Source organism: Mustelus asterias, chromosome 28 (assembly GCF_964213995.1).
Source record: "Mustelus asterias chromosome 28, sMusAst1.hap1.1, whole genome shotgun sequence".
Taxonomy (NCBI): domain Eukaryota; kingdom Metazoa; phylum Chordata; class Chondrichthyes; order Carcharhiniformes; family Triakidae; genus Mustelus; species Mustelus asterias.
In genome coordinates this window covers 20,638,478-20,782,656 of record NC_135828.1, presented here as the reverse complement: position 1 = coordinate 20,782,656, position 144,179 = coordinate 20,638,478, and the positions used below count along the sequence as shown (strand labels likewise).

Genomic DNA, 144,179 nt, shown 5'->3' with positions numbered 1-144,179 from the left:
TGACAACAGCTCAGTATCAGGTATCAGGCATGTAGAATCCTGTAGTTACAATCTATAGCTGAGTCAGCAAGAGCTGACATGATGCCACCATATTATCTGAGGTGTGTGGATGACGGATAGTAATTAGAGGAGAAAGTAGTGGGAGAGACATTCTGATTAGTGGTTGTGACCAATTCACAAGGGTTTATATGCCTTCACGTGGAGTGAAAAGCACAATAAGTGGAAGATAATGTGTGTGATTGGTAAAGGAAGAAAGAGGTTGTCTATCTGGTAAAGTGTGTAATAATGCGTGTGTTTGCTAAAAACAGCCTTCCCAGCAATATTCACAAGCCGTTGCTGTGGAAATGTTATGATCAGATCACTGGAAAGTGGTACATGGTTTATTTGGAGGGAAATTCGGCCTTCTCCCTCTTGTCCAATCTCCTTGAACTATTTCAAACCTGTGCCCCAGGTTGACATCCTGTGGGATTAGACAAGAGGCTGCGAGGGGGCAGGCTCCGGCATCCAGAGCAGTAATAAATTACCCATTAACATGTCAGCAAGTCCCCGTGAGCATTCGCCGAGGCACACGGGCTGCCACAACCCTGAGCAGGCTCGAAAATAAACATTCCCCCCCACCCTACGGTGGCACAGTGGTTAGCACTGCTGCCTCACAGCACCAGGGATGCAGGTTCAATTCCAGCCTTGGGTCACTGTCTGCGTGGAGTTTGCACATTCTCCCCAGGTTTCTGTGGGTTTCCTTCGGGTCCTCCGGTTTCCTCCCACAGCCCGAAAGGCGTGTTGGTTAGGTGCATTGGCCATGCTAAATTCTCCCTCAGTGTACCCGAACAGGCGCCAGAGTGTGGCGGACTAGGGGATTTTCACAGTAACTTCATTGTAAGCCTACTTGTGACACTAATAAATAAACTTCAACTTAAACTACACTGTCGTGGAGATGGGTGGAATTTAAGAAAGACCTAGGGTTTAATGTATCTGTGCGTTTACGGGGGGAGTGAATATTCTGCATCGGGGAAAAAGACCAAGTCAGAAAAATGCTGCTGTTTATAAGCTCCAGACAGCAAAAGTGTTGTTGTTAGCTGGCTCTGTTTAGCTGGGGCTCAAGAGAAGTCCAAGGAACTGTTTGATAGCACTGTGCAGTTAGAGATCAGGAAAAGTCCTAGCTGGCTGAGAAGATAGCAGAAGGTGACTGGCTCCATGCTGGAAAAAGTTAGGGATCAGAAGCCCCAGGAACCATTTATGGCTTGTCGCTGGGGAGATTGAAACTTGGCAAAATCAAGGAGCAGTGCCAGCCCAGGGAAACTAGCCAGCTACCAAAGAGCTGAAATTGTGCCTGTAAGTAAAGGCTAGAGTACAGACTCCGAGATCCAGGGGGGACAGAATCTTGGGAGATGACACCAAAACCCTGGGAGGTGTGCAGTTGTTGAGGCAGTCCAAGATGGAACGTCTTTGAGGGAATTCAAAGGCTTGAGTTTTGAAAGTAAAAAGTTTGGGATTCGTCATTAGGGAGATGGAGTTTCATAGAACAGAATCCTACAGTGCAGAAGGAGGCCATTTGGTCCATCGAGTCTGCACTGACCACAATCCCACCCAGGCCCTATTTCTGTAATCCCACATATTTGCCCTGCTAATCCCCTGACACAAAGGGGCAATTTAGCATGGCCAATCCACCTAACCTACACATCTTTAGACTGTGGGAGGAAACCGGAGCACCCGAAGGAAGCCCACGCAGACACGGGGAGAATGTGCAGACCGTTCCGTACAGACAGTGACCCGAGGCCAGAATTGAACCCGAGTCCCTGGTGCTGTGAGGCAGCAGTGCTAATCACTGTGCCACCGGTTTCAATGAGACAGGTTGACTCAAGTGTTTGCTGATGTCTGGGTGGGTGGCTGAGAAATCCATGGGTCAGCTCTGACGAAGGGTCATCTAGACTCAACGGTGGCTAAAGATTTTCAGCATTTACAGTTTTTGTTTCAGATTCCAGCATCTGCAGTATTTTGCTTCTATCCATGGTATTCGTTTTGGTCACATTTGTTATTTATTGTACAGTGTGATGTGTTCATCCACATTTTGCCTGTTAATTCATATGTACCTCAAATTAACCCTGAATTTTAAGAGTAAAAGACAGATATTGTAAATTGTCACTTAGGGAAAAGTGATCATATAATTCATCCAATAGGTTCATTGACTGTCCATAGAATCCCTACAGTGCAGAAGGAGGCCATTCGGCCCATCAAGTCTGCACCGACCACAATCCCACCCAGGCCCTATCCCCATAACCTCACGTATTTACCCAATCTAGTCCCCTTTGACACTAAGGGACAATTTAGTATGGCCAATCCATCTATCCCGCACATCTTTGGACTGTGGTTTTAAGTTTATTTATTAGTGTCACACGTAGGCTTACATTAACACTGCAATGACATTACTTTGAAGATCCCCTAGCCACCACACTCCGGCGCCTGTTCGGGTACACTGAAGGGGAATTTAGCACGGCCAATGCACCTAACCAACACGCTTTTCGGACTGTGGGAGGAAACCGGAGCACCCGGAGGAAACCCACGCAGACACAGGGAGAATGTACAAACTCCACACAGACAGTGACCCAAGTTGGGAATCGAACCCATGTCCCTAGCACTGTGAGGCAGCAGTGCTAACCACTGTGCCACCACACCACCCATATTTCATTGGGGGGGGTGGGTGGGACCAGAATGTTTCTTAGTCTGCTGGGGGTTGGCTACTGTCTGGAGGCATCAGCTGACCAGGATGAAGTTGGATGAAGGTTCCTCTACGTATTTTGTCTGCTGGGGACTAGAGAATTTCCATCCGGTGTATAAGTGAGTGAGGTGGAGTCGGGGCTTGGGCAGGTTATCAGAGGGCTGTGGATAGGCTGAGTTACAACCTTGGCTTTTCAGACTGGCCTTCTTGAAGAAACACCTTGATTTTTGCCAAGGGATCCAAATACTTATTTTCTTGAACTGCAATTTTAAACATTCTGACATTACAGCAGGAAAGCACGTATAAATCATCTAAGTGTGGCTGTTTATGACAGCCTATGATCTGTCTAATGAAAAGGGTCAAAAATAACTCTTCATGCAACTGTTATTCACCATTACTTTAAAGAAACTGTGGTAACGTTTACACCTCTGTTAACTGCAATAGAACTTTCTCACATTATACCGCCTTGCAATAGCCAGTTTGACCAGTGCTTTCCATATTATATAGGGTTCAGATACCTATACATTGGCAACTTATATAAATGAGTCAGCGCTGAACATTGACAGAGGGTGTAACCACACAAAAATCATGATGCAGGAAATAGCATGCCAATTAGACCTTTGTAACGTTACAAAAGACCATTAGACACAAAGTGAACTGGGAAAAAAACATCAAGTAGAACATTTCAGAGAGTGAGGGGCGGATGGGAGTTGGAGAAAGAAAACTTTGGGATGTTGTTTAGGACGTTGTGTCACGTGGCCTGGTAGTGCTCACCTCCCTGTCTTCATGTGTGACCCTAGGTCATGGCGACCCCCGGAGTTTTTCACCGCTGTCCTCTCCTGGCCCAGGATGTTCCCCAGGGACTAGTCCGTCCTTGTCCACCACCTGTGCGCACACTTAAAGTGAAGCAATTGGATATTGATGAAAAGCAAGGGGCCTGGCCAAATCTATAGAGAGGGAGAGAGAGAGACAGATAGATAGACAGATGGATAGACAGATAGACAGATAAACAGACAGATAGACAGACAGATAGATAGATAGAGAGACAGATAGATAGATAGACAGACAGATAGATAGACAGGTAGATAGACAGGTAGATAGACAGATAGACAGGTAGATGGACAGATAGATAGACAGAGAGACAGATAGATAGACGATAAATAGACAGATGCAGATAGATAGACAGATTGATAGATAGATAGATAGACAGATAGATAGATAGACAGATAGGTAGACAGACAGACAGATAGATAGACAGATAGACAGGTAGACAGATAGATGGATAGAGAGACAGATAGATAGACAGATAAACAGGTAGATAGACAGATAAACAGGTAGATAGACAGATAGATAGACAGACAGATAGACAGGTAGATAGACAGATAGATAGACAGAGAGAGACAGATAGACAGATAAATAGACAGATGCAGATAGATACAGATAGATAGATAGACAGATTGATAGATGGATAGACAGATAGATAAATAGACAGATACAGATAGATAGGCAGATAGACACAGATAGACAGGTAGATAGATAGACAGATAGATAGATAGACAGACAGACAGTCATAGATAGACAGATAGGTAGATAGACAGATACACAGACAGATAGACAGACAAATAGATAGACAGTTAGATAGATAGACAGATAGAGAGACAGATAGACACAGATAGATTGACAGATAGATGGACAGATAGATAGATGGACAGACAGATAGATAGAGAGACAGATCGATAGACAGACAAACAGACAGGTAGATAGACAGATAGACAGATAAATAGACAGATACAGATAGACAGACAGACACAGACAGATAGATAGACAGACAGGTAGACAGACAAATAGATAGATAGACAGACAGATAGACAGATACAGATAGACAGATAGATAGACAGATTGATAGATAGATAGACAGATAGATGGACAGACAGATAGACAGACAGATAGAGAGACAGATAGATAGACAAACAGACAGATAGACAGGTAGATAGACAGATAGACACAGATAGACAGATAGATAGACAGATAGACAGACAGGTAGACAGACAGGTAGACAGACAGGTAGACAGACAGATAGATAGATAGACAGACAGACAAATAGACAGACAGGTAGATAGGTAGATAGACAGATAGATGGACAGATAGACAGACAGGTAGACAGACAGATAGACAGACAGACAGATAGACAGACAGGTAGATAGATAGATAGACAGATAGATAGACAGACAGACAGACAAATAGATAGATAGGTAGATAGATAGACAGACAGATAGATAGACAGACAGACAGACAGAAAGAATGAATCTCTACAGTGCAGGAGGAGGCCGTTTGACCCATCGAGTCTGCATCAGTTGTCAGAAGGAGAAACATATCCAGGCCCTATCCCTGTAACCCTGCACATTTACCATGCGTAATTCACCTAACCTGCACATCTTTGGACTGTGGGAGGAAACCAGATCACCCGGGGGAAACCCATGCAGATACAGGGAGAAAGTGCAAACTCCGCACAGTCACCCAAGGCTGAAATCGAACTGGGTCCCTGGTGCAGTGAGGCAGCAAGGCGGCACAGTGGTTAGCACTACTGCCTCACAGCGCCAGGGACCCGGGTTCTATTCTGGCTTTGGCTGACTGTCTGTGTGGAGTTTGCACATTCTCCCCGTGTCTGCGTGGGTTTCCTCCGGATGCTCTGGTTTCATCCCACAGTCCAAAGATGTGCAGGTTAGGTGGATTGGCCGTGCTAAATTGACCCTTAGTGTCAGGGGGATTAGCAGGGTAAATATGTGGTGTTACCGGGTAGGGGCTGGGCGTGACTGTTGTCAGTGCAGGCATGATGGGCTAAATGGCCTCCTTCTGCACTGTAGGGATTTTATGATTCTTTAACTACTGTGCTGCCCACGAGAATAAACAGTTTCAGTCACAGTCGCTGTGAGCAGGGCGATTGAAGCTGTTCCCTCGAATGATCAGACAATTGTACTTAGCCTGACTTAATTCTGGCAGCGATCTGCTGGGATTTCCTTTGTCGCTCAACATTAGTTTGCATAGTGCACATTCCCATCGCAGTTAACAGGGAAGATATCATTCCACCAAAATCCCTACACTTCCGGATTCCTACGGATGGTGTCTTCATATACACGGAGCATTACTTTTCAGTGTTTTTAAAACCATTCTTAACATGCTGCTTAAATCTGCATTTTATAACAAGTAATTAATATGGCAACAGTATGATCCATGCGGAAAACTACTCTTTATAAATAACAAAGGGAGGCTGCATTGTTTTGGGTTTTATTTCTAAACAAGGCTCACTGATGTTGCAAATTGATGGGTCGCGTGTGTCATAATTAGATGGTTCGGCAAATAGAACGACGTCTAGACAGAATTGGGTCCAAATGTTCCTCTGTGGCTCACATCAAGACACCAGCCTCTTTAAAGTGTTCACATTGACACCGGGTTGGGGGAGTTGCCCTCAATTAAAAGTTACAAAATGAAAAAGTTTCGATTCACTGCGATTTCGACTCAGCGTACAAGTTTGCAATTAAAACAAAATAGTTTCTGCCCTGCCCCAGTAAGGAAATCTATTGAATAACATTTTTAACAGGATGAAATCGCTATGCTGTGGTACAAGGGGAAGAAATCCTGGTTGAGTCAGCATTAGAAACAAAATCTTCAGCCTTTCAAGTGTGTTTCCCTCTTCCATTAGCTCCTGGGCTGCACCGTGGCACAGTGGTTAGTGCTGCTGCCTCACAGTGCCAGGGAGGACCCAGGTTCGATTCTGGCCTCGGGTTACTATCTGGACGGAGTCTGCGCGTTCTCCCCGTGTCTGCGTGGGTTTCCTCCCACAGTCCAAAGATGTGCAGGTTAGGTGGATTGGCCATGCTAAATTGACCCTAGTGTCAGGGGGATTAGCAGGGTTATAAATGTGTGGGGTTACGGGGATAGGGCCTGGGTGGGATTGTGGTCAGTACACATTCGATGGGCGAAATGGCCTCCTTCTGTACTGTAGAGATTCTAAGTCTGATTTGTATCTTAGCTCCCACTTACCTGGTTTGATTTTGCAAATAACAGCTTAACAAAACAACAAATATCTATCAAACTCAGTTTGGAAATTTTCAACTGACCTCAACAGATTCTTGAGGGGGAAAGTTCAGGAACTTTCAGTTTCAAGTTTAGAAGGATGAGCGGGGGGAGGGGGGGGGAGTCTCTCTGAATGTTGAAAGGCCTGGATAGAGTGGACGTGGGGAAGATGTTTCCATTAGTCAAGAGAGCCTAGGATCTGAGGGCACAGCTTCAGAATAAAGGGACAACCCTTTAGAACCAAGATAAGGAGGAATTTCTTCAGCCAAAGGGTAATGAAATCATTGTCACAGAAGGCAGTGGAGGCCAGGTCATTGAGTGTCTTTAAGACAGAGACAGATAGGTTCTTAATTGAATCATAGAATTCCTACAGTGCAAAAGGAGGCCATTTGGCCCATTGAGTCTGCACTGACCACAATCCTGCCCAGGTCCTATTCCCGTAACCTCTCATATTTACCCTGCTGATCCCCCTGGACACTAGGGTCAATTTAGCATGGCCAATCAACCTAACCCACACATCTTTGGACTGTGGGAGGAAACCAGTCACCCAGAGGAAACCCATGCAGACACAGGGAGAACGTGTAAACTCCACACAGACAGTGACCCAAGGCCACAGTTGAACCCGGGGCCCTGGCGCTGCGAGGCAGCAGTGCTGACCACTGTGCCATTGGTAAGGGGATCAAAGGTTATGGGTAAAAGGTGGGAGAATGGGGTTGAGAAACTTATCAGCCATGATTGAATGGCGGAGCAGACTCAATGGGCCAAATGGCCTAATTCTGCTCCTGTAGCTTATGGCCTAACGTCTGAAGAAGTTTATCTTGACATAGCTCTTTGAACCCCTATACTTAAGGGGTAACACCACAGTCTATGGAACTCTAATAATTCTTGTTCACCAGTTAAGGGAAAAACGACAACACATTTATTTACAGGTAAAGGCTATATAGAGGCTTACAACCTCATAGCTGCAGCCAGCTCCCGAGAAGGTTTTGGAACATAAACCCCGGCTGACCAGGGTGACCCCCCAACCTCCTCCCTGAGTGATTCCCTGGGTCATGTAACCCTTACTCTGCAGATTAGGGACAACGCCACAGCCACAACCTGTCTTGACCATTTAACCCTGTTCACCTCATTCAAGCAAATTTAACTCCGAGTTACCTGGGGAGGGTTAAGAGAAGTGCCGCGGGCAAAACACTGAGACTACCACGGAACTGATTCTGTAGGGTGGGCAGGTGACCTGGTCCCAGTGATCTGGTGCCCGGCTCCCCATCAAGAACATCATTTTTGTTTCCCCCTTTTGATTGACTGCTTCCTAAAACTCTGCAGGCAGAGTTTGACTTAAATATTTAAAACCAGTGTCTGCTGCTCTGATCTCAGTTTCCTACAGATCATCTAACCCCCCTCGCCCCTCCCCACCCCCACTTTCCAATATTTACACCAAAAAAGCCATGATATATAAATTCAGGATGTAGATTTATGAGTCTGTAGATTCCTTTCAGATTGGGTAATATTGGGTGCATCACAGTTACATCCTCTGTTGTACCTATTTAGCAATGTTAAGTTAAACTGACTGTTAAACCATTCAAAGCAATAAGTCGTGTTTGTGCGACTGAGTGCAGCCAACTTCTAAGTACATGGGTGGCTGACTAGCACAAAGACACTGAGGTGAAACTTCAATATTTCCTAAAGAGATATCATGATAAATCTAAAGAATTTTTACACCAGTAAAATTTTAGTTGAACAGTAGAGGCCAACATTGAAATAACTGCGGTATGGGTCAGTATTTTGACTTTAAAAAAATGGCTGGTCTGTGTTGAGTTCATACTGCTTTATTGGTTTGCAAATACTTTTCCCATGAATACAGCAGTGAAAAAAAAAAATTGGCAGGGTTCAGACGGGAAGAAAACAAGTGCCCGACTCTCAAACATGACTACACCACAGACGAGGCGGGACACAGACCATGCTGTGTTGCCTCATAGCTCCAAGTCTGCAATCCTGTGTCGCCAATAGTTGCATTAAAGTCTCTTGAATGGTCTGATCAGTAAAGTATGAACCATTCAAGACGCTGCCCCAAATGGCTCAGTGTGTAAATGTGTCCCTCGGTGTGGTATTTAATTATTCAGCCCAACTTCAATCCTCAAAGTTGAGCTTCAGGGTCCACGGTGGGTGGGGCAGCACGGCGGCACAGTGGGTTAGCACTGCTGCCTCTCATCGCCAGGGACCCAGGTTCGATTCCTGGCTTGGGTCTCTGTCTGTGCGGAGTTTGCACATTCTTCCCGTGTCTGCGTGGGTTTTCTCCGGGTGCTCCAGTTTCGTCCCACAGTCCAAAGACATGCTGGTTAGGTGGATTGGCCATGCTAAATTGGGGGACTAGCTAGGGTAAATACATGAGGTTACGGGAATAGGGCCTGGGTGGGATTGTGGTCGGTGCAGACCCAATGGGCCGAATGGCCTCCTTCTGCACCGTAGGATTCTATGATCTATGTCCCGCCTTGACCTCTACTTCTACCCTCACTCTGCCTCCCTCTCCCAAGGCCCCTGAAATCCTTTGGTAGCCTTCAGATTTGACTTATCTGATGTTGTCCATGTTCTGTAAATTTTTTCAAACTGGTCTTCTCACCCATCACTCTCCATTGGCCTACGTTGGTTCAATCTCACCATTGTGATGGCCTAGTGGTATAATCGCCACACCATTAACCCAGAAACTCAGCTAATGTTCTGGGGACCTGGGTTCGAATCCCGCCACGGCAGATGGAGGAATTTGAATTCAATAAAAAATATCCGGAATGAAGAATCTACTGATGACCCATGAAACCATTGTCGATTGTCGGAAAAACCCATCTGGTGCACTAATGTCCTTTAGGGAAGGAAATCTGCTGTCCTTACCTAGTCTGGCCTACATGTGACTCCAGAGCCACAGCAATGTGGTTGACTCTCAACTGCCCTCCAAGGGCAACTAGGGATAGGCAATAAATGCTGGCCAGTTAGTGACACCGATGTCCCACAAATGAATTTTAAAAATCAATGCAACTGCATTGCTCTTGTCTTAAAATCCTCCCAAATCTTCACACCTCTCTGCCCCCGTTGTCTCCTCCAGACTGACTTCCACCCCTGTTCCTTTTAATCCTCTGGTGACCTTTCTGGTTACTGTCCCTTGCTTTTTGTCCCACCATTAGATGCAATGCCCTTTGCTATCTTGTCCCTTCTCTCTGCAGTGCACTCCCAGAAATTCTTCACCTCTCTATTTCTCTGTCTATCTTTAAAAGCTTTTCAATGTTGCTTTTTACAGATAAACCGGCAGCTATCACTCCTGCCAAGGTTTGACATCCATTCTTAACTTCTTCTTTATTTCTTCTCCTGCCATCCCACTCCCACCCCATCTCCTTCTTCCCTCTTGTCCTGAGTTATGTTCTGCATTAAAAGTGTTATGTAAATGATTGTCGCTATTAGCTGCTACAAGCTAGGTTAGCTGCAGGGGAGGTACAATTGGATTCAATGTGTCTGGCTTACGGAGAGGAAAATAATAGCAGGGCTCCTGTGTCTGAACGCTATCCAATAACCCATGTTGGACAGTGTGTGTGAAGACAGAGGCAGGTTTGGTAGTGCTATGTTTTATGCCAGCACATCTGATGGACATGTGGCCAGAGAACTCTGGATCGTAATTCTCCATGCTGATACCATATTTAAGAAAGCCAACAAATTCCTTTACTTCCTCAGGAGGTGAAGGAAATTCAGCATGTCCGCTATGACTCTTAGAATCATAGAGTCCCAACAGTGCAGGAGGAGGCCATTTGGCCCATCGAGTCTGCACGGACAACAATCCCACCCAGTCCCTATCTCCTTAATCCCATGTGTTTACCCTAGCTAGTCCCCCTGACACTAAGGGTCAATTTAGCAAGGCCAATCCACCTAACCCGCACATCTTTGGAGTGTGGGAGGAAACCGGAGCACCCGGAGGAAACCCACGCAGACAGTGACCCCAGCCAGGAATTGAACTCGGGTCCCTGGTGGTGTGAGGTAGCAGTGTTAACCACTGTGCCATCGTGCCACCCAATTCTCTCACCAATTTTTACAGATGGACCATAGAAAGCATTCTTTCGGGTTGTATCACAGCTCCTGCTCTGACCAAGACCTCAAGAAATTACAAATTTATGTTAAAAGCTCATTTATTAGCGTCACAAGTAGGCTTACATTAACACTGCAATGAAGTTACTGTGAAAATCCCCTAGTCGCCACACTCCAGCGCCTGTTCGGGTACACTGAGGGAAAATTTAGCATGGCCAATGCACCCTAACCAGCACGTCTTTCACACTGTGGGACAAAGGATCGTGAACGTAGCCCAGTCCATCACGCAAACCAGCCTCCCATCCATCGACTCCGTCTACACTTCCCACTGCTTCGGAAAAGCAGCCAGCATAATCAAGGACCCCATGCACCCCGGACATTCTCTCTTCCACCTTCTTCCATTGGGAAAAAGATGCAAAAGTCTGAGAACATGTACCAACCAATTCAAGAGCAGATTCTTCCCTGCTGCCGTCAGACTTTTGAATGGACCTACCTACCTTATATTATGCACCCTAGCTATGACTGGAACACTACATTCTGCACCATTGCCTTTCCTTCTCCACCAAGTACTCTATGAACGGTAGGAGTTCAGAAGAATGAGGGGGGAGGGTTCCATAGAAATTCTAACAGGACTAGACAGGGTAGATGAAGGAAGGATGTTCCCGATGGTGGGGGAGTTCAGAACCAGAGGTCATAGAGTCTAAGGATACGAGTAAGCCATTTAGGACTGAGATAAGGAGAAATTTTTTGACCCAGGGAGTGGTGAACCTGTGGAATTCTCTACCAAAAATAGCAGTTGAGGACAAAACATTCTATGTTTTCAAGAAGGAGTTAGATGTAGCTCTTGGGGCTAAAGGAGTCAAAGGATATGGGGGAAAAGTGGGTATAAATTACTGGGTTGGATGATCGGCCATGTCCATAATGAATGGCGGGTCAAGACTCGAAGGGGCTGAATGGCCTACTCCTGCTCCTAGTTTCTATGTTTCTATCTCACTTTTGATGCTTCTGTTTATTATATTTTTTGAATCCCTGCATGTTCTCCTCCAAGTCACGCACCATCCTGACTTGGAATATATTGGCTGTTCTGTCGTTGACACTGGGTCAAAATCCTGGAGCTCCCTCCTTAACAGCACTGGGGTTACACCAACATGGACTGTGGTGTTTCAAGATGGCGGCTCACCTTCTCAAGGGCATTTAGGAATGGGCAATAAATGCTGGCAATATTCACGTTGCATTAACATATTTTTGAATAAGTTGAAATGTTGTCTTAAAGGAGAACCTCTCCTCACGGCCTTAAACATTCTCAAATATCGCTGATAGGAACATAGGAATTAGGAGCAGAAGTAGGCAAATTCAGCCCTTCGAGCCTGCTCCGCCATTCAATCAGAGCATGGCTGATCTCTCCCTGGTCTCAAATCCCTACTTGTTCCCCATATCCCTTTATCCTGTTTTTTTAAATTAGAAATATGGTAAACAAATCCAGTGACAAAGCATAATGGAAATTAATTGAAAGAGACAGACTTTCAAATAAGAAGGTCTTCATACTGCATGAAACATATGGATTCGTGCATCATTCTTATGCATGTGAATTAGTCCAGTTGTGAGTCCTTAGGGATTAGTGGTTACAACATGAAAAACTCATTACTTCACGGACATATAATTTGACATGCTAAAAATAAGACCTTGCGTGATATTTGGAGTTGGCATTCCTCACAAGATTCCAAAGCATGTTTGATCACAATTATTCATCATTCAGGATGAATTTACTTAAGTTGCACTGGCTGGATAAATAGAAGCTTTTGTCCCACTAGCAGTGAGGCTGGGAGTGGGCCCCCAGTAGGTGCTGTGTGGCTTTCTGAGGTTTTAATACAGCGCCTGTGCCACGTCCGTTCTCTTTGAACCAAACGCAGCTCCTTGAAGGAACAGTTTGCCAGAAGGTATTTGGAGTGACTGCATGCTCGGAGCTGGCCTGTCAAGGTCACAGACTAGGAAGTGTTCCCTCTTTAAGCTGTGGATTTGGGGAAAGTCTTGCTGCAGGAAGCAGTGTCGCCGGTGTTTATGTGACTCAATCGCTTTGTGCACCGGAAGTGATTCGTTGCTTGTGGTTTTTTTTCCTTGGAGGAACCTTTTGGAGACTCTGGCAGCCATTCACATCTGAACTAACTTCACAATTCTAGGTGTGACGTGTTAATGGCCAGAAGAAGATGCGGTGTCTGTTTGTGTACGCACGACCGGTGGCGGTTTGTCTCTCAAGGCAGCAGTCGAAATATAAATAGGATATAAATCTAACTGGTTTGCTTTTTTTTTTACCCGGTACAGAAAGGCTCCTCCAAGGCTAATTGGGTCTTCGTTTCCAATGTCTCTGACTCTGAGCTGATTCATCATGATGCTCATGATTTCACCCAGCCTATGCAAGCGTGCCTCAGCCGCTGCTGGCTGTCTTGATGCTGAGCCAAGTCCTTGTCATCACCGGGAGGAGTTGATTGATCTGAGTTAAAGTGATACCCTTAAACCCACAGGAAACCCATTAGCAAAAGACAGCAAAAAAACACAGGCTTTGGGACAAAACCTCGTGTGAAACTAAAGAACGGCCTTACTCAACATACAACTGATAGTCAACAAAATGACCACCCTGTTAATTATAGTAGTTACATGATAGGGTTTACTTTGGTTAGTAAGGTACCAACAATGCAGTTCGGGACCACACAAGTCATATGTAGCGGCACGGTGGCCCAGTGGTTAGCACTGATTCCTCACAGCGCCAGGGACCCGGGTTCAATTCCAGCCTTGGTGACACTGTGTGGAGTTTGCACATTCTCCCCGTGTCTACGTGGTGCTCCGGTTTTCTCCCACACTCCAAAGATGTTCAGGTTAGGTGGATTGGCCATGCTAAATTGCCCCTTAGTGTCCAAAGATGTGTAGGTTAGGTGGATTGGCCATGCTAAATTGCCCCTTAGTGTCCAAAGATGTGCAGGTTAGGTGGATTGACCATGCTAAATTGTCCCTTAGTGTACCAAAATGTGTAGCTTAGGTGGATTAGCCATGGTAAATTGCCCCTTAGTGTCCCAAAATGTGCAGGTTAGGTGGATTAGCCATGCTAAATTGTTCCAAAATGTATAGATTAGGGGAATTAGTGGGATAGATATGTAGAGTTACAGGGATAGGGCCTGGGTAAGATGTTCTGTCAGAGTCGGTGCAGACTCGATGGGCCAAATGGCCTCCTGCACTGTAGGGATTCTATGATTCTATGATATCATGCCCAAGTAATATTGTTAAATATACAGTAAGTATTTTACAGATGTAATTTTTAGTCAAATTCTGATGTTTTGCTTCTTCCACCTTTAGGTGCTATACCAAATCAGCCTTTCCTCATAGGTGAACCTTATCATGGAGCCATGGAATCCCCATAGTGCCGAAGGAGGCCATTCGGGCCATCGAGCCTGCATCACCAACACTTCCAGCCAGGCCCTATCCCCGTAACCCCATGTATTTGCCCTGTTAATCCCCCTGACACTAAGGGGCAATTTAGCAATGGCCAATCCACCTAACTAATCTACGCATCTTTGGACTGTGGGAGGAAACCCATGCAGACATGGTGGGGAGAATGCGCAAACTCCACACAGACAGAGTCACCTGAGGCTGGAATTGAACTCGGGTCCCTGGCGCTGTGAGGCAGCAATGCTAACCACTGAAACTGATTTTCCATTGCCGATTCATTCAGTCACGCGCGGTAACAAGCTCTGAGCCCGAACAGGACTAGAGGTGGTGAATCCCAGCTGAATTCTTCAGATTTCCCAGTCTGGTCATCCTGAGGGTATCTGTAACTTCTTTGTGACCTATCAGCACAGGTTCTGGAATGATGATGGGAGATTTATAGCAGGTGGTTGGGCAAGATATTTGAAGAATGTTTGCTCTGCGGTAAAAACTGTCTTCTTGTAGAACTCCTTATATAAGATAAAACACTAAGCTGCAATCATCAAATTGCGGCAATGTATCTTTAGCTAGATTTCTGGTTAGTTGGTTGAACCTTTCAAGTTGGATATTTTTTCCATGCAAGTATAAACGTAACACTTTCTGAAATATCGCTAAAAATAAATATTCAGCGTTAGTGAATCTACATTTTTCAGCAACAATAACCATCACGGACAGAGATCTACGACATGTCTCGACCAGACAGCAGGTGGATACTCTGTGCATAGGTCATGTTGTCTTTACCTCCTCAAGGGATAAACTGCTCAGCTTGACGTTGGCTGTCACTTCAAGCCTTGATTATGTTGTGGGACTTGCTCATGCTGAACCAAGGATAGCAATGAAACTCAAAGGAACTGAAAGGGAGAAAGGTCGCATCTTTTGATATTATTTGGGTGGCAACCTTCTGGAAATTGCCAAGTATTTCTAAAGCTGTTGTCGATGTGTCCTCGCTGCTGCAATCCAGGAAATGTGTCAGCCAATTCGTGCACAGCAAGCTCCCACAAACAGCAACGAGATAATAGAAACATAGAAAATAGAAGCAGGAGGAGGCCATTCGGCCCTTTGAGCCTGCTCCGTCATTCATCAAGATCACGGCTGATCATCCAACTCAATAAACCTGATCCAGCCTTCCCCCATATCCCTCACAGTTTGAGGATAAGGGGTATACCTTTGGGAAATGAGGTGAAGAGACATTTCTTCACCCAGAGGGTGGTGAATGTGTGGAATTCACTACCACAGGAAGTAGTTGAGGCCAAAGTGTCTGATTTCAAGAAGAAATTAGACACAGCTTTTGGAGCTAAAGGGACCAAGGGATATGGGGAGAAAGGGGGGAATCAGAATATTAAATTCAATGATCAGCCATGATCTAGATGAATGGCAGAGCAGGCTCGAAGGGCCGAATGGCCTCCTCCTGCTTCTAGTTTCTGTGTTCCCCTGTTTAATCGCTTTCTGTGGTAGTGAATTCCACACATTCACCACCCTCTGGGTGAAGAAATTTCTCCTCATCTCAGTTCTAAAAGGTTTACCCCTTATCCTCAAACTATGACCCCTAGTTCTGGACTCCCCCACCATTGGGAACATTCTTTCTGAATCTACCCTGTCTAACCCTGTTAGAATTTTATCTTTCTATGAGATCTTCTCTCTTCTAAACTCCAGTGAATATAATCCTAGCCGTTTTAGTCTCTCCTCATATGACGGCACGGTAGCACAGTGGTTAGCACTGCTGCTTCACAGCTCCAGGGTCCCGGGTTCGATTCCCGGCTCGGGTCACTGTCTGTGTGGAGTTTGCACATTCTCCTTGTGTCTGTGTGGGTTTCCTCCGGGTGCTCCGGTTTCCTCCCACAGTCCAAAAGATGTGCGGGTTAGGTTGATTGGCCAGGTTAAAAAAATTGCCCCTTAGAGTCCTGGGATGCGGAGGTTAGAGGGATTAGCAGGTAAAATATGTGGGGGTAGGGCCTGGGTGGGATTGTGGTCGGTGCAGACTCGATGGGCCGAATGGCCTCCTTCTGCACTGTAGGGTTTCTATGATTCTATGACAGGCCTGCCATCCCAGGAATCAGCCTGGTAAACCTTCGCTGCACTCCCTCTATAGCAAGGACATCCTTCCTCAGATAAGGACACCAAAACTGCACACGATACTCCAGGTGTGGCCTCACCAACGTCCTGTACAATTGCAGTAAAACATCCTTATCCCTATGCTCAAATCCTCTCGCTATGAAGGTCAACATATCATTTGTAATGGTTTCATAGAGTAGAAGTTTCATGGAATCCCTACAGTGCAGGAGGAGGCCATTCAGCCCATCGAGTCTGCACCGACAACAATCCCACCCAGGCCCTATCTCCAAAACCCCACGTATTTACCCTGCTAATCCCCCTGACACTAAGTGGCATTTTAGCATGGCCAATCAACTTAACCCGTACATCTTTGGACTGTGGGAGGAAACTGGAGCACCCGGAGGAAACCCACGCAGACACGAGGAGAACGTGCAGACTCTGTACAGACCGTGACCCAAGGTCAGAATTGAACCTAGATCCCTGGTGAGGCAGCAATGCTAACCACTGTGCCACCATGCTGCCCCATACAGATGGTATCTGGTGATATTGCTTAAGGGGCCGTTATGGATAGGAGAGAGACAGGCAAACTCCCTCTCATTACCTGTCTGTAAGAAGAAGGTGTTTGGAATTATTGTTAATGTATGCTGTGATGCGTTTTCCCAAACCCTCAATTTGTATGATCCAATTTACAAATAACCCGCAAAAAACCCATGGTAGGATTAACTCAGAAAGTTTGATTATTTCACATTCAAAACCTGGAGGAAGGAATGTTCACAACTTTCCACGTTGGACACACATACACACACACACATACACACACACACATATACACACACACACACATACACACACACACACATATACACACACACACACATACACACACACACATATACACACACACACACATACGCACACACACACACACACACATATACACACACACGCACACACACACACATACACACACACATATACACACACATATACACACACACACATATACATATACACACACACACACATATACACACACACACACAGACACACACACATATACACACACACACAGACACACACATATACACACACACACAGACACACACATATACACACACACACACACAGATACACACACACATATACACACACACAGACACACACACACACATATACACACACACACACACTGACACACACATACACACACAGACACACACACACACACACATATACACACAGACAAACACATATACACACACACATATACACACAGACACACACAGACACACACACACATATACACACACACACACATATACACACAGACACACACACACATATACACACAGACACACACACACACAGACACACGCACACACACATGTACACACACACAGCCACACACAAATATACACATACACAGACACATACACACAGACAAATATACACACATATAGACATGCACACACATACACACACAAACACACATACATACAGATGCACACACACACGTATATACACACACAGACACATACACACACACACATATAGACATGCACACATACACACATGCACACACACATATAGGTAGGCATACACACACACATGCACACACACATATGAACGCACACATACACAGACATGCACGCACATACATGCACACACACACACGGACATATATACACACAGACACACACACATGTACACACACACACACACCCTATAGACACACACACATACATATACACACACACACATACTCACACACAGTAAAGGGAGGGATGGATAATGGAGGTTTACAACTATGGATGGTAACATTACAAGAACTACAGAAATAAATATTAGTTCACATGATTTCAAGAGTAGTTTGAGGATGCGGGGTAAACCTTTTAGGACTGAGGTGAGGAGAAATTTCTTCACCCAGAGGGTGGTGAATGTGTGGAACTCACTCCCACAGAATGTAGTTGAGGCCAAAACATTGTTTGATTTCAAGAAGAAATTAGTACAAGTGTAAAGGAAATGTGTCAGCCAATTTGTGCACAGCAAGCTCCCACAAACAGCAATGAGATAATAGAGACATAGAAACTAGAAGCAGGAGTAGGCCATTCGGCCCTTCGAGCCTGCTCCACCACTCATTACGATCATGGCTGATCATCCAACTCAATAGTCCTGATCCATCCTTCCCCCCATATCCCTTGATTCCTTTAATCCCAAGAGCTATGTCTAAAGAGTCCAATCAGCAATTCTTTCATATCGGAGTCTGAGCTTAGCTGGTTCAAGACTAGAGTTGTAGAGTTTGCTTTCCACTTGATGCTGTTACCACAAGATGAAGCAGGTACACAGAGACTAGGCGAGGGTAGGCGATGGCACAGAGTTCTGCAGGTGATAGTAAGAAATCTTCCAGCAGAGTTAGGCTTTGAGGGGCAGGCTGTTGCTCTGCCTGGAAGTCGGCTCCTTGGTGGTCCACCAATTGGATGTTATATAGCAGACTATTTATGAGGCTAAAGATGCTATGTTAAGATTGCCCAGAAAGACCAGAGGCTTGAGTCCTGTGACATGTCACACTAATGGTTAATTGTAGCTTAACAATCAGTTTCTGTGCCTCTGGTCAAAATTCCATTATTCCTTCTCAGGAGAGAGACAGGTGATTATTAGTATATTTTCCAGTATAGTGAGTTTCAATTTCAGTCTTTTGTGATAGTTCAGGTTGGGGAGCCAGTTTGCCTGCATTTGCTCTGCTTGTGTTGATTGCAAGGGGCCTGTACAATGAGGTGTGAGATTCCACAAGCTGAGGGAGGGTTATTTTCTTCTTGTATTTCCTGATGGTAGCTCCCAAAACAAAATGCCAACCCTGTGGTCAGGTGACCTGTGGCAGCCATCCTTTTGGCTCCCATTAACCGCCCGTCCGACTATTCCATAAACCAAATATCCACCCATTAGGCAGGGCACTGTCTGTCGAAGGGCTTGGCCTCCCGAGGTTTGACTGCCCATATGGTCTCAGTACTGCCCCAAACCATGCCTGTGGCTCCTCCTCTAGTCTTTGTGCTCGCATCGCTGCCACCATGTTATGTTTCTGTGTCCGCTTTACACAAATGCATCAATCTCACACCAGGACTGGTAAACTGTACATTGGTTCGATTTATTTAATGAGATGTTGGCTCAGCAGACCGAGCTACTTTACCGATTCAGTGACTGCTATTCACTGAGTCAGCACAGCTACAACTGCCCGCCCCCCCCCCCCCCCCCCCCCCACCAGCTGCAGGATGCTGGTCACATACTGTTTTACATCCTGGGTACGTGCTCATTTCCCTTAAAGCGATATCACAACAACTAAATGGCAGCTTGCCAGGGTCATTCCATATTTAGGCCGGAATTCTCCGGCCGTTCATGCCCTTCCACCACTGCCAGCGAGGATGGAGAATTCGGCGCTCAGCCAAATCTCCGTGCACTGCAGCGGGACTGGAGAATCCCAGCTGCGGGGGAGGTAGGAGAATCCGACCTTCAGACTGCAATAGGCAACGTTGGCCGGGATTCTCCCGTCCCGCCTGACACTGGAATTCTAAAGGGCCGGGGGGAGGTTGGGGGAGTGGGGGGGGGGGGGGGGAGGGGGGGTGGTGGGAGAGGGTGGGGGAGAGTGGGCCGAGGTCCATTGAAGTCGGGCAGGAATCTATGGTTTTCAGGTGAGCGCGGCTGGAGAATCCCGCCCGTGGTCTTTTAGCACAGATGATAATAAATGGTTGACCTGTCACCCTGGGCTTGGAAATGAGCCAGTTTTGTTCTGTTGAAGCGCCATTAAAGGTGATCACGTTCACGGTGTCACCATTATCCACCATCCAATATCTCAACCCACCGAAACCGAAATAACCTCCACGTGTCCCTTCACCAAATCCAGTTTTAGTCACAATAGTTAGTAACACAGGCACTTCCAGAACAGAGTACACACCCTGAGTAACCTGGACGCTCCACATTATAGACCCCTGCAGGGCTCCCGGATTAGACAGCATTAACTGCCTCAATCAGGGAGCTCATATTCTAAGAGGCCCACCTCGTGGACCCCATTAAAACCATTACAGTAACAAAGATACCATTTCCACACAACTAATGGCTATCTATCGTTAGCAGGAAGTTCTATTTGGTGCTAGCTGCTGACAGCAAAGCGGGTTCCGAGCACCTCAGCCACTTGTCTTCCCGTGATAGTCAGAAAAAGAAACTCACGGGGAGGAAGCCCATCGCGATTACAAGAATTGACTTGTGATGAGCTCCGTCACTGATCACAACTAAGCATCTTGTAGTTACGCCCAACTGAGGGAGGCAAGAGTCAACCTCCCCAGCCTTTTTGAAACACGACAGCGTGGACCCGATGGGCCGAATGGCCTCCTTCTGCACTGTAGGGATTCCACGATTCTGTGATCCCTACATTCCTTCTACTGGCAAAGTGCCCGTCCCCACCCCCGCCCCGACTGAACTATCCTTAGCCTGGACGTCTTCGATCCAAGCAACAATGCCCATAGATTCCATCTGGAGATACTCAGAAAATGGATCATCACACGTGCTCCTTCCCCATGTAGGTGGCAACGAGAATGTCCACTTCATTGGAAAGCTTATTTTCACGCTGAATCGTAGGATGTTTCCGCTTCATGCAACAAAGCACCATCAGTATTTCATAATTTATATTCTGCTTTGGAAAATCAATTCATTTAATAGGAGTCTGGAGTTCCTCAGCTTTGACACATTGATGTGAACCTTCGGGTTATTTTGGTTCTATAAGCAAGCTTTACCAGGGGAGGAATCTTTCTTTAAACATAGTATCAATCCGGCAGCATTTCAGTCGCTATAGCGAAAGGGATAAGAGGTTTGGCAGTAACTCGTTAGCAAGTTCAAATGCAGCACGGTGGCACAGTGGTTAGCACTGCTGCCTCACAACGCCAGGGACCCAGGTTTGAATCCGGCCTCCGGTCACTGTCTGCGTGGAGTTTGTACATTCTCCCTGCGTTTGTGTGAGTTTCCTCCGGGTGCTCCGGTTTCCTCCCACAGTCCAGAGATGTGCAGATTAGGTGGAATGGCCATGCTAAATTGCCCTTTTGTCTCCAAAGATGTGAGGTTGGGTCGACTGGCCATGCTAGAATTGCCCCTTAGTGTCCCAAGATGTGTAAATTAAGGGGATTAGGGGGATAGATACGGGGATAGGGTCTGGGTAAGGTGCTCTGCTGGAGAGTGGGTGCAGGCTCGATGGGCCGAATGGCCCCCCTCTGATGATTATATAATATAAAGCTAGAATGGAATTTTTTTTTCATTTCTGTGCGATGGCCAAAGAAAATCATTTTGGCCGTCGATTTTATTGGAACTTCATTCCTCTGTTTTCAAACCTTTAATGCACGTCTTTGGCCATTTTTAATCATCTGCCCATTGCCCAATAGTAGCATGAAATACCCCAGGGGGCAAAGTGGCGTTGGTTGCTGCCAATTGTCTCAAATCTCTCTTGGGTACTTTACAGGCACTGGCAGTAACTTCAAAGGCCTGGCGAGTCGGTGAAACAAAGTGAAGTTCTGTTACGCAGGTGTGCTGGAGCTTTTGTTGGGTTCTCTCCGTCTGACTGAAATAGAAAAGGTCTCGAATAATCAACAATAGCGACTTCAAATAACACGTCACTGCCATCGGTAGAGTTCGATGCTGAACTTTAATGCCTACTCCATTTTAAAACCCCGAGCAATAGTTTGAAGTTTCTATTTAGGCATTAGTATACTGTGCAACCACCAACCCGCCCCCCCTCCACCCCGCCAACGCCCCCACACGCACACCCCCCAACCCTCACGTCAACCCCCCAGTAGCTCCAACACGACTAATGAGGCTAATTAGCTGAAAGGTATGGTGTAACCACATCAAAACATAATCCAGTGTTGAAACATCCGAGACACTAAACTAAAACAGCACCGTACTTTAACTTGCATTGGAGGACTCTTTGCAAAAAATGTTCATGGCACCTCGGTCGGAATTCTTCAGCCGTTCACACCGGCGGGATTCTCTGGTCCCGTCAGCAGCGCACCCCCCGCCCGCGGGTTTCCCGCCAGCGTGGGGTGACGTCAACGGGAATTCCCATCGACAGCGGCGGGACAGGAGAATCCCACCGCTAGCAAACTACGCTCCACCTCCCGCCGGCGGGAAACGCACGGCTGAGAGACTGGAGAATCCCGCTCAGTATCTGCAGATTGCACAGATACTGTATCAAACCTGCGGGAAGGGAACTGGCAAACAACCCTCAACCAACTAGGGAAGAAAAAACAGAATATCAAGTACAGGCCTAAAACAAAACGAAAGCATAGAGCAGCTTCACCCTCTAGATTCTGAACACTAATCCTTCAGTCACAGTGGATTTCCCCTCTCCCCCCCCGCTCTTTGTATGTGCAGAGGGCTGGAATATCACTATTTCCTGCACTGTCACCCCCATGTTTTACCATAAACTCTCTAGACTTGAACAGCTGGTCGGAGCTTGGCGGCAATGGAATCCATACGATTGTCTCAACCTTATGAAAACCAACCTTGAACTAACATGACAACTGACAACTTGAGCAAGCAATTAGGAGAATTTCAGGTTTCAGACAGGATTTGCTTTTCCAATTCCACCCGGTTGTACTTCTGCGATGAGTAGTCAATCAGTTACGTTATTTTAATTGCAGCGAAAGAGTCGACCCTCTCTTTTTTTTTAAATGTAAAGACGTGCAATTATTGTCACAGGCAATCCCAAGCGCCTTCTCACAACAAAGCGAAATGGCTAGCAGTCTCGGATGCCAAATGTAATATTTTTGTTTCTTATCTCCATAGCTGTGACTCATTTAAATGCCCTGAGTTAAATTCATGCTTTGTCCATTCTCCCTGTAGCGAGACTGTCCAAGGGATAATGGCTAAGTCAGTAACTGCGGAATGATCAGCGTTGCTTTAAGCGGTGAGACCTGCCTACCCAACTGAAAGTAATGTTGGAATATGGTGTAGAACCTGATTTAGTTACAGCGACTCATGTAGAAGCATAATATTTTATGTAGATAAAGCTGGATACATTAGTCTCACCGCCACTATGTTTTGATAACAAAATACACATGTTTACCCTTGGAAACATGTTTTTGTACAGTAGGTTTAAACAGCAAACACTCCCACTTTCAATAATACTTCCATTGTCACAGTCCCCCGCTTTCTTATAATAATTCTTTGTGTTTTTTTTTAAAATGAGAGAGTAAATTGCTTTGCTAATCTGTTTTATTTTGTGGGTTGTCACCCATTTCTAACACAGCTCATCCTTAATTCAGATAAAAGAAAATGTAACGCAAGGTTGGGAAAAGACTATTCAACACATTGAGGTTCACAGTGGTTAGCGCTGCTGCCCCACAGCACCAGGGACCCGGGTTCAATTCCGGCCTCGGGTGACTGTCTGTGTGGAGTTTCCACGTTCTCCCTGTGTCTGCGTGGGTTTCCTCCGGGTCCTCCGCTTTCCCCGCACAGTCCAAAGATGTGCAGGTTAGGTGGATTGGCCGTGATAAATTGCCTCTTAGTGTCAGGGAGACTAGCAGGGTAAATATGTGGGGTTATGGAGATAGCGTCTGGGTGGGATTGGGGGTGAGTGCAGACTCGATGGGCCAAATGGCCTCCTTGTGCACTGTAGGAATTCTATGATTCAAATCTAGCATTGTGTCATGCCCACAGAACAGAGGCAGCCTGTATCAAAAATTATTAATTGAGCTTAAAGCGCTTTGTGAGGATATGAAGTATATTACATAACAACAATTTCTCTGTCATTATTCTGAGCCTATCTAAAAAAAATGTTTCGTTGCAACAATTTTATGTCCGAATCTAATTTATGATGAATTCTTTTCTGATTTCACCTTAGCTATGCCATTGAATATTTCAATGAGATTTCACTCCCAATTCTTCTTGCTCTGCACATAGATTTAATCAGCCCTTTCTCACCGGCATGAACCTTCTGCTTCTCTCTCTACTCCCTGTGTTGCACTTATAAAGAAAGCCTTGAAATTATAAAGTGCCTTTCACAGCTTTTGGATGTCCCAAATTATTTCACAAGTTAGAGTGGCATGGCACGGTGGCACAGTGATGAGCACTGCTACCTCACAGCGCCAGGGACTTGGGTTTGATTCTGGCCTTGGGGTGACTGTGTGGAGTTAACTCATTCTCCCCGTGTCTTTGTGGGTTTCCTCCGGGTGCTCCGGTTTTCTCCCACACTCCAAAGGTGTGCAGGTTAGGTGGATTGTACGTGCTAAATTGCCCCTTAGTGTCCAAAGATGTGCAGATTAGATGGATTGGCCATGCTAAATTGCCCCTTAGTGTCCAAAGATGTGCAGGTTAGGTGGATTGGCCATATTAAATTGCCCCTTAGTGTCCAAAGATGTGCAGTTTAGGTGGATTGGCCATGCTAAATTGCCCCTTAGTGTCCAAAGATGTGTAGGTTAGGGGGATTGACAATGATAAATTGCCCTTCAGTGTCAGGGGGATTAGCAGGGTAAATACATGGGGTTACGGGGATAGGGCCTGGGGTGGGATTGTTGTCAGTGCAGGCTCAATGGGCTGAATAGCCTCCTTCTGCACTGTAGGGATTCCATGATTCTATTCAATGAGCATTGTGAGAAATAGATAGCAGTTGGTACTTATGTAAAAACAACTCAGTTTTAACTGCAGGTCGAATAAATTCTGCTTAATCTCTCGTGTGCTGAAGCAGCTGGTTTGAGAACATGCCCCCGCATGACAAATAATTGTCGATGAAATTCCGGTTCACTCTATAAAGAAAGGCTGTACCCAACCCTTGGAATCTCCAGCAAATTGTAGGATTTAGGTAGATACAACCAGATCAGACAGTTGTCCTCAGTAATGGGCAAAATTTATTTCTTTGTCAAAACATGGATAAAGATGCTTTGACTGCTCCTGTGGGGATATTTCCATTTCTGTACTCTCTTCCTGACGGATAAATGTAATTTAGTTCCAAGTCGGGTTTAGGATTTGTGAATAGAATTTGGAATGGGGGGTGAGAAATGGCAAAATTAAAAGAATTAAATAAAGAATCCTTCTGCTTTTGTAAATAAGGGTTGGTAACAGTATCTGGGAATATTGTGCAATGGAACTGATAAGTATCAAGGCATCAGGAATGTGCATTTAGAGTCGGCCATTTCTTTGGGACAAAGCCAAAAGATCCGTAAAGTGGATCCATAACGGCTCATGAAACCAAATCAAGGTACAATGTGCATCAGTCTGCCTTGAGGTTGCTTCTACAGCGTAATTAATTGATTGACAGGAATGATGCACAAATCCATAGAGAATGCCTTTCTCTCTCTCCTGACTCCCCGAATGTTTGGATAACCACACGTAGCAAAGAAAGGAAGTTCCTTACAATCCTCTTCAATAAAATTGGACTTAACAGAAAAATCCAGTTAATCCAATCACATCCAACTCCCTCCCCGATGGCATTAATCATTTTATCTGTGCAATCCTTATAGGGAGATCTCAAATTTTATTTAATGCAAGAACATTTAAGAACCAGGAGAAGGAGTAGGCCATTCGGCCCTCAAACCTGCTCTGCTATTCAATACGGTCATGGCTGATGTGATTCGGTTTCCTACCTGCCGCCCCCCACCCCCCCTCCCCCACCATAACCCTTGACTCTCCTATAGGTCAAAAAACTCAGCCTGGAATATATTCAATGACCCTCCACAGCTCTCCGGAGTAGAGAATTCCAAAGATTAACAGCAAAATTCTCCTCGTATTCCTCTTCAACTGTGACTTCCAGGTCTAGATATCCCCCTCGAGGGGAAACATCATCTTAGCATTTACCTTGTCAAATCACCCCCTCAGAATCTTGTCTGTTTCAATAAGGCTACCACTCATTCTTCTAAACTCCAATGGGTATAGTCCCTACCTGCTCAACCTTTCCCCATTAGGCAACCCCTTCATCCCAGGATTTCAGCCTTGTCAGACTGGCGGCAATACAAGTGCTTCACTTCTCAAGCCAGGAAGCCGAAACTGTAAGCAATATTCGAGGTGCGGTCTCACCAATGCACTGTACATTTGCAGGAAGACTTCCCTACTTTTATACTCCATCGCCCATTACAATAAAGGCCGACAGTGCATGGGTGGGATTGTTGTCGGTGCAGGCTCGATGGGCCGAATGGCCTTCTTCTGCATTGACGGGCGCGATTTTCTGGCCGCGCTCATCCCCAAGACCGGAAAATCCTGCCCAAGGTCCCCGGACCTTTGCATGGTCCTGTCCCACCCACTACGATTCCGTGACAGACAGGGATGAGAAAATTCTGCCCTATGATTCTATGATGATTTCATCCACGAGGATGTCCAGATCCCTCTGAACCGCAGCTTTCTGCAGTCTCTCCCCATTTGAATAATATTCTGCTTTTCCAGTGTTCCCGCCTGGGTAGAGGCCTGATATTTTCCCACATTATATTCAAGTCAGTGACTTGACCTCCCAATGTCTGCACTTCCTTCAGGTGCTGCACATCAGCCTACCCAGGACTCGAATATCTGCCTTAACTACTGAACTTGTAGTGTTATAGTGGTAAATAAACCAATTCTGACTTCCCTCAAGAAAAATCTGCAGAAGCAGATGCATAATATCATCCATTCACCTGGTACAGAGAAATCCTGAAACTATCTCAATATTTTTGCGGGTTTCTTGCACTTCCTTCAGTCCATTAAGAACATTACTGCTCTTGGAAGTGGCACAGTGGTTAGCACTGCTGCCTCACAGCGCCAGGGACCCGGGTTCAATTCCCGGCTTGGGTCACTGTCTGTGTGGAGTCTGCACGTTCTCCCCGTGTCTGCGTGGGTTTCCTCCGGGTGCTCCGGTTTCCTCCCCCAGTCTGAAAGATGTGCTGGTTAGGTGCATTGGCCGTGCTAAATGCTCCCTCAGTGTACCCGAACAGGCGCTGGAATTTGGCGACTCGGGAATTTTCACAGTAACTTCATTGCAGTGTTAATGTAAGCCTACTTGTGACTAATAAATAAACTTTAACTTTAACTTGTTAATTCAGCTGATACATTGGGTGGAATTCTTCCAAAGAATTTCTAATAATGGTGAGAATAATGGAGTGGTCCGCGGCGGTCTCTCCGGCGTGCTCCGCACCGCAATCACTCATTGTTTTGGAGGAGATGGGAGTTTCAGGCTGGTGCTAAACACCCTGGGTTCTGAGAGCTCGGGCGCTGTTTCGCAAGGGTGCCCCGATCTCAGAGTGCGCTGAAAGACACCCTCCATCCCCCCTGCAGACATTGGGCCCACCCCAACCCCCATCAGCAGCATGTACCCCTGAACCCTCCCCAACACGGCTAGGCAGCATTGGAGCTCTCCCAATGGGTTCCCCAACATATCTGCCTATCAACACCCCCAACATGCCCTCCCATTGAGACCACCTGCACAATCCACCCTGCACAATACCCCCCTATCAGAACCCCCCCTCCCTTGCACAGTGCCCCTGTCATGGCCCCCACTGCCCCGGTGCACAATTTGATTTGATTTTGATTTGATTTATTATTGCCACGTGTATTAACATACAGTGAAAAGTATTGTTTCTTGCGCGCTATACAGACAAAGCATACCGTACATAGAGAAGGAAAGGAGAGGGTGCAGAATGTAGTGTTACAGTCATAGCTAGGGTGTAGAGAAAGATCAACTTAGTGCAAGTTAGGTCCATTCAAAAGTCTGACAGCAGCAGGGAAGAAGCTGTTCTTGAGTCGGTTGGTACGTGACCTCAGACTTTTGTATCTTTTTCCCAACGGAAGAAGGTGGAAGAGAGAATGTCCGGGGTGCGTGGGGTCCTTGATTATGCTGGCTGCTTTTCCGAGGCAGCGGGAAGTGTAGACAGAGTCAATGGATGGGAGGATGGTTTGTGTGATGGATTGGGCTACATTCACGACATTTTGTAGTTTCTTGCGGTCTTGGGCAGAGCAGGAGCCATACCAAGCTGTGATACAACCAGAAAGAATGCTTTCTATGGTGCTTCTGTAAACGTTGGTGAGAGTTGTAGCTGACATGCCAAATTTCCTTAGTCTTCTGAGAACGTAGAGGCGTTGGTGGGCTTTCTTAACTATAGTGTCGGCATGGGGGGACCAGGACAGGTTGTTGATCATCTGGACACCCAAAAACTTGAAGCTCTCGACCCTTTCTACTTCGTCCCCGTTAATGTAGACAGGAACATGTTCTCCTTTAAGCTTCCTGAAGTTGATGACAATCTCCTTCGTTTTGTTGACACTGAGGGAGAGATTATTGTGGTCGTACCAGTTCACCAGATTCTCTATCTCATTCCTGTTCTCTGTCTCGTCATTGTCTGAGATCCGATCCAACTCGCCGGTGCTCACTGCCAGGCACTGCCAGCGTGACAGTTGGGTCCCGATGGGCACTGCCCGGCCAAGCCCGAGACGACTCGAGGGCTTCATTGGCCTCCAAACCTCCTGGCGTGACCATGGTGCCGAGTCTCCACTAGTGGACACCAGTAGTGATTCTTAACCTTATTGTGTCGCGCTTGAAGCCCGTAGAATTCCGTGCACTGGGATTGAACAGGCGAAGTATATTTAAATGCTACATTAAATATGCTAATCGGGCTTGCGTCCTTTCTGGGTGCGATCCGGCTCGCACCATTAGGAAGGGGCTGGGAAACTTGCAAGTTGTTTGCCGCCTATTTGTATTTTTAGGCTAGCACACCATTCTCCGGGACCGCACTGTCTGTGCCAGGCGCGGCAAGATCGGAGAATCACCCCCAACACCTAAAGGAAATGATACTTGCAACGACATTTCACTTTGACAACATCAATTGAATCATAGAATCCTCGCAGTGCAGGAGACCATTCAGCCCATCGAGTCTGCACCGACTCTCCAACAGAGCATCTTACCGAGGCCCACCAAAGCAATCCGGCAATCGTGGGGTTCAGGAAAACCAGTTTTAAGTTTAAAGTTTATTTATTATTGTCATAAGTAGGCTTACATTAACACTGTAGTGAAATTACTGTGAAAATCCCCTACTCGCCACTCTCCTGTGCCTGTTCGGGTACATTGAGGAAGAATTTAGCACGGTCAATGCACCTAACCAGCATGTCTTTCGCATTGTGGGAGAAATACGGAGTACCCGGAGGAAACCCACGCAGACACGGGGAGAACGTGCAAACTCTGCACAGACAGTGACCCAAGCCGGGAATCGAACCTGGGTCCCTGGTGCTGTGAGGCAGCAGTGCTAACCACTGCGCCCATCATGTTGCTTCTGTTGTTCTGTAGGTCTCCGATGATATTGTGGTCCGCAATGCTGATGTTAATGGTGACATTACAAGAGGACAAAGGCGTTCCTTTAATGGGGTTGTTCCTGGCTCTGCGCTGGTCCAGAATGGAAGTTCTTTGTAACATCTGGAAGAGAAGGCCCAGTTATCAAACAAGATGTTGAGTTAGCCTTGCTGCATCTTAACACACCTCGGGGACATATCACGCAGGGCAGGCATCAGCTTTCGCCACCACTCAGACTGCCAAGATTCAGGTTAAATACCAGGAACCAAGGCTCATTCAATCATATCTTCACCACCTTTAATACCCTTGGAAGGCAGGCAGTGTGAGATTCTTCCCCAGATCCCCTAGTATGTTTGCCTGAACCCGTTATTTCTGAGGACACTGAAATGATGTCTGAAAGCCGAACAAAAAAAGAGAGTTTAACAAATTAACTGAAGCATAACGTTCAATGCTGAGCTTGCACTTGAAATGGTTCCCTGTGACCAAACGGAAATGGATTACTTTTGAATGTGGGTACGCTAACCACAGCAGCCAGTTTCAGACCACAGAAACACGGAATGAATGAGAACAAAGAACAAAGAAAGGCACAGGAACAGGCCCTTCGGCCCTCCAAGGCCTTCCCGATCATGATGCCCTAACTAAACTAAAATAAACCTTCTGCCCTTACTCGGTCCGTATCCCTCTATTCCCTCTCTATTCATGTACCCATCCAGATGCCTCTTAAATGTTGCTAATGTGCCTGCTTCCACCACCTCCTCTGGCAGCGCGTTCCAGGCACCCACCACTCTCTGCGTGAAAAACTTCCCCCGCACATCTCCCTTAAACTCCCCCCCTCTCACCTTGAACCTGTGCCCCCTTGTAATTGACACTTCCACCCTTGAATGAGGAAGGGATGTTAATCAGGAGAGTGTGAAAATCCTCTTTTTAAATCCACATGATTTAAAAAAATATTATTTCCACCCTAAGCGGGGGGAAGATAACTCATCCGCCAGACGTTACCTCTGACAGGATGTGTGGGGCGGCATGGTGGCACAGTGGTAGCACTGCTGCTTCATAGTGCCAGGGACTCGGGCTCAATTCCGGCCTCAGGTCATTGTCTGTGTGGAGTCTGCACATCCTCCCCGTGTCTGCGTGGGTTTCCTCCGGGTGCTCCCGTTTCCTTCCGCACTCCAAAGATGTGAGGGTTAGAGTAGAGTTTATTTATTAGTCACAAGTAAGCCTTACATTAACATTGCAATGAAGTTACTGTGAAATTCCCCTCGTCGCCACAGCCTATTCGGGTCAATGCACCTAGCCAGCACAGTCTTTCAGAATGTGGGAGGAAACCGGAGCACCCGGAGGAAACCCACGCAGACACGGGGAGAACGTGCAAAACTCCACACAGACAGTGACCCAAGGCCGGGATTGAAACTCGGGTCCCTGGCACTGTGGGGCAGCTGTGCTAACCACTGTGCTACCGTGCTGCCCCTTTAGGTGGATTGGCCATGCTAAATTGTCCCATAGTGTCCAAAGATGTGCAGGTTAGGTGGATTGGCCATGCTAAATTGTCCCTTAGTGTCCAAAGATGTGCAGGTTAGGTGGATTGGCCATGCTAAATTAATCCTAGGATCAGGGGGATTAGCAGGGTAAATATGAGGGGTCATGGGGATAGGGCCTGTATGGGATTGTGGTCGGTGAAGACTCGATGGGCCGAATGGTCTCCTTCTGCACTGTAGGGATTCTATGATTCTATGAACAGTGTAGCACTCTCTCATTATGGCACTAAAGTAGCTGGCTAAATAACACACAGAAATCCTGGAGTGGACGTTAAGCTTTCTTATTCAGAGCTGAAAATGCTGCAAACTAAGTCAAGGTGACACTTAGCTATGTATACGATATTTTGTACCATGATCCCTTTCATGTTTTATTAAGCTTTACGTTGCTTTCTGAGGTCACTTCTTTCAGACTGGTTCTCCCTGCCTCACCCCTGAAGGTGCTGTCAGCCTGAGCTCCGGTTCAAAGGTGCCCACCGCCCTCTGGTATCCCAGCAGCCATTTCACAGGTGAGCCCCTTGACACTGATTGTCACCAGGTTATTGAACTGTGAGCATGAGCCTGTCTTCAACTGACATCCGCGGACACACTCGACATCAAGGGGATGGATAATGATCAAATTAGGAAGCTCTGACTGGCTTCCCTCTGGCCGGCCCCCGGGGCATTAAGGCCAACTGTACCAACTCTCTCTGTCACCCTGGCTGAACATCGCAGTTTGAACCTACTCTATATGACTCAGCTTCATTTTTATCCATATAGCTGTTTTAAATTGATATTGAACAGAGCCTTACAGGCGGCACGGTGGCACAATGGTTAGCACTGCTGCCTCACAGCGCCAAGGACCCGAGTTCGATTCCAGCCTCGGGTGACTGTCTGTGTGGAGTTTGCACATTCTCCCCGTGTCTGCGTGGGTTTCCTCCGAGCGCTCCGGTTTCTTCCCACACTCCAAAGATGTGCAGTTCAGGTGGATTGGCCATGCTAAAATTGACCGTTAGTGTCCAAAGATGTGCAGGTTAGGTGGATTGGTCATGATAAATTGCCCCTTAGTGTCTAAAGATGTGCAGGTTAGGTGGATTGGCCATGCTAAATTGCCCCTTTGTGTCCAAAGATGTGTAGGTTAGGGGGATTAGTGGGGTAAATATGTGGGGTTATGGGGATAGGGTAGGGGGTGGGCCTTGATGCTCTGTTGAAGAGTTGGTGCAGACCCAATGGGCCGAATGGCTTCCTTCTGCACTATAGGGATTCTGTGTTCATTTGTTAGTGGCTTGTAACAGGGGTTTCAGGTGCACTGCGTGTGGGTTGAGAGCTTTGTCCATTGAGACCATTTCTGGTTACTTCTGTTGATAGATTACGCAAATGTAAAAGGCAGTCTCAGTGACATGTCACCTGGATAACGTCCTATCAAATCCGACAGCCTAATTTGAGTGAAAGATAAATTATGGTCACACTCAGACTGTCCACTTAAAGGCGCCTCGATGCATGGCGCACAGTGGAAGTTGGAAAACCGAGTACAGGCTCCCTAGCACCTAATTGATGGGATGCTCAAATTTCCAATGGCTTATTTTGGGGCTGTATGATCACACGGTGCATGCCTGTTAGGGTTACCAACTGTGGTTAAATATATCCCTGGAGGTTTCATCTCACGGCTTGTCCCCATGTTCCAGCCATCAATCAGCCAACACATCCATCCTTGTGACACACTGTCTTCCTACACCAATTAGAAAGCAAAAGACTCATTACCCAATTGACAGATGCTCGACTATTAGTCAAACAGACCTTTTTTCACAGAGTCACAGAATCCCTACAGTGCAGAAGGAGGCCATTCGGCCCATCGAGTCTGCACCGACTCTTCGACACAGCATCCTACCCAGGCCCTAGCCCCATGACCCCACATAATTACTCGGCTAATCCCCCTAACCCAAAAACCTGGGACACTAAGGGACAATTTAGCACATCTTTGGAGAGTGGGAGGAAACTGTGTATCCGGAGGGAACCCACGCAGACATGGGGAGAACGTGCAGACTCCGTACAGACAGTGTGGAGTTTTTTCTTCCCATTTTCAATATTCTTATATCTGGCAAGGAGAAATGTTGAAAGAAAATTAATGATGTCTCTCCAGGGTCGCACACAGCAGTGTCGTCATCTTCAATTCCTGGAGACTCCAGGCCAACCCTGGAGGGTTGGCAGCCTTTGTATAAAGGTTTAGGCAGGTAATTTGGACCAAGCTGGGTTTGTAGGGGAACTGGGTGAAAATGGGTGATGGGATTTGCTTGATAATCTAAGCCCTTAAAGGAGAAATGTAATTTTTAAGATTCGCATTCCAAACACATTGCATGTTTCATGCAGGGAACAAGAGTATGTGAATGGTTAACAAATTAAAGTTTATTTATTAGTGTCACACGTAGGCTTAAATTAACACTGCAATGAAGTTACTGTGAAACTCCCCTAGTTGCCACACTCTGGCACCTGTTCGGGTACACTAAGGAAGCTTTTTTTTATTTTATTCATTCGTGGGACATGGGTGTCGCTGGCTGGCCAGCATTTATTGTCCATCCCTAGTTGCCCTTGAACTGAATGGTTTGCTAGGCCGTTTTAGAGGGTAGTTAAGAGTTAACCACATTGCTGTGGCTCTGGATTCACATGTAGGCCAGACCAGGTAAGGGTGGCAGATTTCCTTCCCTAAGGGACATTCGTGAACCAGATGGGTTTTTCCGACAATCGACAATGGTTTCATGGTCATCAGTAGATTCTTAATTCCAGATATTTTTTATTGAATTCAAATTCCACCATCTGCCGTGGCGGGATTCGAATCCGAGTCCCCAGAACATTGGCTGGTTTAATAGTCCAGCCATAATACCACTAGGCCACCACCTCCCCTATTACAAGCTGCAACTTGTAATTTGTTAAGTTTATTTATTAGTGTCACAAGTAGGCTTATATTAACACTGCAATGAAGTTACTGTGAAAACCCCTAGTCGCGACACTCAGGCACCTGTTTGGGTACACTGAGGGAGAGTTTAGCATGGTTAATACACCTAACCAGCATGTCTTTTGAGGAGTTTTTTGAGGAAATGACAAAAACAGTTGACGAAGGAAGGGCCGTGGATGTCGTCTGTGTGGATTTCAGTAAGGCATTTGACAAAGTCCCTCATGGCAGGTTGGTTAAGAAGGTTAAGGCTCATGGGATACAAGGAGAGGTGGCTAGATGGGTAGAAAACTGGCTTGGCCACAGGAGACAGAGGGTAACAGTCAAAGGGTCTTTTTCCGGCTGGAGGTCTGTGACCAGTGGTGTTCCGTAGGGCTCTGTACTGGGATCTCTGCTATTTGTGATATATATAAATGATTTGGAAGAAGGTGTAACTGGTGTTATCAGCAAGTTTGCGGATGACACGAAGATGGCTGGACTCGCGGATAGCGATGAACATTGTCGGACAATACAGCAGGATATAGATAGGCTGGAAAATTGGGCGGAGAAATGGCAGATGGAATTTAATCCAGATAAATGCGAAGTGATGCATTTTGGAAGAACTAATGTAAGGGGGAGTTATACAATAAATGGCAGAGCCATCAAGAGTATAGAAACACAGAGGGACCTGGGCGTACAAGTCCACAAATCCTTGAAGGTGGCAGCACAGGTGGAGAAGGTGGTGAAGAAGGCATATGGTATGCTTGCCTTTATAGGACGGGGTATAGAGTATAAAAGCTGGAGCCTGATGTTGCAGCTGTATAGAATGCTGGTTAGGCCACATTTGGAGTACTGCGTCCAGTTCTGGTCGCCGCACTACCAGAAGGACGTGGAGGCTTTAGAGAGAGTGCAGAGAAGGTTTACCAGGATGTTGCCTGGTATGGAGGGTCTTAGCTATGAGGAGAGATTGGGTAAACTGGGCTTGTTCTCCCTGGAAAGACGGAGAATGAGGGGAGACCTAATAGAGGTGTACAAAATTATGACGGGTATAGATAGGGTGAACAGTGGGAAGATTTTTCCCAGGTCGGAGGTGACAATCATGAGGGGTCACGGGCTCAAGGTGAGAGGGACGAGGTATAACTCAGATATCAGAGGAACGTTTTTTACACAGGTGGGGACCTGGAATGCGCTGCCAAGTAGGGTGGTGGAAGCAGACACGCTGACATCGTTTAAGACTTACCTGGACAGTCACATGAGCAGTCTGGGAATGGAGGGATACAAACGAATGGTCGAGTTGGACCAATGAGCGGTACAGGCTTGGAGGGCCGAAGGGCCTGTTTCCTGTGCTGTACTGTTCTTTGTTCTTTGTCTTTCGGACTGTGGGAGGAAACCGGAGCACCTGGAGGAAACCCACGCAGACATGGGGAGAACGTGCAAACTCCGCAGTGACAGTGACCCAAGCTAGGAACCGAACTCGGGTCCCTGGCGCTGTGAGGCAGCAGTGCTAACCACTGTGCCAACGTGCCAGGACAATCAATTCATTTGTCCTCTGCTGTAAGTATCCCCAGTGGTTATGTGTGGACATGCCTGCATCCTAAGAGCCTGAGCCAGATAGACCCTGGTACTGTAAATGAAACCAACAGTGGACTATAATAAACTAAAGTGGACCAGAGTGGGAGAGCGATAAGCACGTGTGAGAGAAATGAATGGAAGGACATTTTGATAGGGTGAGGTTAAATAAGATTGGATGAGGTTTATGTGAAGCTTAAACATTGACAGAACGATGATGGGCTGAACGTCCTGACGTATGCTGTAAAATTCTATGCCCGGAAGAGACCTGTTGTTGTTGACTCAGCCTCACAAGACAGTAGTGCCAATGATCTGCACGCCACATCTGGATCGTGTAAAGCTCTTCCTGTACAAGTCATTATCACAGCAAGAAGCTTTTGTGCAGCTGGTTCCTTCCAAGCCACCAAGAGACAGCTGCTACATCAAGGAGTCTGCAATATTGCACACATAAAAGGGATGTGCCAACAACTACATTTGCAAAGGGGAAGGTGGCGGGGGGTTGCCACTTTTGCCCCCTATCCCTGTTGAACAAAGCAACAAATGGACAGGATGAAGGGATTTCATAGATGGAAGGGTTTCCTTGGGTGGAGAGAGATGCCTTTAGTCGGGATGTCACTACAAACCCTTCGGCCTTCGGGAAGAGAGGGCGGGCTATGCTCAGTTAAGGTGGTATGTGACCTCAGGAATGTCAGCAGACAGATCAGTGGCCTTTTTCCAGGAAGCAGCCACACTGTCTTCATTCTGTGGCAAGTCAAGGCACCTGCATCGTTACAAGTAAATGAAACACTATTTGGATGGTTTTGTGGAGAACAGCACTGTGTCCATTGCTGCTGACCACACAAAGACCGAATCAAAGGTGAGTCTTGACATCCTTAGCATCTATTTGCCATCATCTGTGCCCTTCCAAAGCGGAACTCTCCGGCCATTCACGCATCACCGCCAATGAGAACAGAGAATTTGGCGCTCAGCCAAAACTCCATTCATTGCAGCGGGACTGGAGAATCCCTGCCCATGGCATGTTTTGAAGAGTTTCCTTCGGAATTTTGATAACATTACAAACAAGTCAGATGAGGAACTTTGGTTGTGAAGTGAGATTGGAGAACTTAGGGCTCTCTTCCTTCGGGAAAAGAAAGCTGAGAGGAGATTTGATTGAGGTATTCAAAAATGAGGGGTCTGGACAGGGTAGATAGGGAGAAGCTGTTCCCACTCGTGCGGCGCTACGGTAGCACGGTGGTTAGCACTGCTGCCTCAAAGCGCCAGGTACCCGGGTTCGATTCCCGGCTTGGGTCACTGTTTGTGTGGAGTTTGCACGTTCTCCCCATGTCTGCGTGAGTTTCCTCCAGGTGCCCTGGTTTCTTCCCACACTCCAAAAATGTGCGGGTTAGGTTGATTGACTATGCTAAATTGCCCCTTAGCGTCAGTGGGACTAGCTAGGGTAAATACATGGGGTTATTGGGGATAGGGCTGGGTGGCATTGTGGTCGGTGCAGACTTGATGGGCCGAATGGCCTCCTTCTGCACTGTAGGATGCTATGATCTTATGAAAGGATCAAGAATCAGAGGGCACAGATTTACAGCAATTGGCAAAAGAAGCAAAAGCGATGTGAGAAAGAACTATTTCATGTAGCGAGTGATTCTGGAATGCACTGCCCAAGAGTGCGGTGGAGGCAGGTTCAATCAAGCCATTTAAGAGGGAATTAGATTACTTGAAAAGAAATGGGGAGCAGGTAGGCAGTACAGGGAGGAGGCAAGCACACTGCTGCCAGCTGGTATAGCCATGTTGGGCTGAATGGCCTCCTTTTGCACCATAACAATTCTGTGATTCTGCAGTGGAAAGATAAAAGAAAAAAATGGGAAAGTGAATCTATAAAAGTATTAAAAAACATAAGCATAGTTAAAATGCTTAAAATATCGTGTTGAAATACAACTATACAAGGTCGTTAGCACTGCTGCCTCACAGCATCAGGCACCTGGGTTCGATTCCCAGCTTGGGTCACTATCTGCGTGGAGTCCGCACATTCTCCCTGTGTCAGCATGCGTCCCCCTCCGGGTGCTCCGGTTTCCTCCCACAGTCTGAAAGACGTGCTGGTTAGGTGCATCGGCTGTGCTAAAGTCTCCCTCAGTGCACCCGAACAGGTGCCAGAGTGTGGCAATTAGTAGATTCTCACAGTAACTTCATTGCAGCGTTAATATGTCTATTTGTGACACTAATAAATAAACTTAAAAACTTATGTTTTAATATTAATCTTTGCAGCTTTGGGTTTATATTGCAAGAATAAACTTTTGCCCTTATTAACTAGCATAATTCCTGTAATTATACAAAACTGCGACCCAAGGACACGATAATTTTTGCCGAACTTACAACCAATGTGTTAATTACATCCCTTTTATTAAAAATAAAAGTTGATGATTTTATGTAAAAGAATTGCAGTTTATTAGTGATATTAACATTACAGACAACAAGGAAAAGTACATAGTTATCATCACAGATGCACAACCATTGAAAACAGTGTGATGTCAATGCTCACGAAAACAGACAAAGAAATTTACAGTGAAACATAATTTTGCCATTTTGGTAACAAAAGACTTTTTTTTCGTACAGTGGTAAGATTTATATGCTGTAGATGTCACATAGGAAGTCTTGTTACTGTCCCTGCCTCTGAGCCAGGAGCTCCAGGTTCGAATCCCACCCCAGGAGCTGATGGTCAAGGAAGGGACGTTCTAAACGCAGCCAAACAGGTAGAGTATCAACCCTTTCAAATACAGGCCAATTGTAGATAGTAAGAGCAGGAGAGGTTCCTGCTCAACCATGTGATGGGAAGCGAGTTGGAGTCTCTGCCATCACTATCCATAACTCCAGGTTACAATATGCATGTAAAAATGCATCTTGCCGTAGACTCAATACTCCCAGTGAACTGTAACAGACCACCGCCCAGATGTAACATACAAGCGATAATTTAGAATTGTTAGTGGGGATGCTGAATGTATTGCAAATCTGTAATTTGTCCCAAAAGCAGAAAATGCTAGAACATCTTAGCAGGTCTGACAGCATCTGTGGAGAGAGAATCGAGCCAGTGTTTCGAGTCTGGATGACCCCTCATCAGAGCTCTATTCTCTCGCCACAGATGCTGTCAAACCTGCTGAGATTTGCTGTTTTTGTTTCAGATTCCAGCATCCGCAGTATTTTGCCTTTATCTTGTAATTTGCCCGATACTTTTGTATACATATGTTCCATGCATCTTAATGTGACCAAACTAACATCTTGCTGGAGAGAATTTTATTTTCTTTGCAGAAAAACAGAAAATGCTTGAAATGCACGGCAGGTCATCAATCGAAAGGTCCCACCCGAAATATTTACATATCTTTCCTTTCTGATGCTGATTAACCAGTTGTACATTTCCAACATGCACCAGTTTTGGTTCTGATTTCTGATTGCTTTATCTCATTGTTGTCCAGAAATTTTATACATTGCTATTCAAAAATAATACAGCCTACTGTGTTGACACTATGACAGGGGAGTTTAACCCTATCCCAGTCCTGATTCCTAAATGGCAATCCTATCAACATTTAGAAGACTCAAAAATTAGGAAAGAAACCAATGTAAAAAAAAAACTGGAAAGAATTTGTTTGTCAAATTGTCACTTATGGCTTGTAACCACTTCAAGAAGTTCTAACTGATGAAAGTCATGCAAACAGTCGAACAGCTACAGGTCAGATGTTCACTGGAATATCTGCCCTTTATAGAAACTGTTGATAGATTACTTCCTAAATTCATGTTGACAGAAAATTGGGCTTGAATGAAAGAAAATAAACCATTATTATCATCTTAAAATTTTGTTAACCATTTTCCAAACCAAGTCCCAGCGATGCAAGCTGTCAGTTGCTCGTCAGGTAAAATAAACTTTCAACCATTGCACAATGTTGACGTGGGGTTGTGTGCATTGCTTGAATTCCCTGAATCTAGGGTGGCACGGTGGCACAGTGGTTAGAACTGCTGCTTCGCCGCGCCAGGGACCCGGGTTCGATTCTGGCCTTGGGTGACTGTCTGGGTGGAGTTTGCACTTTCTTCCTGTGTCTGCATGGATTTGCTCAGGTTTCCTCCCACATTCCAAAGATGTGCAGGTTAGGTGGATTGGCCATGGTAAATTGCCCTTTAGTGTCCAAAGATGTGTAGGTTAGGTTGATTGGCCATGCCCTTAGTGTCGGGGGACTGGTAGGATAAATATGTGGGGTTACAGGGATAGGGCCTGGGTGGGATTGCTGTCGGTGCAGACTTGATGGGCCAATTTGTCTCTTTCTGCACTGTAGGGTTTCTATGATTCTTTGGTGGGTTTGAAATGGGACAAATGGTCTTCATTGCATCACTAAAACAGTGTTGAGATTATTTTAATTCCTTTGGGATAGGTTTGGAAAATGGAAATCATTGGCTAAGGTAGAGATTAGTCAAATGAATAGTGAATCCCTGTTTTCGTCCTGATGATTCTATTAAGTAGTGCAGCTATGCCAGAGGCATGATAGGCGTTTCACTGTGCCTTTCTCGAGCTGTAATTCAATTTATGATTACACAGCTTCTTTACCTGTTCACCAAGTGATGCCTCCAGTCCATCTGTCAGGTAGCCAATGTCAAAACAAGATTACAAGTCATTAATGGTTAGTTAATAAGAGGGAGTTAAGTATAGTTGTTATGTATAACATGTTAACAAAGCAAAATGTCCATCTACTCAAGCTCAATGATGCTTGCTCTATTATTTACTACTGCATGCATCTAGCATCTTGAAGATTTAGTGGCCACCTTTACTCAGATTCAAGTACCTACACCTAGACCACAGTTTAGTAAATTAATACATTTAACTGTCCTGCAGTAAAACTTGATTTTTTTCTTCTCTAATATCACAAAACCTTACAATATTTTCTTTAGCAGTATGGGATTTATGTATCTCATCTGTTTATAAAACACTACAGTAGACATTGTTATGCATCACCAGAATGTACCTGTGCCATGAAGCAAAGAAGTACATCTAATTTTCTTTTCATTCGTGGGCCATGGGCGTCGCTGGCTGGCCAGCACTTATCACCCATCCCTAGTTGCCCGAGGGCTGTTGAGAGTCAACGATGTTTCTGTGGCTCTGGAGTCACATGTAGGCCAGACCAGGTAAGGACGGCAGATTTCCTTCCCTAAAGGACATTAGTGAACCAGATGGGTTTTTCTGACAATCGACAATGGTTTCATGGTCATCAGTAGATTCTTAATTCCAGATATTTTTATTGAATTCAAATTCCACCATCTGCCGTGGCGGGATTCGAATCTGGGTCCCCAGAATTTCTGGACTAATAGTCTGGATTAATAGTCTACCGATAATACCACTAGGCCATCACCTCCCCATAACTTGTTGGGAATAAAATAGATAACCAGAATTTGATGTGGTCTGGAAAAGGATCTGGCCTCTTAATATTTACACTGAAATAACTATAAAGTGCTTAACATCCAGCAGGCAAGCATTTCCAAAACCGAATTAAACTCTTAAATGTTTTCTATGAGCTATTATCTGCAGTTAAAACTATAATGCAGATCTTGGCATAAAGAACATTCAGCTTTTTGGTAGCGAGCTAATAAATTGTATAAGAAGAGCAAGTTCAACTATACATGTTTTGAAGAACAGAATAACTTGGGTCACAACCTGCGCACAACGCAACAAAGTCCCCCCTCTGCAACATTTTAAAATTCAAGGCTAGATTGGGGCCATTGTTTAGGTGGAGCACAGTTTAGGGTCACTAACCCTGTACAAAAGAGCTCAAGTATAAGTGAAATCCCGGCCCCAAAAAGTTCTGCGAATTCATCAATTACGAGGTAAATTGCATCAACTGGCAACTTTAAAGTGTCGTCTCGCAGGTCAACTGGCCTTTGGCTTTAACCGCATTAATTATGCATGCGAGCCTCTTCACTGACCATGGCTTCATTTTGTCAGGACATTTATCTTTTAATTTGAAGAGGAACCTAGTTACCTTGGTGCTGATGGTCGATGCTATCATCTCGCATTCTGAACTACAAGAAGAACCCTTAATAAAACCACTTACATTAAATCTGTCAAATACTATTCTCGAATTAAATTCCGACCTAGAATTTCCTGTGTACTTGCAGCCAGAGACATGCACCATCACGGAGCAAAGCAAATATGCAGCCTAAGAATCTGGGGAATTTAGTTTGTGAGTGGACTGTGGGCCTCAGTACAATACACCCAAAATTCCATCTTTTACAACCTATTGATTGATTTTATGAAAGCATCTCTGCCCGTACGCAATACTGGTGCTGCCCCCTCCCCCCATGTGCAAGTTTATTTTAGTTCCAATTTCTCAGAAGCATGCTCTAAGTTATGGTCAGGTTTTTCAGTACAGCAAGAAGATAAATCATTCTTCAGCCGCTTAATTGCAATTTCTTTGAGCTTTTTAAAAGGATTTACGCTCACCAGGCACTGCTGATTCTCAGCGCCAGGGTCCCGGGTTCAATTCCGGCCTCGGGTCACTGTCTGTGTGGAGTTTGCACATTCTCCCCCTGTCTGTGTGAGTTTCCTTCAGGTGCTCCGGTTTCCTCCCACAGTCCAGAGATGTGCGGGTTAGGTGGATTGGCCGTGCCAAATTGACCCTAGTGTCAGGGGGATTAGCAGGGTAAATGCATGGGGTTGCAGGGCCTGGGTGGGATTGTGACTCGATGGGCCGAATGGCCTCCTTCTGCACTGTAGACATTCTATGAAATGGGCACAATTGTGGATGCTATCTCCAGGCTGTGTCTCTGCAGGAAATTCAGGGCCCCAGCGCTGATTGGAACAAAATCAGTCGCAGCATTAACAGAAGGCACACTTGAGCATCAAAAGTAGAGATTAGTGATTTTTAAATACAGGCCTTTAAACAATATTTCTAACCTTCAAAAACAATGCAAATTCTGACCTACGTATTGAGTTTTCAAAAGATAAAAAATGCAGGGTTTACCGCAACTTGAAATCAATCTTATAATTATCGAGAATTCAAACATATGGATAGTACATTAGGTGGACACAATCCCACTCCAGAGAGAGGTTCTACTGATTTGGGTTTTCCGGGTAAAAGCTTGCTGCACAGCAACAGATTTTACCCTTTCAAGGAAACCCAGAAATTCAATAAATATTTGGCTTGAAGTCCAGTAGTATTCTCCTTTATGGCCTTGTCTTTTTCTTTCTTCTTTCGCAATGTTCTTTTCATCGACATAAATCCTGGGAAGGTCAGGTTCTCAGCGCAGGGCGAGGGGGAGGTCGTGAAGGAGGGGGTGCGCGAGACGGTGGTGGTCCAGGCGGTGGGCTCCTCGCGCATGACTGGGCGGACAAAGCAGGAGGACTGGGAAGTTCACAGGCCAGCGGGATGTATTCGTTGTGAGGTGGCGGCATGTGCGAGGCAGGAGCGTTGCACGAAGGAGGCGGGGTTTCATTTTCCTTCACCCTGGTGAAGTTTATGCAGCGACCCTTGTTGGAAAAAGAGAAATAACAAAATTACAATCTGCACGTGTTTGCTCCTGCACTTTAGATGAATGTGACCTAGGGAAAAATGGTGCACAGCAGTGGAATTGCCGGTCATAACATTATTACTTGCAACTACTACTTGCAGCATTTCTTTTTTACAAAATTTAGTTTAGATTGCTTTTTATTCCTACTTAAGTTTCTTTCATGGTCAACTTTGTTTATTTTTATTCATTCGTGGCACAAAGGCCTCGCTGGCTGGCCAACATTTATTGTAAGAAGTCTCACAACACCAGGCTAAAGTCCAACAGGTTTATTTGGTAGCAAATACCATAAGCTTTCGCAGCACTGCTCCTACGAAAGGAGCAGTGCTCCGAAAGCTTATGGTATTTGCTACCAAATAAACCTGTTGGACTTTAACCTGGTGTTGTGAGACTTCTTACTGTGCTTACCCCAGTCCAACGCCGGCATCTCCACATCACAACATTTATTGCCCATTGCTAGATGCTTGAAACTGAGTGGCTCGCTAGGCCATTTCAAAGGGCAGTTGAGAGTCAACCACATTGATGTGGCTCTGGAGTCACATGTAGGCCAGACTGGATAAGGACGGCAGATTTCCTTCTCTAAAGGACATGAGTGAACCAGATGGGTTTTTCCAACAATCGATTCATGGTCATCAGCAGATTCCTAATTCCAGACATTCTTTTGTATTGGATTCAAATTCTACCATCTGCTGTGGCGATATTCGAACCTGGGTCCCCAGAACATTAGCTGAGTTTCTGGATTAATAGTCTGGATTAGTAGTCTAGCGATAATACCACTAGGCAACGGGGTCACTATCAGCAAGGTTTAGCTTTCAGTTAATTTGTTTTGGATACCACATTGGTTTAGTTCCTTTTTTTGATTTTATTCACATTTTTTATACGTACACATTGGGCAGGATTTCCCTCCCTGCCACTGCAGTGGCGTGTTTTGTGGTGGTGAGGTGGCCCGCCATTGACTGGCAGCAGGACCTTCCAGTCCCACCACTGTCAACAGGGTTTCCTGCTTTTCACAACCTCCATCACCAGGGAACCTGCAATGGCGGGACTGGAAGATCCTGCTGGTGGGAATTGCTGGAAAATCCCAGCCAATATTTACATACAAAAGTGACACAATGGATATCTATTAGTGGCTGCAATTCAATAATATAAAGTGAGAAATGTTGATGATGCAACAAATCACAAAATAAATCTGGAGAATTAATAAGCGTTGTCTAAACTCGCAGGTTAATGAAAGTCTTCGAGAATAACAACTTGCATTCATATAGCACCTTTACCATAATAAAATTTCCCACAGCACTATACACGCATTGTCAAACAAAAGTTGACAACGAACTATACAAGGAAATATTAGGCCAAATGACCAAAAGATTGGTCAAAGACATAGCTTTAAGGAGAGAACGTGTAAACTCCACACAGTCACCCAAGCTGGGAATCGAACCCGCGTCCCTGGCACTGTGAGGTAGCAGTGCTAAGCACCGTGCTACCTGAAGTAGCAAAAGACAATTGTAATCTACCTGTTGGTACATAGGCATCTTACGACAATGAATATCTAACATGGATAGGTGACCAGTAATGTCTGTGGTGTGTAAACGTGCAATGATATATTCTGCAATCAGGAAATTTTTTTATTCATTTGTGGGGTGTGGGCATCGCAGTTTGTGCCAGCATTTATTGCCTGTCCCCAAGTGCCCTCCATTTCACATTGCAGTGATACTGGAGTGACATGTAGGCCAGACCAGGTAAGGATGGCAGATTTCCTTCTCTAAAGGACATTAGTGAACTAGGTGGGTTTTTCCAACAATTGACAATGGTTTCATGGTCATCATTAGACTTTTAATTCCAGATTTTTATTGAATTCAAGTTTCACCATCTGCCGTGAGAGGATTTGAACCCAGGTCCCCAAATCTTGCTCTGGCTTTCTGGACTACTTGTCCAGTGACGATACCACTATGCCACTGCTACCCTGAGCAAGCAACAGTACACAATCTAGCCTTCTTTACAATATACCCGTACCAATGATTTCCTAAGTAGGTAGAAAGAAATATTAACCCTTGTACGAATGATAAACTAAACTGGATTTCAGAGCATCAAGGTGTAAGTTTTTAAGTTTATTTATTAGTGTCACAAGTAGGCTTGCATTAACACTACAATGAAGTTACTGTGAAAATCCTCTAGTCGCCACACTCCAGTGTCTGTTCATGTACACTGAGGGAGAATTTAGCATGGTCAATGCACTAAACCAGCATGTCTTTCGGACTGTAGGAGGAAACCAGAGCACCCGGGAGAAACCCAGACAGACACGGGGAAAACGTGCAGACTCCACACAGACAGTGACCCAAGCCAGGAATTGAACCCAGGTCCCTGCCCAGGTCCCTGGCACTGCGAGGCAACAGTGCTGATCTACTGTGTCGCCTGTTTCCAGCTTTAACATAATCTCTTGCATCTGTCTATAGTTAATTAACAAAGTTGCGTACTGCTGAAAAAGGTGCCCTTTTAGAAAATAGAACAGTACAGCACAGGAACAGGCCCTCTCACACTTTTCAGGACAGGTCACAAAAATATCAATGTCAGGGGAAACAACAAATTGATAGTGTATGAGAAGAGAAGAGAGCTGATTGGTTGGCAAGTGGACTTTTTCAGCAATACTCAGGTTCTGTATACACACACAATGCACGCACGCACACAACGCACAGAAAAAATGCATTTCAATCTGGTTTGAAAATCTGATTCTGCTCCCCAGAATCTTTGCTCCCTCGTACACCAAATTCATAAGCTGCTTCTTTACATGCTTCTCGCACAAGTAAAAGGTTTGGCAGCAAATACCATATTTCAAAGTTAAATACATTCCATTTGTCTTAACAATAGCTTCATTTAGCACTTTTATTTATAACAATCTGATATTTCCTCTGCTAAGTGGCTGTCCATGGTTCACATTGCATGAACCTATTAATCATTTCGCAGGTTTTAATTTGCTAGGATTTCATTACATTGCAATCACCAGGAGCAATGATGCAATGCCACAACACTGCTGATTGTGCATGAGTTTGCACATGCTTATTCATTGTTATTACATTAATATAGTGCAAAATGGGAATGAAAAATGTTGGAAAAAAGTTTAAAGTTTATTAGTGTTATAAGTAGACTTACATTAACACTGCAATGAAGTTACTGTGAAAATCCCCTAGTCGCCACACTCCGGCGCCGGTTTGGGTACACTGAGGGAGAATTTTAGTACGGCCAATAGACCTAACCAGCATGTCTTTCAGACTGTGGGAGGAAATTGGAGCAGTCAGAGAAAACCCATGCAGACACAGGGAGAACGTGCAAAGACGGTGACCCAAGCCGTGAATCGAACCCGGATCCCTGGCGCTGTGAGGCAGCAGTGCTAAGCACAATGCCATCTTGCCGCCCCAAAATAACCAGCATTTGGAAAAGAGAAAAAAATTAGTCATGACATGTTAATGGTCTGCTGTTTCGTGAATTTTCATTTTAAATTTGCAACGTTTTACGTCAGTGTGACGAGTCCTAATTTAAATGTAAGTAAGGTGGCACAGTAGCACAGTGGTTAGCACTGCTGCCTCACAGTGCCAGGAACCTGGGTTCAATTCCGATCTTGGGTGACTGTGTGGAGTCTGCACGTTCTCCCCATGTCTGTGTGGGTTTCCTCCCACAGTCCGGAAGACGTGCTGGTTAGGTGCATTGGCTATGCTAAATTCTCCCTCAGTGTACCCGAACAGGCGCCGGAGTGTGGCAACTAGGGGATTTCCACAGCAACTTAATTGCAATGTTAATGTAAGCCTACTTGTGACTCCAATAAATAAACTTAAACGCTTGGAATCTTTGCACAACACAATAGTAAATAATAAATGTGGATGCTTGATGTGGGTCAGGCTTTATGTCCAATCTTTTTCTGATGTGGAAATATGGCACGATGTGTATTAGCATTATTAACAGGAAACACAACTTTATCCTGATATCACAGCATATGCAAGAGATTTCACTAGAGCTCCCAAATGAAGCTGATTACAATTTGAACCCTTTCAATCGGAACGGAAGTGCAACCATGTAAGTATTTACATACGGGTACATATGTAGCTCAGAGTCACTCAGCAAGAGTTTAATTTCAAATAATTGCACCTCACAGTGTTTATATTTTAATTAAAACAGCAGTTAAAAATAACCGCGTAACACGTTAAATGTCCCTCTGGGCAATTGACTGATTAAAGAATATAACCGGGGTTCCAAAGTGTCTGTGCTCATTTCATGCTATGTTAATCAAACACAAAAATACTCAGTAGTAAAAAAAAAAAATCATAGCTAACCCATCACTGGTATACAATCAAGGAAGAAACGATGAATCTGTTCAAATTACTCTCACTCCAGTGAAAGTGAGAAGGGCCGTCAAAGTGCTGCCAGTTCCTGCCACGAGCTTTGATTACTTGTCAGACAAACAGATGGAGAGTTTAAAGGCCATGAGCCATATTGTGACAGAAAAGATTCCCTTCTTTGTTTGGCACACTCTTAGGTCTTTGCAAATGAGGAAAAGGAATGCCCTTCTGTTTTTTTTAAAAACTTGCAATCAACAGTTTTGTCGCTTCTGTACTAAAGCAAGTTACATCATGTCGTTGCGGCATATCAGTCTCCTGAAATATTTCAGCAAACTACAATATGATTAAATTACTCATTTTATTGGTGTGTAAATATAGCTAACATTCAATTGTCAATCGTGTCCCAAATGACTGCACTCACAATGATATACCTCTTTGTTTGGTGTTAGAATGTGAATACTACACTTTCTATTTAGTTACGCTAGGGTTAGCGTTAGAGTTACACTAAATAGGCAGCATGGTGGCACAGTGGTTAGCACTGCTGCCTCATAGCACCAGGGACCTGGGTAACTGTCTGTGTGGAGTCTGCACGTACAAAAATTCTCAAGTGTTTGTCAATGAACTTTGAGGATATCATCATGATTATTACACAGACAATGTTGATATTCAAACAGGAATTATTTCCAGGACAATTTATTTCAATTTAATCATTTGGTGCAATATTCGTAAAATATCTCTGCCGCAAAGGCCCAGAGGATCAAAGAGCCACTTTTTAATGCTGTAATTACTCATTTCTAATGTAACCTGTCTCTGCGTGGGTTCCCTTTGGGTGCTCTGGTTTCTTCCCACAGTCCGAAAGATGTGCTGGTTAGGAGCATTGGCCATGCTAAATTCTCCCTCAGTGTACCCAAACAGGCGCCCGAGTGTGGCGACTTGGGGATTTTCACAATAATTTCATTGTGGTGTTAATGTAAGCCTACTCATGACACAAATAAATAAACTAAAACACTGCTTTATTTTGGATCATTATAATTGCCAGATGTGTCATGATATGATAGGTATTGGAATTCTCAGATGTTGTACGCCCCACTATCGCTGCCAGTGAGAATGGAGAATTTGGCGCTCAGCCAAATCTCCATTCGTATCAGGGGACTGGAGAATCCCAGCCCTGGACGAGGTCAGAGAATTCCCGCCATTACATGATTTTCACATTTGCTTTTGTTATTTGCCTTAACATTCCTATGGCATACAATTTGTTTTGAAAAACTGCTATTATTCACTAAAAAACTTTGGGATGGAGTCATCTTTTAAAGTTGAATTCTTATCAGATAGTAACACGATAATTTTTGTTACCAGCAGACTGCCTGACAAAATCGCTTTGGTCAAGAAGTCGGTTCTCAACGTGCCTGGAAGGTGCACAATTGAGTTAATGATTTAAGCGATCACCAGTTTGCAGTTTCCTTATAATTTTCGAATTGAATGGGGCTGAATGGGAAGCATGTAAGTGAATTGGGATGAACGCTTTGTCAGCACGAGATCTGCTTTGTGCTGCTCAACAATGTGTTGAAATGCGGCTACTGACAAACATAAGCCACGTTTGGGTATGAGATGGAATATATCAGATTAACTCATGCTTGAGAAGACAATGCAGCCAACAATCCTTTCAATAAGCATACCACAAACAGATCTTGTTGGTGCAACACAGTGAATTTGACTTTTTAAATACCGAATCGCTAAATGCTTTGATCAAAAATATTATAGCGCGCAAGGAGCAATACTTTCCACTGCATACTAATCCATGTGACAATAATAAATCAAATCAAAATTTATAAGTACAAAAATTCTCAAGTGTTTGTCAATGGACTTTGAGGATATCATCATCATTATTATTACACAGATAGAACAAATGTTGATATTCAAACAGGAATTATTTGCAGGACAATTTAATTTTAATCATTTGGTGCAATATTTTTAAAATACTTCTGCCGCAGAGGCCCAAAGAGCCACTTTTTAATGCTGTAATTACTCATTTCTAACGTGAACACATTAAACTAAATGCAGTGAGCTAAACTGCACAAAAGGACATGATAATACAATTTGTGAATCCTGGCAGGAATAGATGTTAAATTATTGTCATGACTCCCAACCAAAAAGAGGATAATGAGAAATCATGGCACTGCGTTACAATGAACAAAGCTCTCTTTATTGCAGTTACTTTTCAAAAAATCACCACTGCTTGTTAAAAATGATTCCTTGGGTTTTCAGATGAAGACGTATTAATTTATAGTTTTGTTTTGCAGTGGATTTTTCCATGCATAATTTCAATGACAATCGAATCAGTCAAGTGATCACCACCCCCTCCCCCACAATGATTTGGTAAACAGATTAATGAGGTATGACGGGTAATAATTACTCTAATGCAATACCCCTGGCATATTGTTCTCTTGCAGTCTGGTATGCATTAAATCTTTAAACCAAGGTGTCAGAGATGCATTGTCGAAGACTGGACTAATGATCCTAACCGTGACAGCTGTCCATTTCCCAGTTTGCATTTAGAAACTCAGCCTGTCACCCCTAAGAAGCAGCTTATCAGTCTGCTTACATTCTGCTCCTCGTGCTCCCATCATTAGTTCTGACAGTAAATCTCTCTGCTGTCTTGAGCTGAAGCTTGTTGCCATTCATGACCAACCGAAGACCAGTAAGGCACCATATGGAACGACTCCCTTACCTCCACTCACATCTGTGCAGTATTCATACTGCACCATTCTGCTCTTTCCCATATGTTCATCCTTGTGTTTGGCTGTTGGCCGTACTGCTCACCAAATTGCCTTTTCACTGCCCAAGTGCTGAGGCAGCAGGCGTTACCCTCACCCCGACTTAAGCCCAATCAATCACAGCAATTTGTTTAGTCCTTGCCCGAGGACATCATGCCTGAATGCCAGCCCCTGATTATCATCTTGTGAATGACCTCATGTCCTTTTTAGGTCTATCTATTGAAGTATTCATTTCATTGGACCACCTAGATGCTGGCTTGTGTTGTAAATTACCTCTAACTGCATCACAAAGCAACTTCTGGTAACAATGCACGAAGCCATTTCATTCAGCTGGTCTAAGAACTCTGTAATCCATGCTTAGTGTCCACCTCCATGGCAATCTGTGTGTGTGTTCTTCAAAACAGTGTCATTTTGGCCCTGCTGTTGTTAAAGCCACATGCCGCAATATAAAATTCCTGCAGAGAATATGCTGACTAAAACACACCATCGTGTCATATTGTAAATTAAAACAAGTAACAATGATTTGTATTTTCACCTGTATTAACTGCTCAGAATCTTATTTAGTTTTGCATCATTTTGGTTTTTGTATTTGCCTCACAAACCACAGGCAGTGTAATCGTTATGGAAGTGCCTGTCATCAGCTTGAACTGTTAAAATGGGGCTTTTAAGGGAAATATTTTAAATCATGAAATCGTAAGATAATTACACGAGAGAAAGACAGTTTTGCTTATCTTGGTTCATCCATCCAGAACGTCCCTCGTTGCAACATCCAACTGTTTTTCACTTCTATTACTCTATTTAGAGTCTATTCCTAATACTTCCCATTTCTGTAAGACAAGCTTTCTGAAGACAATGCTAAACTTGCCTTTTATTAGTTTGAAGCTGTTCTCTTCATCTAAATCTAGTCTAAAGCTTTAGCTCAAGATTTAGCTTATTCATACTGTTCACTGTCTTATATAACTTTAAGAGATCACTTCTCGGACATCTTCCCACAAGGAAAAGTTGATGGCTGGGATTCTCCGACCTCCCATGCGGCTGAGATTCTCTGGTCCCGCTGCAGTGAATGGATTTCTGACTAGGTCAAAATCAGGCAAAATCATTGGCAGCAGCGGTGAGGAAAACGAGATCGGAGAATCCCAGCCTATACCTCTCCTTTCATAACGCCAGGGACCCGGGATCTATACCGGCCTTAGGTGACCGTGTGGATTTTGCACGTTCTTCCCATGTCTGCATGGGTTTCCTCCGGGTGCTCTGGTTTCCTCCCATAGCCCAACGATGTGTAGGTTAGGTGGATTAGCCATGGTAAATTGCCCCTTGGTGTCCAAAAATGTGTAGTTTAGGTGGATTGGCCATGGTATTTACATGGGTTCATGGGGACAGGGTGGAGGAGGGGGCCTGGGTGGGATGCTCTTTTGGAGAGTCAGTGCAGACTCGATGGGCCAAATGTTCTCCTTTTGCACTGTAGGAATTCTATGAGCAACGATTTGCATTTATGTAACACTGTTAACATAGTAAAGTACCCCAAGGTGCTCCACAAGTGCGTGTTCAAACAAATGGGGAGGCAATGGCCTAGTGGTATTATCGCTTGACTATTAATCCAGAAACCCAGATAATGTCCTGGGGATCTGGGTTCGAATCCCACCACGGCAGATGGTGGAATTTGAATTCAATAAAAGATATCTGAAATTAAGAGTCTACTGAAGACCATGAAACCATTGTCGGAAAAACCCATCTGGTTCACTAATATCCTTTAGAGAAGGAAATCTGTCCTCCTTACCTGATCTGGCCTACATGTGACTCCAGAGCCACAGCAATGTGGTTGACTCTCAACTGCCCTCTGAAATGCACTCAGTTGTATCAATCGCTACAAAGTCTCAACAAAGAAATGATACCGGACGGACCACTTGGCATCGACCCAGGCACCGGAAAAGACAACAGCAAAACAAAACCTTGCAAAGTCCTCCTCTGGAGGGGCCAAAATTTGCCTGCAAATAAAGAGATATCAGGGCAGGTGACTAAAGACCTGGTCAAATAGGAGGGTCTTAAAGGGGGAAAGAAAGGTGGAGCAGGTTACAGAGGCAATTGCAGAGCTGAGGGTCTGGCACTGGAAATTCAAGGGATGATATCCAGAAAGCCGCAGTCTGAGCAAGTGTTAGAAAGTCCAGCAGGCAAAAATCTATAATAAAACTGCCAGAGCCTCAGGAAGGAATCATTACAAGTTTACTTTCCCAAAAACCTCAGAACATGATGAAATTGTGAATCCTGGAACCTTTTTTTGAGGCAAGTTTTGATCGGTAAACAATTTTCAGTTTGTTTATTTAAAGGCAGAAAGAAAGAGATAGAAATGAATAAAGATGAGCACGGCACGGTGACACAGTGGTTAGCACTGCTGCCTCACAGCGCCAAGGACCTGGGTTCAATTCCGGCCTTGGGTGACTGCTTGTGTGGAGTTTGCATGTTCTCCCCGTATCTGTGTGGGTTTCCTCCAGGTGCTCTGGTTTCCTCGCACACTTCAAAGATGTGCAGGTTAAGTGGATTGGCCATGCTAAATTGCTGCTTAGTGTCGGGGGATTAGCAAAGTAAATATGTTGGGTACGAGGATAGGGCCTGGGTGGAATTGTTGTCGGTGTAGGCTCGATTGGCCATTTCAGGTCTGAATGGCTGGTCAGAGATCGAGTGAAAGACAGAGGTAAAACTGAGAGGCAGATGCACACACAGGAGAGAATGAATGTGTGAGACAGAGAGAGAGAGAGAGAGAGAGCATGAAAAGACATGAAAAGAGAAAGAAAATGAATGAGAGAGAATGGTTGAGAAAGATCGAGAGCAGGAAAAAAATGAGAGAGTGAATGAGAAAGAGAGAGTGAATGAGAAAGAGAGACGGAATGACTGAGAGAAAGAGAGTGAATTTATTGGAGTACCTACCACTCTAACCTCTGTATCACAAGATTGAATTTGCAATACCCACTTCAGGCCATATGCACAAAAACTTAGACTGACACTCCGGTAAGGTACTGAGGGAGTGCTGCACTGTTGAAAGTGCCATCTTTCAGATGAGGCTTCCATCCAAAGCCCTATCTGCCTTCTTGGGTGGATGTAAAAGAGCCCAAAGCACTATTTTGAAGAAGAGTAGGAGAGTTATACCTGACGTCCTGCCAACATTTACCCCTCAATCAACATCACAAAAATAGATCATTTGGTTGTTATCACATTGCTGTTTGTGGGACTGTGTGCAAATTGGCTGCCGGATTTCTACATTACAACAGAAATTGTAAACAGCATTCCAAAACTAATTCACTGGCTATAACACACTTGGAGAAATCCAATGGTCAGTAAAAGCACTACATAAATGTAGATCGATCTTTCTTCCTGTACATTGTACTTTTGATAAATGCTTCGGCTACTGGCAATTTAATCCAAACTTCAATATAAAACAGTGCCAATGAGCTGGACACTTGGGGTGGGATCTTCTGTTTCTGCTGGTTAGGTGAATTGGCCATGCTAAATTCTCCCTCAGTGTACCTGAACAGGCACTGGAGTGTGGCGACTAGGAGATTTTCACTGTGTGTTCGGAGGTGACGGAGATAGTCCACCATTGTCTGGCGGCGGCAGGATCTTCTGGTCCTGCCCACTGTCAATGGGGTTTCCTGTTGTTCTCATACTCTCGTGCTGGGGAACCTGTGGTGGGTCATCATCAACAGGACCAGAATATCCCGCTGGCAGGAACAGCTGGAAAATCCCACCCATGGTGACTGCATAGTCAAGTGATACAGGAATGAATTGTAAGCCTCCTTCAATATTAGGGGGACTGAAAAAGTCAGGACATATATTTCAAAACATGCTGCTGATAGAATGCAAACTGCTGGAGAGGGGAAGATTTAACAAGATCTATTTGAGAAAAATATTTGCTACAACCACCATTTTGCCAGCAATAGTTGATGACTACTGGCAAGTTTAGAAGTAGGGAGTTGTCTAAATCACGGTTTAACTGTCTCTTGCTCTTAACATGGTGGGGATCTCATTGACCAGGCATTCAACTGTACCCATATCAACACTGCAGCAAGCTGGGCGCTTGATAGTGTGGGGTTCACCTCCTGACCCCTCAAAACTTTGCCATCACTTACAAGGTATAAGGTGAAATACTCCCCACTTACCTGGGTGTGCAACCACAGTAACATTTAGTAAACGTGATACCATCTAGGATAACACAGTCCACTTGATTGGCATCCCTGCCAATGGATTCAATACCCACTCGGTGGTATAGTAGTTATCATTGCTGCCTCACAGCACCAGAGACCCAGGTTTGATTCGGGGGGGTCACTGCCTGCGTAGAGTCTGCACGTTCTCCCCATGTCTGCATGGGTTTCCTCTGGGTGCTCCTCCCACAATCTTGAAGATGTACTGGTTAGGTACATTGGCTATGCTAAACCCTCCCTCAGTGCACCCAAACAGGCGCCGGCCAGAGTGTGGCGACTAGGAGATTTTCACAATAACTTCATTGCAGTATTAATGTAAGCCTACCTGTGACACTAATAAATAAACTTTAAACACTCCTTCCATTATCAGACATTGTGGCTACAGCATGTACGATCTATAGGATGTACTATAACAACTCACCAAGCTTATTTTGACCTCACAGCCCCACAATCTCAATGTTTGACAAAGACAAGTGCAACCATAGCAGGGGACCACCATTACAAGTTCCCCTCCAAGTCTTACACTAGCTTGATTTGGACATATATCAGTATTCCTTCATTATTGCTGGGAAATATCCTAGAATTCCCTACATAACACCATTGAAGAAGAACCATATGACTTCAAAGAGTTCTATTTTCACCTCTTCAATGCAGCTAATGACAGGTATTAAGCGTGCCTTGTCAGTATCGCCCAAATCTCAAAACAGCTTTAGGAAACTTGAATGTCACGTCCTGCTCCATGTCTACCAGCCACTCCAAGAAAGTGGAAAGATTGCTGGTTCAAGCCACACAAGTTTGATTGGTAACTACGGCTGAGATTCATCTTTGTCGCTGAGCGATTGGCAAGTTCGGCTAATACGGCCGATGACACCTGCAATTTTACTGAACCTGGACCAGTTTTCATCATTCAATCAGTGAGAAAACAAGACTCCCTAATTTAAGAGAATACTGTTGTTTTTCCAGCTTGCTGGTTCGTGGTTTCCAAATACTAATCATGCCGCTAGCATTTGTTCAGATTGAGAACACATGCGGGCTGCGAATGCTGTGGTCACACGTCCTGCTAGTGTACTAATATTCCAGAAGTCTTTTCCTTGGTGGAATGTTACTTGAACATTTAAAAAAAAAAATTTGCCGTTAACAAAACAGAGAATTGTCTGGGTTTTCTTTTTGCGCGACCCCCAATGGAGAGGCTCACCGGGGATGTGTGAGAATAGTTTGAAAAATCAACTTTGCTTACTTTCAGCGTGGGGTCAAGATACTAGCAAGAGCCACATCACACGCTCACTGTGTCATGACGGCTGAATCACTTGTTGCGTGGAAGGAAAATGATCTGTCACCGATCTTTTGAGGATTATATTTTGAACCGGTGACATCATGTATTATTTCAGACACATGCAGCGCCCTGATTACTAGTTTCCCACTCTGTGTAAATATTGGTTAACTGAAGAAGAAAACTTTGAAGAAAATCAAAGTACACGCATAAACCTGCAGCTGGGAGTCATGCAAAAGAATTTTTTTTTAAAAACCCGACAGATATTCACTTTTTATTGCAGTTTCCTGGCCTCATTAGTTATTGTTATGTTATTGTTCTGCATAATACACTATCCTTTCACCAAATCTAAAAAGTGTTTCAATTTAATTTAAACCATTCTCCCCCTCCCCCTCAATGCTGGTTTTGTGAATCTTTAAGGAGGTTCTGTCCAAACAGAAGATGTAATGTATTCATTGTGAGAAGTTGGCAAAAGGAAGACGTGGGCTTATTAACCAGAATTTGTGTGTGGGACAGGATGTACGTTGCAGAATACAGCTGGACGGTACAGCCTATTCAGAAAGCTCAATAGGGCTATACTTGCAAGAGGAAGGAACAGATCCATACATTATGTAACAGTTGACTGAAATCAGAAACCAATTTCTTCCGCAGAAACTGAGTGACGCCTTCCTTGTCAGACGTGTTATGTGTCGAATCATTAGCAATGCGCTGATTTTTAGCTTCCTTGATTAACATTCACTGTAGAATTAGAAGATAAAGGATTTGTGCTGCATATAATTATAACAGCTGAATCTATTAACTAACGATGTGCAGTTACTCCCGACATAATGCACAGCTAATTGGCCATTTGAGGATTTGGCCAATAATACAGGAAATCCGTTGGTTTTAACTGTTAGCGCAGCTTGTAGCACTCTTTCATCTGAGTCAGAAGACAGTGGATTCAAGTCCTACTCCAAAACATGAACATAAAAATCTGGATTGACACTCCCGTGCTGAACTGAGGAAGTTCAGTGCGAGGTGCCATCACTGTGCGACGTGCCATCATTCAGATGAGCCGTTTAACTCTGACCTCTCAGGCGGATGTAAAAGATGGCAAGATGGTTAGCACTTCTGCCTCACAGCGCCACCTGGATCGATTCCAGCCTTGGGTGATTATGCGGAGTTTGCATGTTCTCCCCTCATCTGTGTGTCCAGGTGGTCTGGTTTCCTCCCATAGTTGAAAGATGCGTTGGTTAGGTGGACTGGCCATGCTAAATTGCCCCTTACGAGTCCAAAGATCAGTAGGTTAGGAGGATTAGTCATGGTAAATATGTGTGGCTCCAGGATAGGGTCTGGGTGGGATGCTCTGTTGGAGAGTCCGTGCAGACTTGATGGGCCGAATGGCCTCCTTCTGCACTTTAGGGATCCTATGATCCACTATTTTGAAGAAGAGCAAGGGAGTATTGGATTTCTTCAACCTACCTCTGAAGGACTTCTGACCTCACCCATCATGACTCAGCTCCCCTGGTTTGGGATGTTAGGTGTTCAGGACAGATGTCCTGTGAATGCTCACCAACAACTCCCAGGAGAAACTCAGCAGTGCTGAAATGGGGCCGTTGCTGTAGCACCCAGAGGTATGAAGCAGCATTCAAGTGCCCTGAAGACAAGATCAACAGACTGACTGAGTGCCTTAGTCAAGATTGTTTACCTACTAAAGACTAATCAGAAGGTGAGGAGATCTATGCCAAGACCTCTCTCTCAAATCTCCTTATAGGCTCATTCTCATCATGAACTGTCCCCACTGCTATGATTCATCTAATAGACTTGGGGAGAAGTGTAGAAAAGATAGATGGGAGGAAAATGGGCTGCTATTAGAACCAGCAACAAATTCAGACTGGGGCGGTAATAGTTCTTGTCACTAAATTTAGTCTTTCTTTCCATTCTCCTACCTCTTTGAAAGGATAGTGGATCCAAATCCACCCTTAGTTAAAATACTAATGCCAAATGAATATGTCACATGTTGATGGTGCATATTTGGCAACACATATTATACAATATAAAGTTTCAGGAAGCTGAACTGATTCAGTAGTTGTGCCAGTGAAAGTCATGCATATTACAAGCATTGTAACAACTGGAAAACACCTTGCAAGAATCAGGGATCAAATTAACAATTCCAAAGTGGTGCTATGTGCATTGAATGCAATGTGACTGACCCACATACTGGCCAGAATTCTCTGGTCTCCAACGCCCAGCTATCGCTGCCAGCGAGAACAGAGGATTTGGCGCTCAGCCAGAGCTCCAATCACTGCCGTGGGACCAGAGAATCCCACCCATGGGCGAGATCAGAGAATTCCAGCCACTATCTCACAAAACAAAATATTTGCAAAACTATAGCTTTTCAAAAGCATCACCAAGTCAAGTTTTATTGACTTATGGTTATTATTTGTAGTACACATGCGTGCACACATGCACACACAAACACACATGTACAAACGCACGCGCACATACACACATGCAAACACACACATGTACATATACATACAACATATACACAAACACACATGTACATACACAAACACACATGCACATACAAACATATATATACACATACATAAAACACATGTACATACACAAACATATATATATATACATAAAACACATGCACAAACAGACACATGTACATACACAAACACACACATGCGCATGCACAAACACATACATACAAACACATATACATATACATAAACATAAAACACACACACATGCACAAACACACCTAGAATAGATTCATGTAATTGAATGTTCATAAATACCAAAAGTACACAATGAGTTTATTATTATGAAGTTGTTTTTATAGGTTATAATAGTGGAACATAATCAGTTATTCTCAGATCCCTGTGGCAATATCTTAATGCCACAACTGAAAGACAACACCAATGTGATGTTATATGTAGGACAAGAATTCTTTGTTCGAAATCTCAATTTCATCACAGTCTGCAAAGGATAGGTCCAAGCTGCACTTCCGTCGGAGAAAGAAAGTTCACCAGACCTTTAAATAATCAACAAGCTGAAAATAATTACCAGCAACTATTGTTGTTTGATTATTTATGAGGATTTTCTTTCAACATATTTGCATTCAAGGTGAATGCTAATGAAATTGGGACAAATATCTTCACAGAGATACTGAAGAGCTAGAGTTTCGCAAGTATTTCCAAACATTCGAAGTGTCTGAATTAGATTCATACAGGGATAAACTCATTAACCTACAATGCTGATCATTCCATTTCAATTTTCCAGCACTCAACCACTTCCTCCAGTCAAATATTCTGTTCTTCACCACATTCACATAATCAAGAATCATTTTATTGCCAATTTAAAAAACCGCATTTTTCATGAGTTTTAAATCAGATAGGAAAAAAACTGAAGCTGTCAGTTTTTATCCCATGTATTGCTAACATTCATAAAACAAGAAAGATTTTAGCATAGTCACTATGGTGGGAAAATTTAGATAAACATTTGAGGTAAATTTTCCGATCTTGCCTGCCCACAGGGAATTGTCACGGGTGATACCTTAAGATAATCAAACCTGCAACAGTACAAATAAATTAAATAAAAACACAATGTTGGAATTCTTTATGACACTTAATGGCAGTGGGAAGGGTGCAAACTTGATCTTTAATTCCTGTAAAGCTCACTCAACAAAAAACTACGGCCAGGATTCTCTGGCCGTTCTCATCCCACTCCCGCTGCCAGTGAGAATGGAGAATTTGGTGCTCAGCCAAATCTCCAATCACTGCAGCGGGACTGGAGAATCCTGGCTGCGAGCGGAGTCAGAGAATCCAGCCCTATGTCTAAAGTTGCAAGCTCAGGATCATGGTCCCTTGAGTCAGCCATGAGCAAGGGCTTCAGAGTAATATAATGAGGCAGGTTTGCTCATTGTAACGTTACAGCAAAGAATCAGATATTTGTAGAAATCAGTGGTGTGGTGGGGTGGGGGTGTCACAGTATCACCGTGTCAACATCTGAAAGATCACTTTACGCCGGAATTCTACTGCCCCGTCTGCGAGGGGAATCAGAGCGGGCCAGGAGTGGACAATGGGAAGGTCTGTTGACCTCGGGCGGGATTTTCTGGTCTCGGGTTGAGCGAGGCCATAAAACTCCGCCCATAGAAGAGGCTAATGGACAACCATTGGCAAAGAACATCATCATGTCCAACTGTAGAACTTCAGTTCTACATAGGTCAAGTCTTAAGAGAGTCAGAAGGCAAGCTCTTATCAATGGGACCTTCAATTATGTGCTTGTTTTACCTTTAAGATAGGTGGCCTGCCTTTAAGAAGAGCAGGCTAGCTGAATCACACGGTTTGCTAACAATGTTGCCTGGTACCCCTATAGAGCACCGAGGCCACAGGCAGCATTTAGGAGAGGATAGCAGCAGGGGAGCCATTCAGGCAAACTCCACAATCACCCAAATGAGGTGGGTACACCAAGTTTACGTGTTGCCCATCTCCCCCTGAATGGGCAGGTCATGTTCTGCAATCTTGCGGCTAAAAACTGTGGCTATCCAATTTCTAGCCTGGTGTCTTTTTCTAATTCATTCACACACAGGGAAGTTCACGTTGCTAGCAAGCGACATCCTCCAAGTCATTGATGGAGCTGAGAGGCGCAGTGGTGCAAAGTATATCTCTTCGAGGAACCCTGCATAACTGTCGCACAATGAAACTGAACAGTCTGATAGCAGCGTGCATGTCCAGTTGGCCAACATGACACAAAACCTCAGTTTTTCAGCGAGGATGTGGTGCCACAGCTTTGTGAAGACCACAGAAATGACCTAATGCTGCGCACCGATGGAATTGCTTTATTCTAGAGCATCACGAATAAGCATTTGATCTGAAATCGAACTGTCAATCAGAAACAGGCTACATAAACTTGTCTGTTCATCTTGACCTACTTCACGTAAGGAGACACAAAAACTTAGGACTGCAATATCCTGTCCACATCAGAACATATTTGAAAATGTACAAGTTGCCCATACAGTTTTAGCAGCAAGAAAATTACCAAGAGATTACCACCAACAACAAAGTAAAACAGTCTAAGACCAGATTCTAAACAACATTTGACTCCCTCTGTATCCAATTCGTCAGAGAAAGAACGTTCCTGCGGATTTGTTTTATAGAGTGCATTTTTTTTAAACAGAGTTTTCTGTGAATCAAGAAAATTTGCATTTTGCCTGCAGTTTACCCTCAATCTCACAATAACTTGCAATGATATAGTTCCCTAATGTAGTCGGACACCCCGAGGTGCATCATGTAAGCGTAATCAGATGAAAATGGGCAGTGGGCAAAAGAAGGAGTTAGCTTGGTCAAAGAGTTAGCTTTTAAGGAATGGCTTAGAGGTGTAAGAGAGATGGAGAGGTTTAAGGAGAGGATTCTTGAGCCTAGAGCCTACACTGCTGAAGGCATGATCAGTAACGATGGGGCAAAGGAAGTGTGAATGCACATTGAGTCCAGAGTTAAGAGGTCACAGAGTTATAGAGTCATAGAGGTTTACAGCATGGAAACAGGCCCTTCAGCCCAACTAGTCCATGCTGCCCTTTTTTAAAAAGCCCCTAAGCTAGTCCCAATTGCCCACACTTGGCCCAAATCCCTCTATACCCATCTTACCCATGTAACTGTCTAAACGCTTTTTAAAAGACAAAATTGTACCCACCTCTACTACTACCTCTAGCAGCTTGTTCCAGACACTCACCACTCTCTGTGTGAAAAAATTGCCCCTCTGGACCCTTTTGTATCTCTTCCTTCTGACCTTAAACCTATGCCCTCTAGTTTTAGACTCCCTTACCTTTGGGAAAAGATATTTAGCTGATATGCCCCTCATTATTTTATCGATCTCTATAAGATAACCCCTCAGCCTTCTACGGTTCTCATAGAGATATGGAGGGGCAAGAGCATAGAGAAATTTAAACAGGAGAATGAGAATTTAAAATCAAGATGTTGTTGGATAGCTCGGTGAACCAAGTTATAATTGGTCCTATAGACTTACCACACTGTTCACAGTCAGCAAGATGTAGTCAAATACTTTTTACCAGAGAAAAGTTATTTTGAATATTTACTGCTGTTTTCACTATGATTGCACTGTGAAATGTTTGGAATGTCTGAAGTGCAACCACATGCAAATGAGCTATTCTTGTGGTTTACAAAAATCATGATCCAAGTAAAATTTTGATTCCAACACGAAGTAAGCTATGGTGTAGGAAACCAGGTCATCTGCCCCTATTGTTTTAGTTCTACATCATGTCATCACCTTGTTCCCCACGGATGAAAAGACAGGTTAAAAGATAGGAAAAGAAATGACACATTGATTTATGCACCTTTTCCCATAACTATCCATTTAATATTTATCTTGGCTAAAAGGCAAAAAAATGTTAGGAGGTTCTTTGAAATCCAAATATTACAGCAACAATAGACAGGAAACAGATCAGTTAAATGTCCATTTCATTTTTAAGAGCTTCTTAGTGAAGTATTTATGCTTCACTCTACTAAAATTATACTTAGTTCTAAGATTTATTTTATCAGGATTTTAACAAATACTTTTTTTACTAACCAGATTATTTGTTCGTTACTGATTCAGTTGGCAAAATATGGCAAAGTATCCTGTACTATATATCCAAATAATTGGAAAAGCTAATGGCAAAACAAGTTCACCGGAATTATTAATTCCAACATATCGTTACTTAAATCAATAACATTTGTTTACTGCACAAGTGGGATAATGTAATTCTAAATTTGAAATTAGCCCCTTAGTGTCCAAAGATGTATAGTTTAGGTGGATTGGCCATGTTAAATTGCCTTAGCGTGCCAAGGTGTGTAAATTAGAGGGATGAGCAGATAAATATCACGGGGACAGGGCCTGGGTAAGATGCTCTGTTGGAAAATCGCGGCAGACTAGATGGGCCAGATGGCCTCCTTCTGCACTGTAGGGAATTCTACGATTCTATATAACATATGTATAAATGTATATTTCAGAAATTAAGAATGCAAAAATTGGCATCATAGTTCTAGTAATTTGACTGGAATTGATTGCAGCAAGATTGCTAAATACAGTAATCAGGAGTGAACTAGCATGTCATTCTGTGCTGTAAAGATATTTAGATATATTTATGACTGATTTTACCTTGTCCCCAGGCTGTGGCCTCATCAGAGATACTTGATCATAACCTCTGCGAAAAAGAGCCCATAAGGCATCCAATTTTCCCTAGAAAAATTATCACAACAATATTAGGAACAAAATTTACTTGCTGCTTACCAAAAAAGTACCCTGTTGCACTTTAGAAATGACAAACATTAACTCAGAAACCTAGTCCACATTAGTCCACATTGGTACCAGTCATCAATACATTGAGCTCTGTACAGTGTTAATAATGGGCCCGATTCTCCTACATCACCGTCGGCTGGGAATCTCCGGTTCCGTTGCATGGAACGGAGATTTGGCTGTGCGCCAAATCGTGACTGGCCGGAGAATTCCAGCCAATGACTCGTGACAGGCAGACCCAGGCGTTTTATGCAGGAACAAGGGCCCTGATTTTACCGGCACACCCGCCCCGGAATCGGGGCAGGCGAGGCACAGCAGAACAGCATTCTCCATTGGCCTCGGGCGTGACCTTACGAGCCTCGGGTGGGCGTGCCAGTAAAACTCCGGCCCAAGTGTCATTTCATATATTGTGGTCAAACAGAAGAATTGGAAGCATGTGACAAAAATTTACTGATTTTGAATCTTACTCTAGAAATATATTTTTTAAAACACAAAATACTATTTAGAGAACCTGTTCCATGTTCCATGCAGGCTACTTTTGAATGCTACAAATATTTAACACCATTTTCAAGTTTTAAGTTAGAAATTCTGACTTTAGAAAATTCTTAATGAATTGCTATTGAATCATTGTGTATCTGTGGGCTCAACTGTGTCTCACCAGCTTTCTACAAATGTTCAAGATTCTCTATGCCGCAGCTACTATTCCTATGCGGTGACACGGCCAAACACTAATTCGCAGTTTTTCAACCACAACCATCTCCCATTGCACTATTTTGTAACATTACACTTTGCTTTGCAGTGCACATTCACTCAAAATTCACTGATTCATTTTCTGATGTGCAAAATATTGACACAAATCATAGGACGGAATTCTCCCATTTTAAGGCTAAGGGCCGTGGCGGGGGCAGGAAGGTGGAATGTTTCCCGCTGCTGAGGCCAAATCCTCTAGCCCCGGCTTCATTAATTATGCACCAGAATGTTTTACGCCATATTCAGTGGCATGGCAGGCTTGGATGGCACTTTAGACTGTCATCGTAACCAGCTGCCATGTTTGAAAAGGCGCCCAACTTCACTGACCCACTATTGGAGAAAGAAGGTGGGCCGCCTGAAAATGCAGATAGAACTCCGGGAGCACTCTGAGACCGGAAGGTGGACCTCCTGAGAATGAAGATGGATCTTCTGAAACATTCTAAGGCTGCAAGATGGACCCTCTCCAGGACACCGCATCTGGAAGGTCCATCTGCAGACGTTCGCCCGACCCAGGGTCCAGGCTGGTGTGCAGCCGCCATCCTGAACTCTGGAGGCAGCCCCAAACATTGTTCAGGTGAGTCCCAACATCTGCACGCCATGTTATTCCAAATGTGTTTCTCGCTGGCATCATGGTGAATCTGGCATGGGGGGGGGGGGGGGTCACCAGCAGAAGATCCTGCTGTAAGCTCACGCTGGTATGAAACTGATTTCTGGGTCTCCATAAGACCAAAAGATATAGGCGCCGAATTAGGCCATTCAGTCCATCAAGTCTGCTCCGTCATTCAATCATGGCTGATACCCCATTCTCCCAACTTTTCCCCATAACCTTGGATCCCCTTACCAATTAAGAACCTCGCTCTCTCTGTCTAAACACACTTACTGATCTGGCCTCCACAGCCTTCTGTGGCAATGAATTCCACAGATTCACCATCCTCCAGCTGAAGAAATTCCTCCTCATCTCAGTTCTAAAGGGTTGTCCCTTTACTCTGAGACTGTGCCATTGGATCCGTCTTTCCTACTAATGGAAACACCTTCTCCGTGTCCACTCTATCCAGGCCTTTCAGTATTCTATAAGTTACAGTGAGAACCCCCTCATCCTTCTAAATTGCATCAAGTACTGACCCATAGTCCTCAAACGCTTCTCATGTGTCCACATTCCCATTTCCCATCATGTTCTCCCCTCATGCCCATTATCGTACCCACTGGCAGGGAACTGGGAGAATTTCGCTCACAATTTCTAAAAAGAATACGCAACAGTCTGTGACATGGCCAGCATAATGCACATGTCTGCACTATTTGGGTGATTATGTGACACAGAATTACTTGATGCTTTATCCTGCTCCTTTTATAATCAGTCAGAACACACAAGATAAGCAGAGCGAGAAATAAATTACCTTAACCGGTGTGTACCATTTTCTCTGGTCTGGTGGGGGTCTTCGGGGTTTGTAGGGCCGAGGATCCAGCGGTTCAAACTCTTGATCTGGCATCTTGACGACTGCATTTTTGGGTTTTTCTAATTTTGCACCTTCTTCAGTGGAACCTTTGTCACCCCAGCGTACCTGACCAAAAATAAATTAATTCAGGAAGTTGAAATACTGTAAGAAATGTAAGTATTGGAATCATTGTAAAAAAGATGGCAATACTTAGGTACCATAATTCCCTTCTTTCAGAAAGAGAGAACGATTGGTTTGCTCATTAGCTATGAACTCACTCGTGAAATCTCAGGCACAAGCAACTTTGAAACACAAGTTCTGAGAATTCAATATTAATGGGGTAATTAATAGCAGAGGGAGGCAAACATTCTCTCATTTGTTTTTAAAGAACTAGAAGCTTCACAAAAAAAACAAAGTTGCAGTAAAGATGAGGGGCGAGAATCTCCAACCACGCGCACCCCAAATTCCTGCCCGAGCTCAACAGACCTTCAAATGGTCTTCTCTCACCCTCTATGGTTCCCACGGTGGGTGAGACGGGAGAATTTCAGCCCAGATTTTGATCAAACTAGGCATTCAGTGCTGATGATATCATGTGCCCTGAAAGGTCAAAGGGCAATGGGGGAGGGAAGGAATTTTGCACTCAAGTGAGTGCAAAAGGCAATGTGGGTGCAAAATCCTGCAAGAGTCGGAAACGAGGTTCTTGCTGGTGTTTATTTTAAACACAGGCTCCATCAGGTTCTGCCCTGCCAGTGATGGCGTAAACCTCACCCCCAGATTTTCTGTGCACTGAGCGCCAGAAAACCTGGTCTGAAAACTTGGCTATGCAGAAGGAGGCCATTCGGCCCATTGAGTCTGCACTGACTCTCTGACATCTCAACCAGCGCCCACCCCTACCCCCCCAACCACGTAACCCCACACATTTATCATGGCTAATTCCTCCTAACCTGCACAACTTTGGACACTCAGGGGCAATTTAGCATGGTCAATCCACCTAACCTGCACATCTTTGGACACTAAGGGCCAATTTAGCATGGTCAACCTACCTAACCTGCACATCTTGGAACACTAAGGGGCAATTTAGCATGGCTAATTCACTTAACCTACACATCTTTGGACTGTGGGAGGAAATCGGAGCACCCAGAGGAAACCCATGCAGACACATGCAAACTCCACAAAGGCAGTCACCCAAAGCCGGAATCAAACCCAGGTCCCTGGTGCTGTGAGGCAGCAGTTATAGCCACTGTGCCACTCCAAATGAATCACTAAAAGTTCCAATGCAGGTACAGCAAGTGATTAGGAAGGCAAATGGAATGTTGGCACTTATTGCAAGGGGAATGGAATATAAAATTGTATTGCTACAATTGTGTAGGGCATTGGTGACACTACACCTGGAGTACCATGTACAATTTTGGTCTCTTTACTTGATTAGAAGCAGTTCAGAGAAGGTTCACATGACTGATCCCTGGGATGAAGTTGTTACCTTATGAGGAAAGGTTGGGCAAGTCGGGCCTGTGTCCATGGAGTTTAGAAGAATTTGAGGTGATCCTATTAAAATATACAAGATCCTGAAGGGAATTGTTGAGAGGATGTTTCCCATTGTTGGAGAGATCAGAACCAGGACACACAGTTATGTGTCTCCCATTTAAAGGGATGAGGAGAAACATTTTCTCACAGTCGGTCATTGGTCTGTGCAATTATCTTCCCCAGAGAGATGTGGAGGGTGAATCATTGACTATTTTTAAGGCTGGGTTAGATAGATTCTTGATCAAGAAGGGAGTCAAAGCGCCAAGTGGGTAAACAGGAAAGTAAGAGACCACAATCAGATCAACATGATTTTATCAAATGGCAGAGCAGGCTCGAGGGCCGAATGGTCTACTTGTGCTCCTAATCCATATGTAAAGGTCAGAATTGTCTGACCTCGCCCCTGGCTGGGATTCTCCGGTCCCGCTGTTGTGAACAGAGATTTGGCTGAGCACCAAATTCTCCGTTCCCGCTGGCAGCGACTGCGGGGTGTGTGAGACCGGAGAATTTTGGCCGATATTGCAAATTAATTATTGGAATAATTATAAAATGTGAAGTGTAGTTAAAATAAAGTATTTTTTAAATGCTGCAATGCTCTATTGTTAATTTGTAAAGTTAACATTTGCAGTAGAATCGCTCCCACTTATTAAATGTGCTTTGAATTTGTCAAACATGTTCCGACATCACAAAAAGCATCTGTGCATTAGTGCAGAAAAGATGTTTTCAATTACTGAAACAGAAAAAGAGATAGCAACATATGTGGACTTGTACTTAGGAAGAAAAGGTGAACCTTCTGTGACATTTTGCAATGCATTGAAAAAATGCTTAAACCTACAGCTCTATTTTATATACTGCATAAGTAACAAGATGGAGATTCATTCCCATCATTTTTTTGATAGCAATGTTTGGAGACACTTATATCAGACCCGGGTGGAGCCAAGGTCAAAGGATTGAAGGACGCTGTAGTCTTGTTTGCCAACATGACAATGCACATCCAGACGTCACCCTCCAGTGTTGCATTGCCACTTGTGTTAGACTCAGAATAGCAACAAGACTGGAGATGTAAGTCAAAGGAGCAAATCAATTTTCATCAATTTTGACTGTTCTGAAACACTACGTTCGAAATCCTGGAGATCAATTTTGGACTAGGGTCCAAAATACACCATAAGATCTCCCAACCTAAATATATTAATTAGATCTGCTTTTGCTCCAAAGCTGCAATCGTTTTTGCAAAGGTAGTGAGGAGTTGGTGATTTTTTTGGCGATTTGAATCTTGCTCCCCACCGAAAAAACAGACAGTAATCAGACATAAATTCATCCCCAGAGATCTCCAGGAAGCTACATAGAACATAGAACATAGAACATTACAGCGCAGAACAGGCCCTTCGGCCCACGATGTTGCACCGACCAGTTAAAAAAAAAAAAAAACTGTGACCCTCCAACCTAAACCAATTTCTTTTCGTCCATGAACCTATCTACGGATCTCTTAAACGCCCCCAAACTAGGCGCATTTACTACTGATGCTGGCAGGGCATTCCAATCCCTCACCACCCTCTGGGTAAAGAACCTACCCCTGACATCGGTTCTATAACTACCCCCCCTCAATTTAAAGCCATGCCCCCTCGTGCTGGATTTCTCCATCAGAGGAAAAAGGCTATCACTATCCACCCTATCTAAACCTCTAATCATCTTATATGTTTCAATAAGATCCCCTCTTAGCCGCCGCCTTTCCAGCGAAAACAATCCCAAATCCCTCAGCCTCTCCTCATAGGATCTCCCCTCCATACCAGGCAACATCCTGGTAAACCTCCTCTGCACCCTCTCCAAAGCCTCCACATCCTTCCTGTAATGTGGGGACCAGAACTGCACACAGTACTCCAAGTGCGGCCGCACCAGAGTTGTGTACAGTTGCAACATAACGCTACGACTCCTAAATTCAATCCCCCTACCAATAAACGCCAAGACACCATATGCCTTCTTAACAACCTTATCTACTTGATTCCCAACTTTCAGGGATCTATGCACACATACACCTAGATCCCTCTGCTCCTCCACACTATTCAAAGTCCTCCCGTTAGCCTTATACTCAACACATCTGTTATTCCTACCAAAGTGAATTACCTCACACTTCTCCGCATTAAACTCCATCCGCCACCTCTCGGCCCAACTTTGCAACCTGTCTAAGTCTTCCTGCAGACTACGACACCCTTCCTCACTGTCTACCACACCACCGACTTTGGTGTCATCAGCAAATTTGCTAATCCACCCAACTATACCCTCATCCAGATCATTAATAAATATTACAAACAGCAGTGGCCCCAAAACAGATCCCTGAGGTACACCACTTGTAACCGCACTCCATGATGAATATTTACTATCAACCACCACCCTCTGTTTCCTATCCGCTAGCCAATTCCTGATCCAATTTCCTAGATCACCCCCAATCCCATACATCTGCATTTTCTGCAGAAGCCTACCATGGTGAACCTTATCAAACGCCTTACTAAAATCCATATATACCACGTCCACTGCCTTGCCCCCATCCACCTCCTTGGTCACTTTCTCAAAAAACTCAATAAGGTTAGTAAGGCACGACCTACCTGCCACAAAACCATGCTGACTATCACCTATCAATTCATTACTCTCCAAATAACTATAAATCCTATCCCTTATAATTTTTTCCAACATCTTGCCGACAACAGAAGTGAGACTCACCGGTCTATAATTCCCGGGGAAGTCTCTGTTCCCCTTCTTAAACAATGGGACAACATTCGCTAACCTCCAATCTTCTGGTACTATACCAGAGGCCAACGACGACCTGAAGATCAGAGCCAGAGGCGCTGCAATCACTTCTCTTGCCTCCCAGAGAATCCTTGGATAAATCCCATCCGGACCAGGGGATTTATCTATTTTCAGACCCTCCAGAATATCCTGCACATCCTCCTTATCAACTGTAATACTGTCTATTCTACTCCCTTGCAACCCAGTGTCCTCCTCAGCTATATTCATGTCCCCTTGCGTGAACACCGAAGAGAAATATTGGTTCAATGCTTCACCAATCTCCTCCGGTTCCACACATAACTTCCCTCTGCCATCTATAACTGGCCCTAAACTTGCCCTAACCAACCTTCTGTTCTTGACATACCTATAGAACGCCTTAGGATTCTCTTTAACCCTATCCGCCAAAGTCTTCTCATGTCCCCTTTTAGCCCTTCTAAGCTCGCTCTTCAACTCCCTCTTAGCCAATCTAAAGCTTTCTAGTGCACTACCCGAGTGCTCACGTCTCATCCGAACATAAGCCTCCTTTTTCTTTTTAACCAACAAATAAACTTTTTTGGTGCACCACGGTTCCCTAGCCCTACCAATTCCTCCTTGCCTGACAGGGACATACCTATCACAGACTCGCAGTAGCTGCTCCTTGAAAAAACTCCACATGTCGGACGTTCCCAGTCCCTGTAATCTCCTAGTCCAACCTATGTTTCCTAATTCTCTCCTAATAGCCTCATAATTACCCTTCCCCCAGCTAAAACCACTGGCCCGAGGTTCATGCCTATCCCTTTCCATCACTAAGGTGAACGTAACCGAATTGTGGTCACTATCACCAAAATGCACACCAACTTCCAAGTCTAGCACCTGGTCTGGCTCATTTCCCAGCACCAGATCCAATATAGCCTCACCTCTAGTTGGCCTGTCTACATACTGAGTCAAAAAACCTTCCTGCACGCTTTGAACAAAAACTGACCCCTCTAACGAGCTAGAGCTATAACAATTCCAGTCAATATTAGTCAAGTTAAAATCCCCCATAACAATTGCCCTATTACTTTCACTCCTAAGCAGGATTGACTCCGCAATCCTTTCCTCAACCTCTCTAGAACTTTTAGGAGGTCTATAAAAGACTCCCAACAGGGTGACCTCTCCTCTCCTATTTCTAATCTCCGCCCATACTACCTCAACAGATAAGTCCTCATCAAACCTCCTCTCTGACACTGTGATACAATCTTTGACCAATAATGCTACCCCTCCCCCTCTTCTACCTCCTTCCCTACTTCGACTAAAACATTTGAACCCCGGGACCTGCAGCATCCATTCCTGCCCCTGCTCTATCCATGTCTCTGAAATAGCCACAACATCGAAGTCCCAGGTACTGATCCACGCTGCAAGTTCACCCACTTTATTGCGAATACTCCTGGCATTGAAGTATACACATTTCAAACCCTGTTCCACCCCACCTCTGCAATGCCGTGCATTGCAGTCCCCATCCATGCATCCCTCACTTTCAGCCCCACTACTCAGGATCCCTCCCCCCCCCCGAATCAGTTTAAACCTCCCTGCATGGCCTTAGCAAATTTACCCCCCAGGATATTGGTCCCCTTCTGATTAAGGTGTAGACCATCCTTCTCATAGAGGTCACACCTTCCCCAGTACGAGCCCCAATTGCTTAAGTACCTGAACCCCTCCCTCCTGCACCATCCCCTCAGCCATGAATTCAAACCTTCCCTCTCCCTATTCCTCTCTAAACTATCCCGTGGTACAGGCAAGAGTCCAGAGATAACCACTCTGTCAGTCTTGGCCTTTAGTTTCCACCCCAACTCCATAAATCCCTGCCTAATATCCCCTTCCCCTATCCTCCCTATGTCGTGTGTCCCCACATGTACAATAACTTGTGGTTTATCTCCCTCCCCCCTAAGAGTCCTGAATACCCTGTCAGACACATCCCGGACCCCAGCCCCTGGTAGGCAACACACCAACCCTGAGTCCCTACCTTTAGTTCCGACCCTCCTATCTGTCCCCTTAATTGTGGAGTCCCCAATCACAAGGCCCAGTCTTTTACAGCCCCTAACCACCTGAGCTTTCTCACTCGGCTCACCCCCAGAGATCTGCTCTCTATGCTCAGTTGATTCCTCCTCAACTGTAGCCTCCAGCACCGAAAACCTATTATGGAGGGGAACCGCCCCAGGGGATTGTCTTCCCGATTGCTTCTTACCCCTCCTCCTGGCATTGACCCAAGCCTCATTTCTAGGAGTTACTATTTCTCTATAACTCCTATCAACTTCCACCTCCGCCTCCCGAATTATGCGGAGTTCCTCTACCTCCCCCTCCAGCTCCTTTACACGCTCCTCCAGAAGCTGCAATCTAATGCACTTCTTACAACTAAAATCTCCTGAAACACTACTGGATTTCCTCACCACATACATCCCACAGGAGATGCAGCATACTGCCTGAACTGCCATCCCTGAAGCCATTACCAGCAAGAAAAAAAGAAAACAAAAAACTTCCCCACACTTATAATTAGGTTAGAGGAGGATGGAAGGGTGGGATCCTCTACCAGTGTAGAGGATCGGGTATCTCCTCTGCACCAATTTATAGGGCTAGGGGCCCGAGAGAAAAAAAAACTACTACTGAGGGGGAACCTCCCAGGTAACTGACTTTTAAAGTTAAAATAAAAACCCTTCCCAGACTCCTTTGCTGCCCACTTCTAGTTTTCACTTTAAACTTGAAAAACTGCTGTTAAAGTAAAGGCCAAAAAAAATACACACACTAGCTGACTAATTAAATAAATAAACAATTCAATTAATCCAATTAATCTCTTACCAGCACTGCTGCTTTTCAATCACCCCTCTCAGCTTGCTCCAGTGGATCAATGAGCTGCTCCAGTGGATCAAGTGGATCCAGTGGATCACCTAGTGTTTACAATTACAGATGCAACTAACACTGGTCAGTGCAACGGCTGTTACACTGTAATTTCTGAACTGCATTTAGAAAGTGGTACCACTGTGGCTTCAATTTACCAATTTAAGGACACTATGCAGATTGGTAAGGGGATAGATAGTCCAACCTGTTTGGGTTTTATATCTAGTCCCGAATAACTAAGCCATTGTGAAGCCATTTCATTTAACTTTAAAATTTACCAGTTATTAGAATCCGCAAACCACCTTTACCTTTCATAATGTGAGCAAAGGCCAACTGATAGTTGGTTCATTGTTATCCTGACATTATTAATCAGAGCTTGAGTGGCTTAAGTACAAAGTGTTGCGGACAATTTAAGCTGGTTTGTCATTTCAGTCTGTTCAGCAAATGCTTTGAAGGCAGCTACTGCTTGCAGAGCTGTACTCATGGCCTTCCAAGATGCCTGCTCCACGAACTCTCAAGATGGCAGCCATTCTGGCAGCCTTGTGGAGTCCGTGGACCATGCATATATAAGTTGCCTGAGACTGCACCCCGCCACATTTGGTTATTTGAAATATTGTTTGTTGCAGTTTTGTTTGCACTTCAGCCCCACGCTCCTAATCTCTTGGTGTGGAGAGGGGGTGGGGAAGGAGGAGGACCTCTTCGTGAACTTGCGTCTGGGCCTGACCAAACTTGCCATAAACAGATCCAGGCAGCGGGCGGTCGAGGGGGTTGTCTGATCCGACTGTCTGCCTCTACAGTGCGGTCACATTCGCAGATGGGTGTCCCTGGAGACACCATCGAGGCTTTCCATGCCCGTTGGGCACCTCCGGGACTGGGGTGGAGGTCTTATTGACCCCTTTAATCACATTTTAGTTTAATGATTTAAGTTTTATTTGAGAATCACTTTTTGTTTAAGACAGTATTCCTTTAAGGGGCTGCCCCTTTCATTTTGTTCCATAGTTTGTTTAATTTAGCTTAACTGGTTGACTTCAAAAGAGTTGGAGCCATCAGTACAACTCAATTCTTGCAGTTCTCTAAAGCAGAAATCAAGAGGAAAACCTTTTCTGTACAATAGGAAAAGTCAGCCAGGAATGTAATTGTGGCACAGATGTCACTGTGGCTTCAAATTTCAAATCTTAGATCACAAGTTTTCCTGAACTGTTTGCAACCTTTCCAAAAATAGCAGTGCGTGAACGTTTCAACAAGAATAAGCAACATTAAAAACCTCCATCCGTTTAATGCCACCCACTCCTCTTCCCCCATAGTACGACGCATCAACTGTTGGCCACTTTTTCTTTGCCATGGCTTCATCGTCAGATTCCTGCAGGGGGAAGAACAAAGGAAAGTTGCCGGGGTAGTGGAAAACCTCACTGGACTTTTTTGCCAAACTCGGAATCAGTGGAGTGAATCTCAAACAGCGAGTGTCTTTCAATTTTCGATCCAAGTTGCCATTGCCTTTATTAAAAACTAAGTGGATGTTCATGCTGAAATCAAATAAAGGATTCTTGTGTTCTCTTTGGAACTCCGTATCGGGTAAAAGCCAGGGAAAGCTAACACTTGACATTTGGAATCTGCATTAATTCATGTCCTATTCACACACAAATACAGGACAACAAATTCTGATCGTTCTTGCCAAAATAGGTCATTATGTAAGGACAATGCTATATTATGCTTCTGTCCACCATATCTCTCTGTAATGGTGACTGAAACACAGACCTCCCTGTGACTGTTGATGTTTTGTACTCTTCACTCCCAAGACTTTGAAGGCCACACAGACATGCACTTCAGTGGCACAGTGTGACAGCGATCTTTTGCAAAGCACTGTGTTAGAATCTTCGACCCTTGACTTTTCATAACCCAGTTAGCACAAGGAGGCGATTCTTCTGCCTGACTTGAACTTTTGCTATCCCAGTTTTCCTGAAACTAAGGCATATTATTTCGCTGGGGTTAAGGGATTTAATTATACTTTACAAACCAAATTGTAGTCGATAATAGTTATTATGAGTGTGGGCAATACGTACACTGTTTGTATCAAAAAACATCCTCGCATGGAGTTGAATATTCAGGACAGAAGTTGCACGTAAGTAAATTTAGGTGCAAGCTGTTCATATTCTCAACAAATTTCTCAGTATGGAATCATCATTATTAAATCAATTATCAAAGGACATAGCTAAGCGAAGATCATATCACTTACCTCCTCATACATTGGTGGAGGTGGTGGTTCTTTAATAACCTGTTAGGAATGAAATACAAATAAATCAGGTACCTTTGCTAATTTAGCATATAGTGAATTTGAATGGAAATAATTGATCTGTTATTTTCTACAGAACAGGTCTTTTTCAAATTAGGCACGATTGCCGTTATCTCTACTTTCAAACCTCTTGGCCGGGATTCTCCCAAAAAAGAACTGAGTGCCCAAACGAGAGATTTTCCTGCCTGATTTTTGGATGTACTTAGTTTACTGAATCTCCGGCACTACAGAGTGTCTGAGGGGGGATTCACGCCAGTAAGAACATAGAACATAGAACATAGAACATTACAGCGCAGAACAGGCCCTTCGGCCCACGATGTTGCACCGACCAGTTAAAAAAAAACTGTGACCCTCCAACCTAAACCAATTTCTTTTCGTCCATGAACCTATCTACGGATCTCTTAAACGCCCCCAAACTAGGCGCATTTACTACTGATGCTGGCAGGGCATTCCAATCCCTCACCACCCTCTGGGTAAAGAACCTACCCCTGACATCGGTTCTATAACTACCCCCCCTCAATTTAAAGCCATGCCCCCTCGTGCTGGATTTCTCCATCAGAGGAAAAAGGCTATCACTATCCACCCTATCTAAACCTCTAATCATCTTATATGTTTCAATAAGATCCCCTCTTAGCCGCCGCCTTTCCAGCGAAAACAATCCCAAATCCCTCAGCCTCTCCTCATAGGATCTCCCCTCCATACCAGGCAACATCCTGGTAAACCTCCTCTGCACCCTCTCCAAAGCCTCCACATCCTTCCTGTAATGTGGGGACCAGAACTGCACACAGTACTCCAAGTGCGGCCGCACCAGAGTTGTGTACAGTTGCAACATAACGCTACGACTCCTAAATTCAATCCCCCTACCAATAAACGCCAAGACACCATATGCCTTCTTAACAACCTTATCTACTTGATTCCCAACTTTCAGGGATCTATGCACACATACACCTAGATCCCTCTGCTCCTCCACACTATTCAAAGTCCTCCCGTTAGCCCTATACTCAACACATCTGTTATTCCTACCAAAGTGAATTACCTCACACTTCTCCGCATTAAACTCCATCCGCCACCTCTCGGCCCAACTTTGCAACCTGTCTAAGTCTTCCTGCAAACTACGACACCCTTCCTCACTGTCTACCACACCACCGACTTTGGTGTCATCAGCAAATTTGCTAATCCACCCAACTATACCCTCATCCAGATCATTAATAAATATTACAAACAGCAGTGGCCCCAAAACAGATCCCTGAGGTACACCACTTGTAACCGCACTCCATGATGAATATTTACTATCAACCACCACCCTCTGTTTCCTATCCGCTAGCCAATTCCTGATCCAATTTCCTAGATCACCCCCAATCCCATACATCTGCATTTTCTGCAGAAGCCTACCATGGTGAACCTTATCAAACGCCTTACTAAAATCCATATATACCACGTCCACTGCCTTGCCCCCATCCACCTCCTTGGTCACTTTCTCAAAAAACTCAATAAGGTTAGTAAGGCACGACCTACCTGCCACAAAACCATGCTGACTATCACCTATCAATTCATTACTCTCCAAATAACTATAAATCCTATCCCTTATAATTTTTTCCAACATCTTGCCGACAACAGAAGTGAGACTCACCGGTCTATAATTCCCGGGGAAGTCTCTGTTCCCCTTCTTAAACAATGGGACAACATTCGCTAACCTCCAATCTTCTGGTACTATACCAGAGGCCAACGACGACCTGAAGATCAGAGCCAGAGGCTCTGCAATCACTTCTCTTGCCTCCCAGAGAATCCTTGGATAAATCCCATCCGGACCAGGGGATTTATCTATTTTCAGACCCTCCAGAATATCCTGCACATCCTCCTTATCAACTGTAATACTGTCTATTCTACTCCCTTGCAACCCAGTGTCCTCCTCAGGGTGGGGGATACCGCTGGAGAGGCCAGAATCAGCGCGCTGAGCGAGCCATTGGGCGTACGCTGATCTGTCAGGTGGGGAGATCGGGCGTGCGCACTGACACCGCCACACCCCCTCCCCCCGCCCCCCTCCCACCCCACCACCAGCCTCCCAATCGCTGGCCTCCTAATTGTTTCCCGACCCCGCCGATGGGCAGTGCAAGGGTGCCAGGTGGGCAGTGCCAGGCTGGCAGTACCATGCTGGCACTGCCCAAGGGGCAGCCCCCCTGCCCCCGGCCTCCCGGGGGGGGGGGGGGGGGGGGGCTTCAATGACCTCTGCTCCCACCAGCGGGTGATCATGGCTGCTCCCTGTTGATGAGGACCAGTTGTAATCCGCTCTGCTGGGAATCTCTTCCGGCAGAGGGGTTGGTGGGCGGGGAGACGTGGACATGAGTGATCCTACCATTTCGGGCTCACTAACATGGAAATAGTGATTTCAATATTACAATTAGCCTCACGCTGATTTCCGGTGCGGGGCTGATTTAATCAGAAACCATGGCCCGGGAAACTCGAAATCAGCCAGACCGCCAGTCACGAGTCCCGCTACAGGCTCCTTGCTGATGTCTTCCGGCCTGCTGCGCTACCCGAGCAGCGCAGCAGGCAAGAAGAATCGCCCCCACCCACCCCCCCTCTTTTATATGCTCAAACTCCAAATTGACTTTATTATAAATAATATTCTAATGAACACAAGTTTCCAATGTTGTTACTTTAATGGTCATTCATTAATTAGATTTGGCTCGTGCTAGTCATGGCAAAATCAATTCCGGCCTCCCGGACTGCCTGGATCCACTACAGTTCGCCCACCGCTACATTAGGTCCACAGCAGATGCCATCTCCCTGGCCCTACACTCCACCCTGGAAAACCTAGATAACAAAGACACCTATTTATTGACTACAGCTCAGCCTTCAACACCATTATTCCGATTAAACTCGTCTTCAAACCCCGTGGCCTGGGGCTCGGCTCCTCCCTCTGCGACTGGATCCTGAACTTCCCAACCCACAAACCGCAATCAGTAAGGATAGGCAACAACTTCTGCTCCACAATCATCCTCAACACTGGTACCCCACAAGGCTGTGTTCTTAGCCCCTTACTATACTCCTTATACACCTATGACTGTGTGGCCAAATTTCCTCCAACTTGATTTCCACGTTTGCTGACGACACCACTGGAGTGGGTCGGATCTCAAACAATGACGACACGGAGTACAGGAAAGAGATAGCGAATCTGGTGAACTGGTGCAATAATCTCTCCTTCAATGTCAACAAAACGAAGGAGATAGTCATCGACTTCAGGAAGCGTAGTGGAGGACATGCCCTGCCTACATCAATGGGGACGAAGTACAAACCCATAGAATCCCTACAGTGCAGAAGGAGGCCATTCGGCTCATTGAGTCTGCACTGACCACAATCCAACCCAGGCGCTATTCCCGTAACCCCACATATTTCTCCTGCTAATCCACCTGACACTAGGGTTAATTTAGCATGGCCAATCAACCTAACCTGCACATCTTTGGGCTGTGGGAGGAAGCCATAGCACCTCGGGGAAACCCACGCAGACATGGGGAGAATGTGCAAAATCCACACAGACAGTGACCCGAAGCTGGAATTGAACCCAGGTCCCTGGAGTTGTGAGGCAGCAGTGCTAACCACCGTCGAGTGCTTCAAGTATTTAGGTGTCCAGATCACCCACAACCTGTCCTGGTCCCCCCATGCCGACACTATAGTTAAGAAAGCCCACCAATGCCTCTACTTTCTCAGAAGACTAAGGAAATTTGGCATGTCTGCTACGTCTCTCACCTATTTTTACAGATGCACTATTGAAAGCATTCTTTCTGGTTGTATCACAGCTTGGTATGGCTCCTGCTCTGTCCAAGACTGCAAGAAACTACAAAGGGTCGAGAACGAAGCCCAGTCCATCACTCAAACCAGCCTCCCATGCATTGACACTGTCTACACTTCCCGTTGCCTCGGCAAAGCAGCCAGCATAACCAAGGACCCCACGCACCCCGGACATTCTCTCTTCCACCTTCTTCCGCAGGAAAAAGGTACAAAAGTCTGAGAACACGTACCAACCGACTCAAGAACAGCTTCTTCCCTGCTGCCATCAGACTTTTGAATGGACCTACTTCGCATTAAATTGATCTTTCTCTACATCCTAGCTATGACTGTAACACTACATTCTGTACTCTCTCCTTTCCTTCTCTATGAACGGTATGCTTTGTCTGCACAGCGCACAAGAAACAATACTTTTCACTGTATACTAATACATATGACAATAATAAATCAAATCAAATCTAAGCTCTCTGGGTTTTGGTAAGTGGCATGTCCTCCTTCAGGGGATACAGTAGGCAAACAGTGTTATCACATTAATCCTTCCCCACCCTTGCCAATGGGGATATCAGGTTTGGGCTTACCACGTGTCCTCACTGGTATTGCTGAAGTAAGGTATTTAATATTGTGGGGGTTAGTTATTCCATGATACAGCATGTTGATGCTCCAGCATGCTGTGTCAAATACCTATCAATGTTTAAGGCAGAGAAGAGCAACTATTTTTTTTACATGTATAATCGTAATTATGGGAGATACTTCCAATTCTCAGAATCATCTACAATTATTGATTAAACATCATTACAGGAACAGTTAATTGAAGAAGTGATTGGGAACTTACCACAGTACAGCACAGAGGCCAAAACCACCACAGCAAGATCAATGCCAACAGCAGGAACAAAACTAATAGTGCAAGTAAAAGGATCGTTCCATCAGACTGAAAAGCAAGGAAAAATATTAAGCATGTTTGGCCGAAGCAATTCTACCAGGTAAACGCAATATTAATCTCAATGTTACAAATCTTGTAAGACAAGGAAAAATGATTTATAGGATGTCCAAATGCATAGCGCCGAGGAAAATTCTAACAATATGTGTGATTCAGACTGTCCCAAATAATCAGGAAAAAGATAGAGAAACTTACTCTATGAAAGGAAGGTAGCCAGAGATAAAAAAGAGTTGAGGGTGCCTCAGAGAAGAACTAGTAGTTTTATGAGGTGAGTAAGTCTTCCAGCTAAAAATATTAAAAGGGAGAGAGACATGAAGAAATAAGACCCTAAGAGAAAAAGAGCCACCTAAAAATGGCAGGAATAAATGAATCAAAAAGTAACACGGGACAGTAATTGGCAAACGATCTTTCTTAAATTGAAGTTTATGCATTCACTCTTTTATTGGCATTTACTAATACTCATTCCTTGGGCAGGATTTTCCACGTATTTTGTAGTGGTGGAGGTGGCCGCCATTGACCGTTGATAGGATCTTCTGGTCCCACCATTGTCAACGAGGATTCCTGTTGAATGCTCCCCTTGCCGCCATGCAGGGGTGCGCCGTCGGTGGGACCGGAAGATCCCACCAGCATGAATGGCTGGAAAGTTCCAGCCCTTGTTTATATTCTCCCAAAGTCATTATGAAGAAGATCAAAGCCACCAAAAAATTATTTGATTACAAAAAGTTACTCCAAAGCAGCAAAGCCACTGAATCTTCGGTTCATGCCTTTGTGACCTTGAATGTTGACTTTCACAATGCTTGAAAAGCTGGCTTTCCATCCTCACCTTCTAAAAACTAAAATTTCATACACATCACCCTGGCTAGGTTCTCACCCACAAGCTTAGGAGGCCCATTATCGCCAATCTCTACTAGGTCTCCATACCTTCAAAATTGATTTTAAGAGCCTTATCATGAGACCATAAAACCATAAGACATAGGAGCAAAATTGGGCCACTCAGCTCATCGAGTCTGCTCTGCCACTCAATCATGGCTGATATTTTTCTCATCCCCATTCTCCTGCCTTTTCCCCATAACCCCTGATCATTGCCTTCAAGCACCTGAGGCAGAATGTTCCACTCCTGTCAGTGATGGGAATCATGGTGGGTGGGGGCACTAAACCTGGTGTTCCGGAAAAAGTCAGTTTCCCACCACTACGAACCTAGTTTGGAATTTGGTTCCCCTGACTCTAATGACAGGTTAAAGATGAGTTGAGTTTTCTGCTGATCTATGTTGGGAACCACATTTGCATTCAATTGCATCTCACGAATGCTCATTAAAAGGCCAACTCTCTGGAACTGAGGGTAATGATGATAGGAAGGAACAGTCAGAGGAGGGAGTGGGATGCGGTAGGGCAGCAGGTCTAGAGTGAGAGTCTGGTAGGTGAAGGTCTCACCAGGGATGGGAGAGGACAGGTGGCTCGGACAATGGGAAGGGGTAGAGTAGGCAGGGGGATGGCAATGGCTTTGACGAGAGGAAAGGCATGTGGAAATGGATTGTGATAGGGACGGCACGGTGGCACAGTGGTTAGCACTGCTGCCTCACAGCGCCAGGGACCCGGGTTCGATTCCCGGCTTGGGTCACTGTCTGTGTGGAGTTTGCACGTCCTCCCCATGTCTGCATGGGTTTCCTCTGGGTGCTCCGGTTTCCTCCCAAAGTCCAAAGATGTGCGGGTTAGGTAGATTGGCCATGCTAAATTGCCCCTTAGTGTGCCGGGATGCGTAGGTTAGAGGGATTAGCGGGGTAAATAGGTGGGATTACGGGGACAGGGCATGGGTGGGATTGTTGTCGGAGCAGACTCGATGGGCCGAATGGCCTCCTTCTGCACTGTAGGGATTCTATGATTCTATGATTTCTATGAGAGTCCAGGGTACCGGGGGGAGGTTCCAGGGTGACAGACAGGAGAGGAACAGTGATATTGGGTGGGTCTATGGTGTTGGCGGGGAGGTTGGTGGGTGACTGGTGGAGGGTAGAAGATGGTGGTGCAAGTTTGAAAGGTGAGGCACACCATTTTTCCAAGCTGACCACAGTCAGTCAGTGAAATCGTTTGAGGTGGGAAGAGGGTGTTTTGGCTGTTCAAGGACAGCACAGGTGGCCGATTAAAGGGACACCCGAATAATTACGAGGCAGCTGGATGTCAATCATATTTACTTGCGTTCTCTCTATTGTGAAGTTACATTTCAGCCAGTTTGTTCCTGACTCAGGGGTCCCATATCGTCCAGATCCCAGCAAGATGTGGAGCTGCCGTTCATTCTGCACCATTTCTCATTGGCTGCAGTCAGAGGAAGGGATGAAGGGAAGAGGGGAGATGAAATGCCACCAAGGGCATGCTCACAACTCCAAACCTCCCCCCCCTCTCCGGTGAATGGACATAGCTGACAAGGGATCATGCGGTTTCAGTGCTGCCAAGGCAAAGCTCTCTCTATAGAATCTAAGGAGACCTTAGAAATGTCCTCCAGTCATATGGCCCTGTGTGCACCGTCTACTCATCTAACACTGGAAATCTCTTGGCCCCACTCTCATTTCCAACATTAAAAACTACCCCTTCATTCAATTAGCCCCCATCCACAAATCATTTTCTCAGTCTGTCCCCCAAACAGTCAGAAGCCCTCTTAAGACCCTTAACTTAGACTGTAATCCCAAATGGTTTCCCCTTTCCCCATCTGTTTGGCTCTTTGTTAACCTTCCGGTAAAACAGTTTGAGACCTCTCTTTGCTCATGAGGACTGTAACAGAAATGCAAGTTGGTCTAGATTAGGAAAATATTTATATAATGAATGAGGTGTACCACAAATTTCAACTTCACTGACATTTTTGTCTTCTCAAAATTACTTTGATGGCAATCCAATATATTTCCCTTTTGTTTGCATTTTCAAATGTGCACTTACGCAATGTGTACTGGTGATGCTGACAGAGCTGGATATGAATGTTAATCCCTGATTCATGCTTACTTGAAGGTAAACCACCCTGGAAAGAAAATATAAATATCAATTTGTAAGGTCTCCCTCTTTTCATACATGCAAGTTACATTTCAATTGTGCTGCATATCTGGACTTAAGGGCTACAGATATATTTATATCTTTGTACGTAAATGTCATATGAAATCGTCAAATATTCTGCAAAACATTTTACACTGCTTGTAGTCAGACCTAATACGAAGGAAGATGTTGTGGGAGGTCAAGCATCTTAGCGCCAATATTTCGCTGCAGGTGTTTCTCAACGTTGTGTCCTGGGCCCAAACATTTTCTGCTACTTTATCAGTGGCCTTCTTATCATAATAAGGAGAGAAGTAGGGATATTCACTGATGATTGCACAATGTTAGTCCTATTTGTAACTCCTCAGATAATGAAGCAGCCCGTGCCCATATGTAATAAGCCCTGGGCAACATTCACATTTGGGCTGATGAGTGGCAAGTAGCATTCACGTCACACAAGTGTCAGGCAATGATCAGCTCACCATCTCCCTTGACATGCAATGGCATTATTATCGCTGACTCTCCCACCATCAGCATCTTATACAAATAAAAGTTAGTTCCTTCTTTGGATTCTTTACCATCAACCAGAAACTTTATAAATACTGTGGTTGTTTATAAATACAGTGGCTACAAGGGTAGGTCAGATTCTAGTAGGTCAGATTCTAGAAATTCTGCGGTGAGTGACACACTTCCTGACTCCCCAAAGCCTGTCCACCATCTAGAAGACACAAGTCAGGAGTGTGATGGAATACTCTCCACTTGCCTGGATGCGTGGAGATTCAACACTCAAGAAACTCAACACCATCCTAGACAAAGCAGCCCAATTAATTGGCACCCTATCTCCCAGCTTCTGCTTTTATTCCCTCTACCACAGGCTTCAGTATGCATTGTAGAACTCATCGGCGCTTCTTTGACAACACTTTCCAAACCCGCCACCTATATCGCCTGGAAAAACAAGGGCAGCAGGTGGATGGGAACATCACCACCTACAAGATCCCCTCCAAATCACAAACCATCCTCTTGAAGAATTACATTGCCACTCCTTTACTATTGCTGGATCAAAATCCTGGAACTCCCTTCCTGACAGCACAATGGTTGTACGTACATCACATGGCTGGTGGCCGGAATTCTCTGACCTCACCCGTGGCTGAGATTCGCCGGTCCCGCTGCTATGAATGGAGATTTGGCTGGGCGCCAAATTCTCTGTTCTCACTGGAAGTGACAGCAAGGCGTGCGAGATTGGAGAATTCCGGCCTGTAGCAGCTCACCACAGCCTTCTCAAGGGAAATCAGGGACGGGTAATAAATACTGGCTTTTCTAGCAATGCTCACATTCCATTAATATATTTTTTTTAAATTCTAATGAGCTTTTGGGGGTATCCTTAAACCAGGTCCAGTGACTTTTTGATTTGATTTGATTTATTATTCTCACATGTATTAACATACAGTGAAAAGTATTATTTATTGCGCACTATACAGACAAAACATACCGTTCATAGAGAAGGAAACGAGAGAGTGCAGAATGTAGTGTTACAGTCCTAGCTAGGGTGTAGAGAAAGATCAACTTAATGCAAAGTAGGTCCATTCAAAACTCTGACAGCAGCAGGGAAGAAGCTGTTCTTGAGTCGGTTGGTATGTGACCTCAGACTTTTGTATCTTTTTCCCGAAGGAAGAAGGTGGAAGAGAGAATGTCCGGGGTGCGTGGGGTCCTTAATTATGCTGGCTGCTTTGCTGAGGCAGCAGGAAGTGTAGACAGAGTCAATGGATGGGAGGCTGGGATGGATGGGAGACTTCAATGCTTTTCCCTTTGCAACTGACACTGACAATCAAATGCCCTCATCCCTCAACCAGCTTGCCAACCAAAGAAAGAACTAACTTTTATTTGTGCAATTTCTTTATTTTTCCTCAGGATGTTCAAAAATATGGCACAGCCAATTCATTGTGTAAACAAACAGCAGAACAAATTCTTACCCAGCCAGGTCCAAGCGACTGAAATAAATAACAAATTAATCTGTTTTGGTGGTGTTAATATTGGCTTGGACATTGGGACAACTTCCATACTCTCCTTCAAATAATGGCAAGGGATCTTACACATTCTCTTGAAGTAGGAGGAGGGGTCTTGGGATGAATACCAAGAACGAATAATTAAAAACATGTTTCCTTATCTCTGGCAATGTAGCACTCCCTCAATACTGCCCTGCAGTGTTAATCTAGATTATATACTCAATTCCTGGACGAGGGCATAAAATCACTACTATCTAAGTGAATGTCAAAAGGATTCAAGGAAGTTCAGAAGACATTTAACATGCAAGGTTGCAGGGACATGAAATGTCCCAGTACGGGCAAGTTCATAATAGCTATGAAAGTAAAGTAGCAAAAGATTTGAAAATATAAAAATTTTAAAGGATGCAGCGGAAGTGTACAGGAAAGGGATTAAGTGGATGAATCATTCCAGATGTAAGATTGGAAACATTTTAACTGGAAGGAATTGGGGGAAATTTCCCTGTCATGTGGCCTAGGCAACTCAGCCTTGGCATTACTCACGGCTTTTTGGGGAATTTTCATTGTGAGAGTTTGGTTTGGGGACTACGACTGATTGTGAACCAGCAACAAAACCCATCAATAATTTAAACAAAATTATTTGCACTCTTTCTAGTCCATGAACCCATTTATGCTGTGGTAAAGTACCTCAGAGAATTCCTTTCCTTCAGCTGACTCTGACACTGCATTAATATTGTAAATGGCGGGAGTGTCGACCCTAGATATTTAAATACTCATCATACTGTGATGTGGGACAGGGTTGTGGTATAGGCAAGTAGTGGGCAGGAGCTTCTCCCTGTGATAATTGCATCTTTCTGGTATCAGGTAGGCATAATTTCTACTGAAACGCCTTGATTTTAAAATCCTCATTCTTGTTTGCAAATCGCTCATGATCGTCACCCAGTCACCCCTCCCTGCACCACTACCGCCTACTCCACAACCCTTCACAATATCGGTGCTCATTCAATTCTGGCCCCTCAAGCATCCTCAATATTACTCACCATACCATTGCTGCACCGTTTCAGAGTTTGGGGCCTTCAGCTATCAAGGCCCTAAACTCTGAAATGCCTTCCCCAGATTGCTTTGGATTTTTTATCATCCGTAGGACATGGGTGTCACTGCCTGGCCAGCATTTGTTATTGCCCATCCCTAGTTGCCCTTGAGAAGGTGATGGTGAGCTGCCTTCTTGAAACATTGCAGTACAGGTTGACTTTCGCTACCCTTTCTGCCCTTAAAACTTAACTCTTTAACCAGGCTGGTGGTCATTTTTCCTACTATCTCCGTATGTGTCAGACTTTGCTTCATAATGCTACTGTGAAGCGCCTTCGGACTTCTTAAAGATGCTATTTGAATTCAAGTCGTTGTTGTAGGTTTCACAGAGTAAGGTTAAATTTTAAGAGGAGGTAGTGTATGGCTAATGGGAGTGGTACGGTGGCACAGTGGTTAGCATTGCTGCCTCACAGTGCCAGGGACCTGGGTTTGATTCCCAGCTTAGGTCACTGTCTGTGCGGAGTCTGCACATTCTCCCCGTGTCCACGTGGGTTTCTTCCAGGTTCTCCGGTTTCCTCCCACAGTCCGAAAGATGTGCTGGTTAGGTGCATTGGCCATGCTAAATTCTCCCTCAGCGTATCCGAACAGGCGCCAGAGTGTAGCGACTATGGGATTTTCACAGTTACTTCATGGCAGTGTTAATGTAAGCCCACTTGTGACACTAATAAATAAACTTTATTAAAAAACTTGAATGCCATCGGACTAGCAATCCAGAGGCCCGTGCTATTGCCCTGGGGGCATGGGTTTGAATCCCACCACAGCAGCTGGTGGGATTTAGATACAACTAATAAACTTAGAATGTTAAAAAAAAGTCTGTCTGAGTAATGGTGACCATGAAGCCATCGTTGATGGTTACAAAAACCCCAACTGTGTACAGTTCTGGTCACCCTATTATAGAAAGGATATTATTAAACTAGAAAGAGAGCAGAAGAGATTTACTAGGATGCTACTGGGACTTGATGGATTGAGTTATAAGGACAGGCAGGATAGACTGGAACTTTTTTCTCTGGAGCGTAGGAGGCTTAGTGGTGACCTCATAGAGGTCTATAAAATAATAAGGGGCATAGATCAGCTAGATAGTCAATATCTTTTCCCAAAGGTAGGGGGGGTCTAAAACTAGAGGCCATAGGTTTAAGATGAGAGGGGAGAGATTCAAAAGGGTCCAGAGGGGTAATTTTTTCACACAGAGGGTGGTGACTGTCTGGAATGAGCTGCCAGAGATAGTAGTAGAGGTGGGTACAATTTTGTCTTTTAAAAAGCATTTAGACAGTTACATGGGTAAGATGGGTAGAGGGATATGGGCCAAATGTGGGCAACTGGGACTAGCGTAGGGGTTTAAAAAAGAAAAGGGCAGCATGGACAAGTTGAGCCGTAAGGCCTGTTTCCATGCTGTAAACCTCTATGACTCTATCTGGTTCACTCATATCCCTTTAGGGAAGGGAATCCACTGTCCTTATCCGGTCTGACCTATATGTGACTCCAGGCCCACAGCAATGTGGGTAACGCTTAACTGCCTTCTGAAATGGCCGAGCAAGCCTCTCAGTTCAGGGGCAATCAGGGATAGGCAACAAATGCTGGCCTTGCCAGTGACGCCCACATTCTAGTAAAGAACAAAAAAAACCTGATGATTCAAAAAGTTTTGTTATTTTAGAACAGAACCACACAAATCTTGGTTTTGAATGGTCCACTATTAAATCTTCTGCCCTCAATTATGTTCTTGTACAGGCTATTTTATCGGTATCTCTATACTGTAAACAAGAAAACTCACTGTTGCAGCAGTATTTTCAAATGGGTTAATATTTGTAACAAAAGTACTATAAATCTAGTAAATGAGCGAAAACAATGTCAAATAGCTTTTGAAAAGAAAATAATTTGACATGACTCATGATTAAGTTAAGTTTATTTATTAGTCACAAGTAAGGCTTACATTAATACTGCAATGAAGTTACTGTGAAAATCCCCTAGTTGCCGCACTCCGGTGCCTGTTCGGGTACACTGAGGAAGAATTTAGCATGGCCAATGCACCTAACCAGCACGTCTTTTGGACTGTGGGAGGAAACCAGATCACCCGGAGGAAACCCACGCAGACACAGGGAGAATGTGCAGACTCTGCACAGACAGTGACCCCAAGCCGGGAATCGGACCCACGTCTCAGGCGCTGTGAGGCAGCAGTGCTAACCACTGTTCCACCATGCTGCCCTCAAACATTTGTATGTGAAAGCTATTCTCAAATTGCAGGTTGTGTTTCTCGAGACTACATGAAAACAGTAAGTGTCTTTCTACAGCCCTCTAAACCTCCATCAATCAATGCCCACCACAGATGAAGTAAGCCTATTCTAATTTAAGAGCATCCAGACTGAGACAGCAGCAGGGAGGGACTTCAATTTGAAATCTTGTGAGTATAAATATGTAAGTTTCTCAGCTATTCTGAATAAAATTGGATCATAAGCATCTCTATGAAGGTCATTGCACTTATGTAGGTGCAGCAAAGGAAGCATTAAAACGCGTTGAGTTCTGTACTAACAAACAAAATCAAAGGAAAGCCACAATTTCATCCTGTCCAAAATTTCCAATTATACAGCAGCTTTGTCCTCTGGTTAACCAGAGATTGAGTGTGACAGAGCTGAGCTCATTTAAAAAATAATGTTTTCCCAACAGTGATCAATTCCCACAAACCTTTTCCCAAAATCGTAAATCAATTTCCAAGTAATACAGTCAGATGGTAAATCATATGGTTTTGATTAGTTTCAACTGTGCATGAACGAGAATTATTTTGCTTTAGCAATAAGCACATAGGGTAAAACATTTCCTACTGTTCAAAGTTTAAATCATAAAGCAAATAAATTGACTACATTTGAGGCTATTCGGCTCATCAGGTCTCTGCTCCTCTTTGTTAGAGTAATTCAAAACTAATCCCATGGCCCTGTTCTTCCTCCAAATCCTGCATTCTTTTCTGCGTCAAATGTTTGCATATTCTTCCCTTAAAAGATGCAGTGGTGTCTGCCTCATTGGTTTCCTAGGGCAAAGCACTCCATGTTCAGGCAACTCTTTAGGCGGGATTTTCCGGTATAGTTCGCCCCAAAACCGGAAAATCCCACCCAAGGTCAACGGATCTTTCCATGGCTCCCCCCACTCCGCTACAATTCCTGTGGTGGGTGGGATGGGAAAATTCTCCCCTTTGTGTGGGCAGCACGGTGGAACAGTGGTTAGCACTGCTGCCTCACAGCACCAGGGACCCGGGTTTGATTCCCAGCTTCAGTCACTGTCTGTACGGAGTTTGCACGTTCTCCCCGTGTCTGCGTGGGTTTCCTCCAGGTGCTCTGGTTTCCTCCCACAGTCTGAAAGACGTGCTGGTTAGGTGCATTGACCCGAACAGGTGCTGGAGTGTGGCAACTAGGGGCATTTCACAGTAACTTACTTGCAGTGTTAATGTAAGCCTTACTTGTGACTAATAAATAAACTTTAACTTTACTTTAACATTTCTCCAAACCTCTCTCTTAGCGACCTTTTTTTAAATTGATGACTTCTCATATCTGACATCCCAACTCAAGGAAATTAATTTCTCAAGATTCTTGCAAGAATATGCAAACTGATGCAAGAATAATTATTTTTTAATTGTGATGGAATTCATCTTGGATGGAGGCGCTAAATGGATAGTAGCTGATCACGTGCCCATGACATGATCTGCCCAATTCTGGAAAGGGAGATTTGTGGGGTGTCCAATGTGTGGCCAATTTGGTGCCATTTATTTGCATTCTCACAGAAGTCAAATTTCACTCCCAATATATCTGCTAAGACTTTCACCATCTGCGAATAACAGCCCACACCCCAATCCTTTAATTATTTGTTTATATTTTATATACTTGACAATCTTTGAAGCCTCCAAAATCCTTCCAAAAATGGGGTAGATTTACATGCTGAGTACAAGATGTGAACCACCAGTGTTGGAGGTCACCATTTTGAAATGCAAAAAAAACCCCACCGGTAATTCATATTAATCTGGCACAGTTTATCAAATGAATTAATTGTACAAAGATACCTTTAACCACAATCAAAGCACTTTAAAACCATCAAATTCATTGGCTGGAATCTTACCACTGTTCACACCAGTGGGTTTTGCCAATCCCACTGCAGTGAACAGAGATTTGACTGGCCACCTTGCTGCAGCAGGAGTGTAGCATTAATGAACAGTAAGATTGCGCCTTTGACTTTGGCACTTGACACAATATAGTGTTCAATTCTGATCGCCACACTACCAGAAAGATATGGAAAATTTGGAGAGGGTACAGAAAAGATTTACCCCCAGGATGTTGCCTGGTATGGAGGGTATTAGCTATGAAGAGAGATTGGAGAAACTTGGTTTGTTCTCACTGGAACGACGGAGGTTGAGGGGGCGACCTGATAGAAGTCTACAAGATTATGAGAGGCATGGACAGAGTGGATAGTCAGAAGCTTTTTCCCAGGGTGGAAGAGTCAATTACTAAGGGGTACAGGTTTAAGGTGCGAGCGGCAAAGTTTATAGGAGATGTATGAGGCAGATTTTTTACACAGAGGGTGGTGGGTGCCTAGAACTCGCTGCCGGGAGAGGTAGTGGAAGCGGATAGGGTAGTGGCTTTTAAGGGGCGTCTTGACAAATGCATAAATAGGATGGGAATAGAGGGATTTGGTCCCCGGAAGGGTAGGGGGTTTTAGTTAAGTCGGGCAGCATGGTCGGTGCAGGCTTGGAGGGCCTGTGCTGTAATTTTCTTTGTTCTTTGTTTAAAGGTTGGAATTCTCTGGCCTCCCAGCCGCGTGTTTCTCGGCAGTAGGAGGTGGTGTGCCACCCACCGGCAGCAGGATCTTCTGGTCCCACCGCTGTCAATGGGATTTCCCATTGATTCCACACCACGCCACCGGGAACCTGCAGAGGGGATGTGCTGTCAGTGAGACCAGAGGATCCCACCGGTGTGAATGGCTGGAGAATTCTGACCAAAGAGTTCATCGAATTCACTTTGGCGATGGCATCATCGTAAGGATCTCACTCTGGATCAGATTTTGTGCTTTCATTTTCAGAATCATCCCTCTCCATCCATTTGAATTGGATATTCCACATTTTCTGAACAATCTGAATACACTTTGTGCACTAACAGCACCCTATGATTGGATAATGAAACCACACAAAATATCAAGTGGGGCAACGTGCATATTTCCACTATTTGTGAAGATTTTTTCTTCTGTCTTTTCCATTCAGCACAAACATGATCCTTGAATTGGAGAGGAACCTACAGGTGGTGGTGTTCCCATTTGTCTATTGCCCTTGTCCTTCTAGATGATAGTGGTTATTGGTTTGGATGGTGCTGTCTAAGGAGGTTTGGTGAGTTCCTGCAGTGCATCTTGTAGTTGCTACACATTGCTGCTACTGTGTATCGGTAGTGGAGAAAGTGAATGGGGTTCCAATCAAGTGGGCTGCTTTATTCTGAATGATGTCAAGCTTCTTGAGTGTGGTTGGAGCTGCACGCATCCAAGCAACTGGAGAGTATTCCGTCACACTCCTAACTTGTGCCTTGTAGATGGTGGAGAGGCTGTGGGGAGTCAGGAGGTGAGTTACCCTCTGCAGGATTCCTAGCCTATGACCTGCTGTTGTCAGTTTCTAGTCAATGGTAGCCCCCAGGATATTGTCCAGGTGTTGCTGCATTTGGACATAGAATTATAGAAACCCTACAGTACAGAAAGAGGACTGCTTCAGTATCTGAGGAATCAAGATTTGTATTGACCATTGTGCAACCATCAGTGAATATCTCCACTTCTGACCTTATGATGGAAAGAAGGTCATTGATTAAGTAGTTGAAGACGGTTGGGTCTAGGACACTACCCTGAGGAGCTCCTGCAGTGCTATCCTGAAACTGGGATATTTGACCTCCCACAACCACAATCATCTTCCCTTATGCTATGTACGGCTCCATGATGTGGAGATGCCGGCGTTGGACTGGGGTAAGCACAGTAAGAAGTCTCACAACACCAGGTTAAAGGTTAAACTGAGACTTCTTAATGTATGGCTCCAACCAGTGGAGAATATTCCATCTAATTTCCATTGGCTGCAGTTTAGCTCTGGCCTCCTTGATGCCACACTTGACCAAATGTGGCCTTGATGTCAAGCAGTCACTCTCACCTCACCTCCAGAGTTAGCAAATGTTGCGCCGTTTAGCTTGAAAGCAGCTTCATACTTCATTCTTTTTGCTGAAAGATTCATTTCTGATCTTCACTCGTCATGCCATATGCAGCCTGGCCGTGTCTTAAATAACCACACGTCTTCGCAACACAGCCTATGTCGCCTGCCTGATCCCATGTGCTGACTTACAGGGGTAAAACATGCATTTCTGGGGGTGCAAATTAGTCGACTACTAATTTGAACATAGCCTTTTGTAGCTGTAAAGGGCGGTGGACTTATATATCTGGCAAATGCAAAAGCATGATTTTTGGTGCCAAAAGAATGGGCCATCCTGTATGCCAGGTGGACTTATACACCGTTAAATACAGTAATAGTATTTGCTGCAGTAAGTATTACACTTAATTTCAGGCATTTAACAGAATACAAAAAGTCACCCCATTACTTACATTCCAACTTCATCTATCACAGGAGCAGTGCAGAGTAAGTAATTATCTTCCACAACAAGCGGCTTCTCAGCTAAAAGACAGAAATATTTATTAGTGCTGAAATTTTGTGTTCAAGGTGAATATTTCCAAGACTAATCAGAAATGTAAGTTTTCACAATAATGTAGCATTCCCTGGCAAATGTCTCTCCAGGCACCTCACATCCCCGCTTGAGCAACCAATAGTCAAACCCACTCTAATCTTATTGCCCTCTTGTACTCCTGCCTGACACCCACCCTCCACAAATGTTGTCCTTCTCTCATACCTGCACAAGCCATTTCTAACACTCATAACTCCTTGCTTCCTCTCAGTGCAGGAAAAGAGAGCACATACATCAACGGGGATGTAGAAAGTGTCGAGAGCTTCACGTTTTAGGTGTTTGGATCACCAACATCCTATCCTGGTCCCCCCATGCCAACACTATAGTTAAGAAAGCCCACCTCTTTCTCAGAAGACTAAGGAAATTTGGCATGTCAACTACAACTCTCGCCAATTTTTACAGATGCACCATAGAAAGCATTCTTTCTGGTTGTATCACAGCTTGGTATGGCTCCTGCTCTGCCCAAGACAACAATAAACTACAAAAGGTCATGAATTTAGCCCAGTCCATCATGCAAACCAGCCTCCCATCCATTGACTCTGTCTACACTTCCTGCTACTTCGACAAAGCAGCCAACATAATTAAGGACCCCACGCACCCTGGTCATTCTCTCTTCCACCTTCTTCCGTTGGGAAAAAGATACAAAAGTCTGAGGTCACATACCAACCGACTCAAGAACAGCTTCTTCCCTGCTGCCAACAGACTTTTGAATGGACTTACCTTGCATTAAGTTGATCTTTCTCTACACCCTAGCTATGACTGTAACACTACATTCTGCACTCTCTCGTTTCCTTCTCTATGAACGGTATGCTTTGTATAGCGCGCAAGAAACAATACTTTTCACTGTATACCAATGTGACAATAATAAATCAAATCAAATCAAATATCATCAGGGAAAGTCAGAAACATGTGTGCCTCGGGGGTGGGGGGAACGAGGTCATGGAATCCTCCTGTCACAGGTACAATGATGGCCACTAGCAATGTATGTCCACCTGGTTCACTGGAAAGGAGGTCTACTTCCAGCAGGGTGCAGATGTCAGCAGGGAGCTGCTGTGAAAATCTGAGCCTCCTTAGGCACTGCTGTTCAGACATGTTGTAAGAGTTGATCCTCTCTGCCTGTGGAGCTTGTATGGAGCATCCCACCGCCCTGACGTTGGACCTCTGTGTCCATCCCTCCGCCACGTCGAGCAGTACGTGCCTGAGGAAAGGCAGCTGGTGCTGGTGTCGCTCCTGCTGCTGTTGTAGGTGGTATTGCTGCCCCGCTTGCTCCTCCTCAGAGGTGCAAGGTCTAGCTGAACCAACTGCTCCCATGAGGTGGCGAAGGCTGACAGCAGGGAAAGGTAGCTGAAGTTGAGTGAAGGGCAAGATAGGTGAAGTGATGTCAAGAAGCTGGCAATCACCTGTCATGCAGTGAGAGGATTCTCTGAGATGGAATGCTTTAAGCAACAGATTTACAACCTAGCCGTGGCTGGAGCTAAAGCCTTGCAGTTGCACTGAAGATGCATTTCCTCCTGTGCAATTGCCTAATCGCTCCTGGTGAGGTGTTGACAGCTCAGGAAATAGATCCACAGGATGTTAAAACCAGATAAAATGGCACCTAATTAATTACAGGAACATATAAGTGATTCAATTACCAGATAGCAACACAGGGTTCCCCCCTTCCCTGCCAATAGCTGAAACCTGGAAATGGGTGGGATACCAACCCAACATTACTTTTAGGGGATTTAACTCACCACAAGCCCCTGTTGCCTGTAAAAATCTCTCCATTGCAGTATCTACTTCAGTTATCAATGGATCGACCTCCGTCACGCAGTGCTGACATTTAACCTAACTTGATTGGGTTATGATTTGGAGGGGAACATTTCAGCAGTCAAGGGCATTCAGCCTCCGATCTTTGGGTAAGCATCCTCCAAGACGGCCTTCAAGACACACAACAATGCAGAATTGCCAAGCAGAAACTGATAGCCAAGTTCCGCGTGCATGAGGATGGCCTCAACCGGGATCTTGAGTTCAAGTCATACTATGTGTAACCCCCACCATTTGGCCTGGGCTTGCAAAATCCTATTAACTGTCCTGTCTTGAGACAACTCACACCTCTTTAACCTGTGATTATCCCTCTCTTCACTTGCATTGTCTGTCCCTGTAAAGACTTGATTACCTGTTAAGACTCGCATTCCAACCATTATCTTGCAATTGAGTCTCTGTCTATATATGCCGTGTTTGTGAACCCAACTCTCCACTCACCTGATGAAGGAGCAGCACTGTGAAAGCTTGTAATACCAAATAAACCTGTTGGACTTTAACCTGGTGTTGTGAGACTTCTTACTGATTGGGTTAAGGGAGACTATCGGCTAAAAATTCAACTGCTCCATATTTTGGGTACAAGTGTTACAATTCACGACCTGTTTGCGCTGATTTTGTTGCTATTGGGCAGCACACAAACTTGGTGCTCCGACCTCATTTCACGATTGAGGGTATGAGGGTAAAAGAGTTCCTCGCTGCTGGGCTTCTCTGTTCCAGTACTTGGCTCTGCCAAGAGCTTCGGGACAATCAGTATTGTGTTACATAGGTAGCCTGCTCTTCTTAAAGACAGCCTCAAAGGGAATAAAATAGCTGGAATTTAAAGCATGGAAACAAAAGCACCAGGTCAAAGATTGGGTGGCAGCTGTTGCACTAGTGGCATTAGTGACTGAGTTGGGCAGGAGGAGAGAGGCCACGGCCCTGCAGGGGAATGGGGGAAGGTGTCAATGGAAGTCAACATCTGGCCTCAGGCCCTGGAAGCAATACTAGAAGAAGCCTAATGACTTCATGCCTGTCAAGATCAGCAAATGTATCTTCAGATGAAATCTCCTAGCCTAATACATCACCAACCTCCACCAATGCTGCTCTTTGTACCATGCTGCATCACTCCCGGTCACTCGTGACAAACACCTATCATCCAGATACTCCAGCTCACCCTCACACACCTATCAATGTTATCAGTCTCACATCCATCTCTCCCTGCCTCTGCATACCTCCGCCATTCAGTGACAGCAGACACATAACCCAAATACTCTCTCTCTCACTTGCAAAACAAGGTGGCACTCAATAGAAAGCAGAGCAGAACAGGCAGGGGAGAAGGACATCATCCTCAGTCCAATGAAGAAGATGGCTCTCGGCAACATGGTATCAGTTTTGATGGAGCCCATAGCATCCAACATTGTTCAGGATTTTGAAAGTGATGGTACTGTATCTTGTGCTCCTTTTCAAAGTCCAACACAAAATTATCCTGCTATCTGGCATGATGTTGATGGTGTGACCATAGACCTCTTGTTTCCCACTCTAGCTCCCTTCCTTTGCATCATTGTTCCCTTCAGATTTCCTGCTTTCATAAACCCGAGAACTGCTGACTGCCCTGCCACAACAGGCCAAGGGGCAAGAGAAAAAGAGGCTGCATCACTTGATCGGTGATCGGACACTTGCGGCCACCAGATCAGATAATGGCATGGCATGGACCTTAGAGGCAAGAATAGAGTTGGGGTTAGCATGTGGCATGTGTGGGGGGTTGTTGGGACCAAGGTCACAGAAGAATTCTACTGCAGCGGACTTAGATGAAGATCTTCATGCCATGGCATTCAGCAAAATGCGGTTGAAGATGCACACTTGAAGCTAAACAGAAACTGATGACATTCTCAAGACCAAGCCAATTTCTTAATTGGATGACCCCAGACTCTTTTATGCCATCTGCTCACTACTTGGCAAGCCCTGTGCTAAGATTTTCCACTCAGGTTTTAGACTTGTGTTCAGTTCCAATGCTAGAGCCCAAGAACATCAAGCGATTATGCTGCTGATGATTGCTCAACACCACTGTTGGGAATGGGCTCAGGGGTCAGTCAGTCCTTTCCATAGCTGTTTCTTGGGCATTTCTCAATGAGTTTCCAATTGACTATATGGAAACTGTCACTTAAAACAATGTGCAGAACTTTATTAAACATTGCTGTCTAGATTTAACAATAGCAGACAGCACCATTAGATTGGTATAGATTGGTTTAGATTGATAACTCACATCATGATAGATATGCAGGTTTCCCCTCCTCAAATTTGTCTATTAAGTTTTCAGGAGTCATAAGGGGAGGTGATGGCACAGTGGTTTTGTTACTGGATTAGTAATCCAGAGACCCCCGGGCAAGATCTGGGGACCCGGGTTCAAATCCTAGCACTAAGATAAGGGCATAATACTGCGGATGCTGGAACTGAAAAACAGAAAATGCTGGAGAAACTCAGCAAGTCTGACAGCATCTGTGGAGAAAGAGTAAAGCCAACATTTCGAGTCTGGATGAACCTTCATCAAAGTTGAAATATCGATATCAACACCTACCCAGGACAAGCTCTGATGAAGGGTCATCCAGCAGTGCAGCAGCCACACCTTCTAAATATTTAATTAACTGAATATGTCTGCAACATACAATTATCTCCCTCTAAATCTGAAGCAAAATTGAAAGTTGCAATTTAGGCCACAAAAGATCTTGTGCAAGAATTGGGTGGTAGCAGTCACTGTATTGCATGGGTAATATCGGAAAGAGTATACTGTAAAATAGGTCAGTTAAATGAATAAAATGTTGGATCAATTAATAGTGGCAATAATGTACTCTGCATGATGCCTCACAGCTCCAGGGACCCGGGTTTGATTCCCAGCTTCGATCACTTGTGACTCCAGATCCACAACAGTGCGGTTGACTCTCAAATGCTCTCTGAAATGGTGGGCAGTTAAGGATGGGCAATAAATAAATGCTAGCCCACATCCTATAAATGAATTAAAATAAACCCTGTGTTTCTTAATTAAGGTATGCAGAAGGGAAGTTTATAAAGTTTATTTGTTTATTAGTCACAAGTAGGCTTACATTCACACTGTGGTGAAAGTACTTGAAAATCCCATAGTCGCCTGTTCGGGTACACTGAGGGAGAATTTAGCAGGGCCAATTCACCTCACCTGCACATCTTTGGACTGTGGGAGGAAACCGGAGCACCCGGAGGAAACCCACGCAGACACGGGGAGAACTTGCAAACTCCACACAGACAGTGACCCAAGTCGGGAATTGAACTCAGATCCCTGGCGCTGTGAGGCAGCAGTGCTAACCACTGATATTTGTTTGGAAGTCCACAAGATCATGCTATAAAGAGAGCAGCAGGGCAGCAGGAGCATGAGATGGCTGAGCCATTCAATTACTCCACACATGGCAACAATTGCAGGAAAAAAGGTAATGATCTTACCAGGTTTGACAAGGTAAGTGGAACCAGCCACACCTACTAAATATTTAATTAACTGAATATGTCTGCAACATACAATTATCTCCCTCTAAATCTGAAGCAAAATTGAAAGTTGAAATTTAGGCCACAAAAGATCTTGTGCAAGAATTGGGTGGTAGCAGTCACTGTATTGCATGGGTAATATCGGAAAGAGTATACTGTAAAATAGGTCAGTTAAATGAATAAAATGTTGGATCAATTAATGGTGGCAATAATGTACTCTGCACGATGCCTCACAGCTCCAGGGACCCGGGTTTGATTCCCAGCTTGGATCACGGTCGGTGCGGAGTCTGCACATTCTCCCGTGTCTGCGTGGGTTTCCTCCGGGTGCTCTGGTTTCCTCCCACAGTCCGAAAGACGTGCTGGTTAGGTGGATTGGCCGTGCTAAATTCTCCCTCAGTGTACCCGAACAGTGTGGCGACTAGGGGATTTTCACAGTAAATTCACTGTAGTGTTAATGTCAGCCTACTTGTGACACTAATAAATAAACTTTAAACTTTCCTGTAGAAAGACTGAACATTGTGGCCTGAAGCGTTTGCTAGGTCGTACTGGCCTTTTCAGTGCAATTGACCCAAGATCAGCCAACCCAGTGCAGAAGATTGAGGAATTTGAAGCACAGGTTACATCCAATGTAAACCAAATTTCTGCGATATTTTCAATCAGCTTTAGAATCATTGTGCTGTAGACCCAGCTTATAAAGCCAGCCACACTCCCAGATGAAATTAATCACCAGGACACGTTTCTGCTAATTGTGCCTATGTCTGGGCTTTCATGAAGGCTTTAAAAATTAAACCATTTTTAAGGCACAAGGGCACCTTTTAAAAGCTGGAAGAAATATTTAACGTACTAAGAAACAGACTATTGTACACCAATGAAACTATTAAATCGTTCTCTTTTGTTTTTTAAAACCCATTTTTGGTTGTTTAAAATAAAGTTACTCATTACTCTTAGGCGATGGATTACACACTGATTAAAATGCTTATTTCTTGTTATATATTCTTTTTAGGCTATATTAATAAAACTGCATCAAGTTACAACTCTTCAGTTTATCAAGGAGTGTTTGCTCATGCAAAGGAAAATTATGTTCTATCCAATTGTATTGGTTCATGGAAGAATTTTTCCTATTGTTCATTCACAGGATGTGAACATTGTTGGCGTGACCAGCGTTTATTGCCCATCCTTGACTGCGCTTGGGAAGGTGGTGAGCCACCTTATTGCAGATACACCAACACTGCTATTAGGTAGGGAGTTCCAAAATTTTAAACCCAACAATGTTGAGGGGGAACTTGGAGATGGTGGTGTTCCCATGTGCCGACTGCCTTGTCATTCGATTGACATTCCAAGTGATAGAGCTTGCAGGATTGGGAGGTGCTCCCAAAGATGCCTGTGGTCCACCTGGTAGATGGGTATACATTGTAACCACAGTGCACTGGTGGTGGAGGGACGGAATTCTAAATTGGACTGAATACTATACAATCATCTGAGACCAACCCATTTCTGATTTTATACGAAGAATAATACAGCACAGGAACAGGCCCTTCGGTCCATCAAGCTCGTGCCGATAAACGGTTTCTATCTACCTGTTCGCACCCTGTTCATGTGTCTATCAATATACGCCGTGAATGTTGCTAACGTGCCTGCTTCCACCACCTCCACTGGCACTGCGTTCCAGGCACCCACCACCCTCTGTGTGAAAAACTTTCCTTGCACATCTCCCCTAAACTTACCACCTCTCACCTTAAATCTGTGTCCTCTTGTAGTCGACCCTTCCACCCTGGGAAAAAGCCTTCACTTATTCACCCTATCTATGCCTCTCATAATTTTGTAGACTTCTATCAGGTCGCCCCTCAGCCTCCGTCTTTCCTGTGAAAACAATCTGAGTTTATCTAACCTCTCCTCATACCTAAAACCATCCAGACCAGGCAACATCCTGGTAAACCTTCTTTACACCCTCTCCAAAGCATCCACGTCCTCCTGGTAGTGTAGCAACCAGAACTGCATGCAGTATTCCAAATGCAGCCTAACTAAAGTTTTACACAGCTGATGGAGGGAAGGTCATTGATGAAGCAGCTGAAGATGGTTGGGCTGCGAACACTACCCTGAGAAATTCCTAGGGCTGAGATGATTGGCTTCCAACAACCAAATTTGTTTATGCTTGGTATTATCCCAGGCAGTAAAGTATTTTCTATTTGATATCCATTGGCTTTAAGGAACTAGGATTCCTTGATTCTACACTATGTCAAATGTTGCCTTGATGTTAAGGATATCAAGTTCACCTAACTCTACATTCAGTGATACGCAAATGAGTTTGAGTGTCATTTTAAATTCTATCCTATGTTTTGATCTTTCCTGATAAAAGATTCAACACAATGAGAAAAGAACATTTACCTGAGAAAACACAAAATGGTGCAATGATGGAAATTGTGGACTTTGAACAATGTAGGAATGAGAGATCATGTGCAACCCCCACCCATACCCCTGCCACACCATACCCCTCCCCCAAACATGTACAAGATTTTAACTTTCATTCACACTATGGGGTTTCCTCAAAACCTATCTGTGCAGGAGATAGAACTAAATAAATTTCAAATTCTTAATGATTCAAAATTTAGTCATTTGGTGGTACAGAGCTTGAGTATTTTTCACAAAAGGAGACATTTTGTCAGCACTTTTCATCCTGCACTCAACAAAATATTTCGCAAGAATAGCAATGTAAGGGAAAACAACAAATTTATACTGAGTGCTGATTGGTTGGCAAGTTGACTCTGATTGGTAGAGATGTTGCCCTGAAGAATGCCCTGGTTGGTGGGGACTACCAAGCATTGTTTGAAATTTAAACCAAGCAACTTGATTCTGATTGGTCATGGCATTGCCCAATTGTCCTGCTGAGTGCAAGACGAAAAGCTTTGACAAAATGCCTCTTTTTTCAACAAGATTCAAAATTTGGTGGGACATAACATCATAACAGAAATAAATATAAAAATGATTTTGCCCAATCCACCTATTCCAAGAAAGAGATTATATTTGTCTAGTGTGTCATAATATCCTCAGTATGTTCCAATTAATTATTTTAAAAGTATAGATATTGTTATTATGTAAGAAAATGTAACCACCAATTTCCACATATTAAGATCCCACAAATAGCAAATGAGCAGCGGAACTTTCCCATCCTGCCCGCCCTATGGGAATCATAGCGGGCAGGACATGGACCATGCAAAGGTCCATTGACCTCGGGCAGGATTTTCCAGCATTGGTGTGAGCGTGGCTGGAAAATCCCGCCTGAGATCGGTTAAATTTTTTTTGGTGGTAAAGAGAGTAGGGAGAACTGTTGGTTAGGAAGCCAGGAAACACCAGGCTTTATTTGCATAAAGAAAAATATTGGCCGGAATTTTATCACCCCACTCATCAGGGGAATCAGAGCGGGCGAGGGGCGGACAATGGAAAGGTTTCGGGTTTCGTGAGGCCATAAAATCCTGCCTATGAACTTACATTTAGAGCGCATTTAATGTAATAAATGTTTCAAAGCTGCCTAATAGTTGCAAATATGATAAAGACACAGCCACAGAGAATCTATCAGGACAGATGACAAAAGCTTCATCAAAGAAGTAAGTTTTAAGGAATACTTTAAAAAGAGAGGAGAGAGATAGAGGGGCAGAGGGATTTAGGGAGGGAATTTCAGGGCTTAGCACCAAGGCGGTTAAAAGCATGGTGAAGCAATTGAAGTGATAGATTGTTTCCATTCACGTACATCGTTTTTGCTTCGCGTACATTTTTGATCTGCATTACGAATGATAGTATAATTGAAATCAAATGCTAATAGGTTTACTTCCGTGTAATGCTTCATCAGTTGCCCAGATGAAACCCCATGACATTTTGGTGATTGTTTCCATAGTTTCTGATACTTAAAAACATCTGACTTTCCTTTTCAATGTAATTCAAGCATCCAACCACTAACACCTTATAATGTTTTGATTTCTTTTTTCCTTAAGGTCTTTTTTTCCTCCAGTGCGTTCTTCTCTATTTGGACACCTACTGCAATGCTTTGTGCACAGGTCACTGCCAAGTCAGCTCTTACTGGGTGGCATAGGGCACCAACAAAGATCAACCTGAAAAGATTTCCTTCTTTCAATGCAGGAATATGTAAACTTTGTCCAGTACAAAATGCTGGACTGACCTATCTGCTTAATTTATTAAAGTTTTAATAAAAATCCTTTTTGGGTGAACTAATAGATTGCACCTAATCAATAACGTAAATACATCACAGAGAAAATATTTTCTATGATTTATAGTCCAATTTTGCTGCACTAATATTGCACTAATATTTACTCGCGAGTGGGGTGAATTATCAGCACTGAGTTATAAAGCCACTGTCTCTGCAATACACTCTGGTCAGACGCAGTGGAGACCTGGCCATATACATCCAGATGCACATGGATGTCTGGTCAACAGCTCTGAAGTAGAGTTGAAATTTTTAATTTTAGCAAAGAGCTAGTGGGACAGTCTGCTAATATTGAGAACTTTGCTCCACATCCTCAGTTGCAATTTTATTACAGGCAACGTGAAGCTGAAGTGGCATGAAACTTAACCTGTACGATTGCTCTTACAATGCTTGCTAAATTCAGACACCTCCTTTCTTGCACTGATATGAACTGCAGTACAATTGGGCAATCAAGAGTTTTAATGGCTACATTTTGATATAGATGTTAATGATTGAGATGTTTAGGTATAGAGGGCATAATTTCATGGCGGGCAAGATTCTCTGGTCTCCCAGTCGTGTGTTTCTCAGCAGCGGGTGGTAGTGCATTGTTCGCTGGTCGAGGGAGTCTCTGCTCCCATCGCTGTCGATGGCATTTCCATTGAACCACCCCACGCTGCTGGGAAACCCACGGACAGGAGTGCACTGCAAGCAGGACCAGAGAATCCCTCCACCAGCGAATGGGCGGAGAATTCCAGCCATGGTAAATAATGAGAATAGTACACATGGAAAATGAAATTTAGAGAAGTGTTAGGAAAGAACGGCAAGAGGCAAACAAACTAAATAATGCAATCTTAAAGAGGGTGCAGACACAGATACCCGGGGCAGTATGTACAAGTTGAGAGGGTTGTTAAAAAAACATTTAGATGGTGGCACAGTGGTTAGCACTACTACCTCACAGCTCCAGAGACCTGGATTCAATTGTGGTCTTGGGTGACTGTTTGGAGTTTGCATACAGTTCGCACAGTGGTTTCCTCCCACAGTCCAAAGATGTGCGGTTAGGTAGATTGGCCATGCTAAAATTGCTCCTTTCTGTCAGGGGGATTAGCAGGGTAAATACATAGGGTAATGGGGATAGGGCCTGTGTGGGATTGTAGTCGGTGCAGGCTTGGTGGGCAGAATGGCCTACTCCTGTATTGCAGGGATTCTATGATTCTATGATCCTTTGTCAGGATTCTTCCCGACCCGCGGCTTGTTTTCTGGTGGCGGAGGCAGCTCGCCATTGATCGTTGGTGGGATCTTCCAGTTACGCCGCAGTCAATGGCAATTGTTGTTGCTCAGCTGCCAAACAGATCACGCGGAGGTTGCGGGGGGGGGGGGGGGGAGGGGGGGGGAGTCGTCCTTTAATGGGACTGGAAGATCCTGCTAGTGGAAAGGGTTGGAAATCTCACCCCTTGACTTTTTGAAGATACAAAATACTAAAATTTTAAAATGGTGTGGTTAAGCTCCATCTGGAGTACAGTATCTGAGTCTGGGTAACATACTTTAGAAAGGATGATAAGGCCTTAAAGAGGCTGCAGGTGAGGTTTATTGAATCATAGAATCCTACAGTGCAGAAGAAAACCATTCAGCCCATCGAGTCTGCACTGCTCACAATCCCACCCAGGCCCTATCCCCATAACCCCATCTATTTACCCTAGCTAGTCCCCCTGACACTGAGGGGCAATTTAGCACGGCCAATCCACCTAATCCACACATCTCTGGACTGTGGGAGGAAACTGCAATACCCGGAGGAAACCCACGCAGACAAAGAGAAAATGTGCAAACTCCATACAGAGAGTGACCTAAGCCGGGAATCGAACCCAGGTCCCTGGCACTGTGAGGCAGCAGTGCTAACCACTGTGCCACCATGCCGCCCATACTAGAATGGTGTCAGGGACAAGGGACCTCAGTTATGTGGAGACACTGGAGAAGCTGGGGTTGTTTTTCTTAGAGCAGCAGAGGTTAAGAGGCGATTTCATTAGAGGTGCTTAAAAACCACACATGGTTTTGATAGAGTAAACAAGGGGAAACCATTTCCAGTGGCAGCAGGATCAGTAACCACAGGTTACAGATTTAGAGTAATTGAGAAAAGAACAATAGACGACATGAGGAAAAATTTTCTACACAGGGAGCTGTTTTGATCTGGAATGCACTGCCCATGTCCCTGGTAACACAATTTGAAAACATGTTGAAGCTACGAAGAAAAACTTCTTGAAAAAAATTCACAGTAAAATTGTAGAGGCTGAGCGAGAATTTGAACTTGCATATTTGTATCCCATACAAATATAAACTTGATAAAATTACAAAAAAATACTTTACAAAAAATTTTATTTTGAAAACTTTTGAATTTTCCCCTTTCATTCCTGTTATTCTTACTAGGAAGCAAGAAAAGGATCAGCCCACCAATATTTCCGTAGATTACATCAACGCTGCTCTTCAGCTGACGTGCCCGGAGGTACACTTGAACAGTATGGAAGGAAGCCCCTGGAGAGATTTCCCTCCTACCCTGAGATGACCTTGCCAAGATTAGCAAACTTGACTCTAAAGGATTCCTTAGTGGAAATGTCAGTCAAAGCTACAATTTGAAATAAGACCTCCAAGTTAAGATTCAACACTTCTGTATTCTAGCAACAAATAAATAGTACTCTTCATTACATGAGCAATTGCTTAAGATGGTTTTAATGTTTGCCCCAATTATAAAATGCATTCAGACTGGAGCCTATAAGATAGTCCGACTATAGTTTGGGATTCCTCTGGGATCCATGAATCCAGAATTTCAGGGAAGAATGTAATTGGAGAAATGACACTATTTCGTCCATACATCAGATATTGCAACGTCATGATGCATGCAAGTAACAAATGTGAAGCCCTGCAATGCTAATAGCTGTTTTCTGCCTTATTATGAAAATGTTACTTGCCATCTTGTCCAAATGCATTCAAGTAAAATGACATGGTCTCGATTTCAGCAAAGATCAGGCTTGAATCATGAGACTAAATACAGTATTAGATGCCGGTAATAAAGAACACCACAGCGAAGATGGTAAGTTATAAGTTTGTATCTGCACTTACTTATTATCTCTGTATCATTTATCTTGAAGCTGCAAAGAACTTGATCAGCACTCCGCGCTCGGGAAAATCCATTACCTCTTACCACAACCTGATACGATTCTGTAACAACACCATAATAGTACACAAACATTATGAATGGCTATAACAAACTCTTTTTTCTTAAATTTATAACACATAGGTAGTTATATTGAGACACAGTGTAGATTGTATTCTATCTGCAAGGTAACAATGGAGTTAAAAATTACAAAGCCAAGCTTGAACATTTTATGCAAAGCCTCAGTAATGGGCAACAGAGCAATCTCCAGTGACTGCGTTTTGAGGCTTAACGCAATCCTGGCGTCAGCCACTGGAGCCTTGCTACATTGTTTTTAGATATCATCAGTATGTGTTGATTGCATAGCAAGCAACTACACTCCCAACAGAACTGCAATTCTAAACATTTTGATGTCTTTGGAAGGCTGAGGTAGAAAGACTTCTGATCTACAAGAGAGTCAAAGTTTTTTATTCATTCAGGGGATGTAGTCTCCGCTGGCTGTGACAGCATTTATTGCCCATGCCTAATTGCTCTTGAACTGAGTGGTTTGCTACACCATTTCAGAGAGCATTTAAGAGTCAACCATATTGCTGTGGTTCTGGAGTCACATGTAGGCCAGACCAGGTAAGGATGGCAGATTTCCTTCCCTAAAGGGACATTAGTGAACCAGATGCGTTTCTTTTTAAACGACAATCGACAATGCTTTCATGGTCCTCATTAGATTTTTAATACCAGATTGATATTGAATTTAAATTCCAACATCTGCCATCATGAGATTCAAACATTGGTCCCCAGGGTATTACCCTGGGTCATAGAATCATAGAAATCATAGAAAGAATCATAGAAACCCTACAGTACAGAAAGAGGCCATTCGGCCCATCGAGTCTGCACCGACCACTATCCCACCCAGGCCCTACCCCCATATCCCTACATATTTTACCCACTAACCCCTCTAACCTACGCATCTCAGGACACTAGGGGGCAATTTTAGCATGACCAATGAACCTAATCCGCACATCTTTGGACTGTGGGAGGAAACTGGAGCACCCGGAGGAAACCCACGCAGACATGAGGAGAATGTGCAAACTCCACACAGACAGTGACCCAAGCCGGGAATCTCTGGATTACTAGCCCAGTAACAATACCACTACACCAACGCCTCCCCCTGTGGGGCTGGGGGGCATTGTGGGCAGAAGGAAAGTGGAGTTGAGGCTAATGATCTAATTGAATGGCAGAACACAGTGGAGAGGTTAAATGGCCTATTCCCACTCCTATTTCTTATGTTCTAAATAGTTAGTGCAACTCAATCCTGATTTTATATATAATATAAAATAATATGCGGAAATCTCTTTTTATGTCAGAATGCAACAGCATCGATTTCAGTCACAATGTTAAGTTCAGGAGCTGAGTTAATGTGCTTCTGTACTTGAATTATAAATCTAGCACCAAATTTAATGAATTCTATCAGAAGTCATTACTACAGTGCTCCATCAATGTTGTATTTGAGGGAATTGAGACAACAAAAACAGTTCATCATCATGGACAAAATGTAATGAAATTTATGTTTGTCCCGCAAAAGGCTTTTCATAATAAAAGAAAATCTCAAGATATCTCAAGGCACTTTATAGCCAATTAAGTGCTTTTTAAAAAAAGTGTAGTCATTGATGTAATGTAAAAAATGTGGCAGCCAAATTGCACACATCAAGGTACCATGAACAGCAAAGGGATAATGGCCAAATAGTCTGTTTTAATGATGGAATAAATATCGGCCAAGATATCAGTAGGCACTCCCCTGCTCTTCTTCGAAATGGTACAACAAGGCCTTCTATGTTTGCCCAAGAGACTTGGCTTAATGTCTTAGCTGAAAGACAGCACCTCCAACAGTGCAGCACTCACTCAGTTCTGCATTAGAGCATCACAACCTTGTGGCTCAAGAAGCAAATGTGCTGCCACTGAACCAGGGCAGAATTTAAACTTGAACTAAGTCAGGAAGCCCTTTCCTTCCTTGAACAAAAATAGAAAAAAAATGTTTATAAAAACCCTGCCATTAAAAAACAAATCCACCGTTCTGTGTATAAATAGTTAGGAATCCAAACTGGTGTTATCACAGCCTCAGGTATGATGTATGAGTTCAGCTTGGTTCTAGTGCCATTTTATGTGGGGGAAGATAGGCAAAAAATTTATAGTGCATTTTGAATACTGCGTGAATACAATGCATTGAAATGTTCCTTATCCACAATCCTATTATTTGCCAGACGTTTTGTTGGGGAAACATGCATGAGACATTGTCTCACTGCACGACTTCTATTGTCATTTATATTTCATGTGTTTCTCAATGAACAAAACGACTTAATGTTTATTTGGTTATCCGCATTATATTTGTCCTCCCTCTCTGTTTACTGTACCGTTACACCATAGACATGTAAGGCCAAAAATCTGGGCATTCAATTATCCGTCAATTTCCATTTCCTGCCAAGGGTCATCTGCACTGTGGCTAATAATGAAGATTTTGTTCTACCTTCTCTGGTGGCTAATTAAAGAGAAACATCCCCTGGGTCACACTCATGTTTTAAAATGACATTTTGGTGTCTATCTATCATAATAGTTTCCTTTCAAAAGGAAACAAACCAATTTTCAAAGCACTGAGTTTGCCATAACGTTGAATATAATGCAGTATTTGTTCTAATTCTTCCCGAGACTGAACCTTCTTTATTCCATAATTAAAACACAGGGCCATCAGGTATGAAGTGGTGATTACTATTCTGTAATTGTATCAGGGTTAATAGGATCATCTTTTCTTTACTTCTTCACAATATATTTTTTAAAGGTGTTGGTAATAAAGGATCTAAACAATGATAATGATTACCACAATGCAGAAATGGCTGGCACAAGGCAAACAAAGCTGTGAATATAAAAACTGTGAACTGCACTCTTGTTAATGTCACAGGGTTTAATCACGTCATTATAGCTCACATCTACCGCTCTCCTGATGTCCCACTTGCCATTTCAGCTGAGGTATAATACAAAACCTCCATTCTGTCAGCTAGCAACCAGTTCAAATCTCTAATAACATGTCATCGCAATAAAGATTCCAGTTCAATTTTACATAAATTCCCTCTCGTGTTCAAAGTCGCAGACCAGTTTACGAATCAAATTCTTACTTGTGCCCAGCTATACGTGATTAATATGAAAGCTGAATGCCGAAATGGCTAATTCCATTTAATTTCAGGTTCTGACTGTGACCGAGTCCTTTTCTTCCTTAGTTACTGTCAGATTGTACATTTGTCGATTTTGACAAGATAGCGAAGGGAAAAAGGTCAGCTCTGAAATAATCGGGCAGCGCTGGCAGCGAGATGGTGGGTTGAAGCTGGTGCGCGCTGGCTGTGCTGTCGGCTCTGCTTTTGTGACTCTGATGAGAAGCTGACTGTTTGCATCCACACCTGGTAGTTGACGTGGCCAGTAGGATGCCACATCCAGCAAAACCTTTCAATCATGTCTATGTACCATGAGCATAATCAAAGCAATGATGCTGTCAACTTGTATACAATGCACCTCCAACTCCAAATTGATGGCCTGTTTACAGGCTGCATGTCCTGGTCATTTCAAATCAACCTTATTACTAAGATAGCAGTGCGTTGCTCTATATCAGGAATTGCAGGATGCAAATTTTGTTCATGAATCCATCAGTATGCAGGCAGAAAGCATGAAGTGGCATGTTATAGAAACAGTGATATCTTCACACATGTCTGTCACAATTCAGGGATGCCATTTTTTATTATTTTTCAACTCTGTCAGTGCACTCTCTATATTGACAGATTGGACTAGATAAACATTTAGATAGTACTTTACAGTAGAGTCTTAAGAAGACCTGCAAGGATTTCATTTCAAGATGCCCTTATTTATATGGAATAACAAATAGGGCAGATAACATTAATTGCAGGATCTTTTTATTCATTGAATATTGTTTCGTATGGCTTTCAAAATGTACATGCATTTCACTTTATAACATGGGCACTAGTGTTCTTCTCATTTTAATTTAGAATTGGGGAAATATATGGGACCAATGAGTTATTTCTTCATTTGCACAATCCAATGGATGGATTCAAAGCGATAGTTTTCAATATTTTCATTTTAGTGCAGCATTCCTACAGCAGTTTGTCAAAGAGTAAATATTACTGAAAACAAATATAGCAACTTAACACTGCATGTTGTTCATTTAGTTAGTGAGATTCATTTTAGTTAAATTATTTGGGGGACATGAGAGCCTACAATATATATTTCACAAACAAAATATATATGCAACACATAATTTGAAACAAAATACACGATCCGAAGCTTCAATTTTTGACCTTTGAAAATTATGTGTTAAGTTATCATATGTGATCAATGACTGACTCATGTAGTTTTGTAAAAATTTTATTGGGGTAATTTTAACATATTCAGTCAGGAAACACAGAAAATTGATTGATTTCAATGAAGATTAAGAAGGGTGTTAAACCCAATCTGTTGTCAGTTTCCTCATGGATAGGTTAGGTTTATCTACTACATAATTATGCCTATATTTTGATCAATATTAAAACATGCTTATGAATTGCATTTAATTTGAATATTTAATTTGATTTGGTACGAGTTTAATTAAGTTTTAAAGTTTATTTATTGGTCACAAGTAAAGCTTACATTAATGCTGCGATGAAGTTACTGTGAAAATCCCCGAGTTGCCACACTCTGGCACCTGTTCGGGTACACTGAGGGAGAATTTAGCATGGCCAATGCACCTAACCAGCACGTCTTTCGGACTCTGGGAAGAAACCATTGCACCCGGAGGAAACTCACGCAGACACGGGGAGAACGTGCACAGAGTCACCCAAGCCAGGAATCAAACATGGGTCCCTGGCGCTGTGAGGCTTATAAGTTTTGAGTTACCAAGTTAGCATTGCTCCAGTTTTTAAATTACTTATCAATTATCAAAATATTGTTTCCCTCCCCATTATTCACTTTTCGACTATTCTTAATAAGTTAACTCAACCAGCTGTTTTTATCAGAATTATTCTCTGGTTACATTTAGTGAGACTTTGTTCCACTGAGATAAGTTAATCAACATCTGCTTAGGAGTAGGGCTAAAGGTTGTGGGGATAGGTGGAGAAGATTAACTGCTATTTGGAATACAAGGAATCATGAAATACTGTTCTATCAAAATGTCATGCCGTGAAAAGCAATCGCTCACATAATTTTTCCCCTAGTTTTTGCTATTTACCTTCGAGGGATAAAGGGAACTTGGTCTCGACTAAATTGGGTAGAGAATATGAAGTACAATTTGTCTTTGGCAGTAACGGAAAGCGGGTGACAGTGAAATGTCAGCCTATTTTACATCATCCCTGATTCACCATCACCCCCTTTACATTATTGCCTCAGTGATTGTAGACTGTACAACAGTCTTCAGAAGGAATGGGATTGGTGGGCTAAATGGGCTTTATGCATTTTATACTTGCCCATATTCTTAAAACTGGCGTGGCATTTTCACCCTTCTAGATTTCCTGTTATATCTATTGTGGCAGGTAAGTGCATCAGTTTCAGTACGAAGCTTCCAACGTAAATGTGAAAAATAATTTTATTTCAATTTCTATGCAATTTAGTTTAATTTTTATTTCAATTTCTATTCAAGAACAGCTTTTTCCCTGCTGTCATCAGACTATTGAATGGTCCTACTGTATATTATGTTGGATCTTTCTCTTCACCCTACCTGTAATTGTTTGCATCCTATTCGTTTCCTTTTCCCCTATGTACTTTATGAACAGTATGTTTTGTCTGTATAGTGCGCAAAGAACAATACTTTTCACTGTATCCCAGTACATGTGACAATAATAAATCAAATCAAGTCAATGCATTAAGAATCAATATTTACATTGCTGTCTTACTGCATGCTGCAATGTAAAGTTTGTCTTGATAAATTAGTGGAACAGTTCCAGATTTCAGGACAAGAACAGTTATTGCATGCACTCCACTTAGAGAGGAACCTTTGACTTCAGCCTCATCAGCTGGATCCATAGTTTTTGCCTTGTTTTCCAATATTGCTAACTCAGCTTCTAAGCGGAGCCCCAAATTTCTAAATCATCGTGAGGTACTTAATCATGTTTTTATTCAAGTTACGACTGAGGCATAAAGTGATCTTAAAACTTTTTGAAAAGTTGTACATTCAGGAAGTACCAAGCAAAAATTAATATTTAACGTTAGTGGTTAGTTAGACATTTGTGTCCCTCTTTAAAGGGGATAAGAATGTAAGCATGAATGCTAACCAGGTAGATAGGCATTAAGAGATGGTGATTTTTTTCGTTCAACTATTAGGTTGTGCCTTGACACAAAAGGTTGTGGATTTGCAATACAAACATCTCTAACATTCCTTGCGATCCACAACTGTGTGTTGATGGATCTACTAATACACAATCTATGAACACCCTTTCGACATGAGCTAATTTATGTGCTTTGTGTTAAGGTTAGAGCTGAATGCTTTTAAGAGAACTCCGACTATAAAGCAATCAGAAGTTGATTAAGCGTGAGCTTTATAAACTATAGACGTGCGTGTATCACTTTGATTCTTATGAACTTTTCAATTCAGAGCTCAATTAGTAAATGTAATTGAATGAAAGATGCAAAGGTTGCTTCCCCACAAGATATTTTAAAAGTTTATTTATTAGTGTCACAAGTAGGCTTACATTAACACTGCAATGAAGTTACTGTGAATATCCCCTAGTTGCCACACTCCGGCGCCTGTTCAGGTACACTGAGGGAGAATTTAGCATGGCCAATGCACTGAACCAGCATGTCTTTCGGACTGTGGGAGGAAACCGGAGCACCTGGAGGAAACCCACGCAGACACGGGGAGAACGTGCAGACTCCGCACAGACAGTGACCCAAGCTGGGAATCGAACCCGGGTTCCTGGTGCTGTGAGGCAGCAGTGCTAACCACTGTGCCACCGTGCCGCCCCCATCTTGACCACTGCATTAAAATTTGCTTCTTTAATTCTCTCATATCACCCGTGATCTTTTATCGTTTAATGATGCTTTGGCTTATATTGGAAATTGAGACCTACCTCCTGCGCAGACACTTGACGGCTCAGCTGCTAGAATTTCAATGCAAGATTTCTTAAGAATCTGTTAAGACAAAGATGACAAAGAATGCTTTGGTTCCCAAAGAATTCAGCCACAAACATGTTTACAAAATGGTCATTCATGCTTTAAAATCACTTCAGTTAGCGAATGGAGAACAATATACTGCTTAAGCGCTGCATATGAGTACCACTGGTCTAAAAGTCACTGTGCTATGCTGATTTGGACTTACCGAATCGATAACGCTTCCTAATGCTTGAAACCCACCCTGTACTGGGAAAACATGGTCGATGCTATCAGCTATCTTTGCCAACTAGAGAAAGAAGAAAGTTTATGGTTAAAAGAAAGCAGAATGGAGAAATACTGTCAATTCAATTTCAATTTGGTGAAGTTTTCACGAGACACATTCCTCTAATTTCTTTCGCAATTTAGAACCACGTAGCTTTGCATGCTACTCCATAATTTCCTAGGACTTCTGCACTGCTGCGTCAAGACCTCTGCTCGAAAACACATTCGCATAACTCCACTCAAAACAATTGTGAGCACGGATTTCCTCAAATTACGTTAGCTTTCTGGTGGCATCCAGTTACACCAAGAAATCTTGGTGCAGACGGCCTAAAGGTCACCAGCTAGCAAGGTCATATACGGCTCTCACACGATTCTCAGCTTGGGATAACTATTTAAACGTTGCAGCTTCATCTCTGCAGATTGGAATTGATTTATCGGGGCAATTTATTTTGCTTGGCTCTTATTGACATCTTCATGAGTGGCGTGGTGGCACAGTGGTTAACACTACTGCCTCAGAACACCAGGGACCCACGTTCGATTCCAGGTTTGGGTCACTGTCTGTGTGGAGTCTGCACGTTCTCCCCGTGTCTATATGGGATTCCTCCGGGTGCTCCAGTTTCCTCCCACAGTCCGAAAGACATGCTGGTTAGGTGCATTGGCCATGTTAAATCCTCCCTCAGTGTACCCGAACAGGTGCCAGAGTGTGGCGACGGGGGGTTTTCACAATAACTTCATTGCAGTGTTAATGTAAGCCTACTTGTGACTTATCAAACTTAAACTCAGTGTCCTTGACCAGAGTTCCGTGAATGTCAGAAACCAATTTGCGTTTGGACCTTTGAATGCATTTGGAATGACAAATCAGCCTGTCTATACCAAAGGACATTCCCATAATCATTATTATTATGGGATGTGCATGATCAGGAACATGGATCTTGAGGCACCTTGGCAGGAAACAGTGGCAATGTTAATCTACCCCATCCCATCCCCTCCCAGCTCCACAATGTTCCTGGGGCCTGCCATTGGTCATGCCACTTCCAAGGTTTGAAAAAGTATCTTGGAAGCTTCATATTAATTAAACCAATTTTTAAGAGTGCAAAGCATACCTGAGTTTCATTGAAATCTTTCACACCAACACAATAAATTGTAGCTCCAAAATTTCTAGCCCTTTCAGCCTATGCAAAAGAAAACAAGTTTGCCAAGTTTAGTTACTTCAAAAAATAAAATGGAGACTTATTTTAGTCGGTGCTGCTTATGAGTACTTACTTCCATTTGTGCAAGATCATATAAGTTATTAATTAATTCCCCGTCCGTCAATGCAATGATGACACTAGCAGCTCGCATCCCTGTAATTACAACATTAGCATTAATATTTCCCAGTATATGGCATTCTTAACACACGAGTATGCAAGGGCTAACTTACCATCCTGCACTCTGACAGCATTTAATGCCTTAAATGCCTCAGCCCCAAACTAAGTTATGGAAAAGTAGCACATTTATCTTTTATAAATTTTCTGTATGTGATTCCATTGACTAATAATGAGACCCAAGGGGAGGGAAGGAAATCTTGTCATTAGTAGGATAATCTTGATACGGTAATATACTAAGTGAACTAATTACTGAACCAATGTATTAATTTCCTTGAAAAATTAATGATAATAGACAGAAATTACTAACTTGAGCTTCCAAAAGACACGCTGGTTAGGTGCATTGGCCATGCTAAATTCTCCCTCAGTGTACCCGAACAGGTGCCAGACTAGGGGATTTTCATAGCAACTTCATTGCAGTGTTAATGTATGCCTACTTGTGACACTAATAAATAAACTTTAATAAAAAACTTCATTAATTACAAGGAATTAGCTTGAATGGATTTTAACTGAGTTGTGATTTCATGCACATCTAAAATTATAGAAGGATCTCAGTGCTCAATCTTCAATCTGCTTTGTTCCAAAATTAGGGTTTGCTCACTGCTGTTCACTCCTACATATAAAGTGACCCAAGTACAAGATGATTTTCTGCTCTCATTACCAAAGAAGAGTTACCCAAAAATCTATGGCCCGCATATAAGACATGGGTCAACATTACAATGGCACCACAGGTCCTATCTCTCCACTTCTCTGTCTGATATTCTCCTCGCTCAGAAACATAGAAGCATAGAAACTAGAAGCAGAAGTAGGCCATTCGGCCCTTTGAGCTTGCTCTGCCATTCATTTGATCATGGCTGATCGTCAAATTCAATATCCTGAGTCCCCCCTTCCCCCCATATCCCTTGATCTATTTAGCCCCAAAAGCTAATTTCTTCTTGAAATCAGGCAACGTTTTGGCCTCAACTACTTTCTGTGATAGTGAATTCCACAGATTCACCACTTTCTGGGTGAAGAAATTTCTTCTCACCTCAGTTCTTGCCCTCTCTCAGATTTCCTTTCTTGACCACATTCCCTTCACCCTCACCCTTGATGATCAGCCATGATCAAAATGAATGGCGGAGCAAGCTCAAAGGGCCAAATGGCCTACTTCTGCTTCTAGTTTCTATGTTTCTGAGCGAGGAGAATATCAGACCGAGAAGTGGAGGAATAGGACCTGTGGTGCCATTGTAATGTTGACCCATGTCTTATAAGTGGGCCACAACACACACCAGCCCCTAATGTACAAAGATGTCTAAAATGCTCTCCACTTTGCATCGCCGCTTCTCTTACTTCTGATACATTTTGTCGGGAGAAAAGTTTCTAGTTTATATTCTATAAATTAACTAAACTAATTTCTGCTGTTGGTGTTCTGCTTGCCGTTGCATTAATGTGCAGTGGCAGCACCGTGTATAAAAGTCACCGCACATTAAAATCAAATTTCCCGCTCTCTGGGGAGCTGCAATGACTTATGGGTGATATTCCGAAAAGCACAAAATTGATTTTAATACATACTGACTGTTTCATGCGCTGCCACAACGGCGCACTAACATAATCGTGTAGCGGGAGACTGGGAATTAAATTATTTTAATTAGTCTTTGGAATGTAAATCAGAATGTTTGCTCAAACATTGCAACTTACGAGTGAGGGTGATAACACAAAGTTAGATAATATTTTAAACAAGACCGTGCATTAGAAGGAGGGGAGCGACAGACTGGGATTGAGAGAGAAAATGGGGGAAGAGATTGCTGGAGAGTTAGAATTCATAGCTTCACTTGCTACACTGTGGCTGAAACCCACGTCTATGTTTGACAGTGGGTGCAGGGTGGGGATATTACACTTGACAACTGTCATTTCCAATGCTGTGGTTGAAGATTGTGTTGCAAGTTGACAAATACAGCACTGCTGCTGGAGACGAATGCAGAGTCCCAAACACAGAGGAGATGTAAATTATTGTCTATAAAGTCAGCAAGTACAGGCCTGTACCAGAACCAAATAGTGGCACCTCTTAGTCACAGCGTCAAACCTTTTGGTATTTTCACGGGCAACTAAGGATGGGCAATAAACGCCCATGTCCCACGAATGAATATCAAAAAATGTAAGCCCCTGCTTTGAACATTAAATAAGGTCATAAATTGCGTAAGTCATACCTGTGAATACAGACCAATCACTTTTCACTACTTTACTGAGTTCCCAATCTAAGCTGCATTGTGCATGGAAGTGGCAAACAAAGCCCGCTATTTCCCCGCAATGGGGAGAAAGGAAACCGAGCATGAGCTGTCACTGAGCTATCTCCATGCCTTCTGGCAACTGCAGAGTACTGGCCAAGCTCTGGGAACAGGCCATTTGTTTGCTTTACTGCCGTATCTGATGGTTTACTGAGGCCGGAGAAAGGGAAGCTAGAAAGAAAATTTAATGTCGGGTACGTGTACCCTAAAAAGAAAACAAATTACTTTTCTGAGGAGCAAGTATGCAATGAAACCCTGATGGAGGATCTGTACCAAATAAGTTTTGAAAACGGGTTAATTAACTTGAGTTTGAATTACCGTCGGGGTGACTGTAGTTGTTGTGTGAACCAGTTGGAATTATTTTAAGTAAGGCTGGCGGTGTTAAAATCATACTAAAGATTGGTGGAGTTTCCTATATCTAACGTGTCATAGCAACATAATAAAAGCAAAAAATTGACATTGACAACAGGAACAACTTGCATTGATGTAGCGCCTGCTAAGCTGCATCACAGAGGAGGAAGGAAATAAAATAGGCTCAGAGGATAGAAGAAAATTCTAGAATGGGTGATCAAAAGCTTCGTTAAAGAGGTACATAGCAAGAATGCCCTTAGAGTAGGAGAGTGAATGGAGAGGTGCAGAGGTTTAGGGAAGAAATTGAACCTCGGGCCTGGGCAACCGAAGGCTCAACAATGTTGCCAACAATGAGCTGAGAGGAGGGAGGGTGCACCGGAGGCTTGAGTCAGAGAACTGGAGAGCTTGGGAGGTAGGGGTGTGGCGGGAAGGTAGCTGGAGCCGTGGGAAGTTATAGCGCTACTGAGAATGCCACAGTGGGGTTTAAACACAAGAGTTTGGATCAAATATGGCCACCAAGAAACAAGGCTGATGCCTACCTGAATAGTTTTCATGATAAATCTGTTCAGTTGCCTGTAGCAAGTTTAAATGAAACACAATTACTAGATAAAATTAATGTGAAACTTAAGCAATATGGCTTACTGACTGAATCTATATGATTTTAAAAAAACATCATTCCAAACAACAAAATTTGTGCTGAATGTTATACCTTTCTGAAGCCCTCGTGCATGAATGTATCCCCTCCAGGCACTTCAGTCCGAAGGGTTTGAAGACCTTTTCGAATGGTTTCCCTTTGAATGAAATACAATTACTTTAGTTTAAACAATAGTAGGAAATCACTGGGGATATTTAACTTCTACCCCTGTTTTTTTGTTACTCGGATGAACCGTCAAAACAGTGAGTAATTGTGGGCGAGTTATTTTTCAATTTCACAAGGCCAGCAATGAAGATCTTTCAGTCAAAGAAAATGGCCTGTTGTAACAAAAACATTCACAATCTGTACCGCTTGGAGACCTAAATGTTCTTTTCACGTTTGAGTGCTCCATAACAAGACTCACCGATTTGCAGTTAAGCTCATTAAGGTTGTACTTCTTGTAGAGAACACGATAAAAGACATTCGTAACTGAGGGCTGAAAAAAAAAGTCAATTATTAGTGGAGGGTGGTTTGAATAAATTAACTATTAGACTTGACAGCAATTATGTTAAATAAATGTGATGATACCTTAAAAATTTCTCAGCCAGCTGTTCAACAAAAGAATATATTTCAATCCAATGGTTTCTAACGCTTCCAGATCTGAAAGAAATGTACAGTCAACATAATTACGCATTAGCCTGCACTACACAATTACTGACAATGTGTTGCGCTGCCAGGGCTGTCGTCTTTTGAATGAGACATTAAACCTTCTGCCCTTTCAGATGGATGTAAAAGATCCCATGGCACTCTGAAGAATAGTGCAGGTTTTCTGTAATGTCTTGGGCCAGCACCACATATGGAACAGGAGAAGGAGCACTTGAGCCTGCTCTGTCATTCAATAAGATCCTGGCTGATCTTCGACCTCAGCTCTGCTTTCCCACCCGATTCCCATATCCCTTGACCTCCCCGTGAGTCCATAAATCCATTGACCCTGGCCTCGAATATACTCAATGACTGTGCATCCGTCCACAGCCCTCAAGGGTACAGAATTCCAAAGATTCATAACTCTCTGAGTGAAGAAAATTCTCCACATAAAGTCTTAAATGATCAACCTCTTATCCTGAGATTATGGCTTCTAGTTCTAGACTCTCCATCCGGGGGGAAGAAACCTCACAGAATCTACCCTGTCAAGCCCCCTCAGAACATACATCTCATCATTATCTTGGTGCTGACTATGGGACTTTACATTGCAGACATTGGCTGCCATGTTAAATCTAATTATAAAGTGACTATACTTCACAACTATCTAATGGATTGTAAAGAACTCTGAGAAGTCTTGAGTTCATGAAAGGTCATCTTTAAACACCAGGGGCACGATCTTACTGGCCATTCATTCTACGTTCCTGCGGCGGCAAGGTCGGAGAATTTAGCGGTCAAATCACCATTCACTGCAGCAGGATGGGAAAATCTTGCCGGCATGAACGGTGGTAAGATTCTGGCCCAGACGTTTTGTATTGTAATGCCTGTGGTGGGAAAACACTACATAACATTTGAAGAAAAATATAATTGAAGTCCAGAAAATAGATTGACTGGTGCATTATAGGACATACCATGCAACAGGTATAAGTAATCTGTTGAGATTACCTTTGCATAAACTTGTTCAAATATTTTCCTAATGTAAACACAATCTGTGCATGGCTATTTTGCAGTTCATCATTAAATATATATGCAATGGAATTATATACTATATGCTAGTAATTCTTTGTAATCGACATGTAAACTGGCTTTTAATAAACTTGTAATTACATCATAGTCATGCATCATATGGCACAAACATCATGTTAGATTGACATTGAGCGCACTTTAGGGCAAAGATTGAAAGTTGCTCTTAACAGAAAAGAACTAAAACACAAAATAAGAAAAAAACTTTCATACATCATATGAACTGTTTTACTTGGAGAAAAGAAAGCTGTTAGAAGGGTGACATGATGGCACAGTGGTTAGCACAGCTGCCTCACTGTGCCAGGGACCCAGGTTCGAATGTGACCTCGGGTGACTGTCTGTGTGGAGTTTGCATGTTCTCCTTGTGTCTGCGCAGGTTTCCTCCGGGTGCACCGGTTTCCTCCCACAGTCCAAAGACGTGCAGGTTAGGTGGATTGGCCATGCTAAATAATAAAACAAATAATTGGCAAAAGAACCAGAGGTGACATGACAAAAAGCTTCTTAATGAGGGAGCGGTTAAAATCTGGTATGCACTGCCTGAACGTATAGTGGAGGCAGGTTCGACCGAAGCAATCAAAAAGGAAATAGGCTGTTATCTGAAGAGGGAGAACGTGCTGGATTATGGGAAGATGGGGGGAGAATGGCACTAAGTGAAATGCTCATTCAGAGAGTCCGTACAGACATGATGGACCAAATGGCTTCTTTCTACACTGTAGCAATTCCGTGATATGTAGTTTACGGAGAGCCAGGAGTCATTACAGCACAGAAATCTCATCAAAGATAATTTGCCTACACTGAATGAAGAATTTATTGCTTTGCAATCACTCCTAAATAAACATAATTTAAATAATGCCAGTTAATCGCCTGTGGCACCGCTCAGAGACCACTAAAAAAATGTTCCCCCTTTCCCGCAGATGTCCTTCATTCTTCCTCCTCAGCTTTTTTCCATGTCAATCTCTCTCTCGCTTTTCAGCCTGTCTTCCATTCAATTTATTTCTCTCGGTCGCTCTATTTGCCGTTGGCTGAAATTTTCCATCCTCGATCGCGACTGGGATTTTCCGGTGCCGCTGAAAGTGAATAGAAAATTGGCGGGAATGCCAAATTTTCTATACTCGCTCACGACGGGTCCCATCATGCGCAAGACCAGAGAATCCCACCCATTGACTCTTTCCCTCAATCTTTGTTTATGATAGTTTCCTGCATTGTCAGACTTTTCCACATTCCTTTCAATCTCTATATTAGCTCTTATACATATGGAATTTAAATTCAATTAGTAAATCTGGAATATAAAACTAGTCTCAGTCATGGTGACCATGTCTTATGGCAGCTATCATTGATTGCCATACAAACCCATCTGGTTCATTAATGCCCTTTAGGGAGGGAAATCTGTTGTCCTTATCCTGGTCTGGCCTACATGTGACTCCGGATCCACAGCAATGTGGTTGACTCTTAATTGCCCTCTGCAATGGCTGAGAATTCTGTCCAAGAGCAATTAGGACGTGACAACAAATGCTGGCCTTGCCAACGATGCCCACATTCCATCGAAAAATAAAAACAAAGCAAGTTGCTTTGCTGAAATACTAAATGTTCATCATGCTATTCCCCACATGGACTCGGTTGAAAGCCCTCTTGCCACAATATCAGTGTGGTTTAGCTCAGGCTTGTCCAATGTGGAGCCCAAGGGTTAAATGTGACCCTGGAAGCTCCTCTAAGCAGCTTCCGGAGCCAGTCTACAAAAGGCAAGGCAAACATGCAAGTTTGAATGGAAGAATAAACATAGAGCTGCTCCTCCAATCACAGGCTGATTCTTTCCCATGTTTGCTACTGATAGACTCACTAGAAACAAACTGAGATTGGAGGAGCAGCAAAAGTCAGCGGCAGTGAGTTCAGAGCTTAGGGATAGGAAGTGTGTGTGAGGGAACGTGTGTGTGAGAGAGTGTGAGAGTGTGTGAAAGTTGTGAGAGAATATGAGACAACGGGCCCGATTTTACCAAAACTTCGCGCCCGATCGCGGTAAAGTTGGGCGTCGGGCTTTTAACGCGGTGCGCACCCGATTCCTAGCAGAGCGCGGCTTTACCAACACCCGATTCGGGCGTGGGCCGGGCCCGTGCCCGGATCGGGCGGCCCGCCGATTTAAATGCATTTGCATGCATTTAAATTGACTTAATGAAGCGCGCGCCCAACTCTACCACCAAATCCCACTTTACCACCGTGCTGCCCAATCTGTGTCCGCATTTTTAACGACCTGGTAAATAAAAGTCAGAAGCCGGCGCTTCCTCAGTGAGGGTTGGCGAGGAGGTAGGTGCGTTGCATTCGGAGGCTCCCCGGTACTTACGTGCGTTTTGAGTCGCGGCCATTCTGCTGTCCCGGGCCCGTGGAGTCTCTGCGAGTGTGTGGGGGGAAGGAGGGGCTGTTGCTGTGTACGAACTCCGATGTCCGTGTGGCAGCACGGACCTCGGGTCCTGCAGTGCAGCTCACTTCAGGCTGAAGATGTGCACACAGTGCAGATAGCACTGCTGCAGCCTTCCAATGTTACCAGGGGCTGTGACTGTGTGCTGCATGTGGCTGGGGGGCATGGGGGGAGGGGCTGTGATTGTGTGCAGCATGTAGCTGGGGGGGCCGGGGGGCATGGGGGGGCGGTGACTGATGATGGGTCTCCGGTTGGGGGAGGGGAGGATGGGGGGACAGATGGACTTGGGAGAATCTTGCAAACTGCAAAAAATGTAGCATCCTCTTTGTGCTGCCTAATTATCTATGAGAAACTACAGTGTCCTAGTGAGCAAGTAGTGACCTGTATAATACATTTGTGATCTGTAACTGGATTGTCGATGCTCAAATGTTCAGAGTCCTGTGGTGAACTTGGCAGAATTGTCCCCGTGGTGGAACTTGGTTGGAAATAAGATTCAAGGAGATTACTAAATCTGGGAAACCAACCATAGTGAAAAGAAGCTTGCATTGGCAACTCTTCTGTCACATGCCATGGCAGATGTGGCCCCTACTTATGAATGTGACTTGCATGGGCAACGTTGGGTGCAGCTACTCTGCCTCTGGAGCAGCCTTGGATCCTTTGTCATCTTGTTTTCATCTGAACATTGCACAGAATTAGAGGAATCCCCTTTGGAAGATAATGTCAAAGTTATAATCGCAGGGACTAAAAACCTGACAGTCACAAATCTGGGATAATATTTCAAAATGTATATCCCCCCATCCATGTTCTGGAATATTATCCCAGATTTGTGACTGTCAGGTTTTTAGTCCCTGCGATTATAACTTTGACATTATCTTCCAAAGGAGATTCCTCTAATTCTGTGCAATGTTCAGATGAAAACAAGATGACAAAGGGTCCAAGGCTGCTCCAGAGGCAGAGTAGCTGCACCCAACGTTGCCCATGCAAGTCACATTCATGAGTAGGGGCACATCTGCCATGGCATGTGACAGAAGAGTTGCCAATACAAGCTTCTTTTCACAATGGTTGGTTTCCCAGATGTAGTAATCTCCTTGAATCTTATTTCCAACCAAGTTCCACCACGGGGACAATTCTACCAAGTTCACCACAGGACTCTGAACATTTGAGCATCGACAATCCAGTTACAGATCACAAATGTATTATACAGGTCACTAATTGCTCACTAGGACACTGTAGTTTAATTACCTTTCTCATAGATAATGAGGCAGCACAAAGAGGATGCTTCATTATTTGCAGTTTGCAAGATTCCCCCAAGTCCATCCGTCCCCCCCTCTCTGCTGTTTTGTATTTCGCGCCCGGGCACGCTGCTTCGGATTTTTTTCGAACTGCGCATGCGCAGTTCACAACTCAGATCGGTTCGCCAGCGCTAAGCACCGCCGACAGCGCGCATCGGGCCAGAGCCAGCAAAATGCGTATGGGCGCGCTGCAAAGAGGATTCCAGGCTCAGATCCGTATTACGCCCGGATCCCGCCCTTAGGCTCCGATTGGCAAAATCGGGCCCAACATGTGTGAGAGTGTGAGAAAGAGAGAGTGTGTGTGTGTGTGTGTGTGTGTGTGTGTGTGTTTGAGAGAACATATGTGTGAGAGTGTGAGAAAGTGTGTGAGTGTGAGAGAGTGTGAGAAAGTGTAAGTATGTGTGAGAGAACTTGTGTGTGCGAGTGTGTGCGTGAGAGTGTGTGAGAGTGAACGTGTGTGTGAGAGAGTGTGAGTGAGAGATCGTGTATGTGAGAGCATGAGAGAAAGTGTGTCTGAGAGAACATGTGAGAGCATTTGTATGTGAGAACGTATGAGGGTGTGTGAAAAAGTGTGTGAGAGTATGAGAGAATGTGTATGCGTGTGAGAGAAGGTGTGTGTGAAAGCATGTGAGAGTGTGAAAAAATGTGAGAGTATGAGAGTACATATGACAGAGTGTGAGACAGTGTGTGTGAAGGACTGTGTGAAAGAGTGTGTATGCGTGTGGGTGTGTGTGTGAGAGCGCCTAGCAGAGCATCTGTGGGACAGAGTGTGTAAGGCAGAGCGCGTGGGAGAGCACACGAGAGCAGTTGTGAGACAGTGCGTGAGAGCGTGTGGGAGACAGCACGTGAGAGAGAGGTGTGTGATAAAGTGTGAAAGACTGTGGGAGAGCATATGGGAGAGAGCGCATGAGAGAGTGTGTGAGTATGAAAGAGTGTGTGAGAGTGCATGACAGAGCATGTGTGGGAGAGCGTGTGGGAGAGCGTGTGGGAAAACGTGTGGGAGAATGTATGGGAGAACGTATGGGAGAGAGCGCATGAGACAGTGTGTGAGAGAGTGCATGAGAGAGCGTGTGGGAGAGAGCGTGTGGGAGAGAGCGTGTGGGAGAGAGCGTGTGGGAGAGAGCTTGTGGGAGCGAGCGTGTGGGAGAGAGCTTGTGGGAGCGAGCGTGTGGGAGAGAGCTTGTGGGAGCGAGCGTGTGGGAGAGAGCTTGTGGGAGCGAGCGTGTGGGAGAGAGCTTGTGGGAGCGAGCGTGTGGAAGAGAGTGTGTGGGAGGGTGTGTGGGAGGGTGTGTGGGAGAGGGTGTGGGATAGGACGTGGAAGAGTGTGCATGTGAGAGAGAGTGTGTGTGAGAGAGCATGTGACAGAGAGGTGTCTAAGAAAGAGTGTGAGAGAAACTTAATCTTTACAAAATTTGCTCATCAGCCCCCCGCAGTGAGAAAAATTTTGAAATGTGGCCCCCCACACGCAAAAAGATTGGACAAGCCTGACCTTACGTCAAATTCCGGGACTTAGATACAAATTGTGCTGACACTTCGAAGACTCCAATGCAGTTCTGAGTGACTCTGCTATAAGCAAACATTAAACCAAGATCCATGGGTGGAATTTAATGAGTGCAACGGGAATCTCGCCTCCCAGTTGGAGAACCAGTGAGAAGCCGGTGTCGTTTCTCTCTGGAAGCCTGATGCAGTTATGACATAGTAAGTCACCTACCTGACAGTGTCAGGTCTTCACTCGATAAAGGGCCTAGTAAGGCAGAAATCCTATTCAGAAGCCAGCAATTCCCCAGCCCAGGCAATGCCAGCAGTAGGGGTGGCCACTGCTGGTATTGCAGTCAGGGAATGATGATGGATCCCTCAATAAAGAGTTTGGATGAGGTAGGGTCTCAGAGGGGAGGTTGTCAGTGAGTAGGCGGCGGTGGGAGAGGGGGGGGGGGGTGCTTTCAGCAAGCTCCTACCCCCTTCTGATGCCAGGTCCGTCAATCAAGCACAACGTGAACCAGGCATCCCACCCGTAGATCAAGAACTAAGTGAATAGCTGTAATTCCATAAATGGAGCAGAGTGCAAACTAATGAGCCTTATGAACGGAAAACCTAAAGGAAGATGTTGGACAGATGTGCATGTGTGAGGTAATGGGTGGGTTTCATGATATTTTTCTTTTACAGAACATTTTAATTTTGTATGGGCTTTCAGGTTGGTATGATTTCTGTCATTGCAAATGGTACATATGGTTACCACGTGAAGCACAGTTTACATGAAACAAGTCAGGGAATGCGCTGGAATACCTAAGGGATTCCCATATTCTCTCGATCACACCTCACACAAACACAGCAGAGGCCAAAGCTTTAAACAAAAATGGCAGTCGGTGGTGTTAAAAGTAACAACGGGAGGCAAAAAGACATATGCATGATGTACAAAGCAGCCAAACAAATACTTATGGCACATAAATTGTGGTGGGAGAGAGTGAGAATCTATTAATGTGGCAACCCCTTCTTGACAGAGGGTAAGAGACATGCTTTGGAACAGGTTTTCATAGAATCATAGAATCCCTACAGTGCAAAAGGAGGCCATTCAGTCCATTGAACCTGCACCGACAACAATCCCACCCAGGCCTTACCCCATAACCCCACATATTTACCCTGCTAATCCCCTGACAATAAGGGGCAATTTAGGATGGCCAATCCACCTAACCCACACAACTATGGAGTGGGAACACCTGGAGGAAACCCACGCAGACACGGGGAGAACGTGCAAACTCCACAAGACAGTCACCCAAGGCCAGAATTGATCCCAGGTCCCTGGCACTGTGAGGCAACAGTGCTGACCATGGTGCCACCCCAGCAGTTTTCTCCAACAAGTAATAAGAGGTCTTCAGAGGACTGCAATGCAATCTCTATGTGTGCCCATCAAGAAATGAGGGAGCAGAGAGAGCCTGGTGTTCTAATAAACCTGTAATACTTAACAATAAAAATGCAAATTTAATTACTTTTTCACCATAACTTAATGGCCTTGTGGATATATTCTATACTGAATAAATCAGTACATTTTTAACCATTGTAGCCTACACTACAGGAAATCTGCTGAGATACATTAAGGCTCCAGTTTTGTGAAGCCAGTACAGGTTAACAAAATTGGGCGTGAGCCCATCAGAACCGGATAATACTTCACAATTAGTAATAATTATTCATTTTTAATTAGTAGCGGGATGAAGGGTCATGGGAAGCGGGCAGGAAGGTGGAGGTGAGGCCAAGATGAGATCAGCCATGATCATGTTGAATGGCAGAGCAGGCTCGAGGGACCGAATTGCCTTCTCCCACTCCTAGTTCTCATGTTCTTACATAGGTTCAGAAGGAAAAAAAGAAAAAGACAGGGTGCTAAACATTGTGTCAGATTTTTATATTTTGTAAGCTACAGAGTTACACTAGCAATCTTTTTCATTTATTTATGCTGGTAAGTCAAAAACAATCTCTCATGTTAATATATTTACTTCAACAACTATGAAAAATATTTATGCTCCTCCGGTAGTCAGGGAAAACACAATTTATTTTCCAGGAACCAATCAAAATAAGCTTAATTCACTGCCATTTGGGAGCTGTTTTGCAAAATCTTTCCAATTCTTTGCACTGGAGAAATATATTTCAGCCCCTCTATTTTCAAAAACTTCCCATTGCAAGAGTGTAGCCTGACCAAAAATGAGCAACCAAGGATCATCTGCTGGTATATTAAAATGTTCTGGACGTATGCATTTTGTGTCTCAGGTGGTAGTTGTCACATGTTTTGTTTGCAAATTTTGCTTCACATCATATCAAAGTTGCTCAAATTCCATTTTGAGAAACCAACAAATTTTAACTGAAGAAGTAGAATTCTTTGCGAATGCTTTTGGGTACTATCTCGAACACGCATTGGAAATCTTGCAAAACTGAGACTAAAGGCAGGATTTTCATAGAATCACAGAATCCATACAATGCAGAAGGAGGCCATCTGGCCCATTGAGGCTGTACTGAGCACAATCCTCCCCAGGCTGTATTCCCGTAACCCCACATGTTTACCCTGCCAATCCCCCTGACGCTAAGGGGCAATTTAGCATGGCCAATCAACCTAATTGCACATCTTTGGACTGTGGGAGGAAACCGGAGCACCCGGAGGAAACCCACTCAGACACTGGGAGAACATGCAAACTTCACATAGACAGTGACCCGAGGCTGGAATAGAACCCGGGTCCCTGGCGCAGTGAAGCAGCAGTGTTGACCACTGTGCCATCGTGCTGCCCTGCGTGTTTTGCAGTGGCGGAGTCGGCTTGCCATTGGCCACTAGTGGAATCCTTTGTCCCATTGATGTTCAATGGCATTTTGCATGGCTGGCTGGTCCCACTACCAGGGAACCAGCTGGGAGCGGGGGGTCACCTTCAGCAAGGGTTGTAAAATCTAAGGCTTGTATTGTAATAAAGAATTTTTAAAAATATAATGGTTACAAACAAGTACAGTAGCACTTTCTATTTCAGTGCCAGAGTGGATATTTGACAGTAAATGAGACATCACGCACTGTTACGGCTGAAATGGACAATCCTAACTTTCTGTGGCAAGTTTAGTTCATAACTACAATGCAAAAACAGCAGTTTAACACAATAGAATGACGAGGCAGCCAATGAGATGCCGTTTTTTGATACTGTGACAACTTTTGTTCTGGAAGCAGTACAGCAAGGAAAATTTGTAATTTCTTTGAAATGTCTGTGGGACCTATAAATGTTTTTATGAAGGTTTGAAAAGAGTTTGCATCAATTGTAAAGGGATCAATCATAATTTTCTTAGACCATAAGAATTGTTGGCCCATGTGACATTACGATCCTAGACCTGGAAGCAGTATCGACAGGAAAAAAGTTACCATATGAAAGCCATGTGGCTGGCAGTCACAGAGCAGACTGACAAAGAAGTTCCTTCTGTGAAGAAAATAGGAGAGTTGGAGGCAGAAGGCGATCAGCACACAAATACAGAAACAAAGATAAAGTAGACAGGGACAGAAGGTGGAACACTGAATTATTGTGAAGAAACAAAGCAAATCTCTCTTAGGAAGAGGTCAAATTTTTCTGTTTGGCAGAAATTAAGAAAAGAGCTTCTTGAGGCCCTGTATGAGTTGGTTAAGAAGGTCTAAAACTTGGGAAGCTATGTGTAAAAAGTCTTCAGAGGCAGAAGCCCCTTCATTAAATTCCCTTTATTCACAAACTCTAACAGCAATACACAGAGTGCTAATAGCAGTCCATCTCCAGGGGTGCCAGAGGAACTGACACTCTCAGTTAAGTACAAGGCAAAGACTCCCTGATTGGCCCATCGATTGGATCCTTACTCAGGAAGCTCATACCCCAATAGGCCAACCTCTAAGGCCTGATTGAAGTCATTACACTATGTGAATAAGGTGGAGACTCTAAATAGCTGGGTGTTATACCAGAAGTGGCCAAGCCATGAACAGGTATTATCTGTTGGTCGGTTAGCAACAGAGCTGTCATGACCCAATAGAAAGAAGCTTTGTAGAAGTGTGCTTTGCTGCTGATAATCATACCCATGAAACTTAGAAGTGAAAGCTGTTGTTAGTACTGCTGACCTACCCTGTGTGAATAAAGAGCTGCTTACTGTGGAACCCTGTAGCCATGATATGGAGATGCCGGCGTTGGACTGGGGTAAGCACAGTAAGAAGTCTCACAACACCAGGTTAAAGTCCAACAGGTTTATTTGGCAGCACAAGCTTTGATGTCTGTGTCGATAAGCTAGTGCTGCCAAATAAACCTGTTGGACTTCAACCCGGTGTTGTGAGAACCCTGCAGCCACAGAGTGCCACAGATCTGCGGGAAGTAATGCAAATGTTTACAGTTGTGTAAGACTTATCTTTGCTGTATCAATTATTTAAAGTGAAATTTACCTTTTCATTTGAAGTATCATTTCCTTGTTGAATATGTTTCATTTAATGTTGATTGTGATTCGTATAAAAGTAAAGGTTACAAAAGGTGAAATCTTGTTGGTATGGGAGTCATTCAATAAATTTGATTAGTTGAGTTTATAGTTTCCCCACGGGGATTGTATCAGAAGCTAACAGTGGAGTGGGACATCTTGGACAGCAACTTCAAGATTTTCACATTCAAATGCACATTTATCGTCTCCTGAAGCCGTTGAATGATGTAAATTAAGGTGAGCACTGGTCATCTCACTATCATTTCGAAAAATAAAATTCTAGTTCATCATGAACACAGCATGTCATTTTTAGTAGTGAAAAATCTTGAACATCAAGGTTGATCCAATCAATGAATCGAACTAAAAATATTTGAAGGTTAACACTCTATTCTTGGCATGTGTGGATCGACAAGCCAACCATAAATGTTATTGTAATCTCCATCAGTTCCTCCTCTTGTTCATGCAAGGACTCAAGTAACATATTTGGTAAACTTTATTCTCAAACCAGAAAAATAATAACTCCTATATTTGAAAAGTTTTTAAATTGGCATAATGCATAGAGTAGCAAATTAAACGTGTGTAGGCTTAAGGTATTATGAACGAGCATTTTCTTCATGGACTGCACTGAGAGAAAATCCTGAAGGCTCAAATACCCTTATTACAGCCAGCAGACATATTTTGGTTCTTCATTCAATTGACCATTCAACATATGTAACCACAGACATTCAATATGTGAACAAATCTCCACAGGCTTCCCTTGCTCAGCTGTTGTAACTTTGCAGTAATTCACATTTGACTAGTTTGCGGTCAGAAACAAGAATTCATAGAATCCCTACAGTGCAGAAGGAGGCCATTCAGCCCATCGAGTCTGCACTAACTCCCTGAAAGAGCATTTTACCCAGTCCCTTTCCCCCACTCTATCCCCACAACTTCACCATGGCTAATCCATCTAACCTACACATCTTTGGAGTGTGGGAGGAAACCGGAGCACTCAGAGGAAACCCACGCAGATACAGTGAGAATGTACAAACTCCATACAGACAGTCACCCAAGGCCGGAATTGAACCTGGGTTCCTGGCGCTGTGAGGCAGCATTGCTAACCACTGTGCCACCCCAAAATAATAACTCTGGCTAATTTATTTTGCCCTCCTTATCCCAGGAACACTGAGGCTAATGATAGCTCCTTGATCTTGAAATGCTCAACAACAGAAACTTGGATTTATGTAGCGCTCTTACAGAAAAAAATCCCAAGGCATTTCACAAAGGTACAGCTAGAAAGCTGGACACTGAGGCAAAGAAGGCAATGTTGCGATATTGATTAAAGAGTTGAGTTTTGGAGTAGGTCTTAAAGGGGGATGGAAACTTACACTATGTGGCATACAAGCCGAAGATATGAGAAGATCCATTTCAATTTCTGAAGGGGAAGTACGGTCCATTGAAGTCTGACTGGAAATATATATTTGGGCCTCCACTCTGCTTAGTTCTCAACGTTCCCATGCTGTATGGAGCCACATTTCACTGGCTGAAAGCCACACACTTCCTTCCAAGAGTGAGTCCCATTTGGATTCATTTGTATATCACCTAATAGCTCATTAAAAGCAACACTCTTGCTGAGGGAGAGTCAAGAAAATCAGACTTTTAGAGCGTCCGCTTACAAGCAATAGGAAAGACTATACAAACCCGCCTCCCAATCCATTCCACCAACCCAAATCACGTACTCCTCACCAGGCATCCCCCTCCCCCACCCTTCCACCCTAGCCCATGCAAGAAGGCTGACCTTGAAAGTTTTACATATTTTCAGAGGTCCCAGCAATTTCCCTGCCTGGGATCCATACTTCAGCCTAAAGCCAGCCATGTGGTATCCGGTGTGCCTCACTTCACAGAGCATGTAGAAGCAGTAGTGTAGTGGCATTGTCTCTGGACTAGTAATCCAGAGATCCTGGGTCATGCTCTGGGAACCTGGGTTCAAATCCCACCACAGCAGATGGTGAAATTTGAATGCAATAAAAAAACCTGGATTAAAGGCAAGCGAGGACCATGAGACCGTTGTCCATTGTTGTAAAAACCCATCTGATTGACTAATGCCCTTCATGGAAGGAAATGTGTCATCCTTACCTGGTTTGGCTGCAGGTGACTTCAGACCTGCCGCAATGTGATTGACTCTTAAATGCCCTCTGAAATGACCTAGCAAACCACTCAGTTCAAGGGCAATTAGAGATGGAAAATAAATGCTGGCTCAGCCAGTGCCGCCCACATCCCCTGAATGAATTTTTAAAAAATCCACCACAAATATCCTTGGTCCCAACTGAGTCAGTGGTGCAGAGATTCCCTGAAGACATATATATTCGAAATGTCAAGTTACACTCCCACCCCTTTAAGAACAAGTTGAGACTGGTGTGGACCACATGCAACTTGGTCTCCACAGTGTTTGGGAGTCCCCCCCAGTCTCCTTGCAGAATTATACATAGTAGGAGGCTAGCTGAACACCAGGGAAATTTCAGACCCATCGGCTGGAATTTTCCCATCCCACCCGCCACGGGAATCGTAGCGAGCGGGGCACGGACCATACAAAGATCCGTGGATCGTGCGTGGGATTTTATGATTTTGGGATGAGCGAGGCCATAAAATCCCGCCTAGCATCTGTAAACAAATACAGGCAATAGTGCTTCAATAATACAGAACTAATTAATCAGTCGATTAATTAATAATAAAATTGTAAGTATAAAATTATAATTCTAAGGGGAATTATAAAATTGAATGTCAAATTTTATGCACATTTAACAGTTAGATAACTAATTTATTGGATTTTAAACTTTAAACATTTCCTATTTCCCGGCCAGCTAGATAGGATATTGCTACACAGGAAGAGCAAAGGGTGTGAGCTCAGTGAATCCTTTCTTTGTGCTGTCTGGCTTATATGCAGCTTCCAAGAAACACAAGCTAAAAACGGCCAGTTTCTCATACCCTGATGCTAAACCCAACTTGCTTTCTCACAGGAATCATAATCCCTGCCATTTACACACACAGAAACATTTAACAAGCTGAGGTCGATTCGGTCATACGCTCCAAAACCATCTGACACATATGATAATAGAAAGGAAAAATGCTGGAAGTATGCAGCAAGTTGGTCAAGCTCAGATAGAAAAAGACAGGTTAACATTTCAGCAAAGAGGTATTAACCTGGTGAACCGCGGTGTATTTTCAGGAGTTTGGCTTCATTTCAGATTTCCAGGGTTGCCTTTTTTTTTAAAATCACAGACTTCAGCAACTTTCCTCTTCAAAATCGAAGAATGAGCAGTTTTACTCGAAAGTATTTCTGGATTTTTAACAATTCACTTTAACATGGCGGTGGCAAGGCAGGTTATTTCGGTGTGTCAGTGTCTTGTTTTAGATCCTGAGTCGCTCACAGTGCAGACGTCTCTCTTACTCAGAACCAGGATACATATTTGGGCAGTAGCGGTGTGATATTCTCAGTGTCAAATGCATATCTCTTACTCCGAGTACTGGAGTCTCTCTCTCTTCTACATAATCTTTACCTCCTTTTTAATCTAGGCCAACACATAGAGTCATAGAGGTTTACAGCATGGAAACAGGCCCTTTGACCCAACTTGTCCATGCCGCCCTTTTTTTTTAAACCCCTAAGCTAGTCCCAATTGCCCACATTTGGCCCATATCCCTCCATACCCATCTTACCCATGTAACTGTCTAAATGCTTTTTAAAAGACAAAATTGTACCTGCCTCTACTACTACCTCTGGCAGCTTGTTCCAGACACTCACCATCCTCTGTGTGAAAAAATTGCCCCTCTGGATACTTTTGTATCTCTCCCCTTTCACCTTAAACCTATGCCCTCTAGTTTTAGACTCCCCTACCTTTGGGAAAAGATACTGACTTTCTAGCTGATCTATGCCCCTCATTATTTTATAGACCTCTATAAGATCACCTCTCAGCCTTCTACGCTCCAGAGAAAAAAGTCCCAGTCTATCCAGCCTCTCCTTATAACTCAAACCATCAAGTCCCGGTAGCATCCTAGTAAATCTCTTCTGCACTCTTTCTAGTTTAATAATATCCTTTCTATATTAGGGTGACCAGAACTGTACACAGTTCTCCAGGGAAATACTGAAGGATTGCTTAGCATCCGACGTGTAGAACAGACTTTAAGCTGAGGCCCAGACTGATGATTCAGGAAAATGTTAAAGTCCCTTGGCACTGGTGTATCCATCATCAACTTTCCTCCCTCCACAAACATCACTCGACAGTTTAGCAGCTTTTATTTGATAAATAAAAGTGTTGGAAAAACCTAACAGGTCTGACAGCATCTGTGGAGAGAGAAACAGCATTTACAGTTCGAGTCCAATATGACTCTTCTGCGAGGACGTTCTGAAGAAGTCATATTAGACTCAAAACACTCACTCCGTTTTTCTCTCCACACGTGCTGCCAGACCTGCTGAGTTTTTTCAGCACTTTCTGGCTTTATTTCAGATCGCCAGCATCCGCATTACTTTGCTTTTGTTAACCCATTTTATTTCATTTTCTGCATTTTCTACCGAAGAACAGCAACTGAAATACAGACGGAATAGTATGTGAAGTACTTGTGAAATATTTTGGCGGGATGGAAATACTATGTCAATTGAAGTCCTCTTGTTTTCAGTAGCTCTCTTCAACATAGAATCCTTACAGTGCAGAGGGAGGCCATTCGGCCCATTGAGTCTGCACCATCTCTCTGACAGAGTATCTTACGCAGGTCCTCTGTTCTGCCCTATCCCCATAACCCCACACATTTACCATGGTGTGATGACTTCAGCCAAGCTAATGAGGTTGGCTTGCTAGAGTACGAACTGCCTGATGAGTCCGAACTGGTGGTTAAATCAGGGAGCCTTATGCTCCCTATTTAAAGCAGGCGTGTCAGACTCCCAGCCTGCATTCAGCAGGGAGCAACTGGAGAGCTGGCTGTGTACAGATGTATGGTGTAAATAAAGTAACTTGGTGACGGGACTTTCGCCTCCGTGGAGTTATTACACATGGCTAATCCATCTAACCTACACGACAATGCCAGTTATTTCCCCCAATCAGGATTGCTCTATCCCATTGCCAGTATCTCCCTCACTCAGTGCCAATGCATGTCTAACTCACTACATGGGTGTCTCACTCAAACGATAGACTCACTCATTCAGCACTGTGATCTTCTACTCATATGAACAAACAAATTAGGAGCAGGAGTAGGCCATTCAGCCCCTCAAACCTGCTCTGCCATTCAACAGAATTATGGCCGATCTGATTGTAGTCTCAACCCCATATTCCTGCCTCTCTCCGATAACCTTTCACCCCACCCCCTCCCGCTTATCAAAAAAACATCTAGCTCTGCCTTAAAAATATTCAAAGATTCTGCTTCCACTGCCTTTTAAGGAGGAGTGTTCCAATCCTCTGTAGAGGAGCCATAGGTTTAAGGTGACAGGGGAGAGATACAAAAGTGTCCAGAGGGGCAATTTTTTCACACAGCGGGTGGTGAGTGTCTGGAACAAGCTGCCAGAGGTAGTAGTAGAGGCGGGTATAATTTTATCTTTCAAAAAGCGTTTGGACAGTTACATGGGTAAGATGGGTATAGAGGGATATGGGCCAAGAGCGGGCATTTGGGACTAGCTTAGTGGTTAAAAACCAAAGGGCGGCATGGACAAGTTGGGCCGAAGGGCCTGTTTCCATGCTGTAAACCTCTATGACCCTATGATTCTAAAATTCTCCTCAACTGTTCACATTATACATTAATGATTTGGAAGAGGGAACTGAATGCATTATCCCCAAATTTGCAGATGATACCAAGTTGGGTGGGAGGGTGAGCTGTGAGGAGGATGCAGAGATGCTTCAGCATGATCTGGACAGGCTGAGTGTGTGGGCATATGCATGGCAGATGCAGTATAATGTGGATAAATGTCAGGTTATCCACTTTGGTAGCAATTAAAGGAAGACAGATTGAATGGGTGTAAATTGAGAGAGGTGGATAATCAGCAAGACCTTGGTGTCTTTGTGCATCAGTCGCTGAAAGTAAGCGCGCAGGTACAGCAGGCAGCAAAGAAGACAAATAGTATGTTAGCCTTCATAGCGAGAGGATTTGAGTGTAGGGATAGGGATGTTTTGCTGCAATTATATAGGGTGTTGGTGAGGCCACATCTGGAGTATTGTGTGCAGTTTTGGTGTCCTTAACTGAGGAAGGATGTCCTTGCTATTGAGGGAGTACAGCGAAGGTTTACCAGTCTGATTCCTGCGATGACAGATCTGTCATATGAGGGGAGACTAAGTCAGTTAGGATTATATTCAGTAGAGTTTAGAAGACTGAAAGGGGATCTCATAGAAATTTATAAAATTCTAACAGGGTTAGACAGGGTAGATTCAGAAAGAATGTTCTCAATGGTGGGGGAGTCCAGAACTAGAGGTCATAGTTTGAGGATAAGGGGTAAACCTTTTAGGACTGAGGTGAGGAGAAATTTCTTCACCCAGAGGGTGGTGAATTAGTGGAATTCACTGCCACAGAATGTAGTTGAGGCCAAAATGTTGTCTGATTTCAAGAAGAAATTAGATATAGCTCTAGGGGCTAAAGGGATGAAGGGATATGGGGGTAAGGGGAGATCAGGATATTGAATTCAATGATCAGTCATGATCAAAATGAATGGTGGAGCAGGCTCAAAGGGCCGAATGGCCTACTCCTGCTTCTAGTTTCTGTTTTTATATCCATCTTAAATGGGTGACTCTGTAGTTTTGAACAGTGACCCCTAGTTCTAGGTTCTCCCACAGGAGGAAACATCATAGAATCCCTACAGTGCTGAAGGAGGCCATTCGGCCCATTGAGCCGACACTGACAACAATCCCAGCTGAGCCCTTTCCCTTTAACCTCATGTATTTACCTTGCTAGTTCCCCTGACACTAAGGGATAACTTAGCTTGGCCAATCAACCTAACCTCATCCTCTCCACATCTACCCTGTCAAGACCCCTCAGGATCTAAAAGGTTTCAATTAAGAGGCTTCTTACTCTTCCAGATCATAAGATTTAGGAGCAGAATTAGGCCATTCGGCCCATCAAGTTTGCTCTGCCATTCAATCATGACTGATATGTTTCTCCTGCCTTTTCCCTGTAACCTTTGATCCCCATACCAATCAAGAACCTATCTATCTCTGTCTTAAGTACACTCAATGAATTGGCCTCCACAGCCTAAACTCCAACTTCTAAACTCCAACGGATCCAAGACTAGCCTGTCCCACCTTTCTTCATAAGACGATCCGCCCGTTCCAGGTATCAGTCTCGTAAACCTTCTCTGAACCGCACTCAGGGCAGGATTTTCCAGCCGCCCTCACTCCAAAACTGGAAAATCCCACCCGAGGTCAATGGATCTTTGCATGTCCCCCCTCACCCCCCAACTCCCCTGCCTACTACGATTCCCGTGACGGGCGGGATAGGACAATTCCCCCCTCAGTGTCTATTTCTTTCTTATTCAATTCCTCTCTCTCAGTCAGTGATAGGATTTTTGCTCAAATATTGCCAGTGTGAGATTCCTATCTTCTCACTGCCAATGTGTCTGTCATTCAGTGTCTCTGTCAGTGCTTCTCTCATTCATAATGAGCACCAGACACTCTTGATCAGTTAGAAGAGTTCACACGCATTGCCTTGCCCCAGCCACTCTGTTACTGACAAATCTATTACCCATGGGTTGATATATTGCAGTCCATGCCAGCATCTCTCACCAACTGAGTGCATCTAGCCCAGTGCCTCACTGGCTACATGTAGCCCACCCAGTGCCGATCTCTCTCACCTACTGACTGGGTGCATCTAGCCCAGTGCCTCTATCTCTTACCCACTGGGTGCATCCAGTGCTAGTATCTTTCACCCACTGACTTGTAACTCACCCATTGCCATTATCTCTCACCCACTGGCTTCACGAATCCAGCCCAGTGTCATTATCACTCACCCACTGGCTGGATGTATGCAGTCTAGTGCCAGCCACCCACTGGGTGTATCTAATTGAGTGCCAGTCACACCCACTGGCTGTGTGTCTCCAATCCAATCCATTCCATCCACAGTTCAGCGCCAGTGTCTCCCACATACTGAATGAACCTAGCCCAGTGCCAGTGTATTTCACCCATGGGGTGAATCCAGCTCAGTGTCAGTGTCTCCCATGCACTGGGTGAATTCAGCCTAGTGCCACAGTCTTTTACCCAGTGGGTGAACCCAGTCCAGTGCCTTTCACCCACTTGGTGAACCCAGTCCCGTGCCACTGGGTGAATCCAATCCAGTGCCAATGTCTTTCCTCCATGAGGTGAACCCAGCCCTGTGCCAGTGTCTTTCCCCCACTGGGTGAACCCAGCCCAGTGCCAGTGTCTTTCCCCCACTGGGTGAACCCAGCCCAGTGCCAGTGTCTTTTCCTCACTGGATGAACCCAGCCCTGTGCCAGTGTCTTTCCCCCACTGGGTGAACCCAGCCCAGTGCCAGTGTATTGCCCTCACTGGATGAACCCAGTGCCAGTGCCTTTCCCTCACTGGGCAAACCCAGTGCCAGTGTCTTTCCCCCAATGGTGAACCCAGCCCAGTGCCAGTGTCTTTCCCCCAGTGGGTGAACCCAGTCCAGTGCCAGTGTCTTTCCCCCAGTGGGTGAACCCAGCCCAGTGCCAGTGAGTTTTCCTCACTGGATGAACCCAGCCCTGTGCCAGTGTCTTTCCCCCACTGGGTGAACCCAGCCCAGTGCCAGTGTATTGCCTTCACTGGATGAACCCAGTGCCAGTGCCTTTCCCTCACTGGGCAAACTCAGTGCCAGTGTCTTTCCCTCACTGGATGAACCCAGCCTAGTACCAGTGTTGTTCCTCCATTGGGTGAACCCAGCCCAGTGCCAGTGTCCTTCCCTCACTGGGAGAAACCCAGCCCAGTAGTGTCTTTCCCCCACTGGGCGAACCCAGCCCAATGCCATTGTCTTTCTCTCACTGGGTAAACCCAATCCAATGCCATTCTCTCACTGGCTGAACCCAGTACCAGTGTCTTTCTCTCACTGGGTGAACCCAGTGCCAGTGTCTCTTTCTCACTGGGTGAACCCAGTGCCAGTGTCTTTCCTTCATTGGGAGAAATCCAGCCCAGTGCCAGTGTCTTTCCCCCACTGGGTGAACCCAGCCCAGTGCCAGTGTCGTTCCCCCAGTGGGTGAACCCAGCCCAGTGCCAGTGTCTTTCCCCCAGTGGGTGAACCCAGTCCAGTGCCAATGTCTTTCCCCCAGTGGGTGAACCCAGCCCAGTGCCAGTGTCTTTTCCTCACTGGATGAACCCAGCCCTGTGCCAGTGTCTTTCCCCCACTGGGTGAACCCAGCCCAGTGCCAGTGTATTGCCTTCACTGGATGAACCCAGTGCCAGTGCCTTTCCCTCACTGGGCAAACCCAGTGCCAGTGTCTTTCCCTCACTGGATGAACCCAGCCTAGTACCAGTGTTGTTCCCCCATTGGGTGAACCCAGCCCAGTGCCAGTGTCCTTCCCTCACTGGGAGAAACCCAGCCCAGTAGTGTCTTTCCCCCACTGGGCAAACCCAGCCCAATGCCATTGTCTTTCTCTCACTGGCTGAACCCAGTACCAGTGTCTTTCTCTCACTGGCTGAACCCAGTACCAGTGTCTTTCTCTCACTGGGTGAACCCAGTGCCAGTGTCTCTTTCTCACTGGGTGAACCCAGTGCCAGTGTCTTTCCTTCATTGGGAGAAATCCAGCCCAGTGCCAGTGTCTTTCCCCCACTGGGAGAAACCCAGCCCAGTGCCTTTTCCCCACTGGGTGAACCCAGCTCAGTGTCTTTCTCTCACTGGATGAACCCAGTGCCAGTGTCTTTCTCTCACTGGGTGAACCCAGTGCCAGTGTCTTTCTCTCACTGGGTGAACCCAGTGCCAGTGTCTTTCCACCACTGGGAGAAACCCAGCCCAGTGCCAGTGTCTTTCCCCACTGGGTGAACCCAGCCCAGTGCCAATGTCTTTCCCCCACTGGGAGAAACCCAGCCCAGTGCCAGTGTCTTTCCCTCACTGGGAGAAACCCAGCCCAGTGCCTTTTCCCCACTGGGTGAACCCAGCCCAGTGTCTTTCTCTCACTGGATGAACCCAGTGTCAGTGTCTTTCTCTCACTGGGTGAACCCAGTGCCAGTGTCTTTCTCTCACTGGATGAACCCAGTGCCAGTGTCTTTCCACCACTGGGAGAAACCCAGCCCAGTGCCAGTGTCTTTCACCCACTGGGTGAACCAAGCCCAGTGCCAGTGTCTTTCTCTCACTGGGTGAACCCAATGCCAGTGTCTTTCCCCCACTGGGTGAGCCCAGCCCAGTGCCATTCTCTCACTGGATGAACCCAGTGCCAGTGTCTTTCCCTCACTGGGTGAACCCAGTGCCAGTCAGCTGAGGCTCTCAGGTGGGGGGGAGGGGCTGCGCTGGCAGAGGCGCGAGCCCTCAGCTGGGCTATTGGAAGGGGGGTGGCGGGGCGGCGAGACGCGGATAGTGCAACGCGGCGCGAGCCCTGCTCTCCGCCCCCCCGCGGCTCTAACGGCTGCTGCGCGAGCCGCCTTTCAAACTGGCAACCCCTGCCTCGAGCCCGGGGGACGGTTGAGCCTCCGGCGCGCGCTGCCGCGGCGGGGGGGGGGGGGGGGGGGAGAGAGACACACAGGCGGGTATAAAAGGCGGCGGAGGCTTCCGTTTGCCTCAGAGTCGTCGTGTCCCCTGAGTGGGGCGAGTGTGGCGACATTGAACAGCACAGCAGTCAAACTCATTGCAGAATTGGGGGGGGGGGAGAGAGGGGGGAAAAAACTTGCCAAAAGAAGAAAAACTCACAATTTTCATCCCCACATGCCTTTGTTTTGATTGCCTCAAGTAAACATGAGAGAAAAAATAACCTTTTGTCTTCACTTCTCCCGCCCCTCCACTTTGATTACATTTTCATCCCCAAAAAAGCAGCAGAAAGAAGATTCTTCCACACACGCACACAACACAGGTTCAGTTAGCAAAGCAAACACTGCCAGCATTTAGGGATCTCCACTTACTTGTCCAAAATAAAGTACAGGTCGAAAGCTCCGTGGCAGGATGTCTTGTCCTGCTCTTTGTCCTCTGCCACTTGGCCAAAAGTAGAGGAGCCGAGGAAGACGCCGAGGAGCAACAAAGCTCTGCAAAAGCCGCCTGCAAAGCTCGCCATTTTTCCCAGGGCGGCAAGAAAATAGTCATTCGATCCTCACCTCACTGGAGTCAAAAGAGCTCCCTCCCTCTCTCTTTAGCCCCCTATTGCTCCCTCACAAAATCCATCAATCCTTCCCCTTCACCAAGTTGAAGCTGCCTCGCCAGCAAATGTCCTTTTTTCCCCCCTCTTCAGTGCAGACTGCTGCTTCCTGAACCCCCCTCTCCTCTCCTCCCTCCTCCTAGCCACACAGAGGCTGGGACTGCAACTTAACCAGCCCCCTCATCATGTCCCCTTCCAGCAGCACTCAGCACATTTTCCACAGAGAGAGAGAGACACACAGACACAGAGAGAGAGAGAGAGAGAGAGGGTAGTGGGCAAGGGGAAGAAAATATAAGGGAAGAGGTGGGCAATGAGTGGAATTAATTCCAGTGCAATGCTTACTCCCACCACCCTCAAAAAAGCTGCAGCAATACCTAAAAATCATAAGGCACTCTCAGAAAGTGCTGTAAGCACATTCCTTAATATCTTTCAGAACGGCAGTTCATTATTCTCTTTTTTAAAAAGGGCACTGTGAGGCAAGGGTAGCAATGTTGGGAGTGTTTTAAAACCCACTTGGTGGATGACAAGTAGCAATAGTTCTCCAGAGGATTCTATGAAAGAGGAAGCTACTGCCAGAGTTAAAACATATACATATACAAGGGTGTTGTAAGCACCTTCCTTAATAGCTTTCAACACTGGAGTTTATTATTTTCTTTACAAAGGAGGCTGTGAGGAAAGGGTAGGAATGTGGGAGTGTTTTAAACCAATTTGTTGGGTGACAAATAGCAATAGTTCTCCAGAAGCTAATGCAATAGATAAAAATATATACATTATACAGGGTACTGCTACCTAATTTCTTAATAATTTTCAAAATTTGAGTTTTTTTATATAAAGGGGCTGTGAGGAGAAGGTAGGAATGTGGGATTGTTTTTAAACCAACTTGGTGGATGATAAATAGCAATAGTTCTCCAGAGGCTATTGCAATAGTTAAAAAATATACACATGCAAGGGTGCTGTAAGCACATTCATTTATAACTTTCAAAATTGGAGATTCTTTTTTTAAATAAGGGGCTGTGAGGAGAGGGTAGGAATAGAGTCATAGAGTCAGAGGAATGTGGAACTGTTTTTAAGCCAACTTGGTGAATGACAAATAGCAATAGTTCCCCAGCTGCAATAGACTGGCAGAGAGTACCAGGAGCAAATTCCTTAATAACTTCCAAAATTTGAGTTTTTAAAAAATTCAACAGGGCTAGAAGGGTAAGGATGTAGGACTATTTTTATAGCTCACTTGGTGAATGACAAATAGCAATAATTCTGCAGAAGCTATGAGAATAGGCTGTCAGAAAGGATTCAAGGAGCAAATTCCTTAATAACTTTCAAAATTGGATAAAGAAAAAGAACTATGAGGAAAGAGTAGGGATGTGGGACTGCTTTTAAACCAACTTGGTGATGGCAAATAGCAATAGTTCTCCAGAAGCTACTGCAATAGTTAAAACATATATATATATATAAGGGTGCTGTACGCAAATTCCTTTATAACTTCCAAAATTTGAGTTTAAAAAAAATAAAGGCTGTGGGGAGAGAGTAGGAATATGGAACTGTTTTTAAGACAACTTGGTGGATATGCACTGTCAGAAAGGATACTACAAGCACATTCCTCAAAAACTTTTAAAATTGGAGAGTTTGTTGAAAAAAGAACTGGGCTATGATGAAAGGATAGGAATGTGGAACTATCTTCTCGCCTATTTGTTAGATGACAAATACTAATAATTCTCCAGAAACAGCAACAAGTAATTAAAACATATACTGCCCGAAAGGTGGCTCCAACAAAATTCCTTAATAACTTTCAAAATGTGAGATTTTAAAAATAACTTAATCAGGGTCACGAGGATAGAGATGTGGGAGTATTTATTGGTAGGTGGCAGATAGCAAAACGTCTTTAGATGCTACTGTCATTTACAATACAACTATGGTCTCTAAAGCATTGCCTGAAATGGTACTGGAAGCAAATCTCATATAATGATATTCGAAAGGGAATTGGATTAATGCTTGAATGGGAAGTTTAATAAGACTTTGGAGAGAGGGTAATGGTCTGGGAATAATTGGATAGCCTTTTTCAAGCAGCGGGTACAGCCAAGATGGGCCGAATGGCCTCCTTCAGACGTGCATCATTCCCAGAGACTCAACCCATAAGTTTATTTATTAGTGTCACAAGTAGGCTTACATTAACACTGTAATTAAGTTGCTGTGAAAATAAAGCGCCTTCAATTGTCAGGCTTAGAAGAACTGATTTGAGTCTCCTGTCATTGTAAGACTTGCAGCCCTTCTGGCCAATTCTATTCCTGCCTGTTTTCCACCGCCCCCTTCCCCCACCACCTCCTTCTTAATCCTGAATTAATATTTATATGCAACTGTCCACACATGTCCTTTCAATGAATCGTTGCGTTTGAGTTGTTAGATGTATTGTTAAACGTGTTGTTAGAATCGTTACAGTGGTTTGAATAGTAAAATTGATCATCAAAAACTTTTAAAAAAAATAATACAAAAAATATGAGTCTTTAATCTGCACGCTCAATTAAATGAGAGGCAGAAGGCTTAGGGTTGGAGGGTTAATGATGAGACAGTTTGTCTGCAAAATAGTGTGCAATACGCTTTGGTTAGTAAGAGGGCGCCTGAGAGGTAAAATATAAATGGTATATAATGTTATCATGAAGCAACATTATTCTGTTCATTTAAGCCCAATAAAAACTGTTATCTTTGCACCAATCTTGTCTGTTTAAGGCATGGTTTACCCACATTCAGATGTTTTAAAAAAATCCTTTCCGTTGGCTGTGAATCCTAATGTTCAACCCCTATTTACATTTTGACCTCAAGTGCTGAGCAGGTTTGACTTTCAGAATATTAACATCAGACCAGCCACTTCCCAGGGCATCGTCAGTTACCTCCTGATAACGGGATTTACATCAACCGCTACAAACACTTGCAGCCGCAGCAACTCAGAAATAAAACGAGAGTTTTGACCTGTTTGCTACTGTCGACGCCAATTTTGAAACATAACAACAGATTAGGCTGTATAAAAAAAAATACACAATGAAACTTTTTGTACTTATTTCATCGCAGCAGTTTATTATAAGAATTCCAAACCTCAATTCGCAAACTTTATTTTCCCCAAAATATTATGTTACAATAGCGCGGTCAATTCAATTAAATTTTAGCATCTCAAATAGCAATTAAATGCGCAAATTATTTGACATAACTGGTACATTAAAAGGGTTGAGGATTGTGTCAACGCGTGCTTGCCTTGTTTCGATTTGAATTTAGATCGGAACTTGCTCTGTCTAGTGTCTAACATCTCTCTCTCGTTACGGAGGTCATTTCTGTGGCTGTAGTCTTAGCACAGAAGGCAACACATACGTTTTCAAGTTCGATTTTTACAGTATTAAAAGTGGTTAAAATGTATAACCTGTAACCATTCGTGTTGGTGAACAAGTTCAAAGAAAAATAAACCTACAATGGTTACTTTTTTTTAATCGAAAGGACTATAAAATTCACAGAGACCAAACGTGAAATTAAAAAATTGTATGGTGAATTGAATGGCTGAATTTAAACTTGATGCATTTTGTAAGCAACCCTGCTTTTTGTTTCGAACGATGCACAAGAGAATAATCATATATAATCAATGAAATTAAATACGCTTTTACGCGGGGATTTGATTCGCGTTGCTGTGTTGAAATTCAACCACACTGATGCATTGAATCTATCTCCCCAATATCAGTTTCCTATTAAAAGGCAAAAGCCGCTCAGAAACCTTAGATTCTGGCAAAAAAAATAGCAGGCGATTTTGGCGAAATAATTCTTCGTTCATTGCCGAACAGATACTAAAACAGCGTGAGCATTAATATGAAAAAAAGGGCTTGGCTATTTCAGATGTCAAGATGTTCATAGGAATTTTCCGTCAGGCGTTGACACGCCTTTATTTGGAACGACATCTTTCAAAGATGATGTTGCTGTTTGAATCTTAAGCATTATTTGATTCTGACAAGGTATTTGACCATTATACAAGGCTTTTTTTTTGCCCCCAAAAAACGTTGTCAGTGACCACTCTTGTGAGGTTCGAGGAATCGAGCAAGACAATTCCTCGGCTAGTTATTTCGAAAATGTGCCAACTAAATTGAACAGGTTTAGTCTGCTTTGCAGCAGTGAAGAGCTGTTTCCCGGAAAGAAACGATTTTAGAATGTATTCTTTTTAACTCAGTTATCAACTCCATCAAAATCTGAGCAGATGTCTTTGAGATTTCAACGAAAGTTAAAAGTTACCTAGAAATTCGTTTATTAAAACAAAGCACGGTCCACATTTTGATTCCAGGTGAGTTATAACAACAAAAAAAAAATGCTTTATAGCATTTGAAAAAAATCGCTTCCAAGCCGACAGTTCGCGGTGTGTGGTGGAATGTTCTGTCTTTGACAGAAAATCTGGTTCATTTAGTTGATTTGACAGACATTTGGCAGCCGAGGTCGGAGCAGTTCCTGTCAAGGACTGTCTGTATTAAAAAATATTTTGTCTTTTTTTATTCACTTGCATCTTATAGACTTGTATCAAAATTGTGGCAGACGTGTCACCACTATTTTTTTTAAAGTCCAACAAGCTGTAAATCCCACTCCCTGAGCTCTGTTTGTACAATAATCGCGGCGGTGCTATTGAAATGACTTGATTCTAATACTCCTCTATTTTCTGTTGCGAAATTATGTATAGAAAGCCAGCAGCGTCCCGCCGAGTGAG

The 144,179-nt window shown here is 44.2% G+C and overlaps 1 protein-coding gene across 1 annotated transcript; it reads right to left on the bottom strand.

The window, feature by feature from the left end:
• Nucleotides 1-42,771: 42,771 nt before the first annotated feature.
• On the bottom strand, nt 42,772-139,759 carry antxr1d (ANTXR cell adhesion molecule 1d). The gene is made up of 18 exons (XM_078199646.1): nt 139,230-139,759; nt 117,433-117,504; nt 117,269-117,340; nt 116,920-117,001; nt 116,750-116,783; nt 113,495-113,574; nt 113,335-113,403; nt 112,176-112,256; nt 111,928-111,988; nt 104,806-104,904; nt 92,077-92,146; nt 82,307-82,385; nt 79,280-79,375; nt 74,605-74,643; nt 73,636-73,731; nt 65,181-65,345; nt 62,899-62,979; nt 42,772-43,146 (listed from the first exon to the last, which is right to left on the bottom strand). The coding sequence occupies exons 1-18, from the start codon at nt 139,376-139,378 to the stop codon at nt 42,910-42,912; spliced, it is 1,662 nt and encodes a 553-aa protein (XP_078055772.1). The 5' UTR covers nt 139,379-139,759; the 3' UTR covers nt 42,772-42,909.
• Between the last annotated feature and the right edge of the window lie 4,420 nt (nt 139,760-144,179).

Coding starts and splice junctions, on each gene's coding strand:
- antxr1d (XM_078199646.1), bottom strand. CDS start 139,378: ATGGCGAGCTTTGCAGGCGGCTTTTGCAGAGCTTTGTTGCTCCTCGGC. Junction 79,376..82,306: donor GCATCACCAGTACACATTGC/GTAAGTGCACAT, acceptor CTTGCTTTTCAG/TCTGATGGAACGATCCTTTT. Junction 43,147..62,898: donor GGCCACAGCCTGGGGACAAG/GTAAAATCAGTC, acceptor TTTTCCAACAAG/GGTCGCTGCATAAACTTCAC.